This window comes from Thalia democratica, chromosome 3 (genome assembly GCF_965202585.1).
Source record: "Thalia democratica chromosome 3, ktThaDemo2.hap1.1, whole genome shotgun sequence".
Lineage (NCBI taxonomy): Eukaryota > Metazoa > Chordata > Thaliacea > Salpida > Salpidae > Thalia > Thalia democratica.
Window position 1 is genome coordinate 48,146,480 of NC_139167.1, and position 126,288 is coordinate 48,272,767.

Here is a 126,288-nt window from a genome sequence, read left to right on the forward strand (position 1 = left end):
CTTAATGATAATTTTAGTGACCAAACAATCCTTAAAGTTTTTTGCTTAATCATGTACATTTAGATTTATAATTTAAAATATTATAATAATAAACAAGCTGAAGAGCTGTTCTGTCTAACAGAGCAGTGAAACAATTGTTTTTGTAAAACTTAATGTTTTATTTATATATTCAAATATAAATATATATATATAAACAAATTGTACAGTATTCTTCCTTTATTGCACCAACATCTGTTTCTGTGTGTTAACGAATCAACACACTTCAACTGGGTTCTGTAAAAAATAATTACTGTAATGAAAGAATAGAAGCATAGAATAAAGTGGATGTATACATGTTTTTCATTAGGATAAAATAATTTCTACAGATATTAGCTAATAATAGGTAAAATACTTAATATTAAATCCGACTGTTATAAAACTATATAATATTTGTAATTATTAAGTCTAAAATAACTAAAGTAAACTAAAATACACAACAAAACAACACATCATAATATAAACAAAGCTTTCACGTTAATGGGGAAGATAATTAATTCAAATTTACTGTTGTTATGAACGAAATACATTCATTAAATCTAATAATTACGTCACGATATAAATGAGGGTATTTCAACTGTCTAATTTGTATTGCAAAGTTTGTTAATTTACTTTTTATGTCTGCAATCCATTTTGAACAAAATAAAACATCAACCACCAGTTAGTGAATCAATAAAATTTAATAAAACCCAACAACGGCGAAGACAATAAAAATCACAGAAACTCGATGTAACATGTATATTAAATTTTTTTGTACTATTTTTTGTACTATAATTAGTCTTACTTTTGTACTATTCCTACCTACTTCTACAATGTTTGTCCAAATGAAACTATTAGATGTTTTCTAATACTTGTTAAACTATACTTAATATTACTTTTTATTTAAGACTAACTAGTTACGAAAAACAATATTCTTTAATGTATATGTCTAAATTTCAAGCAAGTTAATAAAAAATAATATCTTGAACTACAGAAAAAAGAGTTTTAAGGAGTTTTACGATTTATGAAACTTAACAAATCTAAAGTGTAATAGATTTGATATTTCAGCAATATAAATTCTGATAAAGTTGTTGAGAAAACAATTTTCATTTAGAAACGTTGAAAAGGTTTGAATAATTGCACACGTACATTAAATTAATATTTTGGTGAAAAAGACTAAAAACTTTTAACTAATGTATAACTTATAAAACATATTTTGTTAAAAAAATACTCAAATGAATTTGATAGTTTCTATTTTGTATTACATATTTGTATATATATAATATAAAGACCTTTAAGGGTTTCTACAAAAAGTCTTAAAACACTTTACTCGTTTAAATTGATATATCTTCCATCATATTGTTTACTTCTGTAATTTAATTAATATAATAAAGTATTTGTATAGTTTTTATATAAATTTTTTGTTAACAGAACTCCTAACTATTATGTAATAAACCATAACTTTATTTTTCTACAAGAAATTTAAGTTAATTTTTTTAAGTGAAAAATTATCAGTTTTATAATCTTATAGATAGAAGTATTTTAGTTAATCGGTTTAACAGCTTTATTTATCAAAAAATTAATTGAAAAACCAACATAAAAGCATTAAGTTTTTTTAAAGGCTCTATTATGAAACTAAGTTAATTTTGACTTTAGTTAATATTCTAAAACTAAAAAGACTCTCTCAAACACACAAAACTTTTAGATTTGACAGTCTTTTTATACATTTACTAAACTAAGTATGTGATGAAAAGGTTTATTCAAAAGTAACTTTTGCCGAAATTTCGTTATAATTGTTCCTATTTTTTTCTACATACAAAACAAACTGTTTGAAATTGTAAGAATCTGCTTAACTGCTTTGTAAATTTTGCTGTTTTATATTTTATAATCTTGCACGTTTTTGTTTCCGGAGTTTTATTAGTTTTATATCTGTAATGTTTTTGATAAACAGCTATAAAATATTATTATCAAATTAGCAGTTATTGAACAGTTTATTGAGTAGAGTTTTTAAAAAGCGGAGAAATTATCTTTGACTAATAGTTTAAATTTTTTTTGTTAATTTTATTTTTTTACTTGAATTTTAGTACTAAATCATTTTCTACAAAGCTTAAACTCGGAACATATTACTACTTTTATAGTTTATTCACTCTCTGTAGAAATTAAATCGTTTAAAATAAAGTTAAATTCATATATTAAAAACATCAATATTTTAGTATTCTGTCAGTACTCTCTGTCTATTACATTGTTTTTCTGAAAAATTGTTAATAAATTTAAAGTTTTTGTTAAACTATACTTAACTATGTTTTTTTTTTAGTATTACATCAAATAGTCACGCAAAACTACATACTTTTACTTTTATTCGTTTTAAACGAATTGAACAAAAACTCTAGTAAACTATTAAAAAAAATCAATAAAGATAAGAAAAAACAACTAGTATTAGGAAATGATAAATGAATTAAAATTATTTTTTTTAAATCAAAAGTACGACTTACTTAATATATTTTTTTTACATAACATATTAATCTTTTATGCGATCAAAGTAAACAAAAGTTTTAAAGATATTAAGAAAAAAATGTAAGTTGTACCATTACGAATTCTTATATTATATTTACATCGAACTTAAAAATACTTTTTGATTGATTGATTACATAATGAAAACATTTTTAAAACATTCGCCTCTGGCATTTTTAGCTTTTTTCACTGTCTAAAATACATAGTATAAAAAAGTTCTAATAAAACATTTCAGTTTTATGCCTTTACTTTTACATATATATTACTTTAAGTTTTTTGTTGAAAATAAGTCAAACACAAAAACAACTTGTTTTTTATATTAGTGAAATTAAGAAAGTTTATTTTTGATTATTTAAGTAACTTAACTGTAATATATGTTTTTAACATGCAACTACGAAAAAATAATACTTGCAACTTTATTTAACAAATTTCTGGTTTAAATCTTAAATATAGTTTTGGTTATGTTCTTTGAGATTTGTTACTCTCAAACTTAGTCAAAAAATACAAATAGTTCATTTATAGGTAATAAAGGATAAGTATGTACTTTTCAATTTGAAAATGTTCTTATTATACAATTAGAAAAATAAATTTTAGAACAAGAAGAGTTGTTTAACAAACAATAATGTTTAAATGAACAATTTCGGTGAGTATTTTTTAGTTTAAAACCAAATAAAGTGAAATGGCTGAAATATTTTTACAACAGGAAAACACTAATTTATCAATTCATTATTTTAAAGAATTAGATTAAATTTTGGAAGGTTTGAAATTAATATAATTTTTTTATATATGTACTATTTTGTTTGATAAAAAATATTTTTGACTAAGTTTATTGCTTTATAAAAATATTAATGACTTTAAGAAGTTCATGCTCATTACGAAATTAGTTTAGCATTCAAAATTACTGTTACGAAATTAGCTCGTTCAAAACTTTGTTTTGACTTTAAAGTATATTTTAGTAGTTTTTTTTTATAGATATAATTTCAAACAATTCAATAGCTAATATTGTAAATTAGTCACTAAACCAGTAGATCAAAACAGAAAAACTATGAAAAATAAACATATGTAAGTTTTAAAATTTTATACAAGAGCTACCTAAAAATCAGTTATCTAAAAACTACACTACATAAAAATAAATATAATAGTTATAGAGTTATATTTTACACAAAATTTTTAGTTTTGCTTTCTTTATGATTAAGGTTTGTTTTGGTTGTTTAAAGTTTGTTCAGATCGCAACTTTTAAATAGTAAAAGCTTACTACACTCTTGACACTTTAATCTCTGTTATACAACCTGAACTCATAATCCTTGACCTCAAAACTCAAATTTTTAGGCTGAGCAAAAATAAATACTGCTTCTTTAATTGGCTGTTTAATAACTAAAAACAACTTTAAACTATATCTATTTGATTATAGTTTTTGATTAAAAGTGTTTAAGAAAAATTAAACGTCATACCTAGCTTTTTGAATACACGTTACAAAATACTCTATGTTTTATTTTTTTTTGTTTAACTGTTTAGGTTGTTAATACATTAAATTTTATTTTTCTGTTTATAGTAGTAGATCTTAAACGATTCATTTATCAATTATTATTTAAATAGGTTTTGAGAAATATGGTAAAAAACTTCAAAATATTTTATCAAAAAAAAATAATATAAATACTTTTGTTTGTTTAATTAAATTGTTTTCCTTTATATGAAACAAGTTATTTTTGTTAGTAACTTATAATACGATTTTAAGATCAAAATTATTATTACTTTGATTTTATTCGTATTGAAATTTATAGTAAAAAAAATTAACTCATCAAAACTAAACAAAAAGTATGAAAAAGGTAGGCTTGACTCAAAATTTTAAACTTTCTCATTAAAACTTATACTGGAGGAAAATTAAAACTTTTGTCCTTTATAAAAAGGTTAAACTTATTATTCTTTTAAGTTTTTATTATTATTAGTTTTATTACAGCTCTTGGCAATTCTCTGAAAACTTTTCAAAAAATATTGGGAGTTTTGTAGCATCAGCTGTGTTTTTTGTACCGCTCATTTGCTTACCTTATTTGTAAGTATTTTTTGGTTGTTTTAGAATTTAAGTTTCATCCTTACTTGATGTAGTATAACTTATAAATGCAACCTTTTAACAATTTTTATAGTAATGGTTATTAATGTTAGAAAAAAAAGTATATAATTGAAAAATTTCTATAAACTTAAACCTGTAAAAGTAAAAATCTGGTATATAAACAAAAGTTTTATATTTTTTCACTGTTGATAAACTATTTATAACTCGTATTTAAGTTTCAAATTTTTTTTTACTTAGTAATGCTTTAGTACTTTTCATAAGTAGATTTGTTTACACGTTATATATAGCAAACATAAATATATACCTTGTAATAAAAGTATAGTAATTTAGATGCGTAGTTGCAAAAAGAAGCTGTCATTTAGAAAAATGGATAATTCCATACATAAGGTAAACTTTTTTTTATTGTTAAGTTATTTCTTTTTAATTTAGTGAATTTTCAGTCGCTGTGGTTGTTTTCAACCAGAAAAAACAGGGTTCTGCATAATAATGAACTCTTTATTTTTCACAGGTTAGTAATTTTTTTTATAAATCTCTAACTAAATGACTAAAACGAATATATAAATAGCAATTAGTATTAAAAAAGTTTAAAAGCAAGCTTTACATGAATACTGTTTTTGAAATATACACAGTTTACATATAGAAACAGTATAAAACTTGTTATGGAAACTTAGTAACATTAAAACATATTTTTTGTTATTTAATATAGTGTATTAAACTGATAATATGTTTGTTATATGTTTTTTATATGTCAAGCTATCATTTAAGTATACATTTTGAAAACTTAGAAACTAAACTTTTTGAAAACTAAGTGTGTTTAGGCAATATTCAGTATAGATTTAATTTTACAATTTTTCCATCAAAATGAAAAAGTTTGATATGATAGTTTTTAATATTAACAAGTTTATAACTTAATTATATTTTTTTTCTATCAACAAAAAAAAATGTTTACAAACTCCTACATTTAAAAACAAAAATAGAACTTCGCTAATTGTTTTATTGTTAGTTTTAGACTTTGTGTTAAGATTTTTTATCGTTTAATGTTTTAGAGTTATGACTTTTTAATAGCGGTTTATTAATATTAAGTTAATTTAAAGCAATTTAATTTTTTTGTTAGCTACATAGTTTACTTTCTCATATTTATCTTTAACTATCTTTGTTTATTTTTTATACAAACTTTTTGATTACTACGTGAACAAAGCTTGATAAAGTTATCTGATAAACTATGTCAATTTACAGTTTTTCTAAAATATCAAATTATCTACGAAAGTTTGCTTTTAAAATTTATACTGTTTTAATAAATTATAAGCAAGTAGTGGTTTTAATGACATAAAAATATATTATTTCAATTACATTATGATTGTTATTTATTTCATAATTTGTTTTCAAGTAAAAGTTATTAACTTTATAATTTATTCATTCATAAAACAAAAAACCACAGCTTTTTATATTTAGACAACTTTATGCACACTTCACTACACATTACATTATTTTCTGTTTGACTGTGGGTTTTCAAAAAAAACTTTTTGACTTTATTCTTTTTAACAAACTACTTGTCTTTTTCTTCAAAACATAAGTTGAAACTGCTCTATTTTTATTGAAATTTAGGATTGCTGACAGTTTTTTCTATCTGGAAGCATTATGGAAAAGATAAGGACAAAAGCATAAATAAATTTGCTCTGTTTTTTGGATGTTTTATGTGCACGGGCCTAATAATTTTAGCTTACGTACCAGTTAGTGAGTTTGGTAACTAAAATTAAGATGAAGTAAGTACTTAAAGTTGAATTAAATAAACAAAAACATCAATCAAAAAAGAAAAATAATTTTATATAAATTTTAATTAAAACTTTAAATTGTAAAACAAAATGTAGGGCTTTACTGAAGAAAGTAAAAAATAAAGTAATACTAAGAACAATTTCCTTGTTTTTGTTTGAAAAATATAATAAATAGTTATTATAAAAGCGTTTAGAATTGAAGCTTGATAAAAATCTTTTAATAATGTAAATTTATATAAGTACTGAAAAAGATTTAAAATGAAGATGAATTAAAGGATAAGGTGTGGTAGTTAATGTACAAAAATTAAGGAAAAAACTACAAATTTATTAATAAAAATGATTTGTTTAATGTAACCTTAATACCACATTTTTTGATGACTATTTAATTTGTTATTGAGACTTCATTTTTTGTTAAAAAAGATTTAAGCCAGAATTCTTATATTTCTATAAAAAATATTTAAGAGGGTAATCTATCCAACAAACTTAAAAACCGATAAAAATTACTTGACGTTAACTACTTTTAAACTCATTTTTGTGTTCATTTTTATATCATTGTTATAAATTTTGTAATTTTTTAAATTGAAAACTTGTACAAAGTATAGTTTTAATATTCTCTTTAACATAGGGTCAGCATCTTCTGTAAGCCAAGTATAAATCTGTTGCTCACGATTTACTTTTAGCTAAAAATGTACTTTTTAAACAACAAAAAATTGTAGTAAAGCTTACAACTAGGCTCTAAAACTAGTAGTTACTAATTACTAGTGCTTAAGTACTGCTTATTTTATCACGTTTTCCGTATAAACTGGTGTTATTTTTTATTGATTTCGACCATTATTTTAATAACTGCAGTCCGCGAAAGACTTTTTTCCTTAAGAAAGTGACCCACTTGCATCTTACTCTAAAAAAAAATGTTTTGTTATTTATTAAAGGCTGCCGACCTCTATTTTAGAACTTATAAAAATCAAATTAAACCGAGCTTATAACGTCAACAAACTAAAGACTTGGTTTAAATTTTGCATTTATGTAAAAAGTAGAAAGTTTATGACTTTTGCTATAACAAGTATAAGGTCACGTTTTTGCTATGAACTGCTTTGATTTACATTGATCTGCGTGTTATTTAAATTAGGTGTTGTATTATATAATTGATAATCATGTGTTGTCTATTTTTTTAAAATCAATTACAAACTAAACCATTTTATGTGCATTTCACTTTTTTAGTAAAATAATTTATGTGCTTTAATTTACCATTTTACTAAAAACAACACCAAAGGAGCTTAACATCAAATTGGCAAGAGATCTGATATTTTTTAACTGACAGTAAGTCATTTTACTTTTAAAATTTTATCAAAGAAAACGCGTCTCCACTGGTTATCACTAAGTAACGATTTTAGTTCTGTTGAATACGAATACATAAAAAATAATTAAATCGAAAATAACTAAACTAAGTAAAATTAGAATTAAGAATAAATTAAACTCTAGTATTTCATTTTTAAAAATATTATAAAACACATTACTTTTTTTTCCTACAGTAAGAATATTATAGTTTTAAGTATCTCAAATCTTCCCTTGGCTGTGTGGTGTTCTTCGTAATTTTTTTGTCTTTATCAAAATCGTTTTAAATAAAAAGTCTTTTCCATTTTACAAAAAAATCTACAAAGTTATAAGTACTCGTTACATTGCCTAAAGTACTTTCAAAAAAGTTCGTCTTCAGTAGGCAATTATACTAGAACTATTATTTTTCCTATAAATTTATTTGAGATTATTCGTAGTAAGTCTTATCAAAATTTATATCTTACTAAATTAAACTGAATCGAAATTGAAATAACTATTCAAAATATAAATTTAAGTGTTTGTTAACAAGTTCACTGGAATATATAATAATAACAACAAATTATACAGTATCCTTCTTTTATTACACAGACGTATGTTTCTGTGTGATAACGGATTATCACACTTTAACTAAGTTCTGTAAAAAAACGAATACTGTAAGGAAAGAAATCTAAAACAACTATTTTTATTTTAATGAACATATGTATACACCTACTTTATGTTCTACTCTTTCCTTACATTTTTTTTTTACAGAGCTCAGTTGAAGTGTTAATCCGTTAACACACAGAAACATATGTCAGTGTAGTAAAAGAAGGATACTGTATAGTTTGTTATTATTGAAATTGAAATAAGAATATACTGTAGTTTAAAATTAAATAAACCAGGTTTTCAGTTCTGCTCGTTTAAGAACAGTTTTGTATACTGGTCGACCTTTAAGTGGAATTTACAAAGGTGTTGCTCCCACACAATTTTATTTCGAAAGTTATAAAAAGAACAAGAACTTCAACAGCTTTAAAAATGATTGGCCCTCAAAAGTGTCCAGTATACTTAAAACTTCCTTACCTTGGAAATATTTCTGAAAGGTTTTCTATGAAAATTTCTGAGGAAATAAGCCAGGTTTTCAGCTCTGTTCGTTTAAGAACAGTTTTGTATACTGATCGACCTCTTTGTGGAATTTACAAAGATGTTTCTCCCATCCATGAAAAAAGTAACATCATCTATAATTTTAGTTGTCACTTTGGTAGTGACTACGTGGGAAAAACATCTCAAAGGTTTCATTTAAGAACCGATCAGCATGTTCCAAAAGTCTTGAAAAGCTGGTTTGATGGCCGTTCGGAGAAACCTACGAAAAAATACTTCTCGGCGATTGGGCAACATTTGTTAGACAACCGTGAATCTGCAAAAAATTATAAAAAAGAGAACTTTTAAGTCTTAGTTAGAACGGAGAACTCTTTTCAGCTACATATTCTGAAAGCCTTATGCATTCAATCTTTAAGGCCCAGTTTATGTAAGCAGAAAAAGTTTGTATACCAAACTAGACTTTTTAAATCCTTATATTAAGTAATTTTAATATAACTAGTTTCTCGTAAAATTTTGTTTCTTAAAGTATAGCTTTATTTTCATTTTTATCGCTGGTTTATTTTAGTTTAATTTTAATCTAACGAGTTGTATTAGAACAGGGGTCAGCAGCCTTATGTGACTCGCGGGCCAACTTTCTTAGAAAAAGTTTTCTCGCGGGCCGCACTAATTAAAAAAAAGCCTTTGAGGGCCGCATTTATCTAAAAAAAAGTCTAGTAATCAGTAGAAAAATATTATTTAAGATCAAAAATATAACAAATTAGGTAATATTAGACCATTAATAAAGAGTACTTATTGAATTAAGAGTCTAAATGTAAGTTTTTATCAAAAAAAATATAATTTTTATTGTTCTTAAAATGTATATTTTTTGCTGAAAAGGAGTTCGCGGGCCGCAAATTTAGACTTAAAGAGCCTCATTTGGCCCGCGGGCCGCAGTTTGCCGACCCCTGTATTAGAACAACAAAGTTCTACAGTATAAGCATTTAGTGAGTTTTTGCATTCAACTATTACGTCACTTTATATTTTAAAACTTTAAACTACAGTATATTCTTATTTCAATTTCAATTCAAATTATTCTAGTAAAATATAATTTTTGATCAGACTAACTGCGAAAAATCTCAAATAAATTCAAAAGAAAAAAAAAGAATGTGTTTTGTTATATTTTTAAATAAGTTATGCACCGGAAAAAAGCTGTTCTAGTATTTTAGTAACACGTGCAAAAAACAGACAAGTACAGTCCAGGTTTAAGCTTGCAATATTTTTAGCAAACAAAGTTTTACCTGTAATTGGAAACGTTTTTAGATTTTAAACTAGTTTAAGGCTAGTAACTTTTTTATTTAAACATTATAATTTTTATACTTTGAACTTTGTTTTTGGATTGTTTGCACAAACCAAACAAGCAAATACCTTTGAAAAAGACCGTAAAAATTTTGTTTCTTTACAACTATTTTTGTAAAGGTAAATTTAAAATTCAAGTAGAACGATATCAACGTCGCAGTAAGATATAAAATAAAAACCAAAACTAAAAAATATGTGAAATAAATTACCACAGAATATAGTTTCCTCTGAATGGTGTAACATTTTCGTTTGAAACTAAAAATATTTTATTTAAATATCATAAATATCAGTTAAGTTCAATAATTTTCAACAAAAAAAAAAAAAAGTATATTATTTGAAAAATATTAACCATATATAAATTAGCTACCGATATTTTAAATATATATTTACTTTTGTGTAAATATGTTATGTTTTATTAGAAATGCTTCTAGAAAATCATCCGTTATAAATATGTATTCACTCGAAAAAAGTGTTCTAAGTTATCGATTTTTTTATTATTAATGAATATCAATTTATTTCATTTTTATTTTCTGTTTTCCTTTTGTTTGTTCTGTTTGAGTAACCCAGGTTTAAAAGCCTTAGTTCATCATTGCACAATTAATAAAACAAAAAGAGTAGCAATTATAACATAAAAAACTTTTTTAAAACTTGTCCGAATTAACTATGCAATTACTCTTTAAAGGACATTCGTCGAATGAACAGCTTATATTATTTTATATATTTTATATATGAACAGCTTATATTATATATTTATAAATTTAGATATAAAAATTTTACAGTTTTAAAAAGATAGTTACAGATATAAAACGTTTGACAATCTAAAAGGTTAATATAAATAGATGAGTTTTACGTAAGAACCGGGCAACATTTTTTTAAATGCTGCAGTTTTGTGTAAAATTACCATTTAAGCTGTTTTTAATGCCAGAGAAAATTGTTAAATATATCGTTAAAAATCTCTTTTACGTAAACATTTACTAAAGTTACTGATAATTTTAATCCTTGTCCCTTGTTTGACAAAAATAAATTCTGTTTTGTTTAAAAAGTTTACTCATTTTAAATCAACTTACATCAATTTAAATGTTTTACTTAGTTTGTATTATTGTGATTTTTTTTTTCATAGTGTACATTTTTTAATTTAGCTCACTAATGATAGTATTGTATTAGTTTTTTTTTTTCAAAACTTTTAGCATTTTTTAAGAAACAAAAAAAAATAAGCATAATATACTGCAGGAAATGTTTCTACTTGTGTTTAAATATATATTGAGCATTGTTTAACATTCATCTAAGATTATTTTAATAATAAAACTTCAATAAACAAGTTAAATTACTTTAGGCTACAGAAAACAAACCTGTTCATTATACTGGAGCAGGAATTGTATTAATAATAGCCTTCGTGTATCTTATACTCACAAACAAGTTGTGCGGAAAAACAAACTCTAACTCGAAATATTGGAATACAATAAAACGAATTAGAACTATCTTGTCATCGTTGTACTGTTTTGGATTATGTGTTTGTTTGTACTTATGTCTTGGTTGTGAATACTATACTATTGAAAAATAATTTGTAATGTTTTAACTTTGTATAATCAAAATACTTGTAAAGTATATACAATAATTAAGCATTTTATTTTTTTTTTAAAGAAAACATTCGTTTGGAAACCATTGAGAGGACTCAAAAAACCATCAAGTATTTTTATTCTGATTATGAAAATGATTAATATTTAAACTGTAAAAAAGTTAAATGCAAACCTGCAGATGCACAGTTGGCTCAAATCGCGTTAAACTCGAAATAGGGAATATAAGGTCTTAAAAAATCAGCATTTGAAAATCTTTACAAGTATTCAATTTTAATGTAATTTAAGGTTGTGTCTATTGAACTTTTGAAATTAAATAAAAAAATTCAAAGTAGTACAAAATTAATCAGACTTCGACTAGTAGTTAAAAAAAATATTTTTGCTCTTTTCATAAAAAAAAAACATCTTTGTTTTTAAATCAAAATTTACGCAAATTACAATAATTTTTTAATTAATTTAGTTATTTAAAAGCTTGTAGATGTTTATACAAAACAAGTATAAACTTTTATAAAGAAAATTTTTACTAAAGTTATTTATTAAAAACTTAAAAAATAGACTTTTTAAGGTGTTTTCCAAGAATACGTCAGCTAATATTGAATAAAAACTATATGTTATATAAAAAGCGCATACGTTGCCATTGTTTTATTAGTTTTTTTAAATTACTTAATTTTAGGATTTAAAAAATCTATACATATATGTAGGCAAAGCGTACACAAAATACCTTAATCTTAGAAAGTTTACAGGCAAAAATACATATGTAAAAAATTAAAAAAAAAAATTAAAACACAAAAAATAAACTTTTGCTTGGGACAGAGCTGTTTCTGCGTTTAATACGCGTCTTCAGCCAAGTTTTATTCAATGAAAAGCAAACTTGTAAGTACAGCAATAAAATTATACAAAATAAGTATTACGTAATAATAGATAGTTGATTTTAGACAAAATTATTAACATAGTTTTTAGATAAATTGTTTACGATAATGTATGCAGCCAGTTTGTAATTTGTTTCTTTTGTTTAGAGATTCTGATTTATTAACTTTAAAAATTTCGATTTTTTCCGCATTATATGTATATATTTTAACAAAAAAAAAGTTTTGATAAAACTGATAATTTAATTTATTAAACAAAAAACTAAAGAGGCCTTGTTTAAACTATGAAAAAATCAATAAAACATTTTTAATTTAAAGTATCTTTTTAATAGTTTCTTATTTGACCGTTGATTTTCGAATTTTAAAGACATCAAAATTTGAACTAAGCAAAAATCCGTAAAATCGCCTTTAGCCAACTTGCATAACTTTTGTTAAATATAAATTTTTTTAGTTTGGTTTGAACCTCGCCACAGTCTTGGCTTTATAGCCGCAAGTTTTCAAGGAAAAATTTCATTTTTTTTCCTACTGTTTCCAATTTCAGGCCTACTGCGAAATGCCTTTTAAAGTTTTATTTAAATAAGAAGTGTCTTTTTTTTTTGGTTTTATTTAAACGAGTTCATTAAACATTTTAATAAAATAAAATGGAAACTTCATAGCTTCTAAGTACTACTTTTTTTTAGTTATTGTATCTGAAGTACTTCGAATGACTATTAACGAAGAAGATGAGGAAGTAAGAACTTGTTGTTAATTTATAATAAAAAAGTTCAACCTTCATAAGTTAAAGTCTTATAACTTTCTTTTTTTAAGTACATACTGAATTAGAAATAAGTTGCACAAAATTTATACTGTAGGTTTAAGAAAATATTAAACATTAATTACAACTATATTTAGTGAATTTAAGCTTATAAATTAAGTTTGTTTTTTTTCTTTCAGGCAACTTTAGATGTTGGACTGTTGCTGGAACCAACAAAAAACGGAAGTTGTCACTATTACCCAAATGACATAAGAAATATTGAGTTATTTGGGGCTATTACAGAGTGGATAGTTGTTTTCTCATTACTCGCTTGTCTTGGACTGTATTCGGTCGAGTTTCAGGTAAAAGTTGAGAACTTAACATTTCTAGGTATTTTAGTTGTACCAAACTTAAACACTCAAACTATTTAAATAAGTTTATACGACTACTAGATTACTTTTTCACAAAAAAAAAACATAAAGTTATAATGATTAAGGAACTCGAAAATGTTAAGTAGCTTTTAAAGATAGAGCATACAAAATACGTCTCTTATAATTTTGAAAGCTTTAAGATCCGTAAATGTAAATTTTTGCTCAAATCTGTACTCAATTTTTTAAAATTATAGACATACTAAACTAAAGTTACAGCACAATTAGGAAAAAATTACAACTAGTTCTTAATTAATATTGATAATCTAAAAAAAAAATAAAAAATAAAAATTAAACCTAAAAAGAAAAAGAATTGCAAATTTTAGTCCAAAAAATTTACTTTATTGATTATAAATTTTATTAAAAAAAAAGTATATTCGTATCTAATCAGTATATATGTAAACATTTTAACAAATAGCAGTAAAAAAAATTTATACTTTTCTTTATTTTATTAAATAAAAGCTTTACTCTATCTATAGCTATTTTCAGTCCTTTTTTTTAAGCATTTACTAGCGTAAACATAAAGTATACATTAAAACTTATAATAAACTTTATATATTGAAATCGTTAGAAAAAAAAAAAAATTTTAAATATTCATCCTATGATTTTTAAAATTGTAATAATATTAAAAAAGATTGAAAAAAGTAATTATAAAAAAATATTTAACAGATAAGATGATGAACTGTACATAACTTAACAAAAAGAAGAAGAAGAAGAACTTAAGTTGGTAGAGCACACTTATTTAGAAATAAAACTCCAGAGTTTGAAATCAAAACTAGTATAAAGATGTGCTTTTTAAATTTTTCTATCTCTATATTCCAAAACTTATTTGGTTCTTTAATTTCTATTAGTCGAAGGTTTTCTTCATAACTGTTTATAGTTTCTTTAAAACAAAAATTTAATCTTTTTATTTGAAAACAAAAATACTGTTTTAAACTTGAAAATTTATTAAAAGTGTTTTTTCAATTGTTTTCATATGTTCTGGAAAAGACATTAATCTGTAACTGTGGTGCATAATTTGATAACCGAAAAGTTTTTTAGTAAAACAGATCCTTAGACCAAACTTCTTGATCGCTGATTTTTTTGTTCAATAAACAGTTATAACTTTTAAATTGATTAAAAAAGCATAACATCAATTTGTCTATTAAATTTTGTTGAAAATAATTTTAATAAAAAGTAAAAAAATAAAGAAAATATGGTAGTTGTTTATTATTAAAAAGATTTCAAACACTGTTATTTACTTTTTGTTGTACATCTTTTGCTTATGTTTAATCATATTTTATGGATAAAAATAAACTTTTGGAAACCAAATATCTGCAAAGGTTTAATGTTTTATTAAATTGTTTTAAAAGTTATACACAAACTTTTATGTATACTAAATTTGCAATAGAGAAATATATAAAAAGTAGACCTTTAAATACTTATAGACATGACCATATACAGTTTAATTATGTTTGAAATATTTTTTGTTCAAACCAAGCATGTTTTCGCATTTAGTTTTGTTTTAGTAGTAGAATGATCTTTTTATTTTTAACTGTGTTAAACAGTTTTTAAACTAATTATATAATTTTTCTTTTTAGAGTTTTATACAGTCTAGTTTCATTAATTAAAAAAAATAATTTTCCATGTACTAATACTAATAAAAAAACTAAATTTAAGTTTAAATGATGAAACAGTTATAATAGAATATGATGATATTTTAAGTAATGCTGGTTCGAAAGTAAAACATTTTGTACGTACTTTCCATTTTTAATACTGTATAAAAGTTAACTAAACATTGCTCAAACAATAACAATTTTATTAGATAGTTTATTCAGTAGATCATTAGATAAATTTAAGTATTTTTGAAGATATCATTCATACAAAGTTTTTATAAAAAATTACAAATTTTAAGTGTTAATTATATATACAAATAAGCCTAGTATCTCTTTTTTAGCAATAGAAATTATATATATATATATATAAAATTACGTGTATTACTTACTTTATACAAATGTAAGATAAGTAGTGATTCATATTACAATAGAAGGGTGTTAAAAAACCTTTCTTATTACTAACTTACTACTTGTTTTCAATTTGAGCTTAATATGGCTAAAGCGTAAAACCTCATACCAATAACAAGTTTTAATATTTAATAAAATTTCTATTTACCTTCAAAATTATTCTTTAAAGATGTTTTTTATATAAATGCTTACAACTTTTGTTACTTAAAAAATAGAAGTATACAGATTACTCATATTACTTTAGATAAAATTAAGATCAAAAAAGCTGTTGTTAATGACTACTAAGTTTAACTAGAACTAAGGAGCTTTTGTTGAAGATAAATTTTAGTATGTTAACTTTTATTTATTAAATCTTTGACCAACCATTAAAAGATATGTTTATAAACTACATTTTTTTACTTTCTATTGTTAAAATATCTTCTTCTACTTGGCTCGCTTGTGTTGATTATATTGAAAAAAATGGAGAATATTGGAATCCAAACTTGTGTAGAGGTTACCCAAGAGATGGAAGCACAATGACTCCTAAAAACGAATTTGGAGTTGATAAAGGTTTGATATTACACATTAAGAACTAAAACTTTTAACATTTTTTTAATTTTGATTTAAAAATAATTTTTAAGTTTAGGTTAAAAAAGATTACGATATTTCAAGTTTAAAACGGGCTTGTGTATCTAATTTACAACAACTATCTTAGCAATTGCAAATTCCAATGCAAAGTTTTCTAAGCAACAGGATAGCCACGCTATTTTATAATACACTAAAATCTTAAAGGTAAACTTTTTCAATTATCCTTGATTAAAATTTTTCGGAAATTTTTTAGTAGTTTTGGTATATAAAAAACAGTTTTGAGATAAAAAAATGTATTTTTAAAACTCGTTTACTGTTAACTTAAAATACCAAAGTTAGTTAATATTTGACTATAAGTTATTTAACGACTCCATAGCTATAAAAACACGTTTTTAATTATAAACACTTTTAGAAAAAGTGTCATCACTGCTTTGTTTAGTTTAGTTTATGTTTAAGCATCAAAAACTATTTTGAGTTATATGAACAACTACTGACTGTTTAAAAACACATAAATGAAATAATTTTGAAAATCAGTTTATATTTTAACTTTGTAAAATTTATTTTTGTAAACATATAAACCGTATATTGTTCATTAGAAATTTTTCACATGAATGTTTTAAAGTTATACTTCTACATTTGTTAACTTCTAGTAGATTGGGAACAAACTAAAAAATAATTTTGAGCTTAGTTCTACTTTTAATAGTTCTGTATACAGCAAACTTAATCAAAACTTTAAATCTTTTTTAAATTATTTAAAATTTAAGTGTAAGAATGCAAAAAAAGTTAAGTAAAAAAGAATGGATAAGCTTTACTATGTTGTTTAGTTTCAAACTTAATAAATAAATTTATGAATTTTAAGGTCGAATAAAAAGTGTGCTAAACAAGTATTAAATATAAACTTATACCAAGCATTTACATTGCATTGTTAAAAATCTCACGGGTGGGCAACACACGGTCCTCGAGCAAGATGACTTTTCCATTCTGCGAATTTTTACTTTCAACATTATAAAAAACATCAACAACAACTTTATATTTTTATTACTAGCAAGGTGTAGTGTTATTTTCGTTATAGTTTAATGAGAAGACAATGAAAAACGTTTTTTACAACAAAAATAGAAGATTTAGCGACCTGCGAAAGCCTCTTTCTGATAAGTTTGGCCCTGTGTGTACAAAAAACTTACACTCCTAGAACGCTGACTAGAGAAGTCGCCCAATGCTCTTTTGAATTATTTTGATAAATTTTTACAATTTTTTCTGCAAAAATGTGTAAGCTATTGCCTGCAGAATTCTTTAAATTAATGTATTGTATCTTACAAGAGTTGCCCTCACTCTATTTTAACTCCAGCAGCCGTCAAGAACATAAAGCTTAATTGTTTTTATTGTAGAAAATAATATACTTTAAATAAAAAGCTGTTACGTTTTTTTGCTTCATTAGATATAAATTTTACACATTATTTGTAAATGTTTTGTATGTTAATCTACTTTGATACTTTTATAAATATTATAAGTTTAACTAAAAAAAAAGTATGCAAAGTACAACAAGCACAGTTTTATGACTTAATTTTTGATGCTTACGTTGACAATAAATCATACTTTAAGGAAGTTCATATTGTTAAACTATACCGTTTTTCCGAATCTCCATTTTGAACTGGTAAATTTTTATTGAATTAGATATTTTTCATTCCTTATTTGTACTTATAAATAAACTTATACATTTTGCTTTGTTTAGCAAATGTATATTATTCTTTAAGGAATCTGTATATCTGTAAATATTTTATAGGTAGCGAAACGCCATTAGTGAAATAAAGTATTCGCACACACAATCAGTTTTATTTAAACTGCTTTGTAATATTCTGTTTGTAGTTTAAAGTATAACTTGCACTTTAAAAACCGTTGAATAGTTTAGCGAAAAGTTTTTTTTGACTCCAAAAAAAAACATATTAGAGGAATACTTTTAAAAATTGTTGTTCTGAAGTTTTCTTTGTTGTTAAACTTAAGAGGGTAAATACTGCGGCCTTTACTGCGCTTGGTGGCTTACTGATGCTAATCTTATTTATTTTTTGAGAAACACAAGCGCTTTAACCTTCTCTGACATTATATAATGAATTGTTATAAAACTACTAAATTGCGCAAAATGAAAGTACTTTTGGTGCTTTACATAAAAATAAAAACTGAAACAACCTATAAGCGATAAAAAGTATATACAAACAAAATAATTATCATTAAGTTTTACAACACTTAAGACTTTGATAAAAAGTTACCAAAATAATAATCTTCAATCTTGGTGGTTATGTACCGAGCTACAATTGAACGTTATATATCTCAGACTATAAAAGTGTATTAAAGGCATGCCCCTAACTAACTCAATGTTTATTTGTTATAAATCCCATAAATATCAATAAATATCCGCTGGATAGACTTTTATATTTTTTAAAGTAACTTGTTTAAAAAGGTTCTAATAATGCTTATTTTCACAAACTAAACATAATTTTTAATACATATCTTTCTAAACTTTTAATAATTTTTTTTTATTGATTTATGTTATGCAAACTAAATTGGTGGGTAGTTAAAAACAGCTTAGCTTTACTTACATGATCACAGGGTAAATTAAAAAATCAATGTGTAGGCCTATATAAAATGACTGGTTATAGGTAAAAATTTTTTTTCACACTTTTTTAAACAGTTTTTGCCAAAAAGTAAGACATCACAAGACTTTTGAAGCTAAAGAATGTTTTATATAAAAAAAAAACAGTCAATTTTATTTAGTAAAGATGAATACTGAAGAAACGGAAACAGATTTAAAATAGTTACTATCTTTTTTGGGTTAAATGTATAACTATAAAGGCTAATTTACAAACTATTGATGTATAAGGCTAAAGCATAGTTTAACTTTATTTACTTAGGATACTAGTTTTATTCCATTAAAATTTAGTTTTGAATATGAATAACTATTAAAATCTTTGGTTTATAACTTCGACGCATGAATTTTACAATAGGATAACTTAAACATTTTTACCGGAAAACTGAGTATAAATTAAACTATATCGTATTATGATAGACTTATAACTATTCTATAAAGAATTTCTTACTTAAGTGTAGAATGTTTTTAAACTTTTAGATGCTCAGTTTCAAAAAATCAGCAACTAATATTTATCAAAAATAGTAATTTCAACAAAAACTCAAGGTTATACCTATCAGCCAAGCAAGCGTCAAAAAGCTTGTCAAGCAAAAAAGTCATCAACTAGTTACAACTATGAATACCCGAAAGCTATATACTACCCAGGACAACAAGTTGTACTTATTCATCCGATGAAGGTTTGTCGTGTAACGTACAATTATAACTAGGTATAATTTATAGTCATTAGGACATAACATTACAATTGATTATTTAACTGAAAAAAATGAAGTTTGTTTTTAAATCTGTTTCCGTTTCTTCATTTTTAATCTTTACTAAATGAAACTTTTTTTTAAACATACTTTAGCTTCTAACATCTTGTAATGTCTTGTTTTTTTCAATGTTTAAAAAAGTAAAAAACTATAGATTATATATAACCAGTTTTTTTTATATAAGCCTACAAACTGTTTTTTTATTTACCCTTTAACCATGTAAGTAAAGCTAAAATGTTTTCAACTACCCACCAAATTAGTTTGTAAAACATAAATCAATTTTTATTTTACTTACATTAACAAGTAATTTTTACTTTTTTTATCAGCAATGGTTAAAACTAAGTAAACCATATTTTAATTCTTATCCTTCTTAACTTTCATAGCTATTATTATAATATTGATAAGTTTAAGCTACAATTAATTTCAATAGATTTTTTTTAAGTTTGTTGTTCTTTTTTATCAAGAAATGCTTAGCTTTATCGGAATTTGTAAAAAAAAAAAGTTAATTTATAATTTTGACTTTTAATGTAAAGTTTAATATGTTTGCATTTATTTAGCATAAAGCATCTGCAAATTGCACAAGCAACGATGTGAAAGACAATGGAGCAACTTTGTTCAGAGGACGACATGGTAGAGACAAGTACAAGTCTTTAAACTACTACAAAAAACGTGCTGTTTCGAGTTTAGGGGCTTCACCTTGGGGAAACGCAAATACTTTTCCAATCTCGTATCCGCGTGAAGGATATCAAAATGCACCCAAGTTCTGCGAAGATACTGATAAGTCTATGGGAACGTATACTTTTAACGTTCCAAAAAAATTAAAACCAGGTAGATTAAATAATTTGAACATTAAGTTAAACAATCAAATTATAAACTATTGCAAATAGTTTTAGTTATTGTATGCTTGCTAAGCCGAAGTTTAATTTTAAATAAATTTATGAACTTTTACGTAACCGTTTAAGCTTTCATGATATAACTTATGAAAATGAAATACAATATTTTACTAAATTTAAAACTTTTGCGATTTTTGAAAAGCCAAGGTTTTAACCTCAGTTGAATTAAAAAAAAATATAAATAATTAAATTTACAATCTAATATCTAGTTTGTTTCGTAGGTTTACTTTATAAAAATTTCACATAATTAAATGAAAATTTTTATACAAGTTTAACTTTTTTTTTGTCTAAAGTAGGTAAATCATACCGTTAAACAAAATCTTATAAAAATATACTTTTGAAAACTTCAATGAAAACATTTGAAACTATCTAAAAAGTATCGAAAAAGACAACTAATTTTTCTAAACAGGTAACTACACTTTTTTATGGGTTTGGTTGTTTGATGATGAAAATGATATATATACAACTTGCTTTGACGTTAGAGTTGTTAAAAATAAGAAGAAAAGAGATGAGATTTTTTTAGTAAGTTTTATTTTTGTTATTTTTACAAGAACCTTATGTTTGACTATTTAAAAAGAAATGTACACTTTGTGATTTAACAGCGGAGGAGTAAAGCTACAGATTTGACAGTGGCATGCGGTGGTTACACATCAGACGGAAGCTTAGGAAGTACAATCGGTTGCCAAACAATTACAACTACAAAAGCAACTACAGCTGCTAAAGCAACTACAACTGATGTAGTGGGTACAACTACTAAAGTAGATACAACTACTAAAGTTGTTACAACTGCTGTAGTGGATACAACCACTAAAGTAGATACAACTGCTAAAATAGATACAACTACTAAAGTAGATACAACTGTTATAGGAGATACAACTACTAAAGTTGTTACAACCGTTGTAGTGCATACAACTACTAAAGCAGATACAACTGCTGTAGTTGATACAACTACTAAATCAGATACAACTCCCAAATTGTATACAACTGCCGTAGTGCATACAACTACTAAAGCAGATACAACTGCTGTAGTGGATACAACTACTAAATCAGATACAACTGCTAAAGTTGATACAACTCCCAAATTATATACAACTGCTTTAGAGGATACAACTACTAAAGTAGATACAACTTCCGAATTAGTTACAACTGCTAAAGCAGATACAACTTCTGTAGTGCATACAACTTCTCAAGGAGGTACAATTGCTAAAATAGATACAACGGCTAAAGTACATACAACCACTAAAGTAGATACAACTGCTAAAATAGATAGAACTGCTAAAGTAGCTACAACTAATAAAGCAGGTACAACTGCTCAAGTAGGTACAATTGATAAAATAGATACTACTGCTAAAGTAGATACAACTGCTAAAGTAGCTCCAACTACTAAAGTAGATACAACTGCTAAAATAGATACAACTACTAAAAGGGACAAAACTACTAAAGCTGATACAATCAAAGTAGATACAACTGCTAAAATAGATACAACTGCTAAAGTAGCTACAACTAATAAAGCAGGTACAACTGCTGAAGTAGATACAACTACTAAAGTAGATACAAGCTATAAACCAACTTTTAAAGACTTATTTACAACGAGTTTTATTAAAACTGAAGCCACTACTGCAACTGATGTACCAAATGTGACGAGAATAAGTACGATTCCAACAACTACAGTAAATTCAACAATAATTAAAAAGTAATTTTTTGTTTAGTATATTAAAATTATTTATTATTTCTAATTACTTTCTAGTAAAATAGCAAAGTCTTAATTTAGCTACTTTAGCTTCGGACTTAAAGTCTTCGATTTAATTGAAAAAACTATCAACTTAGTTGTAGTTTTAAGGAAAACTATTTAGTTTTTGACTTGAAAACAAATGTATATTTTTACATAAACTCTTACTAGCAAAAAGAAAAAATTAACCAATTTAATTTTGCTAAAAGTTTTTTTTATTTATTTAACTTAAAAAAAATCATATATAATGCTTATCAAGTTATGCAGAAAAACAAGATATGTTATTGTAGTTGTTCTTAGAGTTGCTTTAAAGTGGTAAAACTTTATTTATCTATAAGTATCTATATCTATTTACAAAAAAAAAAGCCACCAACCAAAAAATTAAAAAATAATGATTAATAAGTTCTATAGTTATTTGCCTAACATTTTATATGCAGTTTAATATTTTATTTTTTTCTTGAAAAGGTCGCAATCTTTTGCCACCGAAACCGGTCGCGAATAAAATATACAGTTTGCATAAACCTATTTGATTAATCAGTTCAAAACTTTAAATTAACCGGCATTGAAATCATCGTAAAAGTGGTGCTCGTTTATATTAAAACATTGTATATGTAAAGGACGTATCAAGAGTTCTTGTACTTTTTTCAATTTCGAATACATCACTAAAAAAGTATCTTTTTTTTAATTAAAGTAACATTTGATTTAAGTATTTGTCTTAATTATTAAAGCAAATGTGAAAAGTTTTTCAATGTTTCTATAAATAAGTAAAAAAGAGGCAACTGTTTTGCTTCTTTGAGCGGGAAGGATAAATTGAGAGATTATAAAACTTTTGAAGATCGCTAAACCCACGATAGAGCATGTTATGAAGAGATTTAAGAAGCTCTGATTTAAGAAGTAAATCTGAAAACCGTCGTAGAAATGGAATATCAAAAAATCTGTAAGGCAAATAGCTAAAGAAATATTAAAGTGTGACCACAATGAGAAAAAAATCTTAAAGTTGATATCAAATTGCTTCTATATAAGATATAAAAGAAACAATACCTCACACTTGTCCAAAAGCAAAAGAAGCCTCACATATCTAAGATTCTTCTTAAAAATCTATTTTTAAATTAGTTTAAGTATTTATGGGCCACGCTGTATATGAATATTTACACCCCACACACATATACATTTACATATATATACATATATATATATATATACCGTGACGATGGTTTAGCAGTGGTGGACATCCTACCGGGACCAGATATGGAGAGAAAAGTCAAACATCTAAGAAAAGTCTTTAAAAACATTGGTTTTGATGTCACCATCGAAGCCAATCTGTTTGTAACAGACTTCTTAGATGTAACATTAGATCTTCAAAATGAAAGCCATAAGCCGTACAGAAAACCAAATGCGCATACGGTTTATGTGAATAGCAAGTCAAACCATCCAGAGCATGTGTTAAAACACATACCGGTTGCAGTGAACAACCGCCTCCAGAAGATTTCTAGCAGTCAAAGCATTTTTAAGGAAACAACCCAACAATACCAGGGAGCTATAAGAGAAAGTGGATACGATCACGAGTTAGCCTATAGCCACAAAAACGAGAAGGGTAACAACAAGAAAAGAAGGAGAAGAAATATTTTATATTTCAACGCTCCATTCTGCAAAAGTGTGGCAACACGGGTTGGGAAGCGCTTCCTAGAGATTGTGGACAATAACTTTACTGAAAACCATCCATATTGTAAAGTTTTTAACAGGAAGACACTAAAAGTGTCCTACTCCTGCATGCCAAACATGAAACAACTTATAATGGCACACAATCGAAAGATGTTAGACACGCAGTACAAAGAGAGGCGAATGTGTGACTGCAAAAAACAAGAATGCCCGGTAAATGGAAGTTGCCTGATGGAAAATGTTATATATAAAGCGACAGTCATAACTGATAACCAGACCAAGTTTTATGTAGGCTCGACTGGACTATCGTTCAAGAATCGCTACACAAAGCACAAGTACAGCTTCAAACACGAAAAACATAAAAATACGACAACTTTATCGCAGTAAATTTGGAAACTAAAAAATAACGAAGTTAAGTTTAAAATTCAGTGGGAAATATTAACAAGAACAAAAAATAAATACAGTTTAAAAAACGGATGTAAATTGTGCAATGCGGAAAAAATCGAAATTTTAAAAGTTAAGAAATCTGAATCTCTAAACAAAAGAAACGAATTAAAAACTGGCTGTATACATTATAGAAAGCAATTTATCTAAAAACTCTGTTAATAATTTTGTCTAAAATCAACTATCTATTATTACGTAATACCTAATTTTGTATAATTTTATTGCTGTACTTACAAGTTTGCTTTTCATTGAATAAAACTTGGCTGAGGACGCGTATTAAACGCAGAAACAGCTGTACCAAGCAAAAGTTTATTTTGTGTATGATATTTCTATATATATATATATATATATATATATAGAACTAAAATACACAAAATAAACTTTTGCTTGGGACAGCTGTTTCTGCGTTTATTTTTATTTATAATTAATAATTTAATAATGATAATGAACCAAAAAAGAATGAATATAGTGGAATTTTCCTATCATGTAGAAATCCAAAGGAAGATAAACACCTAGAAAGGTTTGAAAATGATTTATATGATCTAATTAAAAGTTTGTAGTTTATAAAAACAAAAAACCCGTTATTTACAAAAATGAGAAATGATTTAAATGAAATAAGAAAATCAAACAAATTAATTGCTTTTGCTAATAAGTCATCAAATATTTATGAAATTGAACCTTAGTATTAAAAATAACTACTCGAAGAAAACATAACAGCAAACAACAAAAAGTGCGATAGCAACGCAGTAGAAGTAATTGAAAAAGAAGCTCAAGAAATTTTAAGTAAATTAAAAATTCCAGGTAAAATTCCAAAATTACAACAACAAAATGCATTTATAACTTTAAATTATCACAAACTTGGGTTTTCGAACAAACCTAAATGTAGAGTAATAAACCCGTCTAAAACAAATATTGGCCAAGTGGCTAAGAAAATTTTAGATAGGTTAATTAACAGAATGAGGTATGTTATGAAATTAAACCTATTGAAAAACACACAATCCGTTATTAACTGGTTCAATAATATTGAAAACAAACAAAAGCATAGTTTTATTAAGTTTGATGTCAAAGACTTCTTCCCTAGTAATCGACACAGAATTAGAAATCGACACAGTAGTTCACTGCTGCAAATCAGTCCTTATTTACAACAATAGTACGTGGTCTAGAAGGATATGGGTGATGGTTTTGACATACCGCAGGGAAGTTTTCATGGTGCAGAAGTATGCGAACTAGCAGGGTTACTTTTACTTTATGAAATTGAGAACGAAAATATCTTTGAGCAGGACTAGTTTTGAATTTATAGAGACGATGGCTTAGCGATCGTAGAAAGTAAGTCAGGTCCTGTTATTGAGCGGCTTTCAAAAAGACTCAGAAAGGTGTTCAATAAATTCGTTTTACAAATATATTCCAATCTAGTAAGAACTGATTTTTTGGATGTAGAGCTAGACCTTTGCAATGACACTTATGCACCGTACAGAAAACAAAACTTCCAAGCAACATATGTCAATGTCCAATCAAACCACCCTCGATATGTTGTCAACCAAGTACCTAAATCCATCAACAAAAGTTGGACAACTATATCTAAGAATGAGATCTCCTTTAACAGAGCGAAACAACTCTACTAGGAACCGTTAATTAAAGGAGGTCAAAAGCACGATTTGAAATATAACGCTGGTAACGAGAAAAAGACCAAAAGGAAAAGAAAAAATATCTAGTATTTCTAGTCTCAAACATTATATATAAAGCAACAATAACATCAAATATAACAACAAAACAGTAATTAGAATCCACAGGAAATACTTTCAAACAAAGATACAGAAACCACAAATCATCATTCAACAATATTAACAAAAGACATACAACAGAGCTAGCGAACTACATTTGGAGTTTAAAAGATAACAATACAGATTACAAAATTAAATGAAAAATATTAAACAGGACAAAATCAAAATTCATTACGAAATTTGGCTGCAAATTTTGTAATTTACAAAAAATTGAAATTGATAAATTAGACAAGAACATAACACTAAACAAGAAAAGTGAAAGACAAAATATATGCATTCATTACCAAAAATACTTCGTTAGCAAAATCAAAACTAACTAAATATTTAAACAAAGTAAAATTAAGCCGCAAACACGAATAGCTTAAAAGATGTTTCTAATAGTTTAAAACATTTTCCTAACAAAACCTTTCTAAACTTTCCCTAATGCATAAATTAACAAGTTCAGCGTATTTTTTCAAACTCAGCTTACTGTACAATAAATTCTATCTTTTATTACTACGTCATGATTATTATGAAAATTTTCAAATTCTAAATTTCTGTTTAAAGCTGTAATAACTATTAGCTTACTGAGGAGTGTATGGGATTTTATATTTCATATACGAAACATTCGTCTAAACTACTGTTTTTTATATAACCAAATAAATCAATAAATTTAATATATAGAAATAAGTTGATTAACTTAATAAATTAAATTTTTCAACACAGAGCCCACCTTAAGGGCTTTTTTAATAAAAAAAAAATATTTCAAGATGCAAAAACTTGCAGAACTCGAGTTTCGTGGCTTCTAGAATTTTCAAAATTGCATTTTCCTAATAAATAATTTAAAAGCCCTTCAAGTGGGCTCTGTAGAAATTGATTAAGTGTAAACAATCACCTTATTTTATATATATATATATATATAGAAATCAGTTTACATAACTAAATTATTTACACTTTCTTAACTTATAGCTGAGCAGTTAGAAGGCGGAACTATATTACTTTTTAAATATCTTATCTTTATCTCAATTATCTTTATGTTTTTATAACTAAAATTTACAAGCTAACATTGTATATGTATACACAATGGTACATTATTGACGTTATAATTGATTTTTAGAACTTCAAAACTTTTAAAAGTTAGCGGCACTTCAATAAATGGTAAAATAAAAGTAGGAAAACCACCAAATTTTATAAAAAATCGCTGGATAAAAGCAAAATTTAATTGCATTGCAACAAAATTCAAAGTAAGTTAGTTTTTATTTCTTACTCATAAAATAGTTTTTACAATTCGTTTTTAACATTTTACATTTTTGTTATTATTTATTAAAGCATTTTTTAGGTTTACTAAACACTTTATGTAATTAAGATAAAGTAATAAGTTAATAAGTTATAAGATAAGAACTAGTCTAGTATACAAAAAAAAATATTTTTACCGATTCAACAGAAGTTCTAAAAATATTAAGCTTTTTTTAAAGTTAAATTTTAGTTTCAATTGTTGAATTAGGAAATTTACATTTAACTACTTATTACTTTAAAATATATATATATAAATCAAAGGAGGAATAAAGAATAATAAGTGAAATTCAAACCTAAGAAAAATAAGTAAATTTATATACCTAAAATAAAAAAACACAATACTACGATATAACAAGTTAATGATTTTTACAGTTTACTAATGTCACAATGAACTCAAACAATTTAATGAAAGGATCTTTTTCATTAGTTCAGGAACGGAGTCGTTTTAAGATAGCCGATGAAATTGACTATTCTATTGATTTTAAAGATTGTAAACTAAATTTCAAAGCTAAAGTTTGTTCAGAAGAGTAATATATATACTTTATAAACTTTTATTTTTAATATTTCTATTTAAACTAAGGGCCAGATCAATTTGAAAACTTAAAATATAATTATTAACATATAAAAAAAACATAACAAATGATATAATAAGATAAAGACAAAAAGAATTAAAGACATAGTTAAGGACGATTTGATAATTTCAAACATTATAATACTGTTACTGAATTAGTAAACGATGCGTTTGTTTATATCGATTTTTATAATCTTATTTTTTATAACACTTATAACTTTTTTTTTCATAACTACTTCAAAACACTTCAGATCAGGGTTTCCCAAAGTTTTCAATATAGTCCCCTTATGGGCTATCTCAGCAAGTCGGGGAGCAATAAGCAGCTTAGAGGAAAAAGAAGGGTTCGTGACTAGTAAAAAGGTAATAAGGTCGTTCTTAAGTATTTTTAAAAATATTCGAAATGTACACTAGATACTGTGGGGTTTGTATTGAAAAGCAAAAGTAGGTCTTAGGTATATTTTACGTGAAATTTTAAACCTATAATAGATATTGTGGGGTTACTACTTCAGAACAATAAAAAAGTTTTAGGCACAAATTACAGTAGATTTGAAACTTACACTAGATTTCCTAGAGATTGCAATGACTGGAAGCGACAATTTTTTATTTTTGTAAAAATAGCCTTTATGAAAATGAGTTTGGGAAACCCTGATTTAAGTTTCATTTTTGTTTACTTTGATATTTATATGTTTTGTAAAAAATATTTGTTATCAAATTGTCAAAATAATGTTTTTTTGATAAACTACTACTATTTTAACAAGTTTTTTACTACATATCATTCGTTGCATAAGTTTTTATAACTTATTAAAAATAAACTTTGTACTTTTCTATTACCTATCTTAATATTTTTATTCCATCGATATTGACAAACAAACATCTTTAGTAGCATATGATATTATAATTGTTATTGATATTTAACGAAGATCCATAAAATAATTTTAAACTTTTTATTTCAACCTTTTTTTTCTAAATAGTATAATTTAGTAGATAAAAGTAGTCATTTACTAGTTTACTTAGTTTATAAATTTTGTGTGATATTTAATGTTATTACATTTATTTTACTAAATATTTAATTGAGTTAGAATAGTTAATCATTTGTTGAAATTTTAATTTACTTACAATTATTTTTATAAAGCAAATATAGGTTTATATACTTTTGAACTTTAAAACGAAATTGACACTACCAAATATTAACAAAAGACCTTTGTATAAAAAGACTTCTCGTCATCTACCCACACAAAATATGTTACCTAAAATTACTTTGTATCATAAAAATCAACTAAATGTTTATGTTTAGTTAACTAAAAAACTTAAATTTAAAAAAAGAAGAAACTATCAAAATTAAAATCAAATAAAACACCTTATTTCGCATTAAGTAAAATTAAAAATAATGGTATTTAATTACAGTATAAAAACTTGCTAAAAAACATACTTATCATATATGCATATAAAAATACAATACTATCATGTTAAACATAAACAAATTATAGTAGGTACTATTACAATTAATACTATACCAATGAAATTTAAACCAGTACAATTTAATCAATAACAACTATAAAACTTTAAGAGAAAATTGTTGTATATATTTTTTTAGAATGAAAAAAACAAGATCCGTATACTTGGTGGGTATCACTTACGCATGGAGACACTTTTGCACAAAGGGTCATTTTTGCACGGCGTTACTTTGTATCTTTTCACTCTGACCCTAACCCTGAACCCAACCATAACTCCAGTGCTACCCTGAGCTTAACCTTAACTCTAACCCTGACCCTAACTCTTATTCAGGTTTTTTAACTTTACTCTAAATCTTGGGTAGCTGTCAAATTTGCACGAGCGTAAAAATTTCACGATAGCACAAAATTGCAAGAAGATACTCTTGCATGAAGATACTTTTACACGAAGGGTCACTTTTGCACGAAGACACTTTTGCACGAGCACGGAGACATTTTTGCACGAGGTGAATCTTTTTTTTTTACTTTCACTGTTACCCCTAACCCTTACCCTCGGTCAGTATTTTTTTTTACTTTTTATAAGTTAGTTTTTTTTTATATTACTGTTACCCCTAAGCCTTACCCTTGGTCGTTAGCTTTTTTTTTAATTAACTTATTTTTACTTACTTATATTTTATTTTTAAATAAATTTTATTATTTATTTTTTTTACTATCACTTTACTCCTAACCCTTACCCTCGGTCATTAACTTTTTATTTCTTTTTGTTCTTATATTAGCTTGTCTTTTTTTCTTTTTCTGTTTATTTTTAATATATATTCTTTTTTTCTGTTTTTTTACTCTCGTGCAATAATAATCCTCCGTGCAAAATTGTAACTCCTGCAAAATTTACCCTTGATAAAATATTGTTTTCGTGCAATCTTGTCCCATTGTGCAAATTTGTATTGTTGCAAAATTATCTTCGTACAATTTTGTGCTATCGTGCAATTTTGTCTTCGTGTAGTTTAGTCCCGTCGTGCAATTTTGACCCGTTCCCCTAAATCTTACCCTAACCATAACCCTGACATCGTACAAAGTGGACAATCTTGCAAAAGTGACGCCGTGAAAATCTGACACTCGTACAAAATCGACCCGTTTTACACTACCAACTGTTTATAATTTATTTTTTTTTGGTTTTTAGTAAAATATCCCTTATTTCAACCAAAAAGCTTTTAAAAAAGCCTTTGTCTTTGAATCCATTAGTTATTCTAGTCCATAGCTTACAACCCTTATAAACTAAAGAGTTTTGTCCATGTTTATTATCAGATTTAAAAAAAAAGTAGTTTCTCTTAAAATATCTTGTTTAATGCTCATGTACTCATCTAAATTTCGAAAAGTACTTAAACTTATCAGCTAAAAATATTTCCTACTAAAACACAAAGACACATAACTGATGTTAAAAAATAAATTCTAATAATTTTTTTGTTGTATCAGGTTTCTTACACTTTCACCATATATTATGAGTAATACATCTAAGTGTTCTACTATCAGTAAATTAACTACACTAACTCTAACATTATTAGTTTTACCCAAACACAACCCCAAGTCTACCGATTCTTTAAAAAAAAAAGATTAAATACCTAAATTTTACACTTTTTTTTTTTTAAATCTAAAGTATCAATTATTTTAAATATTTCCCCATTACTGTTTGTTATAAGCACTAATTACAAAAGCATATTTATAACTTTTAACTATCTCATTGATAATTTTATGTATCTTGTTTTCAAAATTAATATTTTACTTTTTTTTCACTGGATGGAAGAATATGCTTCTAGTTTTATTAGTACTTGATTAAATTTTATTCACCCTAAGTCAATCTAAACCTGTTTGTGCAATCCAACTTAAATATAGTAAATTTTGAAATGTTAAATGTTTTTTAACCACTAAGAAAAAAACACTATTCAAGAAAAACTATTCTAATAAAAAAATCTTTATTTAAAAAAATTATGAATTAAACTCTGCAAATTCAGAAATTATTATTTGCAGGTGCTTTGATAGATTGATTGAATAAATTAAAATACATTAGTAATCGTCAAAAACTTTAGTTTTTACTTACTTCAATAACTAAAATACCTTTTAAAAGATCTTAATTTTTACTTATTCTACACATTTCAACACTTTGTAAAATCTTAACAAAGAGTGCATAGACTGCTTAAAATATTTGAACAAAATTGTCCTTTTTTCCGTAGCAAGTGATAAAAGCTGAAAATAAACAAACATGATTTGTAACTAAAATATGTTAATAGTTTTTACTACGTAGTTAAAGCACTTAACACCTTTTAGGGAAACTTTTGAAAACAGAACTTTAATTAATTATTGTTAGAATAAGTCGTATAAAGTTTATTAAATCACAAAATAAATGCTATCAAAATATTTGGTCCTAGGACGTGGTGCACGTAGAACCTTTCGGTTTTCGAGCGCACACCACGGATACCTTTTAACGTCTTGTACAGGATATAAATAAATTTATAGTAATTTTTAGAGTTATTTAGGCTTTTAGTAGTTATGATCTAAACAGTTTTAACTATAAAAAGTTAAAAATATAATGTTTTTTATGGTTAAACAAAAAACAATAATAAAAAAGCTAGAAGTAATAAATAATCTAAATATTAGGCAGTTAACTTCAATATGTGTCATGACTTTTAAATCTACTGCTTATCAAATTATTTACAACTTCATGTATATCAAAATATTTTGTTTTGATTTAATAAAAATATTAGTACATATATTTAGAGTTAAACTTTTTTTTTTACGGTTTTACTTTGTTCAGAATGGTAAGCACTAAATTTTTCGAACAAAATAAGTAAACTATGGAAAAATCTCAAACAAACTTAACAATAAAAAATTGGTCTTCAAGAAAAAAATTGGTCTTGTTACTTTTAACTACTAAACAAATAAGATATAAATTAAAAGTTGTACTGGGTTAATAATTAGGCTTCTTTTATATAAATGTTAAAAAAAACAGTGAACAAACAACCTTGAATATTTTATTTATTAACAATGATAGAAAATGTAAATCTATAGTATAATATTTTTTAATTAGATTTATATAAAACAAAACAACATTCAAAGTATGTTACTTTTAACAAAAGTTAGAGCTAAAATAAAGTTCATTGAAACCTTTATTAAATAAAGTTTAAGAAAACTAAACTTATCTCAAATATAAGTCAAACAGATAGAACAAGAATTTATAAAAATATACTCAAACTATCAACTTATTTATAAAGTTGTGAGCTTTATCTATTCTCCAATGTTTGTGACATTGCTGCTCCTATTACTCCTGTTGTGATCATTGCTGTTAGTTTCGTTTACTGGTCTCACTATCCAATTTTCTTTTATTGTGCTGATTATCAAGTATGCTAGGGTCATTAGCATGAGACCTGCCATCATTAACATAAATAAAAATTCAACTTGCATGTTTTTTTTAGATCTAGCGAATGTTAATAATAAAAGTACCTTCCTAAGTTAGGTATGTCCAGTGTACTAACTAGTTTTAAACTAAATACCTATAAAAATGGTATTTGTGAAAGTATAATAAAAACCTAAAAGTATAAATAAAAGTAATTTTATATTGGTCCGTTATATAGCATAAGTTTTATACAATTATGATTGTGCAACAGTTGTTCAGTAGTATATATTTTTTAAATTAATTAGAATCTATCTCGAAAGTATCATTTTAGCTACAACCTAGTATAAATTCAAAAACAACGAAACAGTTTTTATTAAAGATTTAAGTCAATTTTTTGGTGTATTTGCATTATTAGAACGAAAATCTAAGTATTATATAAAACATAAACTATACTTTTTAATGATAATTAATTTTTCACTAATATTTGCTGAATCTTTATTTTTAAGTTACGTTACTGTTTCAATAATAATTTCAACAAACTTTAGAAATTTCAAACCACTTATATATTAAATTAAAAAAATATAAATTGCTAGCTATGTAAGAGTGAAAGTTAGAAATTTACGACATATAAACTATAAAATTCCAAATATTATTAAAAAATTAAATCGAATCACTTCATTTATTTTGCTATCTTAAACCATATGTTTAGCGTTTAAATTAACTTACATAACTTGTAGGTTTACTAATTTATAGGTAGTTGTAAAAACGTTTTAGATTAAAGAAAAACTAGTTTATTCTTTTCTTAACTATTGCATCTTTTTTTAGCAGATAAAATGCTTAATTTATTTTTGATTTGAATAGTCATACACAAAACAATATTATAACTTTCTTTAAATACGATAAATAGTTTGTAATTCTGTATTAAAGAAAAGAAACTTCAATGTTTATATAAAAGTTTTATGTAAAAAAGGATTAAATGTATAAAACGTAAAATATTTTTTTTTGATATAAATGATTTATTAATAGTAAATTTAACTCTATACAAATTTTGTAAAATTAAAAAAATAATAAGTTTTCTCTTTTAGTAAAAATTTTTATTCAAAAATAGTTTAAGTACAATTTTTTTCTAAATTAGCTAAACAGTTTGCAATTCTGTAGAGAAAATATTTTTTTTTATGTTAAATTTATTTCATTAATTTTTAAATGGTTCTCTAAAACTTTTACTTAAAAAAGCCACTTAGTGTATAACTCTTAAAACAAAAACTAAAGTCCCTTTCAATTAAATAAATGATTAATAGTAGGTAATTCTAAGTTAACTATATATAAAACTTATAAGATTTATCAAAAAAAAAGAGAAATAACAGCTTATTAAATGTTTCTAAATATCATGGTGTCCCAAAGTGTACACTACACCTGTGCAAATCAAAAAAAAAAGTAGTTCCTTATGCAAATTTATCAATTATTAAGCTCTAAAGTTGTTATAAATCAGTTTTTTTGGTAATTTTTGATAGGTTTTAATCTATTTACAAAAATAACTATATATAAAATAAAAACTAAAAGTCATTTTTAACGAAATAGAAGTACTTTAATTGATATAGTATTCTCAGAGTTTTTCTTGTAAGGTATTGTGTGCGCATTTAAAAAATCTGGTATCACTGTAATTAGAAATCAAATAAAACGTTTTTTTTCAACTAAAGCTAAACTTAACTGTAAGATCCTCAACAACAACAATCCATGCCACATTATGCGCCCTGGTTTGTCCTCATTATGAATCGTCAGGCAGACACAGTCGCGGTGAATCGTTGTATTAGTCCAACGCAATAAAATAACTCATTATAATTATAGTATCAAAATCTAGCTATGCCATGGAAGAAAACACAACCAAGAAAAAAATTCAAAACAATTACAAAAAAAATGTACAAGAATTAAAAAATCTTTTAAATTGATAATCAGCTCATTTTAAATATACTAACTAAAATTAATACAACATAGTCTTAGTTTTAAACTAAAGCTTATTTAGGTATAATTCAAATAAAAAAATCTTTATAACTTATTGATCATTCTCCTTATCATTAAGTCGCGAACTTTTGTTGTAATCTATAAAGTAAAAAGTAGACAAATCTATATAACAACTAAATACACCTTTTTTTATTACAATTGCAATCAATCGTAAGGTAACCTTTTTTTAACTTTAAGCTATTTTATAACCACAAATTTATTCTATTATTAGATTTTAATAGATTCTAGAACTTGTATTTACTTCAAAATTTATATACTAAGTATGTAGGCGAAATCTTGAAGATAAAAAAATACGTTTTTAAAACGACTTAAACAACAGTTTTTGTAGTAAAAACTAACCTTTAGGATTTTGTTACCAAAATTAGTAGTAACTAGTACTTAATCTTTGAACTGTTTTTTTTATTCTAAGTTTAAGTCGAATATTTTTGATAACATTTTTTTTTAAACAACTGCGGCTCGCGGAAGATTTTATTTTACATAGCGCAGTCTACGAGCGACTTTTTATAAATAAATTTGCCTGTTATTTAAAAAATACTGCCGACCTTTGTGTTATGTATAAATATCTCTAATTAAGAATAACTATTTTTTACGCAAATTCTTCATTAAAATGCCTGACGACGTAATAATCTATGGGTAATGGGCAGCGAAACTGCCAATCTATTAATGTATTTTAGTACAGAAACGGGCATTTTTGTTTTCCGATGGGCTTTGGTTGTTGGATCTTAGCATTTAACTCTTTACTTACTATGAAATTTATATTTATCAACTAAGACTCATATCATCTAGACCATTTTTTCTTAGCCGGAGGTAAATTTATCCATGGGAGAAAATTCCCTTGTTTTAGGGGGTACATTTCTTTGTCACAAGTTATATAATATACTGTTTATTAGCTTTCTTTTCAATTTATAACTTAATATATTACTTTATTTTTTTAAAGGTAAATAAAATAAAAGTTTGACAACTTTTTATATTATTATGCTTAAAGTTCGAAAAATCTAGTTTTTATCCTCGAAATTAAACACTATTTTGTATATTTAGGGTAAACTTGGTAATTAACTTCCGAAAAGGGGTAAAAAGTAAAACATTGGTTGAAATCCGCTGATCTAGTCGTTTTGATTTATACGTTTTTAAGATTATAACATTTGTTTATTGATAATTTCTATATTGATGGTTAAAAACGATGAAAACTTTCTTTTAAAAGATACATTTTAATTAACGAATTAAATTGAACTATTTTAACATTTTTGTATAAAAAACTAAGTTTTATATAAAACATTTCTTTCATTGAGCATTTTAAAACAAGCTCCTAAAATTATATAAATCTATTTATACAAATTTAAATGATTAATAAGACTTATCTTGTTTGTATCAAACCAGCTTGTGCATATATGGCTATATCAATTATTCATATATAAATGGTATAAACAAAATTTAAAAAAATGTAATAGTACGCCATGTAAAGTTTTTGGTAATGTAGTTGCTTATTTCATGGCTTAAGACTAATGAATTTTAAATTTCACTCACTACCATTTCAGACCCTTATCACTTAGATTTTAATATTAGTTTTATCATTACATAGTTGGTAGTATTTACAAACATAAGATTTTACAATAGGAAAAAGAAACTCCCTACTAAATTATTCGAAAATAATAGCTTTTAATACTACTTGTAAAATAACCGTATAATCGCATAAAGGGTCCTTAAAATAGAAGTTTAATTTAAAGAACATGATAAAAGCCTATAAGCATACGTCGATGATACAAACTCCTCAAGGTACAAAAAAATCAAACGCTTTTTAACAAAATTGATGTTACTTATCAAATTATAAGTAGAGAAAAGACTAAAGGTATTACTTGCATTGTCAGTTTATTCACAAAATTTGTTACTTTCTAAACTATAAAAATGCATTTGTTGTAAAATAATATTGAAATATAATATAAATTTTAATTTCAACAATAAGAAAAAAAATTGGACAAAAATTCACAGTATATGATCAGTTTTCAACAATTTAGTTGTTCGGATGTTTTTGTTTTCTATAAATTCTTACTTGTTCAGATGTATAACAAATAAAACTGTATGCGTTGTTTTAGCTTCTTCACTGATTTCTCTTTGAGGATAAAACTCAAGGTTTTTCACAAACTTCAAAAGGGTTGTATAATGCTGCTGCAATTCCTTATTGCAATCTTGATACTTTGGATAGAATTTAGCTTTTATTTTCCGAACGTCGCGCAAACAGTTCAAAACACGCTCAACGTGTGGTTGTTTGCGGCCTATTTCAGAATGTATTGCGTTTATGAAGTAGCGAATGGCATATTTTAGCACAACTTGACGTACAATTTTCCTTGATAGTCCAGCTACCATTTTGTGTATGATATATGAAACTGAAGTTAGCAAATTTAATAGAGCTCTAATAAAGAAAGAATAAAGATTATTTTAGTTGTAAAAATTCTTACCAAGTTTTAAAGTACTAGAATGATTTAATTTCAGTTCTATAAATTTAGTATATAATCTGAATTGAATTTTATATTTATAAAAGTATTTTTGATAAAATGTCTATAAACTCACATATGTTTTAAAACTTCTACATGATTATGTAAGTAAAGAAAAACTTTTAACAACATTTTCTGTTACTATATTAACATATCACATTTGCTCAAATAGTAATGTAAATTTACTAAGAGTATAACAAAACAGTTTTCTTATTTTGCTCTATAACTAGTAGATAACTTGTTAAAATTCATATAGTCAATCAAAGTTGTTATTGTAAAGCTTTGTAGTAACTATGCAATCAACTATGTATTTTTAAACATTTAATTAGCTAAAAGAAAACGATTACTTTTGAAAACCAAATAAATACTTTAAAAAACAAAAAATTTTGTCCAGCAAAAGTTTGTTGAATATTTAATTATTGTTTAAAAATAAAGTTTAAAAAAAGTAACTTTAAGTAGTAGTCGGCAGTTAACTATGAAAAACGGGTAAAGTTTAATAAAAATTTCTTTGAGGGCCATGATATTTTTGAATTTTTTAAATGTAAATGTTTTATAAAAGAACAGTTATGTAATAAAACAAATATAAACAGACAGCAGAGTTTACTCTGAAGTAAATTAAGACCTTCTTTGTAAACTAATATTACAAAAAAAATCAATCTTGCTTTGTCTACACTAGCTATTTTAAAACTTACAAGCACGTCACGGGCAAGAAATTATTTTGGGGTCGTAGTATGCCGACTTCTGCTAAAAGTTACAGTTTCAATCTTATCAAAACAATAAATTTTGAATGAAATTTAATTTTTTTTTATAAAGGTGCTTAAAAAATTGGAATTTGAAAATTTAATACTTTTTATTTCGTAATATCCAATGCATACACAAGTAAAACCACTTAAATATCTTACAGTGCTTGTTTTCATTCGTCAAAATTTCGTTTTTACACTTGTAGTAACACTTTAGATTAGTTGAAAAAATTCAAGTTAAATAAAAATGTTCTATAATTTAAAAGTTTATTTACTTCAGCTCAAACTAAAGGCTGCTTATTAATGCTGTTAATATTAACAATTGAATAATGTTTAAGATTAAGATTAAATTCATATCAATTCGCATAGAAACTAATTTACTTTGCATCGATATTTAACTAATAAAAAAATTTATTAGTAAAGACCTATATTCTATAATATTTAATACTGAGTTTTGATGTTATAAATTATTTTAACACAATACGCATTAAAAAATACAACTAAACCATAACAGTTTTAGTTTATTTTAAACATTTTCAAAAATAATTCAATCATTTTTTTACTATTCTAATAATTCTCTCAGTTCTTTTTTAATTAGGTATTTAAAACAACCTTTTTAAATTTCAAATATTTTTATCAGTATACTTATAATTGAAAAACTGCTCTTACAAAAATTTTCTAAGTTGTTACACTCAACCTTTTAAGCTACAACTGATTTGATACAATGCTGTCGACTAAAATACAGTCACGTTTTCATTTTTTCCTGAATAAATTTCTAATTAGTACCATTAAATAACTAATTAGTACTTCAAGTTATTTTTATTATTTTTCGTTAGAGTTGCCATCTTTGAAACAAAAGGTTCAGATGAAATTCACTTAATTCTTTTAGTAAGTGTCATTAAATTTTTAAATACTGTTTACCCTCCTTAAATGACTTATGTTAAAGAAAAAAGTCTGTTTTTTTTGAAATTTAGAAAATAATCAATTTTTTTTGTAAGTTTAAACAAGTTTAAAATATTTGAATAACTCTAAAAATAAACCATAAAATAACGTTTTGGCCTGTAATTTTTCAATTTTGATTAGTATTTTCTATGTTTTATTTTGTAAAAGAAATTTTTTCTGAGTTTTTAAGTTAAGTAAGTACCCAGCATAATGTAAAATTAAAACATTCAAAGATTTACTTAAAAAAAGTGTATCTAAAATAAACTACTTACTCTAATTTGTAGTTATACAGAGAAATTTGCTCAAGTTTTTTTTCTATATGTGTCGAACACTTGGTTTCAATATTGCAACGTTCAAAACAGAGTTTTTAGAGCTATTTCTGTCCTGGAAAAGACATTAAAAAAGGTATCCGTGGTGTGCGACTCAATAACCGAAAAGTCCTTCGTGCACCAGGTCCTAGGACCAAATGTTTTAAGCATTTTTTTGTCTTTCAATAAAACAATAAACTAAATATTACGATGCCTACGCCATCAGGCCTTATAAATAATAAAGCGAAAACTTGTATTACTAACTAGCAAGTATTGTACCTTTGTACAACTGCAAATCACATGAAAAAACTATTAATAATTATCCAACAACAGAAAGTTAATATCTGATTTTAGAACTCAAAACCTGACTAAAAAGTATAATCTTGAAGTTTACAGAATAGGGGTGGGCATCTTTTGTTTACATGGATAGTTTTCAAACTTTAAAATAAACAGGTTTGCTATAAATATTTTAAAAATTTTCTTTAGGTTTTTTAATTTTTCCAGGTTTTTGAAACTAAGAGTGTCTTAAATAGAATAAAAATATTGAAAAGATAATGTGATGCTACTTTGAATGTGTTTAATGATAAATAAAATTCGAAATAATACAAAAAAAAGTTTTGTATGATAGATTTTTCGTTTCTAATCTAAATTTAATTATTTTTCATGAAAAAATTGTCAAAAACTGTAGATTTTTTTGAAATTCCAAATTTTTTGCCTAATTTGTCAAAATTCCGGTTTCATGGAATCCCTTAAAAAAGTAATGAAGTAATTTTACATCGTCTAGTTTTAATCTTCTTACAACATCATATCAACATAAAAATATAAAACTTTAGTTTGTTCTTTATTTTTAACTTTTAAAGCAAAAAAGCGACAGTAAAAGACAAAATAACTCTGAATCATAAATAGATATAGGTAGGATGATAAGTTCATTTCTTTAAACTAAACTTTTTCTTCTAAGTACAATCAAAAAGGTAGCTTATGCTATAAATAAATTATAATTTTAAATTAAAAAAAGTCTAGTATAAACTAGTAACAGTATGATGGCACCATTACAGTTTTGTATGTTCATACTGATTCATCCACAGTGGTATAAGTGTTGTAATAAAATCATTGCACGGTGCAAAACAGTGCACGACATCACAGAGAGTCGCGTTGACTCAACATAAACTCGTTTCTCTCTTTGGTTAGAAAGCATACGACGCTTATTCCGCTGGAATGCCAGATCGTGCTGACATTTTCAACTCGAAAGGGTATGTGGAAGACGACGTTCTTGGGAATGACGTGAACTTTTCGCGGGTTTTCGTTGTTCACTCTGAATTGGTGGATCCATACGGGGCAGTTGAAAGTGTTGGCTTCTGATTCGCTGTTGTTATAAGTTTGAGATAAAAATCATAAAAACTTTATACATGTAGAAGGAATTTTAGATTTTTTTAAAGACAATTTATAACTTAAAAATGTAGTGTACTAAATCAAGTTTAATCATTAATGTAACGATGTGTAAAGTTTAGGTAAAATGAATTCAACATGCAAATAAAAAGTTTATGTACTCATGGGTTTAGAACCTTACGCATCGTGCTAATTACGCCACAGAGCAATACATTACCTCTTGTGTTCCTCTTCGTAACGCTGGTTGTGCTTGATGACGGTGGCGGTAATGGTGGGGAGCGGTGATTGGCTGATCCCCTGCGACTTGCTCATCACCAGATTCACCGGATCCATCTTGGAGTTGAGGAGGCGCATCCCACACAACTTTATCTTGTTCCAGTACTTGTGCTCGGCTTTGTTTTCCCTTTTCTCGTTGTTAGGATCTTCGTTTTCGTCCTTTTCCAACTTTTAAAAGGCGAAGTTAAGTCAAACACGTGCACAAAACTTGTAAATAACTAGGTTGAAAATAAAGGTGACATCTCAAAACTTTATGACTTACACTTATTTTGAATGTGTATGAAGTATGATTTTTTTTTTGTGACACAATTTATTAGTTTTATTATAATTATTTCTTTTTTTTTAATCAGTAATATTTTGAAACATTTGTTATTGGACAACAAAAAAAAACTTTAACACAATTTAAACTAAAAGAGAAATATAGATTAATCAAGTTAAATACTACAAGAAATTGCTAAAACTTTTTAATTAAATAACAATATTAACACAGATAACTTACAACTAAGTTTATGAAACAGTAATTTTAGTAAGTATTAAAATATAAAAAATGTACAAAATATTACTTCAAATTTCACATGATATTTAAATGGATCTCCGTATTCTAGTCTTGAAGTAACTGCAATCATCGTAGAAAAAAGAAGGTCAGGTCTCGTCAATGCACTCAAGTTTATTGTGTTTATTAAGTCGTCTCTGTTCTTTTTATGGTAAAAATTTTTAACGCATACTATTTTGATAAATATAACTACCTTCCAAAACTGTTAAAACAAAGTTAAGTGTGTAACCAAAAAATATTGTTTACAAGTAAAAGATAAAATATTTATATACATCAGCTTATCTCCATAAATAAAGATATTAGATAAGTTTTTATACATTTCTATATATACGAGGTACGTACGTAAACAATTGTATCATCCTTAGCAGAACATTTAATTACCACAACCCTTAAGAAAATTAAACTTTTTAAAAGATAGTAGTTTTATAATATTAACTTTGCTTGTGTAGGCTCGTTGGGTGCTAGAATCAATGTTAAACTGTTGTGCAATTCCTTCGGTATATTTTGCTACCAAGTGACATCTAAGTGGTAGAATCGCGACAAACGTGGACAAGGGTAGAGTCAAATGAAACTTGAACAGATCTGCGTTGTGCTTGCGCCAGCTAGTGCATATATTGTCGTTTGATATGTCCTCTATCATTTCGTATATGGTAGGAGTGATCTTAATACAAAAAACTAAAAACAACAATTTTTTAAGGTGGATTTAGTCAAAATATTTTTAAGCATTTTAAAACATTGCGCCTTATAAAATTCACAACTATTTTAAGCATACTTAAAGTTAACTAAAAATTTTGTTTCAAGGTAAAATAAAAATGCATATAAATAAACTTTAAAATACATCTATAAAAAAATTGAGAAAACTTTGTGTAAAACAGACTTAAAAAAGACATGATTAAAAACATAAACTAGTTTTGCTTGAAACGAAAAAAATAAAAAACAACTTCAATAGATGAGTTAATTGCTGATAAGACGATGTTTAAGTCGTTAGTGACAAGATTCACAATTGTATTGATTCTTTTGGCTTCTTCAATGAAATATCGTGACATTATCGGGTTCTTGATGTCATTTGTTTCAGTTAATGGCAGTGCAGTCACAATCTATTTGAGATGTATGTTTTAAAGCTTCATTACAAGAAAATTAGTTATCATAATTTTAAAAACTGCTGAATAAAACTATTTATAACTTTAGTGTTTTTTTTATATAACGCAAAATGATATAAAATAAAAATCCAAAATATTTTATAAACATTTTAAGTTATCTAATACAAGTAACAAAAAAAACTTATCGTAATAATAACTATTACAAACATTAATTTTGTAAAAGATACATGGTCGAAATATTTTTAAGCCTTAAAAAAAGTGTTAAAAGTCCATAATAGTGTTTTCTAAGTTGCGGTTATTGTGCAAGCATTTCCTAAACTTCCTATAATTTAATGTTTATGTACTGTTCAAATAAACTAAAATGCTTGAGATTAGAATATATGATTGAGTTGCAAAAGCTATTCTATTTTATATTAGACCGATGCAGAGCACTTCAGATCTTTGAGAGGTTTAGCTTACGTTTAAATTTATCAGAATAAAAATAATATAGTACTTCGACTTGATTTGTGAATGTTTTTATGTTTATTGTAACTGAGCTTAATTTACTTTTTTAAATGTTATATATCTACTTATTTTAGTCAAAATTACTTTTGTGTAACTTCTTTGTTTTAGTTTTTGATTGGTTTAGTTGATCTAAAGAAAATCTAATCATTATATTTATGTCATCGTGTCAAATCTTATAAAAGAATTAAGATACTTCTTATATGCAACTAAACAGACCTAAGCTAAAAAATAATTGTACTAAAAAACAATTTTAAATGAAGTTATAGCAACTACTTTTGAAAAGTTAAAACTATATAAATTTACAAGCTTAAAATACACAAAGTTAGTAGATAAAATAATTAAAACACTTATAAACTAACACTTTTTAGTAGTATTCGAATAATTTTGTCAATTTTATTCAACGCATGTTCTGCCAAAAGAGTTTGGTCATCACCTTCGACAGGGTTCAACGCTCTTTTGAGCCGAAATTTCTCGTAACAATATCGCAGCCTTGCCCTCATAATTTTGCTTCTGAATGCGAATTCTGGCTCGGAAGCACCGTTGTGCAGCCCTAAGAAAAGAGAGCCTGGTTTCTGAAGAAAATATACTTGGTAACTTTACAAAAACATTGCCTGGTTTTTTTTGCAGTTTCTTAACTAAAAACTCAGCTAACATTTATGAATGTTAAACTAAGGTTTATAGAAAGTTCTAAATTTAAATGTTATGACCAATAGGTATATCTAACGTATTGAATAAGATTAGTATATTTTTTATTAGATACTGAAATAAACATGAAACAAACCGGTACGATATTGTTGTAAATATCAGTATTAAAATTGACGCTTTTTTCAACTTTCGATGAAAATATATAAGCCTCTTTTGCCAAGTGGGTTATCGATTGATCATTTATGACATTATATTGAGATAAAGATTTGGCAATCTGAACTTCATCGGAAGATAGGAAACATCTGGAAGCTATTTCATCAAACAAATCGACATCCCTGTTATAGCAATTGTTTGCATGATAACTTTCTATTTTTAATTCACAAGCAAAAACAACAGTTTCAATGTATTTATGTACTACACATATAAAGCATCTAACGCAACATGAACAACAAAATTAAGTTCTCGTACTTTTTGTTAACAAATATAAACTGTACTTGTAAAATACATTAAATAAATATGTTTTTATACAGTCGTTTGCAGATGAACATCGAAAAAAATTATTGACAACATTTCACTGCTTGTCACAGCTTTTTTAATATAAATCTTTAGTAATGTTACATGTAAATATATTTGATCTAAACGTTATAACTAAAAAAAATCTAATTGCCAAACAACTCAAGCACTTTTGCGTGGCGAACGTCGACGACATGACATCGTGAACGAACAGCCGAGCGTTCTCGTAACTCAGCGTGGCGGATCGCGAGGTGTTGAACAAGGAAGCCATCGCGAACAAGTCGGCGTCGTTAAGCCGGTAGGTGGCGTCGAAACCCGATTGCACCTGACCGCACCTGGTCACAAGCACAGCGTGAAGGAAGGGCAGGAAAGTGTTGATCCTCTTCATTGTGGTCTGCGTGAACATTCAAGTTTAAATTTAGCTGCATTTTAAACCGATGGTACTTAAAAAAAATTGTTTTTAAAAAGTATCAGGCTCACAAAAAACTGAATCGAATAATAATCTAATAATAGTCAAAATAAATCATACACTTTTTACTTTTACTGTTCAAAGTTTTACAGGTAAAAAAGTGGCTATTTAAATGTATGGTCAGATAAACTAACGCCCAGATCTTCTTCTCTTTCTCCCCTGCTTCTTACGAAGCAAGCGGGCAGGAGGTGGTTGTGACGGGAGGGTGGGAACAATGAGGCGTGGTGGTGCGACATCATCAGGTATTTGTGGCTCGACTTCACCATGCTCACCAGCGCTGAGGTGCTTCTCAGCGAGCAGAACACGCAGTTGTGGCTGACCGCCAGCGGCAGGCGAATTTCCGACGAGTCGTATTCGTGCTGCGTCACCGAAATGAACAGGCGGAAGTTCCGGTGGCAGTAGAAACTGCGTTCGCGCTCGAGGCCGAACAATTTTTCGTAACTGTCGTCATGTTCTTGACCAGTCTGCTGTACTTTATTTACCACCGTGACTTCCTCGGAATCGTACTTGCCGTGTTTTTCGGTGTTACTGCTATACTCGCTGGCCACTACCAAGTCGTTGATGAGATCGATCAGTTCTTGAGGCCATTCTTTCAGCAAGTTCATCTCGGACAGGTGCAGCCAATGACCTTCGAGTGCGCAGTTTTTTATGACTTCTATGAGGTCACAATCGTCGAAAGGAGCGGATCTTTGTAAAAAAATTGATTGCTTAATTTAAATAAAACTTTTAGATAAATTTTTCAAGACCACCTTTCGATGAGCTGCATTTTGTGCATGTTTGATGCGAACTTGAGTTGAATGGAAGGTAACATTACACCTAGTAAATTTCAAATAAAATGTACAAAAATATTATTAATAACATATAAGCTTAAAAATAAAACATACTGCTAATTTCAAAATCAACGTCAAAAAAATACTACTGACATTACAAACTTACCATTGTACTCGTGGCTGGAAATTAGAACGCACGGAGTCGAAGGCTTCAGCCTGGGAATGACTGCTTGAATGTTCGACTCGGCATCCTCAGTTATTTCCATCAACCCCAAATGAATTTCGCAGTAGTCTTGCACCAGCCTGCTGAAATGGTGAGGTCTCAAAACTGCCCACAACATCGCGACATCCTTTTGGTTTAAATGCTCTGCAAATAAAGGTTTCATGAGATCAATACTTTTTAATAATTAATGCATGTATAATGCATATATATGTTTTGTAATTCCTAAGGTACTTAAAAAAAAAAAAAAAAGCTGGTAAAAAAACCTCTTAAGTTCTTCTCAGGGATCGTGCTCAAAAAGGGGCTGGAGCACTTGAAATATTCTTTCCACTGACGGGCGTTCCTCTTAATGCTGGTCGTGATGCCATTAAAGTTGACTCTCTGACTCTCCAGGAAAACAATTCCTTCCCACTGCTTCTTTCCGATCCACGGAGGATGATGGTCCTGATTGTAAACGTAATCTTTATAATCCAATGCTATGTTGAAACCTCTATCTTCAAAGTCTTTATCCTGCAAAGATTTTCGTTTTTGAGTTTACTTAAGTTTTACATTTAATATTGACTTTTCTAGTATTTTGATGTTAGTTTTAAATTAAACTGTTTATTAAGTTGCAATTATAAAATCAATTATATCGATGACAGTCATTAAAGTAAAGTTTTTTGATGAATCTTTAAAAATTATTTCTTTTTTATAAATTTTAACAAATAGATCCAAAAGACTATAGAAACATAAACAACTAACTTGTTTAGTATGTTGAAAGTCGAACAAAACAATCAACCGAAAAGTAAATAAAACACAGATCAATCTTCGTTTAGAAGCAATTATAACATTAGCTTGTGATTAATTTATTTTTGAGCTTGGAACTGATAGATCATACAGATTAAAGTTATATACAAAAAAACAGTGTAAAGGAAGACCGTATTTTATTTTTAACTTTCCTATACTCTTGTTTATTTTTATTTAAATAAAGTTAACGTTAATAAAACTATTCTACTTTGAAAATTTAAAATATTAATAAAAAATAATTAATTCACTAGTACAAATGAATGACGCTAAATTTTAAAATATGTTAATAACATACAATGTTTTGAAATTAAAGTGTCACCGTAATCGAGGTTGTGACTATAAATTTTCGAATAAATTTATGCAATGATTGATACGTTTTGTTTGTTATTAATTGAACTAAACTTTATGAACTAATTTCACAATTATATTAAGACATATTCCGAATAGAACTAAGTCAAGGTTACTTAATAAATCGTTCAAAACTAACAACTTTAAAACCTAGCAACTTGTTTTCACTTAACTATAAAAAGATTTTTAGACTTTTAAAAATTTTTCTATATTTTTTACAGCCATCTTGAGTTAAAAAACGTCCATCTTAATACGTCATATTCTATTAAATGTCCATTTTTTTTTTAAACTCTTTTCGACAAGATGAAAATAACAATACAATAAATGCTGGTTTTATCAGTTGTAACAATCACACTGTTTTGCATTGTTGTATTCATATTTTGCTGCTGTTGTCAAGAAACAAACTTAAATTCTTTTAAAGGCATCGCTCACAAAAGTGCAAAAAAATATGTCCCAGACGCGGTTAGTGAAGAAATAGACGGTTATAAAGGCGGTGTAAATGAAAACGACTCAAAAAGTTTCAGCGTTTCTATCACAAGCGGAAGTAAAGATCTGTATGGTATGTACCACAACTTTTTGATACGTGATAATACTAATCGTTCTCCTAACTTTTTTATCTAAAGTTCCAGGTTCAGAGTACGAAAAGCCGTCGAAAGATAACTTCAGCGCAATCAATTCAGTACTGAGCGATGTGCAAGAGAACAACGATGTTCCAACGACTTCAGTAAGACCAAAAAAGAAAATAAAAGCGAACAGCTTAGAAGAACGATTGATAGAAGAAATACAATCGCCGCCTTACTCGGCAGGAGCTGCATACTCTCACATGCTTTGCACACAATCATTGAACAACGAAGGAATCAAAAATTGCATTCCAAACTCTTTTACAGATCGAGGCGACCGCAATAGAACAGAAAAAAACAACTCAAGATGGATGTTTTCGGAGTTTATTTGGTCATGAATCACACGCAAATAATACCCTGTTAACTACATCAACAAACTTTTGCAAGTAAATACTCAAGTTTCTCCTTGAAAAGCATATGGTTAAACTAAAAGAAAATCTCGTTAACTTAGATGTTAATAACAACTAAGTTACTATTTATAGCTAAGAAAATTAAGGTTGCTAAGAATAGTACTACAATCCTCTGACTCTATTATTGTCATTCTAATTTAGTCTATGAAGATTCTAATATTTACTTAATATAAAATCTTAGTATAGACTAGAAAATAAATCTTTAATTTGATCTTAGTGATTTCAACGTATACTTCACTAACAATTTTAATAGAGAACAAAATACGATACTTTAATTAGATTAACATTACACTTACTTAATTACCTTCTACTGGTAAAACTTAAAGTATAGGTTCGGCACTTTAAATTTATTTTACAATGTTTAACAACAAGCGATAAAAAATAACACTTACACACATGCAAGTCAGAGCTTGATGGTTTGTTTGCAAGGCAATTTTTATTCAATGTATTAGCGTTTGTTTACAACCCTCAGCTATTCTTACTGAAGTCAGAGCCAAGATAGGACTTGAAGCGTATAAAACATCTAAAAATCCGCTTTGGTTGAACTACAATAGAAGTTTCTACTTGAGAAACGGTTGTTAAAAAAACAACAAAAGCTGGAAATCAATACCGTTGATCATATACACTTGCTTCCGTTTTTTGGCGATTATTACAGGAAAATAATTCACTGTAGAAGTGTAGGGGTAAGTGTCAGAAAAGAACAGCGTCACTTTAGCACGGGGTGACACTTTAGCACGGAGTGACACTTTAACACGGCGTCACTTTAGCACAGAGTGACACTTTAGCACGGCGTCACTTTAGCACAGAGTGACACTTTAGCACGGCGTCACTTTAGCACGGAGTGTCATTTTTGCTCGTAAAAATTTTAAATCTTTTAAAATGTTTATTTAATTATTGTTTAATTACCTAAAATAATTAGCTTAACAAACAAACAATTGTGAAAACTAGTTTAAACATAAAAACTTTTAAAAATATCGTCTTAAAAAAATTATAAATAAAGTTTTTACTATGGGCTTAAAATGAAATAAGAAAGTGTTTAATCTTTATATTTCTCACTTTTTATTTAAACCTTACGCTTAAAGTTTAGTCTTATTAGAATTAGTTAAAGCATTTTAAATTTTTTTAATAATTATAGAGCTTGTATTTATTGCTAACTTTATTAAAATAATTTTATATCGATAACTTTAAAGTTAAAGTATCAAAACATTTTTAACTAAAATTAAATAGTAAAACAAGTTAATAAAGTTTTTAAGTTAAATTTTGTTTAGTTTCAGGTAAAGCTTAAACTTGTAACTCAATTAAAGCTTGTTAAATTTTATTTTACATGTTGTTAATTCGTTTTTAGATTCTTTAAACAATACAGTACCTAATGTGGTTTAAGCAAAAAAAAAATGCAAAATAAATTATGTGCTAAAGTGACACTCTGTGCTAAAGTTTCACTCCGTGCAAAGTGTCACTCTGTGCTAAAGTGTCACCCGTGCTTTTCTGACCCGTCCCCGCTAAAATACAACGAAAGCTGAACGAATATATTCGCTAAAATACAATCTAAGTGACGTTCACAACTAGACCGAAACACGTTTTGGTAAACGCTTTTCGAGGTTCAGTTTGTTACTAAGTCAAACAATGCGTGATTCTAAAAAAAAATAGTGAAGTCTGGTTCACAAAGAATCTAAAACGTGCCTGCTAAAACAAAAGAGCGTTTGCTTTAAATGTAACGAATTGTAACTATGCTTGCCAACAATGTTAGCTAGCCGAAACGAAAGCGATAAAAGATGACCATGCAAATGCAAAGCGCACACGCTTTAAACAAAAAGCTGCGACGCTTAACTACGACGGAAGCTTAAACATTCTACTCAAGAATATTCAAAAATTGTAAAAAAAACTCCCCTTTCGAGCCGCGCTCGGCTTTATATAGTGTTAAGCTAGAGTAAAAAACTATTTTCTCTTTTATAAGTCTCTCGGAACAAGCAAGCAATGCTTACAGTACTAACAGTTTAGTAAAAAAAAGGTGCGTTTTAAAAAAGTCTCTAAATGGATTAAAGATATTAAAAAAAGTCTAAATACTTTGTCTATTTTCAATACTTTTAAAGCTTGTTTAAAATACATTAATGATATTAGCTGAACCTACAATCATTAAAAAAATATCTCTAGTTTAAAGAATAAATGTCATATGAAAGTTTTTCGGATAAGCAATTAATAAATATGTTTGTTTACAAATAAAAATCAAGAACCATGTTTTCTAATTAAAGACCCGAACAAATCAAGTTTCTTAAAATATAGCAACCAGAATTTTAAAAGTACAGTAGGGAAATCGATAAGGTATGCACCTTAAAAGAAGGCAATAGTGCAAACCTAACCTGAAATGTGTACCTTATAGTTTTGAGACAAATCTTACCCTTTCTACACCAAATAAATGCTAATTTCTGTTTATTTTTAATAAAAATACGATCGTTTCTACTTTATTTTAAAAGTTTTTTTTTAATAACTGTAAAGACAAAAACGTACCATAAAATTAATACTGATTAATAAATAATTTTTGAAACAGATAAACTAGAGTAAACAAAATAAAGTAAAACTATATATAATAGAAATAGTTTATTAAATTGAAAGAAATTTAGTAAACTAAAGAAACATGCAGAAACAAAAATACCGGATTACTTAAAAATAAAAGCAAGTTTTCCAAAATAACTTATGCAGACCGTTGCATTTACGGTACTATAATTAATTAATATTTCTTAGTCTTTTTAATTTTTATGCTTTGTCCACCAAAGCATGTTTTGCGTAGAGAAGACAGCAAGTCAAGCATTTAAAAATTTTTAATCATAACAATTTTTTTCTTAACTGCAAACTTTGCCAGAACTATATGTTAAAAAATTCTTTTAATTTCTTAACCGGTGGGCTCTAGAAAAGCTTTACAGTTTGGAGTCGATGGTAATCCGGAAGAGAAACTTTCAAATAACGTATAAAAATAGTATCATTTAAGTTTTATCAATGAGTATAAATATCGTACAATTTTCATACTTTATATAGTTCTATTGTATGACTACATGACAACTAAAATTCAACAATTCAAACTCCGACAACTAAAATTCTCTAAAGTATTTTGATGGTGTTATGATATTAACATTTCATTTTCTTATTTTAAAGCGGATGTTGTAAACTGTTTTACGCAGATTTCGTGACGTGCTTCCAGTATTGAAAAAACAAAAACATTTTTTATTGTTAGGAGTTACATTTGTTTCAGTGCTTATAAAACGGAATTTTACTTGCATTTACTCGCAGTCGCAGTTTCGGCAGAGCATTCGGCAGTTATTAGTGTGCTTTAAGTTTAGATGCATTTTAAACACGTTAGATTTAAGAACTAATGTTTTCATGTGTGTTGAACTTTAGTTCTCGTATAGAGTGATGTAATTGTATCTTTGTGTTATTTAGTTTATGTAAATAAAATATAAGTGTTGTTTTGATTGTTGTACTAATCTACTTTACTAATCCATATTACCCCTTAATAACATATTTGTAACGGGATAATGGGATCATATCTTCAAAAGTGGTAACGGTTCAAAATTGCACGAAGGGTCAATTTTGCACGAAGATAAATTTGCAAGGGGGGACAAATTGCACGGATGGTCATTTTTGCAGGAGAGTAAAAAAAACAGAAAAATAAACAAATAAAAATAAATTAATAAAAATACAAAAAGAAAAGAAAAAGTTATCGATCGAGGGTAAGGGTTAGGAGTAACAGTAATAGTAAAAAAAAAATAACTCAACCCGTGCAAAATTGTCTGCTCGTGCAAAAGTATCTTCGTGAAATTTTTTCCGCTGGTGCAAGTTTATCTTCGTGCAAAATTGACCCTTCCTGCAATTTTGACCCGTTACCACTTGTGATCTTTTTTTTTTCAATAATTATTAAAACTTGATATGTCGGAATTTTAATTATCAAAATTTGAATTGACGCGCACCCATACTGTATATGCTTATAACTGTTTGTAAAGAATTTTTAAATCATAAACTAAGTTGAAGTTTTGAGTGCTCACGATATGAATCTAAATTATAAACTAACAAAATTAAATTGTGTCTAACGATATTATAAAGCTATTCTAAAAATATTATGCATTAATTTAGGATTGTCAGCTGTTGCATTAGCGATGTTTAAATAAACTTAAATGTATAATTTTATCACTTTTTTTTTGAAAAAAGGGCTTTTTTAAATTGAGAATAGTCCTAAGCTATGCACTTGTAAGTTAAAATAATTTCATATGAGAATGTTCATTAAACTTTTTTATGGTATAAGAATTTATTAAAGTTTTAGAAAAAAAACTGTTTGGATAAGATTTTGAACCCTATAACCAAATTCAGTTGTTACTGTTACTCTGTTGAAGAACATTGATAGGTTTTAATTCAATATTCTTACTTATTACCGAGTAGTAAATAAAGAAAAATGAGTACCACAGTGCTGACATTTTAGTCAAAACTATTTCTCTATCATTCTCTGAATTTTACTGGGACTATTATATCAGTATTAATTTTTTTTGGATTTATTTGTAGTTTATAAACTTACAAACGTAAACTTAGTTTTTATTTATTGTGAATTTAGTAACCAAGTATTCTAATTGCGTGAAACTATCTTTAATATTTAAGCGGAACTTACAACCACAACAGCCAGGATGTCTCTTAAATCTGTTTCATTCATCTCATTTCCGCTATTGAAAACTTTCGACAGAAGGACAAGCAAAAAGTTGCAAAGTCTGCCATCTAGCGGAGACATCATCATCTGAATACTTTGGATGAACGTCTTGGTCAGCTGCTCGATCATTTCATACTTTTGTGACTGAAACAAAAAAAAAGTAAAAAAAAGTTTACTAAATAAAGCTAAGGTGCTGTCTAAAGTAAATATCGATAAATAAAATCGAAATCTACAAATGAATAAAAGTCAAGGCTTGGGAGCTGATAACTTTAGCCACCCTACAGTTTTCATTAAATGAAGAGAATCAATATAGACTACTTGTTAGTTTATTTTAAATAATTAAAAACCTTGATTTGGGTGCTATCGAAGTGAGTGGCGGTTGAGAACTCGTTGTACCATTTTGAGCGCTCAGCAAAGAACTTTCGAAGGCATTTGCAATACATGCTGATGAACTTGCTGGCTGTGATCGTTTTCAGCACCGAATGAATGGGACAGGCGACTCGAAGCGACAAGAAAACTGTTTTGCCGTGTTGTGAGATTTCTTTAAGTTCCTCCTTGCGCTTTAAATTGTAAGAAAAAGGTTAACTTTTAAGTGTAATAAATAATATCATTGTCAAAAGTATAAAAACCTGCTATTGTTTTGTATAATTAATTGTATTTAGTATACTAGCATTTTAACTTATTGGTAATAAAAAACAACTTTTTACTACTAAAAAGTTTGTATATAAATACACTCGTCACTATTTTTCAATAATAAACTAACAATTCTTAAATCAGCGTGGAGTTGCTGTGTTTCAGATATTTGCTTTTTAATTTGATCCATGTCGTTTGAACATTTTTCAACCAGTTTCGTCAAGTCATCATCGTCTATGAAGCTTTTAGCGTAGTTTTGCGTCACCTAAAACATAACATATGTGTATTTAAGAACAATAAATAGTTTTAAAACACATATTGTTTAATAACTTCATTTCAGTGTTATAGTCACAAAACTTAAGATTTATTAAACTAAAATAAGGTTGTTTAAAAACTTTTTAAAGTTTACTCAGTAAAACACAGAAATAAGAATAAACTTTTTTATATGTTTATCAGAAAAACAAGACAGGCGTCAAATATATACCGTTAAAAACAAATTACTTACTTTACCAAGCAAATCGTCTTTTGTTTCAGCGAGCTTGTTCAGCAAAAACATTTTGTCGCTTTCAAGAATTTTTCTCTGCGGCTCGAACTGCGGCCAGCGCAAAAACAAAACTTCCGAGTCGAGCTGCTGCTCCAACGCGTTGAAGCAGATGGCCAAGCTGGACACAGTAGTCAGATGTAGCGGGAAGTCTCTCCTGTCGTGGCGCGATGTCATCTCTAGACTGTGGTTGGTCGTTATAAAAAGCCTGCAATTGTGTTGAAATTAGTTTCTGACTTAAATTTTTAAAGCGCTGAAAACTATGTGAAAATAAAATTTCAATTTTTTTAAACCCAGTATTTCAACAGTTCAATTTTTTATTGTTGAAAACAATTTTGTGTCAGGGGACCAATAAAATTTAACTAACAAATTTATAAGCTCAGCATAACTTTTTTCTACTTTTACTAAAACTGAAGTGCTGTTTAAAGCTTATTTTTAAAACAATGATAAAAAAGTAAAACAATTATAATTATACAAAAAAGCTTTTAGTAGTAAACAGTATTTAAATACTTGCTTGTTATGGAGATTTTTACCTGAAATCAGCATGTTTGTGATCTTTGCTGCTGCATGCATCTCTGATGATCTTCTTCACTAAACTTCTTCTTCGCTCCGCATCTGTGATCAGCAGACAAGCTCCATGTTTCTTGGCGCTAGCTATGATCAGTAAAATGTCCTTGTTGGTCACTTTAAATTTCCACAGTTCGTTTAGCGGTTTGAACAACTTTATAAGCTCACTATTCTCAGCCTTTGTTTGGGTACATCAAGTTTAGTAATTTAATTAAGGTTAAAAACAATTTTTAAAACAGTATATTGAAAGTTGTTACAGTAATATTTATTTCAATTTCGTAACTTACAGGCACAAAACTTATCTCTTGTTATTTATTACTTATGATCTATATTTAACAAAAGACAGCTATCATAAATATACTTTGTAATCAAACTGTTAGATTAATTTTGAAGACAGACTTTAAATTAAAATCGCAGCTTAATAAAATACATTTAAAATAGTAGTTTTTTGATATCAGTAATTTAGAAATTATTTTTGGCGATACCTTACAAAATATAGGTATTTACAAATAACTTAAGACTTACTATTATCCCTTTTTAGAAAAACAAAAACTATAACTATACATCAAATTAGTTACAATTTGTATGCTAATTACTTAAACAGCAAAGTTGTTTTAAATAAGTTTTTAGAATATTAAAAAACAATAAAAGCTATATGAAATTTTAGTAAACTAAAATATACTAACTTGACATCCTTCGGATTTTGTAGGTCTCACAATATTTTCAGAAACCCTTTTCTCAACACTGACTACATTTGGGGTGCTTTGCGATTCCCTCAACTGAATATTGGTAAGTTTGTATATAATATTTTCCCGAGTAACAAGTTCACTTTGTTTTTCAACAAATAGAGTTTACAGTATTTTAGTACTTTGTAAAACTTAGATCATTAAGTTAAAAGGTCATATACTTATACTATAATCAAAAGTGTTACAGAACTAGCTAAAATATATAACCACAACTTTCTACAATTACGAAAATTAATCCAAACAAAATTTAAAAAATAAAAATTTCTTACCAATACCTAAAAAAGGTGATAATGCATCAATAACTTAAAACCAAAGTACCAAATTAAAAATAGCTTGAATTGTGCATAGATTAAAAAACAGCATACATTATGTTACAACTTCGCACCAATTTTTTATTGAGTGTTTAAGTGTAACCAAAAGAAACAGTTATTGTACATTAGTATTGTTTTATCACCTTGTGAGCTTTTTTTATTAGATCGTCAAACTGCATAGCTGAAGAAATAGTGGCTGCAAACTTAATTTTTTTTTTCTTCTTGTAAAAACGTTGTTCAATGTTAATGTATTTCTTTAGCATAGTCTTACGTTCTGCGTGTGCTTCTGTAAAAGTAATAAAATATGAGCAATATAAGTTGGAAAGTAAGTTAATTTACCCTGTTTTAATACACTAGAAAACTAAGTTATTTAAAATACAAAAAAAAACTAAATAATTGAAAATCATAATTTTTAAAACATACTTAAATAGTAAACTGTTTAAAATGACACTTGAAATAAAATTCAAAAACCTTTCTCTTTGCTCTTCTCAACTTCCCTGTCCTTCATCATCATACTGAAGATGTGATCCAGCCACTTGGGGGCGCGTTCGTCGGGATCGAACAAAAATTGGGGCGCGGCGCTTGGTTGGTAGGTGGCTAACGCGTGGATGCGGAGGGCGTCGTAACGCGACTTGTGGTCGGCAGTCGTGATGTCGCACATCAGCTTCCGCTGCTCCCCCGCGCTCGACAGAATGTCCACCAATGAAAAGTTTTCTCGAGTCTGTGTTTAGTTCACATTAATATTGCAGTGTCGTTATAAACAGTGTTAACTTTTCTTGATAAATTTTGTTGACTAATTTGCTTTATAAACTTTATTAATTTGTTAATAAATTTACATTACTTTTGGTAAACTAAACTATAACATCGTAAACGGAAACTATAAGTTCCCTTCAAGGATTTATCTACAATTTGCACAAATTATAAAATAGCTTCTTAAATTTTGTTAAATAAAAATATTTTAACTGACATAGTATTTAAAGAAGTTTACTCTAAAGATTTATGTACATATTTTTGAAATTTTCGACCAATTACACATAAAACGTACTCGAACAAACACTTTGTTTGTGTTTAGCGCCAAATTATCAAGTGAAGTGCTTGATGAACCCAACAGAGATGTTCTTTTTGTCTTAAACAATGGTTCAATATCTAAAGCAATTTCATCTGCGAACGACCTGATCTTCTCCAACTGCGGATTGTCCCCAACTTCAATCGTGTCACATTCTTTGTTGTACCTACCCTACGATTTAAAAATACTCAGTAACTAGATAGTATTACAATTAAGGCCATAGCGGGGGGGGGGGGGTCCAACATTTTTTTTTACAAAAATAAACTTCGGCTTTTATATGAAAGCTTTAAGTACAAACTACAAGCCAGTTTTTATAGAATTCAAAAACGTCATTTAACTTTTGAGATATTTAATTTTTTGTAAAAACATTCCAATATAAACGTATGGACCGCAAATATTTTGGGGTCAATTTTCTTGGAAATTTTAAAATTCATTAAAAATCTATCTCCTCCTTCATTTTTCAAGCAATCTTCTTCAAATTTTCAGGAAACATTCCTTATAAGAAAAGGTAAAAACGTTAATTTAGAATTTTAATAACTTTAAAATATTAAAATTTTATTACAAAAAAAAAAAAAGGTGTTATTTTTTTCAAAAAAAAAATATTTTTACTAAAAAATTTTTAAATTCCAAAGTAACGTTTTTTTGTTATTGTATAAAGACTAGACTGTTAAAGTTTGAAGAAAATTGCTTGAAAAATGTAGGAGGAGATAGATTTTAATTGAAATAGTCTTTTTTCGCTGTTTTAGTTTTCCCTTTCCATAGGGAACCTATTATGCGGCCCGACTTTGACTGGTCATATCTCAAAAAATAATTCCAAATTTTTAAAACGATAAAAAGCATCTTGAAGCTTAGAAATAACTCTATAAAATAAGATCAACTTGTAAAAAACATGGTTTACCTCCCCCTATGTCCTTAAAAAGCTTAATTAAAAATGTATACACAAAGATAACTTAGTCTAAGATGGTAGCAAAATTAATTTGATAAATGTGCTGTACTGTTAGTTATTTCAGTAAATATTATAAGAAGTAATTTATAATTAATATATATATATATACATATATAAATTATATTTATTTATATATAACAATATATTTAGATTTTAAAGACTAATTATAATAAATAAAGTACTGTTATTTTAAATGAATTTAAAAATTTTAATATAAATATTTATATGTATATATAGATCATCTAGGCTAGCATAAGGAGCTGTCAATAACTTTTTTTTACTATAAATATATTCTAAAATATAGTTTAGCAACTAATTTATAACATTTACGTTCAACAGGATTGCCCCTGGTTTTTGATAAATTTATTCCATGTGTTTTAAATTACACGCTTTTTGGTTTATTTTTAGTTTAAAGTTAATGTTTAGGTTAAAAATTGTGTTAAGTAGTTGTTGACAACTTTGAAAAGATACTGTAAAGCTAATTTAAATGTGTTTTTTTATAAAAAAATTTCAATGATGACAAAAAAATTCTATTGATATGATAGATTTTTCATGTCAAATCGAAATTTTACTATTAACATGTATAAGTTGTTTGAAATTTAAAGTTTTTTTGTAATTTTCGTTCAAAACTCCTGGTTTTTCCAGGTTTTTTTTTCAAAGTTTCTCAAATTCCAGGTTTTTTAGCCTTAATTGTAAAATTCCAGGTTTTCCAGGATTCCAGGTTTTGTGCCAAGGATAATTGTAATTCGTGCAAAATTAATTCTTGGTTTTAAATTGTCATCGTGAAATTTTGTTCCCTCCTGCAAATTTGTCTTCGTGCAATTTTGTGCCCTAGTGCAATTTTATCTTCGTGCAATTTAGTAACCTCGTGCAATTTTGACCCGTTTCCAGAGAAAAATACTAAAGTTGATACAACTGCGAAAATCACTGCATAGTTTTTTCTTAACTATTAAAGTTACTATTTTATTTAAAAAAAATAATAACTAAACAAATAACAGTATATCTTTATTTACGTTAGCGTGCAAGTGACTACAATATCAGAAATCCTATCTGTAAAATTCCTTAAAAACTTTTCGTTTACAACAGTCTTAAAAGATTTTATTTAATCAGTACAAAATGTAGCTACAAAAAAAGCTTTAAAGTATTACAAACATTAATAAACACATGCATGAAGTTATTTTACACTGTTATTAAAACTCGCTTATTGATTTAATACTTGAAAATAGTTACATGTTTGCAAACTGTGGTCCAGTAGCGGATAGAATCGCTACAATGGTCATCAGTCATGCAGCCCTGGTATATGGAGCATGCAGCAGTCAGTAAGGCGTCCCCGTAACATGTTTGGCAATTTACCTGTGCTTGTTTGCATGTAACCAGCCAATCGTCAATGTGGTGACCCATACTTTCCTCCAACTCATTTGCCTGTTTACAAGCAATAATATATTACCATTTAAAATGAACTACTGCTTCAAAACTACATTCACTGTGTTTTAGCTAAATACAATAATACAGTTAGGACACCAAGACAGTGGTTCTCAAAAATCTAAAGAATTGCGTACATAAAATTAGTGAGGAAAAAATATGTGCAAACAAGAAAACTTAGTAGTCGTTCTAATAACAAACTAGTGTTATGTTTTTCAATAGTTTTATTTAATAATATATTAATAAACTACTAAAAATTAGAATAATAAAAACATAGTTATAAACTACTAAAAACAAACTAAGTTGTATAAAACTCATTTTAAGCAAACAATTTAAATTTATGTGCTCAGTAAAACAATTTCTATGAACACTACTGTGCAGTGTGCACAAGTACAAACTTTCAGATAGACTGCACTAAGTTATGTATACATTAAAGTAATTACTAAACTATCACTTTTTGTATACCTGTTTACTTATTGACTATTGATGTAACTAAATTCTAAATACGGTTATAGGAACAAATTAGACAAATTTCACAAAGTTCTTTTTTCTACAATTGTCTATAAAGCATTTAAATTAACAAATGTGTAGGAAATAGATTAGTGTTTTTCTCTTATGTAGCATTTAAAATAGAACTCTATATATTTTCTAATAAACATAACTTTAAACTAAGAACATACTTTTTTAAGCTTTTTTAAAACTTCTTCTGTTTTTACGTCAAGTTGTTTACGTTGAAATATTGCACGCTTGTGAGCTTGTGTAGCCGTATCAAGAAAATGTTTTGTTTTAGAATATCTTCAAGAGTATAAATAAACAATTTAAGAAAAGTTATATTTAAAATCATAACTTACTTTTGTTAGTAGTATTAATTTATTTTATGTACTAAAAGTTACTTAAATAAACTTTCTTATACTTAAAAACACTTTAAAAAAATTCAAACGAAAAGTATTTAGATAGAAAAACAAACAACCTTACGCGTTTTTCTCCATATGATTTATACATACTGTCCAGTTCTTTTTCATAATTTTTTACCATATCAATTTTGGGCTGGAGAAATCTGTGTGATTTCGCATACTGAAAAACAGCGTGAATCCACCTACATAGTTCAGCCCCTGCCTTACTACTTTTTCTTATATGATCCGGCTAAACAATAAAAAAAAACTTTTATTATCAAATCTCAGATCAAAATAGAGTAGATATTTACTAAATTTTAAACTAAGGTAACCTAAATATTAAAGAATTTAGTAAAAGTTAAATTTTATAACCACAAAGTTAAAAAGTTCAACACTTTATCATATGACATTAAAACTTTTATCGTGAAATAAAAAAGGTTAAAATTGTACCTTTAATAAGCAAATATTTTTTTTTAGAAAAAAATAGATGAATTGTACAAAATTTAAAGTTAGGATAAAAAAATACACTATTAAAAGAATACGAACTTAAAACAAACCGTAAATGTAGGCTGTTTAATGTAACCACTCAAGTACTCATAAACAGAGTTTGACATGTGGTCTTTGTCATAGAACTCCAACTGCGTAAAGATTCTGTTTTTCACATAAAATTAATTTACTTAAAATTACTCTGAACTTATTTGCTTTTGCTTTATATTTTTCTTTTTTTTTTAAATTACCAGCACAAACAACACAAACAGAAGATAAAAGAAAGTGATCGAAAACTCTTAAAGTATTTGTAATCTTTGATTTATTAGTAATTTTTCCAAATTACTGAAACTTTTAGAATTTTTTTAAGTATCGTTTTTGGTTTAAATTATAATTTATAAAGTGAAATTTGTATATGCAATAATTTTTGATATTTTTTTTTGTGCAGCCGACTTGATTTAATTTACTTAGTTTTGAAATTAAGCCGTTCCAGTTACTAATATTCTTAATTTTAATCAAACTCTAAATCAGGGTTTCCTAAAATGGGCGACATCGTCCCCAATAACTAATAAGTAAGCAAAAAACAAACTAAATAAAAAGGGGTAATATTTTTTTTAATTTCAGCCAAACTGGCAATTACGAAAATGAGTTTGGTAAACTTTAGTGTAAATTCAAATATGTTGTTTTACTAATAAAATTCCTTTTTCATAGTGTTTTTAATGTTTGAAAAAGACTAATGAAAGGTTGAAACAACCTTGTGTTTAAACTGATATTCAAAAATAAAATTATTCCACCAAACTCATATTTTTAGTACTTTTCAGATTATTTAAGGTTTTTTTAACTATCACCACCAAAAAAAAACTGTAACTAATATTAAATATAGATTTCAACTTAGTAGTATTAATTTAAATCACAGAACCATTTTAATCACGCCTAGTAGCTATTGTAAAAATTCAAGCTATAATCTATTTAAAAGTTAAATTGTATTTAACATTGATTAATAAATTGTAATTATTAACAAAATATTAAGTTTTAGTTTTGAGGTAAATAAAAATAAATTTTGTTTATAGCTTATTTTTTGTAATCTTTATTTCGACTGATTAATAAATTTAGTTGCTCAACATTGTTTGTATAACATACATAGCTTACAGTAAGTTGGATTTAATTCAAACTATATGTGAAAAATTAACTTTTCATTTATAGTAAATTAGAAAAATAAAAAACTTACAAACTGAAAGTAGAAGGTTAGTGGACTTTTTAAGCGTATACAACTAAATATTTTTGTAAGAAAACAGTTATTTTAGAATACCCACCCTTCTTTTAAAATAAGGTTTCTACCAGACTCCCAGCATATTGGCTTCACTTCAAACATTCTGCACAAACACTCAATGACTTTTACAGTTCCAATGGGTGGCGATTGGTACCGCTTGATCTCCAACAAGTCCGTGTAACTGAGATGCCTCAAAGCTTCCACGGCCATGTCAAACAACGGTTGCGTCTGATGATGCGGCGCACAGGTTAATATTTATACTTTGAAAGCTGATTGATATAAAAGCGAGCAATTTTTGAAAATAATGTTTAAAGATGGAAGAAAGTTTTTAGCATAGAACTGTTTTAAGTTTTGATTTAGTACTAGAAATATACTAAGTTATAAGTGTTAGCAGTAACAGTTTTTTCTTTAATTTTACTCTTTATACAAAGTTTTTAGGTTTTTGTACCATATAGTAAAGATGCTATTCAACTATTTATTTATGACCGGTTTCGGTGAAAAAAACATCTGAACTTGTGAAACATCCTTGTCAGATTATTTTCTCACAAAACCGGTCATAAATAAAATAGTTAATTAACACGTTTATAACTATCTAAACAAGCACTTTACACAGTAAATTGCGCAATATTTTATAGTTAACACAAATAATTATACAGATTTATATCATAATAAATATTTAAGGGAATCTTAAACAGAAAATGAAAAGCTAAAAATGGTTTTTACTTAAATATAGTCTAGTCTATTTTGTAATAGTAGTAAAATTTAAAACAATTTCATCTTTATAATTTCGTTCAAAACAAACTTCTTTATTTATTGGAACAAAGATTAAAAAATGCTTTTTTCTTTCGTCTTTTTTTTCACAAAATAAAAACGCTTTTATAACTAAAATCTTTAAATTTAATAGTTTTCTCTATATAGATTAATAATAAATTTATAAAAATAATAAAACTAAACTTATCAAATAGAGAGTTTTTAATTTTATTTCTTTTGTATATTACTTTAATATTTTTTTCAAATGTAGTTAAAATAGAAAGTTAAACTACATTGTAGTTTACTAATTATGAAATGTTTAAAGAAATTACTAAAAAAAAATTAAAGCTAATTTACTTAATACAGGTTTCCATAGATTTTTTGTAAATCAATCCAGGTTTTAAAATATTTGTCTATATTTTGAATAAAATCAAACTCAAGTTTAAAAGACTGTCTTCAGTAGTATAACAACATTGAAAAAATACTATCAAGCTACTTTAAATGTGTTTTTTAATCTTTATGATAGATTTTTCGTATCTAATAGAAATTTTTTTACTCTATATGTAAAAATAGTTGTTTTTTAAAATAGTAAAAAAATATTTTAAGTGACTTTTATTTAAAATTCTAGGTTTTACTTGGTTTATTTTCTAAATTTCTCGAGTTCTAGGATTTTTTTTTTTTTTTCTTAAATTATCAAATTCCAGGTCTTTTTAGGAGTCCAAGCTTTTTGGCAACCCTGTTTTTTATATATAAATAACTTATCAAAAAATTTCACCTCGTCGGCCGCTTTAACTGACATTCTTTTTGTTTGCGTCAGTTTTTCTTCGAGCTCATTGATAGCTATCTTTTCTAAATTGCAGTCGTTTTTGGCCTCTTTGTACTCAGAAGTAGCTCTTCCAAGCGTGTGTTTCCACTCTTCCTCTAACTTAATCGCTTGCTGATGTTGCGGAACGAGAAAGTCACGTTGCTTGACGAAATCAGAAATTTCGTTTTTCAACAGACGAACCCGGGTGACTACTTTGTCAAACCTTGAAGTAGGTAAATCGAAAATTATATAAAAGCTTAATTTTTTTAGGTAACGCAAAATTTTATTTTTAACAACTATAAGCATTGTTATAATACAGGTGCTGTGCAAAACTAATTAAAAACATTCTGTATATAGCATTTTATATAAATGTGCTACTACTTTTTTAGACTTTGAAAGCACTTTTAACCTGTTCAGTACTTCTTGAGATTTTTCGTAGATTCTACAGGCTATTCCACTAATCATACCAGCCATTTTTAAAAAAGATAAAGGACCAATTATATCTTCTGAATTTGACAACGACTCTTAAAAAAAAAATTTCTAAATTCATTTTTATTAATTCATTGTTAAAAGCATTGAATTAATCGAAGTACCTAAATTATATGTTTATTAAAGTAGTTATAGTATTTGACAACTATATTTTTAATAAACTAAGTTTTTTTTTGAACTTAGAGAATTTTTTTAATCAAGGTTTAGTTATTTAAAAAAAAGTTTTTCTAACAAAATCATGAGCTTAAAGGATAAAAATCTAACAAAATTATTTTATTGTCGAATGGAAACCTACTTTGTTTTACAAAACTTAGTAGTACAATAATTATTTGTAAAGACTTTACGTATAGCTTCACGTATATGATCAACAAAAACATCGGCGAAAGTCTACAGAGCCTAAGCCTGGATTTTCGTATGCCGTGAGACAAGCTCAAGTTTAACAAAGGCTTGATCATATTAATTCGATCATTCACATATATGACATATAAAATATACTGTAATCGTACGTATAAATAAGCTCTACTGGCTACAACTCCCACTCACTTCCTTTCTTAAAGGGCATACGGGGGGTAAACACCTTTTTTTGAATTTTTATCTTATTTTATATAGTTTTTACTAAGCTACAAAATGCTTTTTACGGATTAAAAAAGTTCAAAAAATTTTTTGAGATATAGTCGGTCATAGTCGGAGGTAACAATAGGTTCCTTATGGGGGGGGGGGCGCAAACTAAAACGGCAAAAATAGACTATTTCACTGAAAATCTATCTTCTCCTACATTTCTTGAGATAACCACCTCAAACTTTCAGGAAATTTTCCTTGATATATTTTTAAAAGTTCTGTCGGAATGAATTTAAAAAAAAAATTATATAAAAAATTAAGAAAAAAACAATTTAAAAATTAGTTATTTGCCGTTTTAGTTTGCGCCTCCCATAAGGATCCTATTGTTGCCTCCGACTTTGACCGACTATATCTCAAAAATTATTTTGAATTTTAAAATCTGTAAAAAGCGTCTTGTAGCTTAGTAAAAACTAAATAAATAAGATCAAATTTCAAAAAAAAGGTGTTAACCCCCCTATGCCCTTAACTACTTTTTTTTAATAAAGGTTCATACTAATAATGTGTTTTATTGGTATACTATCAAAATCCACCCAAATTTTTTTTCTTTGTTTATTCATTTTATACATTTTTTGCATTTTTTATATTCATTTTTTTATTTATAATTCACTATTACTGTTACCCCTAACCCTTACCCTCGATCGGTAAGCACTTCTCGAATTTGACTGGGTGGATTTTGATCGCGTGTGGATTTTGAACGTGTCCTGTTTTACTAACGAAAACTTCCTTATTAGATATTTATTTAGTGAAACTTAACTAATACTTTTAGTACTATATTTGTATCTAAATTTTATTTTTGATGAGCAAGATTTTGAAAAATCCGAGCTGCTCAAAATCTCGAAAATCTTGATGCAAAAATAGATACAGATGCTTGCTACTTACTATTCACTCATATTTATTTAAATTTTTGATATTTTTCGAAAAAGCAATAGTAAATTTTGATGATAAAATTATAGATCGTAAATAAATAGTTCTAAAAGTACTTTAGTCTTGTTATTTCAATAATAAAACACGATAAAAACTAAATCAATTCTATACATTTATCATTGAGATAAGAATGACCTAAGTTAGATCTCTTTACTAATTTTTTTTTTAAAGTTCACCGAAAATACTTGTATACTTGCTGTTTCGAAGATTAGTAAATAAAAACAGAAGTACACAAGGTTCTACAAAGTTAGTAATCCTAAAATTAACAAAAAATATAAATCAGAACAATAGAAAGGTTAAAAATATTGGTATATAATTAAAATAAATGATTTATGCTTAAAAAAATATTCCTTTTTCTGTGAAAAAGCTTGTAAGTTCACTAAAATAAAATAACTTTTTGAATAAGTAATACCAACAAACGTGAGTTTCATATTATATAGTATTTTAGTGATTATCGCTACAGTAGAAGTCACAAAAACCACTTGATGTACTTATAAGTATGAGTACTCTACTATAATAATTAAAGTTCAGAGTATTAAAAAGCTTCAATTTTTTAAGAGTATACAAATTTTTTTTAAGAGTACTCTATAAAAAAAGCTAAATACAACTTTAATGGTTGGTAGATTTTGACTAGATGTAGATATTCAAAGATAATAAGAAATTTAAGATCTAATCGTTAAAATTTATGACAGTATAATGATAACTCCTAAAATCATCTTAAAAATTATTTAAATAATTACTTAGAAAAAACAATCTAAAGCAGCAATCTACAATGATAAAAAAAACTAACTTTTAGTTCTTTTAGCGGAGTCTATATGAATGTGTGCCATTACATGTGAAATGTTTTCAATTTGGTCAGTTAGTAGCTGAGGGTCTACTAAGTTACTAGGTTGAATTCCTTAATAATCATTATTAATTTTTTGAGTTATCTTTTAAAAAATAATTTTAGACTTATGAATAAATATATCAGTATACTTTACTTATCATAATTTATTATTTAGTACTTATTTTATTATTTTTCACCCACAGTAGTAAAACTATATTTTAAGCAGTACTTAAAATGATGAAAATAATTACTATACTATTATTTTGTTTTAAAGCAAATAAAAAAAAGCAATGTTTTTATAAAAACAACTTATGCATTAACTGATAATTATAATATAATACTGCAAAGAAGACAACTAAGTTTATCTACCTGATTTCTCTGGATCAATGCTATCGTTTTTGTATGCTTCAACTTGACATTTAAAGAAATTTTCAGCAATTTGTTTCCAGTGCGAATGAGGCCACGATCGATAAAAATCTATCAGAAGACTACTACAAAACAGCTGAGGTAAACTGAAAAATTAAATGTTAAGTATACTTATTGGTTTTTAGTTTCTTAGCTTTTTTTTCCTTTATTCCCTTATAATAATTCATAATTTAACTTTAAATTAAAATACTCTGATGCAAGTATCTAAACATGTTTGTAGTTAGTTAAAATAAAACAAAATATTATTAGTATTTCAGTAAATTGAAATTTCAAGATGTATGAAAATCAAATAACAATATAACTTTTTATGTTCTTATTTAACTTTATTTAATAATTGTATTTGTTAAAAAAAACTAAAATTTATGTTCTGTCATTTTATATGTAAATAATTTAAAAAATTGACAACTAAAATGGTTTGAATATGCAATTAAGTTTAAACTAACTGCTTAAGGCGATCAGTAAAGTTAAGAACTCGTCTATGATTATCAAAATTAAGAAAGTAGCCATCCTTTTCTTCTACGACTGACAACTCATCTGTATCTATAATCCATAAAAATAATTACATTTTTTTTGCTTATGCTATAAAAACACTTAAGTACACATTTTTGAGCTTTCCACTTAAAATTTTAATTTAAAGCAACCTTTACAAGTAACGTAATAACTATATTAAAAAAACTTCTAAATTTAATTTCTAAACGGCGATACCTTTCCAAGTAGGGCAATCCATCAAAATTACAATACAAAGATTTTTTTTAACACGAGACAGAAAAGTTTCAATAAATTCATTAATTTTGTGATATGGTACTTGTCTGGTTTTCTGTCCTGCTGGATGTTTATTAAAGAAGTTTGAGTTTTCAATTACAAGTTCTGTAAGCTCTTCATGGTTAAATAAATCCGTGTAGTAACCTGTAAAATAAAGTTATTCAAAAGCAGATAAAACCTGCTTGCAAAAGCTTACACTACAAAAGTTCATACACCAACTAAACTGCAAAATATATTTATCAACTAGCTCTTACCATTAACCATAATCGATTCTAATACCTGAAGATAATGTAAGTTTTTATTACATTCTTCTGATAAAAGCAATATGACTTTACTTTCGTTTAAACCAGCCTCTGTATGAGCGTTTTTAAGTGTTCTGTTCAAAAAGTAAATATTGTATTGCAAACCATATAACAAATAACAATTAAAAAAATAAAAAACTGACTCCGTTAAAAGTTAATATGATTAATTTTCTTTAATTTGAACTAGTTTTTACTTATTTAGCATTCAAAATTGAGCTTTTGGATTAAATTTTACCTTTAAGATAAGACGAAAAACTGAAATATTGTAATTCATAAAGGGTTTAACTAACAATTTAAATTCCGCAGTACCATTATCACAACCATTCGAACTATTGGTACAATGCTCAAACAATTTGATATTATTCAAACGAGCCAAAAGTCTGACCAATGACTTCCCTCCACTAATGGCTACATCAGAAGACAGAATTAGCGCGTGTTGAGATGTTTCAGACGCGAGGAGACGAGACAATCTGGTCACGTGGTTTACAACAAAATCGCTTGCCACTAACGTTTTATCTTCAATTTCTGTAAAAAAATTGTACAAAATTTAACTTTGGTGCTTTATATTGAAGTCGTAAATAGTTAGTATATATTAGTTAGTACACAATATAAAAGTTCATTAGTTTACATTATTAATTTATCCCTTATTTCTATTGTCGAGTTTAAAAAATCTACTTTAAAGCTAAAAGTTCATTAACAACTTTATGTGATCTTTAGTTTAGCTGAAGTACTAAAATGTACCTTTAAGACAGTTCATTCTAGCTTTTAGTAAATTTACATATATACATATAGAAATTAAAAAAATGATAGTTATAAACATACTAATTTAAGTTATCCAACAACTGCAAAAAAAAATATACTTCTATAACTGATTTCACATTGAAGAGCTTCAGTGATTTCTTCTCTGGTACCTTCTACGTATTTAACTCCAGAGAGAAATCCAGATTTTGAGATAAGATTGTAGCTCATCAAGATATCAGTAAATTTTTCATTTTCAGAAAATATCTATACAATAAACAAAAATTAGTATACGAATTAAAATTCAAAATATTATACCCCATTAAAACTTGTACTACAATTGTAATTTTTAAGCGATACTTACTAAAATATATAATTTAATAGAGACTTAATATTAGAGAAGTTTTTGAGTAAGGTTAACAATAGTGAAGCTAAGTTAGCATTAAGGTTCCTTAAGGTTTATAAAAACTTAGTATAAAAATTACTCAAAAGCAGGTAAAATAGAAGTTTTATTAAAGGGATATCAACAGTCTATCAAATAACTACATCAAATTTAAAGTTTATAAGTATCAAAAAACTCCAAGATTTTTTAAATGATTATCGACAACTCGGTAACATAAATCTTCAAAGCTGAGTGAACAAAAAAAAAATAAATTCAACATGCTTACAATTTGTGGTTTAGTTATTGCTGGAGACCAATTCGAAGTAACTTCAGCATTTTGAATTGCTTGACACTTCACAAGAGTTTTCCTTACAATTTCTGAAGTTTTTTGCGGTTTTACCAAATAATTTTTAGGTGCGGAAGGTTTACTTGATGAATTTTTACTAACACCAGCCGACGGAGGAATGTAAATTTTTTCCCCTTCTGTAAGTTCTTTAGATTAATCGATGTTTAGAAATTAAGTATAACACTTATTAAAGAGCGAAATTAAGCTTTTTGAACATGTTTACTTAGCTTAGCATAAGCATATAAAACCATTAGTAGTAGCAGTAGTGTTATAAGGATAGTAGTTCCTTATAATAAAAGTCATACATTGCTCTTAGTTTAAGCGTAACTACTTATGAGTGTAACACTACACGTGTTTTTTTTTACTATCAAAAAACTTATACAGTGCAAGAGTCTAACCAGGATTAGTTATACTCATTTTTCCTGCGTTCTCATCAGCTTCAGGCTCGTAATTAAACTCTTCTTGAGTTGCTAAGTTGTTTCTTAAATCTAAATCAGTAAAACATTATAAAACACATTTACAAGATCTTTAAAGTGTTTTTTTATTCAACTTCAAACTATGTAAATAAGCCTAAAAAGTATACAACTTACTAAAATAAAAAGTTTTTCAATTAAGCAAATTTACAACAAAATAGACAAACAATTTTGAAATATTTATAAAGTGAAGAATTTAGTTAATAATTCCAAATATGCTTCTCACCTTTTTCAGCATTGCTTCCTAAACTGCTCGGAGCACAAGTTTCAATCTGTGTATTTAAAAAGCGTTTATTATACAAGAAGTATATTTTGATGCTCATAATCTAAAAACATTACATTTAAAGTGGCTTGTACGCCTGAAAATCTCATATTTGTGTCTAGTGGCTTTGTATTCAAAGATTCTTCGTTGTGGTCTATATCTGAGAAAAAATAAATTAATTAATAAAAAATAGCCTATTTTTTAGGAAAACTGTTAAAATCATAACTGATTTTTTTTTGGTTTGTAGTTAACAAATTTAAACAAGGTAGGCATACACTACTTCATAAAAACACTAATTAATTACTAATTACCTAGACAGAAGAACTTGTAAAAGTTGTACATAAGAATTTTTTCAAAATATTTTTGATCGTTGTCTTCAACCAAGCGATCGTAGAAGACCCTGGTGCACTCGTGGAGCCACAACCTCACCACTGCCCTGGTCACCGGCGAATCCTCGAAAGTTCCTGTCGGTGCGGCTGCAACATAAAATGCTTTCATAAGTTTGTGAGTAGCTTTATTTACACAAAGTATGCGTACTATATACTTGTATGTATCAATTTGAAAAGTTATATAACTACTAGCGTGAAGTGACGAATAAAATAAAAAACACTATAAAAGTATATTTCAATTCACATGCTCTTCGTATGGTTCTAGAAGCTCTACTGCTTCGAATTTTGCTGCTTCTGCTGAGCCTTTTGCTGATCAAATTAATTTTTCGTGCTACAGGAACCATCATAAACATTCCCTGTTTAAAATTAAATCTGTCAAAGTTATTAGGGCAATATTGTTAACTATCTTACATAATATGCGACATTATTTTATTGGTTTTACCCGGGTGCTCAATTGAAATTCAGACAATTCAAATTCTTAAAAAAATTTATAAGGCCACAAATCAAAAAATAAAGTATATTTGAAAAAAATAAAAATACAATGTAGGTCTAATCTAATTAATACCTACAGACCCTATTTTTAATTTTCAATAATTTTTTTAGATATGACTAAAACTAGTTTTAAAATACAGTAATTTTAGTAACTATTGAAACTTCTCTTTTTTGTTAAAAAATTTTCAGATAATTTTTTGCTATCACATCCTTAACAATTAGATCTAAAACCACTTTTTTATCTTTTAAAAAAATATGTTACTTTTTGAGATATAGCCTCATAGACATTTTTTTAAGAACTAAAACACGATTTTTAATTGTCACGTAACCAGTTTACTCAGAAGAGATTTCAATAAACTACATTTACACAATAAAAAATGTGCGTAAAAGACTATTAAAAACACTTTAATAACTTTTGAAATTTGATTAAGTTGAAGAAGTTTAACATTTTCTGTATAAATAGTAACGTACAAATTACCTCTTTATAAGTAAAAAAAGTGCATATAGTAATTTGAAAACAATAACTAGAGTGCAGTAAAAACTTTCTATAAAATTCCATCAATAATGTAATTTGTAATAAGTTTAACTGTAAAATATCTGTGAAGAGTAATCATCAAACTAAATTCAATATTTTTAGATTGTCTTTAGAGCAATATGATGGTATCATTCTCAGTTAAGGTCATATGAGCTCTAAACACTATTTTACAATAATTTTCATTTTCTCTTATTTGTAAGTTTTTAGTGGTTACATGACAATTTAAACTCGGAAAATTCAAATTCCGACAATTCAAATTCTTTAAAAAAAATTAAGAGACCATATCTGAAAAAGTATATTTTTTTATAAAAAAATACATTTGTAGGTCTCAGTAATATCTACAAGCCATTTTATATTATTTGCAAAATTTTAAATATTTCTTAAGATGTTTAAATTTAATAAAAATAACTACATTTCCAAACTTATTTCAGCCACATCTCAAAAAGTATTTAATATTTCCAAAAATAAAAAGATGGCTTGTAGATATTTACAAGGCCAACATACATATACTTTATTTTTTTTTTTTTAATCAAAAATAAAAATTTTTGAGTTAAGGTCCTTTCAAGAAATTTTTAAGATTTTTAATTGTCGGAATTTCAATTGTCCGAATTTGAATTGTCGTGCACCCGCTTATAGTATAATCTAAAACTTATTTTATATAGAAAACAAAATATTTCAATTTAAACTTGAGATATAGTTAGTTTTGTAACAGTTTTAAATACAATAATTAATTTTTCATCTTAAATTTTCGTTAGAAAACTAAAAGTAACTAAATTAATTCTTTTTAAATTGTAACTTCAAGTATTTTAATATTTTACTTTCAAAACAATGTTTTACTCAAAAAATCTTATTTAAATCATCGTTCTAAAACAGTAAAAGAAGATATGTTACTTATTAAACAGTTGTTTTCGCCTTTTTAGCTTTTTCCGTTAAAAACCTATTATCACTAATATTCCAAAAACTGATTCAATATTATAAGATATAAAAAGAAACTGGTTGATAAGTAAAAATTAGAAAGCTTAAAAACTGTATTGTACTACATCTATAGCCTAAAAACAAAATAAAATAAAAAACTAACCTTCAAAACTTTACCAACATCATTTAATGTAAATACATAGTGAGGTTTTCGTATGGACGCCTTCAAACTGTTTATGCATCTCATGCACACCCCATAAGTCGCGTGAATGATTGCCTGAAAGTTTTTTAATAAACAAACATAACATTTTATGAAAAAGTACACTTTCTAGCAATAAAAATATATTTCACTTTTGCAAGGTCGTCGTTTCTCTTTACTGATGTGACAGGGAATTCATCTAACCAATGCATGATCTGAGGACTGAATATTTTCATCATTTCGTTGCTACATAGCTGTAAGTTTGTAGTTGTTGTTGTTACAAACACTTATTTATCTACTAAAATCGAATATTTCTAACTAAAAAAATTGATCAGTTGAATAAAAACTTCTGAACCATTAGTGCAAATGACACTGAAAGTATACACAACAGTGAGAAGTATTTAATTTAAAGATTAATAGAAATTATACATTACTTAAGTAGAAATGTTACAAACTGTATTCTAAACTTTTTGTGTGTAATTCTACAACACGAATATGATAATACTAATACTGAGTAATGTTTTTCTTATGTTGCGTAGAAATTATTTCACCTTAAAACAACAACAACAACAACAACAACAACAACAACAACAACAACAACAACAACAACAACAACAACAACAACAACAACAACAACAGTAATAATAATAAAAGTTTTGTTTTCCAACATAAATTTGATTAAAAGCTAAAATTTTAAGACTTTCTAATAAGTTCTAGCATATTCTAAACCAGTTAAGAAAAATAAATCATAACAATAGTTTTTTATGATAACATCTTCAATGATTAAAGTAAACAGTGTAAATATTTTTTGAATAAATATAAATTATTAGAATAGTTTATTTTTCTAAGCTTGTGAATCAATGATTTATAAAATAGATTTTTTAAACTATAAGATAATCTTATCACGTTAAAATATAGTCATATTATACAAGATAGACCTTTATTAAAACAGTATGTTTAGAAAAATTTTACCTTTAAAAAGCTACATGTCAAGACTATTTTATATTTAAGTGCTTTTTATTTACTATTAGAATAATAGTACTACAAAACAAACTAACATACTCAGAATTTCTTAAAAACAAAAGTAAAAAAATAGTTACTAATTCAAAACTACAAACAAATGTATCAAACATATCTAAAGTACCAATTAATGTAAAACAAAAAAAATAATAAATACTTTATATACTACTACAATACCATATTTTTTGTCATATGTATTAAACACAAACTAGTTATGACAACTTAAGTTAATTAGCTTTAAAGTCTTTTTTTTCAAATCACCTTGTGCATTCTGAGTATGATAAAATGACGCAACAATCTGGGCGAGACAAACTTCCTGGCCCCACCTTCTCCTCTACCCGTCGTTGACGGCGTGTCGGTTGCCAGGAAAACCACGTCACGCTCCAGTGACTTGCTGATGAACCTTTCATAGTCGTGAATTTCTTGTGTTGTAAAAATCTGGTGTTATAGTTTATAAAGAACATTTCTTTAACATAGAAATAACTAGCTTGAAATATGTAGACTAACACAATAAATGTAAAAACAGTAGTTTAAGGTCACAGGGGTCAAAGCGTTTTTATTAGAAAAACTAAAATTGGATGTTTTATGAATGTTAAAGAAACTTTTATAAAGCTCTAAATTCTATTTTGAGATTTAGTCAATTTTGTAAACATATTCTTATTAAACGCATAGACCCAAATTTTTTGTGGTCCAATTTATCTAAAATTTTTCGTTTACTAAAAGTCATTCGTTTTTTTCTTTTTTAAGCTAGAGACTTCGATACAAATAACGAGGTATGTAGAACATATTAGATTTCTTAACGGGAGTATAGACAGGTTCTTTCTTGAGACTAAAAGGATAATAAGGACCACAATACTAAGCAATATTAGAACCAATCTTCTTATTTTGAAGATACTGCACGAAGAATCGCGTAGAATATTAAAAAGTACTATAACTTTCTAAAAAGACTATTTTAACAATTTCGAAACGCTTACAATAAGGACTTCTAAAAAAAATTTTAATCAAAAACTTTGGGACTAACATTTCTTAATCATTTTCCAATTAAAAACAATAAAAATACATTAACAACAAATATATTATAAGTAAAAAAAAACAATAATAAAGATTTTTTTATTGAGAAAATTTAAAGAAGATTACTTATAATCTTAACAAAACAGTCTTTTTTAACGTGCAAATTCCATAGAACTCACCAATATTGATCACTTGTATCTCAAAAACAGCCAAAACTTTTGTTAAGCTGTAAAAATTATCTACCGGCTGATATGAAAGTCTACAAAATGAGACAAACTAGTAAAAATTAAGTACGGCCTTAGTAGATGTTTATTACTTTTTTACAAATATTTTCCAGTGGTATTGGCGGATAATAATGCACAGTACTTACTTGATAAATTAAGAAATAACTCAGTACAAATTTGTAATCTAAAAAGTTGTTTTATTAAAAAATAGATTAGTATTTTTTGTGTTTTAAAACTTTGTTATTGCCACACTTCTTATAACTTATTTTTATTTTTAAAAATTACTTTCACTGAGTTGTTAACATTAGCCCTTTAAATAAGTAAAAAAATTAATAAAACAAATAGTTTAGAAAATTCAGTATATACCTGGCGCAATAGCTCAAGATTGCTCGAACTAGTAGCTAAGTAACTGTCTTTATTGGTTTTTCCAACAGTATTAAGAGACAAGTCTTCAAGGAAAAAATGGCACATTTTTCTGGTGAGTTTTGAAACTTCGGCTAGCGTGGTGTTGGGGTGAGCCATCAGTCCAAGGTTCATGCGTTGAAGCGAAGGTGACGTCTTGCTCTCAATCAACCTTTGAAGCTGGACTGGGGTCATCACTTGAAAATATATGTGTTTTGTATGCTAAAGTAGTTTAGAAGAGTATTATCCTAATATCACAGATTGTATAGACCAAACTAATTTACTTTTTAACAATTTGTTTGATTCAAAATAATTGGGTCTGAATTTTCATTAACAATTTTAACTAACGGGAGGAAAACTGTATTTTTTTATATTTGACAGACTGTTTGATGAACTGATCGGCAAGAACAGTTTTGCCACATCCATGATCGCCCAATAGCAGAACTGATTGTTTGTTGTTTAACAATGACACACAAATTTTCATCAAACTCTCTGTCTACATTTAAATATTAAGCTAAAAATATAAAATGAATAACTAGTCTTTTTCTGTTATAACACCTGCCGACAAACAGAACAACATTTAACTAGTTTAAGTATTATCAGACAAGAACATTTTGTTTTACAAACTTCAAATAAAGCTGAAACTAGCATTTACAATTCAAAATTACTATTCTTAAGGTAAAAATTTAAAGCTTAGTGTAAAATTTTTTTTGAATTTTGTTACTTCAGAGCAACTTATTATCACTTTGACTCTAACTTTATCACAACTATTAAACACAAAACTTATATTTAAACATGTCAAAACACTCTGAGGCTAAAAAAAACTTATTCAAGTTATTTAAAACTTACATCTAATTAGTCTTAAAATTGTGTTTTTACCTTGCTGTTCATGTGATAAGTTGGTGTAGAAAGATCGGGGCCATCAGCTTTCGCTCCACCCCATTTACAAAAAGAACAAAGTTCTTCGTCGTAGTAGAAGTCAAACACCGTGTTTGAAATGGGAAAAGCAACATTTGAATACCTTCATGAAAAATTAAAACTTAGTTTTTAATTTAATTTAGTAAACTAACAGTAAACTGCTTGGATAACATGCATGATTTTATTAGACCAAAGGTCGGCAGGTAACAGGTCAGATTTATAAGAAAGAACTATTTTGCTGGTTGCTGAGTTACTAAAATATATATTTAATATAGATACAAATTATATTGACGAATTAAAATGATATAATCATACAATTAACATAATAGCTCAACCTAAATTACTATCGGCATTATATTGGTAGATAACAATCAGTAAAGTTTTAATTTATATAGTTTTGAAAACCTGTTTTTACAAAAAGAGAAATCGCAAGATTGAGTAAAATACAAACTGCGAGAAAAAAATGGCCTTCAAAGCAAAAATGTTTGGCCCATTATGTGTTTTTAAGTTGAAAATGTAAGCAAAATAAACAAATTTTACGAAAAAGGTTTTTTATTACTTCTGAGTAAAATTCCGCCTATTTTTATTTTTTAAAGCGCATTTGCTCTTAAATGTTTATATTTATTTTTTAAGTAAAAGTTTTGTAAAATACTGAGACAGTCAAAGAACTTATTTTAGTAAATATGTCTGTTTCCTTATAAAATGCTGCCAACCCCTACTTAGGCAAAGTCTCAAAAAATATTTTTGTAGTGGTTTTTCTACGACTGAATTATGTTTTATTAATAGTTAGCAAGTCTTCAAACCGAAGAGTGTCCACCTCTTTTCTAAAATAGCAATCGAAATGAAGTTGTTGCTGTTGGTCAAGAGAGCCACCAAAAGACCAAACAAGTGAAAATATGATAAGGTGGGAAGACACAACTCTTGTTTTACCTCCTGTTGTAAGCTTCATTGCTGATGGAGCTCTGTTTTGTATTTTTACATATTAAGTACTAAAATATTATCAACGCAAATTATAAAAAAACAGAAAAACATTTCTTTAACTTTTTAGAAAATAACGTTATAATTGAAGTTTGTTAATTTTGATATCAGAAAATTAGTGTTACTGAGCTTTATTAACAAATACAAACTTTTTACAAAATTAATTTAACAATAAAAAGATTTGTACAAATCAAACCACATGTTTAACGTTATTTAATGTAGAATAAACTTATTAATATTGTGCAAAAAAATTAATTTAAGACAGTTATAAGTTTAGGAAAAGTGCAATCTTCAATTAATAAAAACTAAAATTAAACTAAAGTATATTTATTACTTTATCAGATTTATTTAGTTACTGTTGGTAGTAGCTTAAATACTTTAAATACTACGCCATCTACTTTTAAAAAACTATTTCACTTATAGAAAAATTTAACATCTTTAACCAAACTGTTTGTTAAACTAAAGCAACAAAATGTTCTATTCCATTTAGTAGTGTCTTTATAAAAAAATAAAATATGGATGCTGTAAAAATATGCAATATGCATACTGTTCGTTTTTAGTTAACAATTAATTTGTTCAACTTAAGCAATTAAAACAAATACCTTAAGTTTATCTCAAAAACACTAATTTTTTTTTAGTCAAAAATGTATTAAAACTAGTATAACTATAACATCTTAAATACCATTCTAACTTATTTATATAAAAGTACTGAATTTATTAACAAATACTGTTGACATTTTAAACAAAAAAACTAAAATCTGATGAAATTATAACATTTACTATATGTTTAAAAATCTAACAAGGAATGGTCACTTTAAAAAAAAATCCGTAATTTAAGTCACAAAAACTTTATTTTCTGTTTGATTATCAAAATTGTATATGCAGTATTTAAACAACCTTAATTACATCATCTACATCAGGGTTTCCTAAACTTTTTTTCATAAGGTTTCTTCAAAAAAATTAAAAAAGCAATGGCACCTCTAATAAAAATTCTTTAAACGTTATACAAATCCTAATACCTTATTTTTTTGCTCTTCATCACCATCTCCGTAATATCTAGTCTAAGTTTCAAAATATGACCTTATTACCCCCCCTTGCAGCTTATAGCCCCCTAACTTTCTAAAACAACCCACTTTAAAATGCCTAAGTATAAGTTTCAATTTTCCTCGTTTATCTGGTATAAGTTTCAAAACTACCCTTAAATACGCCTACGACCTTTTATTTTTGCTCTTCAACTCAAGAATATCTAATGTAAGTTTAAAACTATAGCCTTATGGCCTCTTAAATTTATTAAATGGCCCATAAGGGGACCATGTGGCCCTTTTTGGGAAATCTTAATCTACATAAACTTAAATTTTGAACAGTTTATCATATAGTATTTTGTTATAAATAAGTTAAGATTTATTTGATATACCATAGAAAGGTATAGAATTTTCTTTAAACAAGTGTTTTAGTTTAAAGTCTTAAACATATTTTTAAAACTATATCTATAAATACAATTGGAAAAAAATTTTAATGTGACAAACCTCACGTCTAGCATGTTAATATCGTGTGGACGATTTTTGTTTTCGGTAACTTCTTGCCCGTTTTCAGCAAGGTTGTTTTCATTATCAACATTTCTTACTAAGCCAACTTTTTTCATGCAAGCAGTGAATATAGATATGAAAGAGCTTATTTCGTGCACTCCGATGGAAAATTTCTGGTATTTCTGCATTTTTTGTTTTGAGTACTTTTTAAAAGCTTATCGGTAAATACAAAAATGTTAAACTTTTAAAAATCATATTGTCATTTATAAATTTTAAAGCTCTTGTTCGCTAAATTCTACAACAATTTAACAACTACTTCGCTGAAATCAAACAGATTTTCATTTCTATTAACATCAGTTATTTGTAAGTCCGAACACAACTAATTCAAACTTGTTCAAACAGCAAATATCCGCATTTCGAGTGCTGACGTATCTTTGTGAGAAACTCTATGAGGTTGGGAACCATGTCGTACAAAATATCGTTCCACGTTCTCACCACCAGCTTGGAAACTATGAAGTTAAAGTGAGCGTTTTCGAGCCACGCGTCCATAATCAGCTTCCACGTCTGCGGTGTTTGGACGTGTAAAACCGCACATCTGGTGTTGAAAAATTGTTGAAAAGGTACTTGCAGTTAACAAAAAACAAATAAAAATGAAAGATGTATTTAATGTTAAAAACTACTAAAATATTATTAACTTAATTTTTTCGAGTACTTATATCTTAAACTAACTGTGAAACGATTGCAGGAGATGCTGCAGTCAGGGACGAAGACTCAAATATGATGTTGCACTTAGGAGGAAACTCAAGCTTGTTGAGATTGTCCAGCTTGAACGAGGCATTGCCGTCAACTGAACAAATAATCCGGTCAATCCAATGCTGTGTTAGTTCGCCATCTAAAACTATCCATCGGTGCAAGCTGTAAAGATTTCTTCATTGTAAAGATGAAAGACATTTTAAAACTATAACCTTAGACGATATCTGCTCCGAAAATATTTTCCCAGTTTTTTTTGTTTAGGTTTAAAGTTTTCAAACAATATTGAACTGCTAACTTGGAATCATCAAGCTTGGCGCTTTCTCTCACAGCTTTTAATCCTTGCAATTTTCTGATTGTTGAGGCAGCAGGCCTTCTTATGTCCTGCTTGAAATGAGAACGTTGCAAAAATCTGCTCAAAATTCCTGTTTGCAATAATAAAAAAAGTAGCAACAAAATTAACTATAAAGTCTGCTTGTTTGTTTTTTTTCGGCATCTTAATTCAAAATTTTAAAATTGAAATTATTGTATGCCAAAGAAAAATTTTCACCTTTACTCCATATGCCATCATGCTTGTTAAAACTTCCGTATAGAGCTTCAACCGAATGAGCGTTTGGAAAAATAACAGATGTGTCCACATTCATTTTGTATTCTACATCGTTCAAAATCTTTAAGTCATATTCATCTAGTAATTTTGATTAATGTAAATATTATAACATATTAATTCAACTTAAACTAGTAATTTTTAGTATATTTTTAAAAAACTTTAAACATATTTATGAAGTTGGCATTTATGTTCATTTACAGATTTAAACGAAAATAATTATGAATAAGTAAAATTACTTAAGTACAGAAAAATATCCCTCAAGCAGTTCTATTATTTTTTTTTTATATTGAAAATAAAAGTTATCCTATGTGTTGAAATTAAATTTAACTCTAAAAAAAATAAATAATCTAATTTTTGTAACTCTCACAACTTATATGTTTAAAACAGTATAAAGAAAACACAGAAAAAAAAGGTTTAAAAGAACTTATTTATAACATTTTATCACTTGTATGATCGAACTTAAGTAAACTTAATAAATAAATTAGATGTTTATGAATGACTTGAAAAGTGCAAAAGAAATAATTAGGCTAATTACACTATTTTTTTAAAATCAAAATTGATTGGTAGTTAAAAATAATTACATATAATTATAAGTTTCCAATTATCAGATACGTTAAACCATAAATAACATATTGTGCTTAATTATATTTTAAAGAACTGTATATAAATAATTATAGCTACCTCTTTAATTTAACCTTTTTAAAAAATGTACACACTAAATAACTGAAAAATTAAACTCTGTGTGCATTAGACTATAAAAATCATGATTCATTATTAAGCAGACGTATTTTTTATGTTTTTGGTGCCGTTGTGTTAAGAACTATTAATTTACGTTTAAAAAATTGAAATCTTAATTTCCGAAAACAAACGTCATTGAAAAAATATTTTTTAATCTCTAATTTTCTGTCCACAGTTAAACAATTTCTAACTAGTGAGCACAGATGTACAGTACACCTTCAAGATCACTGCGTTAGACAACTAAAGAACTAACCAGAAGTTGGTGGTTTCACTTCATATTTATCAGCTAAAACATCTTGTGTAATCTTTGAACCTGAACTTTTAACAACAGGACTCATTGATAGCTGCTTGACTAAATCTTCTTTACTCTAATAAAGAAGTAGTACTCAACATAGGTGTTACTTTAAAATAAATATCATTAATCGATTATTTGAATAAAAATGACAAAATCAATAACAATATACGACATTAATATATAACATAAACTGATATATGAAATAAGAACTGTTATCAAAATAAATTAAATCAGTAAAAGCATACAATAGATATATTCAAGAAGCTAATTAACTTTAAAATAAAATTCACAGTATTTGGAAACAACGTTTTCAATAATAATAAAGTTTCAAATTTAGTCTTACTAAACATAATTATATATAAAACAATAAAAAACATAAATGATTTTGCTTTGTTTAAACTTTATGTAAAGCTTGGAACTCAATTTCGAATACAACATTATAATGTTTTATATTTGGTAGCTTTCAAAATATAAAATTCATATGGTTCGTATATAATACATAAGTTATTTGTATTAAAATTAAAATAATACATCATAATTAATCATAATATGCTTAATTTTATTTTAAAGACCTGTATATAAATAATTATAGCTATCTCTTTAATTGATCTCATACAAAGTAAACTAACAAAAAATACAGTGAACTTAACAACAAAGGTTAACAATAAACAGCATTTGTTACAGAAAAAAAGACAGACCATGTTTTGATCTGACGAACTAATAATTTTCATAATACTGCTTGCAAACTTAGATGAAGCCTTGCTTTGATTTTTGTCATGCTGGTTTAAAGTTTCTTCTGTCAATGCTTCCAATGTCATGTTATTAAAAGCCTTAGACAAAGTTCTAAAACATAAAAAAAATGTCAAATATTATTTTCTCAAGCGCACGTATGACAAATAGATCATGAACAATGTGTTTCTTACCTGAATAGAGTTGTTTTACCGCTACCACATTGACCTGTTATAATAACAGACTGACTAGAATCAAGAAGAAAAAACAACTGACACGCTTTTTCAATCCACTTGTGAGAAACTGTCAAGCCGTCTGCCGCTAACTGCATTTGCACTGCGTCTGAATAAAACTTGCTTGTTTAAATTTATGTTTAAAATGAAACTCTTAGTAAAGTTTAAAGAAACCAGATGACGTGTAAAAATTAATTAATCTAAAACAACTAGAAATAAAAACGAATGATAGTTACAGCATAAATGGTAATTGTGTTCAAAAAAACCTTCAAGCTTCTTTTGTTGTCTTCGAATCAAACTAAGGGATGGCAAAGTTGAAAAAACTCCCCTTATTACATCGGTTATTTGCACCATGGGTTCACCACTTAAAATATCAATTTAGTTTTCATCAACCAATTGACCAGTTATCTTACTGCATAAGTATATGCAACAAAACTTTATGTTCTCAAAAATAGATAAACTATTCTTTGTCGACTGTAAACATTATGCTATACTATATATTTCATAGTTTAAAACTTAAGTATACTTTTGATGTTAGGTATGACTATATAAATATATTACAATCTTAATTTTAAGTCTTATAGAGATTAATACATTTTTTATTAAATTTAGTTAGAATAATACTAAATTACTAGTTCATTTAAAATTCAATTTTATTTTTAAGTCACTCATTTTGTTCATTTAAGTGATTTATATTTATAACTTATTATTTCTGTATTTAAACAACTGAAAAAACTCTTAGTTTAATGATTAAAAAATACTTGCTTTAGGTTGTAATATATTTCATGAAATAGATCACAATCAACAGATTTACAGATAAAAATAAAGCTTGCTTAAAACTGAGTAACACAATAATTCAACAAACCAACCTTCCGAACTTGGGACCAAAAGCTAACAGGCAGGAATCAGCGAGTGCTTGCTCTTCCAGATGACTTATGATGATATTTTCGCTCCTGCGGCTCACCCCGCTCGAACAAACCGAATCAGCAGACGACATTTTCTTCCTGCCATCGCTCGCTCGCTTGTTCCCTTCCAACTTTTCCCGCTCCTTCTTGCTTCGTGCTAACATCCGGGATGCCAGCTTCACTACAGTTCTCATTGTAGGGAATTCCCTTCCAGGCTGTTTAAAGATAGTATTTTAGATATTTTAGATTCGGTTATGTATAAAGTGTCAACACATTAAGTTTTTAAAATTCATTTCTAAAAGAAAGTTGATTTATAGAATAATGTACACCATAAAGCTGTTCGTAGAGTTTTTGAGCAATATAATGTTTTATAAGATTCTAATCTTCCACTTAATATCCTTAAAATATCCCTAGATAAATTCTGCAATTATATCTATTCTAAATATAATAACAAAATATCTATGTAGTTGAAAATTGTTTCGCTGCCTTTCGCCGGAAAATATAGTCTATTTAGCGAAGAAACTTTACAAATATATACATTAACTCAATTATATATTCTTAATTTACGACATTTTATAATCTAATTATATTAAGATATGCTTGCAAACGATTTAACTTTCAAATTATTGTAAATGTTGTATACAATTAAAACTTTGTTAATTTCTGCTTAACTAGTTAAGTTATTTCTGTTACTCAAGTTTTTATTTTAAGCTTTTTTAATCTTTCGAGGCGCTTGAAAATTATTTTTTTGATCCAATGGAACTTACTTGTCGAGATATATCATAAAACTCAAACATGGAAGCCCGTGAAATGAGATTGTTGAAAGCTAGCACGAGCTTCTTCGAAAGTCTTTTGGCATCGATGAAACCTCCTGCGACTAGCCAAACCTGACAGTGAAATACTCAACTTACACAAAATTACAATCTCTTAGAAATAATTGTTTCATAACACTAATTGATAGTATAAAATTTAAAATAAGACTACATTGTACTATAAAAACACCTAAAACAGTAAATATATATATTAACTTATGATTTTGTATAACTTCGTTCGTTAAAAATATATTAATTTTAAACAAAGAAAAAAAAATAAAAGTAATACCAAAGCTAAACAGTTATTAAATATTATTAATCACAGCTAAAAAAATTGTAAGAAAGCGGTACAACGTCTTATTTGTTACTTGTAAAAGCAATAAATTTTTATAAAAATAAATTTTTTAGCCAGTTTTATTACAACTCCTTAAAAAAAAGTACGTAAGTAAACTAAATCGAATGTTACGTTTTTTAAACATATATCAAATTTTAAGCGTCTAATCTACCTTGCAATCTGAGCTATAAATACTTAACCAAGTACATCTTTACCACTTTTATTTCGTGTTTTACTATTAATCTTACACAAATAAATCTTACTTCAGCTAGCTTTTCGAAATCAGGCTGGATTAAAAAAACTGTTCTCATGGCGCTCTTCATATTGTTCGGTATTTTAGGCAAAGCACTGTAAATTTAATGCAGCAATCATGCAACTTATTCTACACACTTGATATAAATGTGTACATATTAATTGATTACAAATATTCTGCTTTTTTATGATGTATTGTAACAAAAAAACAATAAAAATAAACTTTAAAAAACAAATTAATAACGTTTCTGTCGTTGTAAAATTGAAAATAAAACCAAATCCATGCTTGGCACGAATTAGTTCCCCTTTAAAAAGGATGCAGTCCTCTTTACTGTTATCTACTTGATTTGTACAAAAGTCATGTGGATTAAGGACATCAACCATTTTAAAACCTTTTGGAATTTTCTCAGCTTCTGAGAGAAAGCTATTATCTTGATCATTTACTTTGAAATCTCGCAAAGCTACTAGAGAGGGTGTCTTCTAAAAAAAATTATTGTTTTGTTTATAAAAATTATTTCTATTAACTTCTTTTATTTAGGTTAGTCATTTAAACATATTTACAGGTATTTCAAAGCTTTTTAATCTGTTTATTTTTTTTAATAGTAATATTAAAGTATCAAATATTTCCACGTACAATAATCAAACATTAAAACAATTGATTAACAAAATCCAACTTTTAAATCGTGCTTCATTCCTATGTTGTATCTTTTTATAACTGCCGAGTTTTCTTGAGACTTGATTAGTTTGTAGGAGTGAAAAATATCACTGATGTTCTGTGCTAACGTACTAAGAGATTTCATGGGAAGAAGCTCAGCGTGAGACAAACACAACCAACTGCCCGTCTGCACAGCTCCAACTAAGCACCTGTTATTATTCTTGTAATTTTAAAAATATTCTTTTTTTCATAAAAAAGTACTTTATTTATTTTCAAAAAAGTTTTGTTTCAAAAAGGGATAAATTTAGTCAAAGTATAGCAATTATGAAGTCCAAAACTACACAGATCAACGTTTAATAAATCAAACAGAAGTGTTAAAGTAAGTTTAGTACTTACTTGTTGATTATTTGGATGCTGGATTGCTTGGCGCAGTCAAAGTTAAACAGCGGTTTTGCGTATAAGCGAGCCAGTTCTTGAGTGGTGACGGACTTACCCACTCCAGACACTCCGCTAACTCCAACAGCGAAACCAGCACGAAGTCCAGCCAGCGTATTGTACATGCACCTGTGGAAGATAAAAAATCTCTTACAAATATTTGATGCAAATTCGTGGTTTTTTTAACCATATATTTTATGCAATATTTGTAATGTTTTCACAGCTGAAAGTATTAAAACCATAAGGATAAAGGTCTAGAAGAAGATCATTTTAAATAGTAACTTTTAAAACTTACTTTGCGAAATCTAAATACAACTTTATAGGTAAGATTTTTTAACAGAAAATTAATTTTTTTATGAACGTTTGTAATGCATTTGTGAGATCAACATTTATATTTACATATCATAGTTTCTGTGTTTAAAGTAAGAACTCGAAGAGGACAGTGCATTTAATTGTCAATTTTTTATTTCGAAAACTGATAGCTAAAACCGATAAATTTATTTTGATAATTTACTACGAATAACAATAAAATTGTCGAATTAAAACTAACATATAACTATTTAAAGCAGTTTCCAAAATAAACCTTTTTATTTTCTTCAACCTTGACTTTTATGTATATTTATTTTATTACACAAGGCAAAAATTAATTAAACTAAGAAAAAACATGTTATGCTAATAAAAAATTATAAAAAGATTAGTTTTAATCTACAAACCAAATACACATTTAAACTACATGAGGAACGTAAATAATAAACATCATATTCGTGACGTACATACAAGTTGAAACAGACCTTTCAGTTGTAGGTGTCATGACAACACCAGAACAAAAGGTCGAGTTCGGGTTAGAAGTTTGGTAGAGAGTCTGAAATTCAAACCCGTAATCTTCATACTCGCCCATTTGCTCAACAAAGCACCGCTTAACCGACACTTGTCTGGATAACTCATTGTTCGCATTGTCATCCGTATCTTCAAACGGCTTGAGCTTCAACTTTTGATAGTCGTTTATCTCAGCTGATGGCCTACAAATTACTAAACTTCAACTATCTTAATCCAAAAAATATATTAAGAAAATTAAAAAACTTTTAAATTCTAGAGTTTTATCATGATTTAAGTTGTATTTTAACTGGATAGTTTATTTTTACATAAACAAATTTAATTTTAACATAAATTTTTATATATAAAAAAAAATTAGTGTGATAACTAAAGAAAGCTAATGTTATAAAGAACACTAAAAACTGCAAAAATAATAAATTTGCACCATAATAACTTTTTTTAATAAAAAAAAATATTACTTAATGTTGCTTTCATATTTGTTTTTTATATAAACTGATTTAAAAATAATTAGTATAGATCAAACTTAAAATATTTGAAAACTAGTATACATTTCAGCTAAAACTCAATAAAATATGTTTTTATAACAAAAAACTTACTTGATTAGTATTTGCCATTCGTAGGAATTAATGGAAGGTCTTTTGTTTTGAATAATTCTATTAAGAACATCGCGATGAAAAGATATTTGCAAAATTATTGCAGAAAGCAAGTTTTTAGCCCTCCTCACAATAGTTGATGGATTACTTTGAGAGTTTTTCAGTTTCGTCAGCTCAACTTGAACTTGACTGTATTACAAACAATTTTTTTTTAATTTGTAACCACGAGTCAGCGAACTTTAAAGAAATTTATTTAAAAAACATATTTAAACAACTAATGTTTTTATTTAACTTTTTAATACATGATACATGTAACTTAATGAATTAAATAATTTTTGGTTTATGGTAATACTTTAGTACCATTTAATGAATTCAAAAACCAATCAAAAATTTTAACCTAGCAGAATTAGTTCGATGATGCAGCTCCAACAATATCTTTTCATATTCTCTTATGTCAACTTGACTTAGCAAGCACTTTCTTAATTTTCGGTAAAAAAAAACATCTCTACAGAACAACACTACTTGACTAGGATACTTCAGTAACCAATGACTGTGAATTAATTACAAAGTTATATTTTATTGTTGAAATCACTACCTTATTTTTTCTTAGTTAACAGAAATGTAATATATTTAAGCATATAAATATCAACAAACTGTAAAATAAAATACATAACTACTACCTAAACACTACTTAAATTGAGAACTTTCTATTGTTTGACTTAAAGCAAACTACAATATAAATATTGTTAATTAAATAATAATGTATAGCTTTTATTTTCAAAATTTTAATGAATTAACTAAATTTTGATTTTCAGTGAATTTAAATTAATTTCCTGGTCATTTTCAAAGCAATATTTAAGTTTTAACAAATTTATTTTATCTTAACTATAACTATTATTTACCTATGATTAAGTATAAAAGCTTAATTTATAACCAAAATTGTTATGAACTATTATCATCCTAATAATTTTTTTTTTACTGTGGCAAAAGCTTAACTTACTGAAAATCGTCTTCTAAAAAGTGTTCACCTTCAACTTCACAAATTTCTTCTAGTAAATCACTCATAGAAGTTCTTACTTCTAAAATATTTTTTAATGTATTATTGTTTAATGAAAAAAAAAATAGTAGTAAGTAGTATTATAAAACTTAGTAGTAAAATAATTATAAAAGTAGTAATATAAGTTATTTATTTTTCGAACACTGGTTTAAAACAAGAAACATTCCTAAACTTTAATTGATACAACTAACTAGAAACATCTATTTTATTGAAAGATAATATTTCAAAAAGCAATAGGCGAATCTTAATAACTATCTACAATAATGTTTAGTGTTAAAAGACCAGTTTAAGACTATACATATATTGTATCAAACTACCTTACTAATCATTAATTAAAAATTAACGAATTAATCTAACGTTAACTTTAAATACCTTTGCATCTAGTTTTTTTTTATGTTTATTATTTAACATTAGTACTTAATTATCTTTTATTAAACTATAAATTACTATCTTTATAAATTATAAGACATAAACTAAAATGATTAAACCTATGTAAAATATTAAAATTTCAATGTGTATTTATCACATACTTTTTCATAATACAGTAGTATTTTAATTATTTTTTACAAGTTTATTTAGACTTTTTTTTAAATGACTCAATTTTAAACTGTCTGTAATCATATAGTTAAGTAAAAAACGTATTTCCAAATTGTGCAAACTTTTTTATTAAATTGCGTGATTGGCTCTTTTAAAATAGTTCTGTTGTTCAAACTTTAAAGGAGTACGAAAACAAATAAAGTCTAATTAATTGCTAATAAAATATAAACACATTAGTTCTATACAATAAAAAATATACGTGTATTTGAAGTCAAGCCTTCACATAGAGCTTTGTATGTCATAGACTTTATTGAGTTGAAAAGGTTATTTTCAAAGTTTTTCAACCACTGGGTAGAATCGGCCTGTGGAACCACTGGAGATATCTTCACTTTTTCTCCAAAGCTTCCCTCACAAGCAACTGCTTCTAGCCTTGAATAATAATTACAAATATTCAAACAAATAAAAATCACAGATAGGTGTCAAAAATGCACGATGAGACACTTTTGCACAAAGGGTCACTTTTGCACGTAGACACTTTTGCACGGGTTAAAACTTTTTTTTTCTTTTTTTTTTATACTATTTTATTTTATTGTTTTTACTATTATTGTTACCCCTAACCCTTACCCTTGAGTGTTTTTTTTCTTGGTGTTTGATTAATTATTTTATTTATCTATTTTTTTACTATTACTGTTACCCCCAACTCTTACCCTTGATCGGTAACTTTAATCATTACCAATTATTAATTTTTTCTTTCTTTTATTTTTTTAATTTTTTGTTTTACTATCACTGTTACCCCTAACCCTTACCCTTGGTATGTTTATTTATTTTATTCACTTTTTGTTTTTAATTTTTTTACAATCACTGTTACCCCTAACCTTACCCTTGGTCGAATTTTTTTTATGTTTCTTTTTACTCTTGTACAAACTTATCACTCGTGCAAAAAAGACCCCTGGTGCAAAAGTGTCTTCGTGCATATTTGACCCGTCCCCAATAATCGCATATAAATAATGGCATTAAAAGATAAATATAAGACTACTTAAAGTCTTCTAAGCTAACAATAAGTGTTGTACTTATTTACAAGTGAACGTCGATATCCACGTGTATTGCTGTTTTCAAATTAGCAAGTGGCATTTGAAACTCCACAGTGGAGCACGAGGGGAAGCACTCGCGAACAAACGGGATCATCGCGCGCGGTTGCCTGGAAAATCCCACCAGCTGAATGCACGCCTCATCGCTCAAGAAAAACATTCTAAAATATTTTAATGTTTTATTGTAGTATTGTTTTATTCTCGGTTGTAAGGAAAAGAATGTATAATGAATTTTTTTTTTCAAGTTTTGAGTAACTAAAAAATAAAATAATAATGTATATGTTTAAGTAAACTATTAAAAAAGATTTTCAGTTCAAATTTACAACTAAACTAGTTCTGCTTAAAAATATCTTATATTTATTTTTAAATCTAATTACAATTTATCAGAACTTACATCAGTAAAAACTAATTCTTTTAACGCAGAACTTACAATAACTCGAGTCAACTGCTTAAGTATTCATTAATATAGTAATTCAAGTATATTTACTACTTAAATAGAACAAGTTAAAGCTAAAAGTTACTAACATAGTTCTTTAGAAAATTTACAACCTATTTTTTAATGTTTTTATCTTTTTTTTTTGAAGAAAACTTTTTTTTTATACAATTCAATGTTATTATAGTCGGTTTTAAAATTTTATACCTTGGAAATTTACAGCGAAATTCGTCGAGGATATGAGACATCTGCAACAACAGCTGGTCCTGAAGGTGCATGCACTTTTGCATGTGCTTCCTCAATATTTCACCTTGCATTTTTCTAAAGCCAGGTTGACCCGGTAGTCTACACAAAGAAGAAGCTTTTAATTTAAAATAAATTTTTTAAGGTAGTTTTCTTTTACTCAAAGTAAGTTTATCTAAAAGTAAATGTATAAACAATGTTTAAACTTTCAATATATAAAGAAAATTGAGTGAAATAAGTGTAATAAAAATAAATAGATAGCAAACATATAAAACTTAACGTAAGATGATAAACCAATATTACATACTTAATATATTCTGACTTGTGAAAACTTTAAAATTACATTATTCTATTTCTTTTTTTAATTTAACTAGTCTGAATTAATTCAACAACCAAACAAATTAGTATTATTTGCAATAAAAATGTTAAAGTAGTACAGCTAACTTGACTTCTCAAGCATTTTAATAAAACAAAATTATTAGATAGGTTATAAACATATCTAACATCACTAAAGTATAGAATTGTGTAACAATGATTTGTTATGACTTAATAAATAATTATTTTTCATCTTACACACGGAAACTGTAAAACAAGACCTTTACACAAACTTAACATCTAAATTATAAATTTTAAAAAGCATGCTTGAAAAACCTTGACAAAACAGATAAAACTTTAGGTTCTTCTGCCACAGATGTAATAAATTCACGGTATAGTTTATCTATGATGAGAAAACTGTTTCTTAAATGAGTTAATCTATCAGCAATATAAGCATCTGCGTTGAACACACGGTTTAAATACACCCACTTGTTCTGACAAGACTGCCAAGTAAGCAAAAGTTCGTTGATCTATAAAAAAAAGAGTAAAGTTAATAAAATCAAACTTACATAAAAACTATAAATTCAAATGTATAAATTATCTTAGATGCAAAAAAAACACATAACAAAACGTTGTTCTACGATTTATGTAATTTCTATGTAGTCAGTGTCTAATGAATACGTACCCAATAGCGTGTTTTCTATAAAAAACAATAAAAATCCAAATCATGGCAAACTTCAACTGATTAACTAACTTGATTCAATGTTCCGTCCCACACCTTGGCAGCAGGTCTCATTTCTTGACCATGTTTTGAATGGAGCATAAAGTGAAGGAATATATGGCTATCAGCAATTTGTTCGAATATCTTGTCAACTTCTGCCAATACAAAAGTTCCACTATCTACTTCCTGGATAAGGTTTTCTTCTACTTTACTTAAGTAAATTTAGCAACAATTCTTTTATAAGAAGTCAGTATAAAGACCTATTTTAGGCAAAACTATTTGTTCAGTCTTTCAATTAATTTATTTCAAATAAAAAAAGTATTTGGAACTTTAAAACAAACAAAAGGTGTTTTTTTAATATTTTATATATCTAAAAAACAACTTTTTATTCTGTTTTCGAATTCCAAATAAACATTTCTTAAATTTTTTTTTAATTTAAAAATTATTACTTTTTACTTAAGGAATGTTTCGTAAAATTTGAAGTTTCAGCTCATAAAACAAAAAAAGTAAGTAGATTTTTAGTGAACTTTTAGTTTTTGAAGCATGATATATTCGAAAACTTCTTATAAATTTGAACATATCTCAAAATTTAATTTAAACTTTTTATCGGACAAAAAGTGATTTACAGCTTACCTATCGAATAATCAAACCTAAGAGTCAGTGTAAAACACCCAGCCGGCCTTAGAAATAATTTTAATAAATTAGCTTAAGACTATAAAGGTGTAGAACTTGTAAACTCATTTTTTACAACGATGTATTTTCAGATTGCAAATGGAAAAACATATTTTTATATGCTTTAAGTAATTTTCAAATGTATATAATTATTAAATAACATAAAGATTAAATTTTTTTAAACACTGGAGCTACTCAAAAGTTTTCAAGATAAAGCGGTCCTAAGTTTAGCAAAAAATCTCTAAAGTTCTATCTATATAACAAACACTAACGTATGACGTAATAGAAAAAGTCTACTAGAAATATATTAACTGGGAAATTAATAAAATATTGTGTTTGTAGTAAATATACTACATAACCACAAAAACTAGCACCATTGAAATAAATTTTTTAAAAGAACCAATTTTTTTTAAAAAGATACTTATTTTTTTTTTTATACAAACAATGATTCAACAAATCACCTTTTCAATAGTATTACCATCACAGGAGAATATTGGGTAGATATGCTTTTTAAGTTTATAAGTTCTTTCCTCCCAGTTTTTTCGTACCTTTGACAGCTTTTTTTCCAGAGTGTATTCCGACCAAGCTCGTTTATACACCTAATTTAATCAACTTTTGAATTTAACTTACTATAAAACTAAAAAATACAATTTTTTAATGTTTTACAAGCTTTAGGTGTACATATTATTCAAAAAAGCTTTATCTTAATCAAGTTAAAACTAAAAATGTATATGTTTGAAATTGTTGCATACAAGACAAAATTAAACATATATAATTTCATATAACTATAAGCATTATAACAAACTAACACCAATATTAGTTGTAATAAAATAACAATAGCTTTAAACTACAAACTAAAAACATATCTCAGTCTTAAGCAAAGAAAAATGCTGTAAAAATGCAAACTTCAAACGAACGTTGTTAATAATTTTCGAAGAAGCGAACAGGTTGCAGTTGAGAAGGTCCTTAACAGTGAGAAATTCTTCTTCCACCTCACCGAGGCCCAGCTCGACAAATATTTCACCAATGTGGCGCAGGTGCATCGCGTCACTGGACAGCTGGACGAAAGGTGGCAAGTCCAGCAGTAAGTTGTCGATTGTCTGTAAAAAAACGTTTTACTACAATTTCAATATAGAGTACAAAAAGTGTTAGTGAAAACATTCAAATTAAGTGTTATAATATTGTAATATTTGTTATCTAAAACCTAATTAAAGAATTTCAACTGTACAACAGTACGATAACTTGTTTGCAATAAACATCTTTGTAAGACTTTGTTTACTAACTATTCAAATGTATGGTTCAAACTCAGCTAAAAGAATGTTATTGTTAAAAATATACATAAGTATAAACATGAATAAAATCATGCTTAAAAGAAATAAATGTATTTCTACATAACTATCTACTTTGACTTTTCAACCCTGCAGAAACATATACAATTTTTCAAAACAAGATAGGTAGTGACAACTTAAACTCAGGCAGAGTCAACTCGAGCAGGGACTACTCTAGCATGAGCAACTCGAACAAGGACAACTCGAGCAGGGGAAACTCCAGAAGGGGCAACTCGAGCAGGACCAGAATAGTTTTAATGGAAAAAAGTAGTTACAACTATTAAGAAAACGTATTTTTCACCTTAAGTTTTTTTTATAGATACTTTGATTTTTTAGAAAAAAAATATTTTGTTACATTGACAAATGTATGCAGTTGTAATGTAGAAATACTTAAGTTAATTCATATAAAAGTTTTAAGTTTGAATTTTTTTTTCTCCTCAGCTCCTAACAAAAACACCACGCGATGCCACTGGTGTGTAGCAACATAAACTGCCTTATATACATTTATTTCTCATACATCAAAACTGCATTTATTTTTAAATTTTAACGTAACTGCATACCTTAATATATAACAAAACAACACTAGAGGTAGTATAGATTGTCCTGTACCCTTCATTACGTCAGCATGCGTCTTCCCTTTTTTTTTTTGTATTTTCCAGATTCGTAACTTTTTCAAGCCAGCTATGTCCGTGGTACACACTGTGCCGAAGGCATATGATATTTATAATTTTATTTTGAAACGGAAACAATAAACAACAACAGGCTTTTTTCAAAACAATATTACTTATTTTTCAAAACAACATTGTTTGTTCGAAGGAGTTAATTTCTATCCGAGGCGTATATATCGGCGTTTGTCTTTCAAATACGCGTTAGTTAAATTGTGCTGCAGGCCGTATGCCGTCTTAAGTCACGATTAAGTTCGCATGATCAACGCAACATCAAGTAAAGTTCAAGCCTATGAAGTAAATCTACATCGAAAAAATTATACGTTGTCTAGTGAAGAATAAGTTAAACTTTATCAAGCGACCAGAACACCTAGTTTGCGTCTAAGAATATCGATCTAAACAAGTTTATTAATCGAACAATTTTTTTGTCAAGACTGTAAGTATTTTTGCATGCATTGTATTACTACAGATTATTTGTTTATTAACTAATACAGTTTCTTTCTTGAGTTTTAATAAACTACGTGACATTAATTCAAAGTGTGTTTTATTTATAACCTAGGAATAAATTACTTAAAGTAAGACTAACATTTGGAACTTTGGTACTGTAAGCTACTCGTAAGTAAAGCAGTCAGTTTAGATTAAGTACTTGGAGACCACATATTTAAGACCATAAACATAACCAGTATTATAAATATATATCTGTGGTTATAATACTAAGGGAAACCAATGATGACGTAAATAATATGTAAACATTAAATGTCCGATAATTAAATGACACAAATCAGTATTGATTTAAAATGCGCCAAGTATAACCTACACAGAAACAGCTAAGGCAAGTTTATGGGGATCCGCTTATTTAAAAAATTAGCTTAGGTTTAAAGCACGTAGAATTCCTCAAAAGAATTCAACATAGCAGACATACATTATTTAGACATACCCATCTTTAAGTACCAACAATTAAATATTAGGTTAAAACAGTTTTAACACAGATTGAACTAAAATAGAAGATTCATTTACTTAAAATTGTATAATTTATTACAAAACTTACAGTAATTTAGTAAATTTTGGGGTTCACGATTATTCAAATTCGGAGAATTCTAATTCCGACAATTCAAAATCTTTAAAAAAAATTTAAGATACCGTATTTTAAAAAGTAATATATTTGAAAAAATAGAAATATACGTATGTAGGTTTTATTGCTACCTACAGCTATTTTTTTCTTTTTGCAAATTTTGAAAATATTTTGAGATATGACTAAAATAAGCTTTATAATATAGTTAGTTTTATTATTTTTTAAATATCTCGAAAAATATTTAAAACTTTGCAAAAACCAAAAAAATTGGTTTGTAGATATTAATAAGACCTACGTACGTATATTATAATTTTTTCAAACGTCTATTACTTTTTAAAATATGATATTTAAATTTTTTTATTTAAGATTTTTAATTGTCGGAATTTGAATTGTATGAACTGAAATTTCATGCAACTAAGTTTTGTAATAAATTATATTTTTAAGTACCAATTAGCCTTAATTCAGCTTAGGTAAATTTTTAAGATGAAACTGACCCAACATACCCCGTCTGTAACCAAGATAAATACACGATAAAAAAGGATTTTGTGTGGATTCCAAAAGTAAGTGTTGTTTGATAACAAGAATCAACTTTTTATTTCAGTTTCAATATTAGTCTTTAAACATTAAATCAACAAGCGTTCCGTAACTTTGATGTCTTAAAAAGTTAGTTAGTAGCAAAAGACGGTTGTTAGCTTTTCTTCCTAATCTATTCAGTTAATCTCTTTAGCTAACTTTAGTAAAATTTCACCCTCTCTCCGCAGTATATATCTTAATTTGGGTACACTTAATAGGGCCAAAAATTCTGCAAATGATAATTAAATTGTTACAAGTAAAATCAAACCTTACACCAATGTTGAAGAACTACATCCTGCGGAGGGAGAATTTTTGATAATTCATCTGCAGACTTCTGCCACTCAAATAGTGTTTCAATTGCTGTTTGAGGTACAAATTTTCTGTAGGGTAAATATTTATTCATTTTAAGATAGCAACAGAAGATATTTCGTTAGGCTTATTGTAAAACTATACTTTTAGTGTGATAGTTCATTTCAGAAACTTGATATTTTGATAAGATAAATAAAATAAAATTATAATGTTTTATCTATTTTCAACAATTAATTTCACTAAAAGATTCGCTAGTCTGCAACAATTATGGTTTGATATAGTTTTATATTGAGTTTGTCTTACATTTTATTATTGCATTACTACGAATATTATTATAACTACTCTTTTATCTACTCTAAAATAATAATATCTTTTCAGAATATCTGTAATAAAACTGTTATGTAAATTTAATTTAATTATAGATTCTAAACATGTATCATTTATAAAAAACTGTTTATTTAAACTAAATTGTAGAGCTTTGTTAAATATAGTATGGACAAAAAAAAATTTCATGAAAAACAGCAAAAGTAAAACATAAAACTATTTTTAAAAATCAAACAAAAATAAAACTATACCTAATAATACTAAAATAATCACCACTATTGTTGCTATAAGACTTATGCAAAGACTTTAATACCTTATATTAATCTAATTTTCGTTTAAATTTCTTAAAATTTGTATAGATTTAGATCTAAAAAATATTAAAGCTATATAAGAAAACAATCTATATACAAAAGATAATATAAAGATCTGTAACTTTCGTGTTACAAACACATGTAATTTAAATACAAAACTACCGCATAGCAGTCTTTTTCCAATCATCAATAGTGCTGCTAGAAATTGATATGAAGTGCCATAACTGTAGTCTAGCTTGAAACTTTGTTTTGATATCCTCAACAGCTGTAAAATTAAACTTTTCGTCGTAAACGGTACGTTTAATGTGGTCATATTCTTGCAGTTCCTCAACTACTTTATCTAATCTGTCTGTTAACTCCAACAACATTTCCAATACCTAAGTTTTTAAAATACTATTTTAAGCTTTTTTTTTGTAAATACTATTATAATTGTGGTCAATAACCAATCATTAGTTGTAAAATTAAAATTACTATATTGAAAACAGTATTTTAAGAAAAAAAAATTTTTTAATTACCTTTAAATCACTGTTTAACATAACTAATAATATTGATTACTAAAAATTTGAACACCAAAAAAGTAACTGTATGTTCATTAATTAAAAAAGTTAAATTTAATACCTACTTACGTAGAAATTCGCCTAAATTAAGAAATATTTTTTGTATTTTGTTAAAAGTAATAATTCAAAAACAAATAACAGTACTAAAAAAGATTTTAATAAAACGTTTATTTAAGTTTTTCAGTAGACTTATTTTAACTTGGTAAAAACTTTAATACAACTACATTAAAATAGAGCTTATCTTATATATTTTGTAGAAATATAAAAGTTACCTATGTAATTTATTTTTGGGTCTAAGTTATAAAAAATGTTGTATAAGTAAAAAACATTATAATTAAATAACTTTTAACTTAAAATATAAACTAGTAACAACAAATAAACCAGTAGTATTTGTTCAAATTATTCAGTTTCTATTTTTGATTATAGTAACTGTTCAACATATTGTTAAGTATCGGTCTATTGTCTAGAGTTAAACTAAGTAGTTTTTTATTTATATAACATGCAAGTTAATAACTTTTACTATATACTGAAGATTTTAAAGTAATTAAGTACAATTAATTGTTGAAAACTTAGTAAGTAGAGTAAAAAAATAATAATAAATCTATACATCTTAAAACTTAACGACTACTTTTTGAAGAAAAAAGTAAATACTCTAGAAAAGCAAACACTAATACAAATTTAACTTTAGGATTTGTAATAACTTTAGTCGTATAAGTAAATTGAATTAAACTAAACAAACATTTTTTGGATTTGAGTTAGGATCAAGAGCGATACCTCCTGTACCCTTGTCTGACATTTCTTTTGCTTCTTTTTTTAATGTTTCCCATTTCAAATTCAGTTTAATTAAAACTTCTGATTTTTTATCTCCCAAGAATTTTTGAGCTTCTGATAACTGATGAATCAAGATGAAAACAAAGTTATTAACAACAAACTAATAACTAAAAAAAATAAGTTTTCTGATAAGCTATTTCGTTTAACTTTTGAAAAAGGTATAAATTGAATTGAAATTATCAGTATGTAGAACTTCGATAAACTAAAAGTAAGCAATTACCATACAACAAATATTTAGATGTATCAAAACTATATCAAATTTATAAAAGAGGTAAACTTTTTCAAGATAAGATGCCCACAACAGTTCAAGCTGTTCCAAATGATCTACTTCCAATTTGTTAAGTGGTCGTTTTGTTTCTATTACTTTCAATAATTTTCTGTGTATTAAGTTAAGTAAATGAAGTGAGTAATTTTAAAATTTATTGTAACAGGATATCAAAATGCTCTAGATAGTTGTTTAAATTTTATGGAAATTTTTAAGCTAAAATCATTGTTCATACAAGCGTTTAAAAGAAAGCTTTCAAGATCAAGTGTTATACTGATGCAAGTTAAGATAAGGAGAAAATTAAGAGCAGATAAGAAATTTCTGATGTAATTTTGAATAAAGTTAAGAATATTGCTATATAAACCAGCCACAGAGAGTGGTGGGGCATTCTAGCCACAGCCTGATGCAGTAAACATGTTATTGCAGAATAGACATTTATATTATTTTATTGTGTTATATAAAGTATTTTCTAGTAATGTTACTTTTTATAAGTATTTTTTATTTACAAATAATTTAGTTAAATCTTGTTTTATTTTATACATTCTTAAAGTATATTCCTGTTATATTAATTCTTGTGTAAAAGTTTTGACAACATTTGAAGTATTTTCTAAAGTATGATGTTCTTTAATACAACATGTTCATACATTGTCATACATGGTTTTATATAGAGCGTCCCTAAGTAATATTTAAGGGCGTCGGGGTCCGACATTTTTTTTTACTAAAAATAACATTGGATCTTATATGAAAGCTTGAAGTACAAACTACAAGCCAGTTTTTATAGAATTTAAAATCTTATTTAAATTTTTAAATATTTTAATACTTATAAAATATTTCCGGTTTAAACATATGGACCACAAACTTTTTGGTGTCAACTTTCTCGGAAATTTATGATTAAAAATCTATCTTCTCCTTCATTTTTTGAGCTAGAGGCCTCAAACTTTTAGGAAACGTTCCTTTTATAGTTTAGAAGACTTAAAATGTTGAAATCTTAAGAGTATTGAAAAATAAAAATTTTAGATTAAAAAAACAAAAATAATAGGTGGTTTTTTTTTAATAAAAATTTTTCAAAGTTAGAAAAATTGCTGCATTCAATCTTTTTAAAATTTAATAATACACTTTCTGTGAATATTTGATGAAGATTGCTTAAAAAATGAAGGAGGAGATAGATTTTTTATGAAATAGTCTTTTTTCGCGTTTTAGGTTGCGCCTTTCATTAGGAACCTATTGAGGTCACGAACTTTGATCGCACATATCTCAAAAATAACTTTGAATTTTTTCAAGCGGTTAAAAATAACTGCTGGCTCAGATAAAACTCTATAAAATAAGATCAACTTGTAAAAATCAAGGTGGACCCCCGTTCCCCCTATACCCTTAATATCTTCGTTTAGTGTAAATTAAGTATTAATTCAATTATGGTTTTAAGTGTTGTTGTTGTACTTTTAAAAAATTATTATTTTAACTTTTTTTTAACATTATTAGCAGATTCACTACAAATAATAGTTGCTAGTGGTATAAATATGTGGTTGTACTTAATCAAGTAATAAAATCATTTTTTATTAAGAACTTCTTGTGTATAAATTTTTACTTAGTGTATGGTATGTAGTAAACTAAAGACATACTTTAACTAACTAACTAAACATTTAAAGATTTTTATCCGCTACTACAAAGTATATATTCTTAGCTTAACTAAAGGTATTATGAATGATAAAATTCAAAAAGTTTTAACCGACTTAAAATCTGCAATTTGTGCTTCAAAATCTTTTTTTCTCTCGGCATTTGTTGTAACTTGGCGAAAATAAGAAGCAAATAATTTAACTTCAGTTTGTTTGTTCGTTAGCAAAAAGGTGGCACTTTTTAAGTCTTCTGCCACTTGATCAAACACAATAGTTGCTTTAACACTTATCTGCAAGTTTTTTATTAAAATTGAATCTGAAAACTTTACTGAAATAAGGAGTTTTGTCATAGAAAAACTTTAACCATAATCAATTTTTGTTGTTATTGTAAATTAGTTTATAACAAAAGTTACGTTTACCACACATTTAACGTTTCAAGTAAAAAAAAATTCAAGTGTATGATATTTACTTTTATGTAGAATTAAATAATGTATTATAAAAACTTTCATTACATAAATTAAAAAACATTTGCGATGTATATTTTGCTATTTTTAATCATTTCGAAGTTTCCAAATTCATTAATCTAACGTTTAAAGAGAAGACTTATTTTTAACAGACTTTTATTCTCGTTGTATAAGTAGTAAAGTACATGATACTACATGTAATTTGCTTGATAATACTAGATTTTTTAAGTGAAAACAAACAATCCAAATTATAAAGTTTACCATTTCGTTGATTTGATGGAATATGCCTTCTAAATGTGGAAGAACTTCTTCCGATAACTGAGGGCAGTAAACCAATAATATATTACCTTCACTTAAAACATAGGGGCAGCAGTTTGCAACCTAAAAATTTAAACTTTTATTATCTACGTAATCTACGTACTCAATAGGCATGATTTTATGAGTTAGAGAAAAGCTTTTGTTTTTTTCGGAAAACAAATTCTATTATTTAGATAAAAAGTTGCTTTCTTTACGTGAGTGTCATATATTAAAGTGTAAATATCATATAACTTTTCTTTAATCATAAACTCATAGAGATTTTATACAATATTTTTGATCTCGATTGTAGGCTAATAAAAAATAATAAATTAAAGTCATTTATTACGATACTGAGAAGACAATAAAAAACTTATATCTCTGAATTTTAAGGCAAGAGACTTTATTAAGAAAATATTATTTATAAAAATTGTAAATGATTATCAATGAGTTGTTTTTTTTTTTTTTTGGTTGAAAATTTTAAGTAAAAATCACTGCCAATATTTTTTTTCTTACAGTTTTTAAACATTATCACGTTTTTAACTTTTAAAAATTTTGCAGAAAATTTATTTTATTAATTTATTACATTGAATTTTTTTCTTATATAATAATAAAAACTTATGGATCGTGTGTAAACTTGTTATAAAAAGGTGTTAACAGATTTGATAAACCTGCAACTTAAGTTTAGACATTAGCTTTTTAAAGACACTTACCCGTATAAGATATTTTAAATTTATGAAATATAAGATATTTTTGTTTGCCTATAAAATACTTTGACTTTCTTTTTGTTTAAAAAAAATTAAAACTTTGTAGCCGAGTAATAAATTAAGTATACATAAATTCTTTAATTAAATCTTGATGATATTAAAAAAGAAAACAACATGTTATCAATTTTAATATTTCAAGAAAATATTCATGTTTTAAAACTTACTAATTATTGCTATTACTAGTTCTATTAGGAACCATAACTAATAAAAACTATTGACATACAAAATCAGTAAGATTTTTAACAACTATTAATTTTACTAATTTTACTTTTGTTATCCAATCTTTGACATCTTCAAACACTAGTAGGATTTCATTAACTGATTTTGACTGTAATTTTTCTATCTTTTTCTGGTTCCATTTAACAGTATACTTTCTAATTTGTTGGATCCAGTCATTTGTTGATGATAAATAGTTTTCAACTGATTTTACCATACTGTTTAATAACTTATCTCTTTCTTCAATACTGGCCAAAACCTTTAAAATATTTGTTAAGCAATCTTGTAATAATACTCTTTTTTTTCCTTATTTTGTCAATAAATACTTTTTAATAAAAAAATCACAAAACTTATATACATATCAACACAAAAACATTATATCAATAAAAATGTTTATTAAATTTGTTTTCATACTTGACCCTTATATGATACAAGTCTATCAAAAAAAGATTAATTAGTTAAATAATCCTAAGTTTTTTTATTTGAATGTTACTGAATAATTAAGTTCTAACAAACAATCTTACTTATAATACTTTATTGTCATAGACTAATAAAGATTAAAGTGAGTTTGAGTACTTTTTAAGTAAACATACAGTTTATAGTAAATTTAATTTATTAAAGGTTAACTTTTATACTTTTAGTATTAATCAGCAGCTATATGAAGATTAAATCTTCTTTTTAAAATAAATAGAAAAATAATTAAACTCTGTAATATTAGTAACGCACTAATTTGACAAGTTAACGAAGCTAGATAGTTCGTATAACTAATTTTATTACTACAATAATCATCATTACGATTTCAGTATACCATAAGTTTGCTAAGAACTGTTCTAAACTCTATTTAGCACAATTACAAAGTCATATTAAACATATCTTTTTAAATGTTTTTAACGATAATTCCTTAGATATTTACAAATTTAATAGTATGATGAGTTTTAAGAACGTCATTTTACAAACTGTGCACATTAGTGTGCATAGGTAAAATTTCGTATGCACAAAACTTTCAATTAGCAGTAAAATATTTATTTAAGTTTATATTCTATATTTTCTTGTTTTCAAAATATGTTTTTGATATTTAATACTAGACTCCATTAATTACACCTATAATTATGCCATAAGTTAAGTAGTTTTGGTAAAAATATGACCTACATGTTTTTCTAGCGTAAATTTTTTTTTCTAACTTGATCTACTATGCACAGTTTTTTTAAACTTGGAAATCACTGCTTCAAAAGCATGAACCCATCTTTAAAATATTTTTATTCAAATATTTTTAATTTACCTCCGGATCGTTGAACAGCTTATTTCGAATTTTTATTTTATCCATCGGTTCATTTTGCAGCATTATAGACTGACCAAAAACATTAAGCTGGGCCATATTTTTTGATACTTGATTCACAGATGGCTCTTGAGCATCTGAAGCTTTTACTTCGTCTGACATTATTTTTTCTATGTCGACTTCTGTATCAAACATAAAAAGTAGGTTTTTTTTTAATATGTAGTTTTGCTACAAATCACATAGACTTTTGTAACTCAAAAGTATTAAAAATATATGTGAGTTCTAGCAAATCTACTTTATAAATGTGTAATGATATACAACAAACTATAGAAACTACAAGAAAAGTATCTTAGCATACATGTAGTACATGCTAATTTTTAATGCATAAAATTTTTTATATTAAATTATACACTATTAGTAAAACATATCAACAAATAAAATCTGCACAATCTGTAAAACAATTTTTTCAATTAATTTTTACATAAAATTTAAATACTTTAAAAACTAATTAATACTTTAGATCAAGAGCACAATGGTGTTGACTTTTACAGGTTTACCTTATTTTGTAGAGTTTTATCTAGGCTACTAGACACTTTTAATCGCTTAATAAAACTCAAATAACTTTTGGTATGGGTAGGTGTCAAATTTGCATGAGCGGACAAAATTGCACGAGGGTACTAAATTGCACGAAAATACTTTTGCACGAGGAGACTAAGTTGCACGAAGACACTTTTGCACAAAGGGTCACTTTTCTTCTTAGTGTTTTTTTTATTTTAATTCTTTTTTTTTTTACTTTTTCTTTTAGCCCTTACCCTCGGTCGGTAACCTTTTTTTATTATTTTTTTTTTTATGTGTTACCCCTAACCCTTACCCTCGGTCGGTAGATTTTTTTTTCTCGTTAATTGAATTATTTTGTTTATTCATTTTTCTTGTTTTTTTTTATAATAATTTTTATTAGTAATTTTTTTTTATACTTACACTGTTACCCCTAACCCTTACCCTCGGTCAGTAACTTTTTTTCTTGTTGTTTTTTTAATAATTTATCTTTTAGTTATTTTTTTATATATCTAGTTTTTCTGTTATTTTCTACTGTCGTGCAAAAATGACCTTCGGTGCAAAATTGTAACTTATGCAAAATTGACCCTTCGTCTAATTTTGTCTTCGTGCAATTTTGACCCGTTCCCTTTGATATACTTGCGATCAAAGTCAGTGAGCTCAAAAGGTTCCTAATGAAAGACGCAAACTAAAAACGTAAAAAAATATATTTCTTTAAAATCTATTTTCGCCTTCATTTCTTAACAAATCTCCTTCAAGTTTTCACAGGAAGCCCATTACAAATGTTTAAATCTATTTGATGCAGATTTTTTTGTAAAGATTTAATTTAAAAACCACCTTTTTTATTGTGTTATATTTCAAAATTCTAACATTGAAAGTCTTTTAAATTAAATAGAGATTGTTTTGTAATGAAACTACTGTATTTTACTTGTTGTTTCATTGTTTTGAATGTTTAAGATATATAAAATTTAGAATAGATAAATCTAAACTTAAATTAAGCCCAAAAATAGAAAAGTTCTTTTTAAATGATGAAATCAACAAAAACTCAAAGTTAATTAAAAACATTAAATTTTCATACCAACAAAACCTTGTTGATATTGGATTTCTCTACTAGATAAATTAAGATATCTAAGACATTTAAGTTATATTGATAAAAAAGAAAAGTTGAAAAGGTTAAACAAACATAATAAATCGTTAAGGTTTTTGAAAAAGAAAATATTTGGTGTGACTAATGATAATATTTGCAACATTATAAATTTATCTACTAAAGCTTTAAATACAAATGAAATTAACGTTCTAAAATTGGGTTTAAAGTATTCAATATCAAAAAGACACATAAGTCGTTAGGTAGTCTTTAGTAATTTTAAATCTTTGTCAGCACAGTTAAACCATCATAAGCCTGTAAGTACTGAAGCTCATAATAGTTTAGATGCTTAACTTTGTGATTTTGCGCATAGTTATATTGGTACACAAATTGATTTAGGTGATTTCAGAATGATTTAGGGTTGGATAAAAGAGCTTAAACAACTTAAAAATGACAAAAACATTATTATCACAAAACCGGATAAAGGTTCTGGTGTTGTAATTTTTAATTCTTCTGATTATGTTAGTAAAATGGAAAATATATTAAACGATTGCACTAAATTCAAACATATAGGTTCTGTAAACTCTTTTGATTTCACAGCACGCATTGAACTTTCTTATCAAAGGAAAACGTTAGGTTGGTACAAAAACAAATTCATTAGTGAAACTACGTATAACTTAATCAGACCGGTAGGCTCACAAGGTCCAAAACTTTATGGTCTTCCTAAAGTTCATAAAAATGATTGCCCTTTAAGGCCAATTTTATCAATGATAGGTTCGCCACAAAATGACTTGGCAAAATTCTTAGTAAAAACACTTGCACCAGTTTTACACAAATTTTCAAATTACTCTCTTAAAGATTCTTTCCAATTTATAGAAAAAATTAATCTAATTCCTCGTTCCAAAGTCAAAAGTAGCTATATGATTTCATATGATATCAAAAGCTTGTTCACTAATATTCCAGTAGTGGAGGTTATTGAAATTTGCTTAAAGGTATTGTATCATTCAGATTTAAAACACCCTCAGATGCCGGAATTCGTGTGCAAAGAAATGTTACACGTGGCTGTTTTAGGTGTTGAGTTTAGTTTTGATGGTAAAATGTATAAACAGATAGATGGGGTTGCAATGGGCTCACCTTTAGGTCTTATTTTGGCTAATATTTTTGTTGGTTACCTAGAAAGTAAATTATTTTTGAACTGTAAAAGTCCTCTCATGTATCTTCGATACGTAGATGACACTTTTGTCATGTTTGAAAATAGACAAGAAAGCTCTGGTTTTCTAAATGATCTTAATAATCTTCACAAAAATCTCAGTTTTACAAAAGAAGAATAACACAACAATTCCTTAAACTTTTTAGATGTTTGTGTCCAACAATCAGTTGATGGGGGAACTTTTAACTAAAATCCATCGTAAATTAAATTCAGAAGCATTATATGTTCCGTGGGAATCATTTGGTCCAGTCAAGCAGAAGTTAGGAGTTTTAACGGGTATGGTGAAGCGTTTCACCAGACTTTGTTCTCCTTGCTTTCTTGAAGGCGAGTTGAAAATACTTCAAAACACTTTCCTTTCCCTTGGTTATCCAGGTAACTTAGTTTCGAAAGTTATAACAAGAGCTATAAGTTCAGCAGCTTTAAAAATGATTGGCCCTCAGAAGTGTCCAGTATACTTAAAACTTCCTTACCTTGGAAATATTTCTGAGAGGTTTTCAAAGAAAATTTCAGAGGAAATAAACCAATTTTTCAGCTCTGTTCATTTAAGAACAGTTTAGTATACTGATCGTCCTCTAAGTGGAATTTACAAAGATATTTCTCCCACCCATGAAAAAGTAACATCATCTATAAATTTAGTTGTCACTGTGGTAGTGACTACGTGGGAAAAAACATCTCAAAGAATTCATGTAAGAATTGATCAACATGTTCCGAAAGTCTTGAAAAAGTGGTTTGATGGCCGTTCTGAGAAACCAACGAAAAAATACTTCTCGGCGATTGGGCAACATTTGTTGGACAGTCCTGAGTGTGTTAAAAATTATAAAAAGGAGAACTTTTCTGTTTTAGTGAGAGCGGAAAACTCTTTAAAATTCCAAATTCTGGTAACCTTATGTATTCAATCTTTTAGGCCCAGTTTATGCAAGCAGAAAAAGTTCGTTTACCAAACTAGACTTTTTAAATCCTTATATTAGTAGTTTTAAAGTAATTAGTTTCTTTTTAAATTTTATTTTTAAGTATAGTTTTAATTTTAATTTTTATCTCTTGTTTATTTAGATTGTTTTAATTCTAACGAGTTTTATTAGTATACCAAATTTATTTAGCATAAACACTTATTTAATTTTTAACATTTGATTATTACGTCATTTTATATCTTAAAACTTTAAACTTCAGTATCATTTTATTTCAATTTGTAATCATTCCAATTCAGTAAGAAACTATTTCTGATGAGCCTTACTACGAAAGTACTAAAATAGATTTAAAGAAAATGAAATGTATTCTGTTATATATTTTAAATAAGCTATGCACCGGAAAAAAGCTGTTTTCAATGTCGAATATCTAGAGTTAGAAAAGAAAATAACTATAAATGGAAATTAAAGTCTTGTGCAGTGAAGCATAATATTGAATTATTATTATTTTTTAGTTACATTTGTTTGGGGTAACTGTCAAATTTGCACGAGCATACAAAATTACACGAGGACACAAAACTTCACGAAGATACTTTTGCATGAAGACACTTTTGTACGAGCAGACAATTTTGCACGGGTTGATTTTTTTTTTGACATAGTTTTTGTTTATATTACTATCACTGTTAACCCTAACCCTTACCCTTTTACTATCACTGTTACCCCTAACTCTTACCCACAGTCGGTAGCTTTTTTTATTTATTTTTTTTTTCAATTTATCTTTTAGTTTTTTCTTTTTTTTTTCTGTTTTATTTTACTCTCGTGCAAAAATGACCTTCTATACAAAATTGTAAATCGTGCATAATTGACCTTTGGTGCAATTTTGTGCCTTAGTTCAATTTTGTCTTCGTGCAGTTTAGTCCCCTCGTGCAATTTTGTCTTCGTACAATTTTGACCCGATCCCATTTGTTTGTGTGTTGTGCAAAGTACCTACTGATATAGTTGTATAAGAACTAACATATTTCTATGTTGATTTTCTAATATTGTTGAAATAGAAAGTTATTAATTAGATTATATTTAATCGTTTTAAATCTTTTGAGTTAGATTTAAATATTTAAAAGTTTTTTAAGTGTTCTATAGTTTACAGCACTAAATGATAATTTTGTTATCATTTAATTTGCACTTTTTCAAAGTGATTATAAGTATTTTAAAAATAACTTATTTTTGAAAAAGAGGTATTAAAATAGTGTTTTGTGGTTCTTTTTCAAACCGTCTTGTCTGATTTATATAAAGTAGCATCTAGTATTTATAAGCTAATAATTGAATAAGTAAATAAATTATAACTTACATAGGTAAAAACTTTGTTAATACATTATACAATTTGTGCATGCATCATAATAATCCCATTTTCGGTTTTAATTTATTATAATAATTTGTTTATTAAATTAGATTATTAGTAGATTATATGTTGTTAAGATATTAAATAATTTTTGCATGCATTATAACATACCTATTTCTAGTTTTAAATTATTATATTTTTATTATTAAGTTAGATTATTAGTAGATTATTTATTCTATGGTCATTATTTAACTAAAAAAAAACTTATATATAAATTTTTTTATTAAATTTAATATTACAATGTAACCCTCATTCTATATTTTGCTTAACAAACATTTTTTCAAAACGCCATTTTATTCTATATCATAATATAACTTTGGTAACAACAACAATAATGCTTTCAAAAACATTTTTAGTATTAACCCCCTTTTTTTCTTTTACATATTATTACATTATAAATTAACCATAGGAAATTAAAATTGTGTTTAACATTAATTTTCAACTCTATAATTTCTAACTTTATAAAGTTTTTTTTATCGATAAAATTTCAATACCTCACTATCAGAGGCGTAGCGTGGGGAGGGACACTGGCGCATGCGTGCCACAAAAAAAAATAAAACAAGTAAAAAAAAGAATGTAATATCTTTATCCTTTATTGTTTGCTTTTTCTGCTTAATTTGTCTTTTTTCAACTATGTTTATCTAGTATTTAAAAAGTTAAACGAAATTTTAAATACCAATTAGTGACAAGTTAGAGAAATTACCCAATATACTAATTCGGTGCGCAAGCGAAAGTGCGCACTGATGTTGATGAAAAACTCCATAAGGAAAATTTTTATAACTTCATTAACTTCATAAGAATTTAGACTCAAAAAGAACGCAACTAATTAGTGCACCGCAGTAGTATAATCTTATGACAGATTTTTCTACAAAAAGTTTACAAAAATACGTCACGCTTAAAGGAAAATTAAACAATTTTACAAGTTTTTTTTTATGCTACAATAAATGTTAAGACTACTGCTAGTTTTTTGATCTTTATTTTTGTAAACATACAAGAAAAAGCGTGTCGGCCTATGAGAAATAAACTTTGTTTGTGACTTTTATTTTAATCAAATACAATTAGATGTATTAAATTTAAAAAGTATACTTTTAACTATTTTACAAAGTTGTAATAGATTGTAATAACAGTTATATAGTTGGTCTATTTTAAATTCTGTGTAACTTTATTTAAATTATGTGCAATGAGGTGCTGTTATCACTGTTGTATTGTATATTAAAGAGATTGATATTTTTCCGTAAATAAAACAGATACTTTCGTTTATTAGTTATATTTATGGCTTAGTCAGGCATGACAGTTGAGTAATGTTTCTGCATGACCAAAAAAGTTTTCTTTTTTTTTTTTGTGCAAATAATTTGGTCTTTAAAACTAATTTATACTATTTTGTACAAGATTTTTTTTTTATGAGTTAAATATTCTGATGTAACAGGATATCAAACCGCATTTGATAACTGTTTTGATATAACAGAAAGTTTTGAGAAAAGTCTTGTTCATCCAAGAGTTTAAGAGAAAGCTCGCGTGTTTTATTGATGCAATTTTGCAATTGCATACTACAGCCAAATATAAATACTCATCAGTTGGAGAGGGGAATCATTATATCCACAGTCTTGCTGCAGTATACATGTAATTTTAGAGTAGACATTTACATTGTTTTCTTGTGTTTTTTGAGAATTTTTTTAGCAATGTTATTTATTATAAGTATCTATTATTTAAATTGTAAGTAGGTAAATCTCCTTTTATTTCATACATTTTTTAAATAAACTCTCTTAAATTTAAATTGTGTTTAAAGGTTCTAAAAACTTTCAAAATAATTTCGAAAGCATAATTTTTTTATAATCTACATAGTTCTTTTTACTTGCTAGTATTTGCAATTCTTCTTTAATATAATATGTTCTTTCATATCATGCCTAGTTTTATATAGAGTAGTTCAAGTACTATATAGTATCAGTATTGGTTAGGTTAATATTGTTATTATATATACATTATGGTCTATAATTTGTTTTGTTAATGTATTATAACCATACTGTTTAATATTTAAGTAACCTATATACACGGGTTATAGTTTCCTAAAAGTTTTTAGGTCTCTAGTTCAAAAAATGAAGGAAAAATAAACTTTTAGAACATTGTTAAACTTTGAGAAAACTGACATTGATAAAACTGCGTTCCATACATTTGTATTTAAAAGTTTTTACAAAAATGTCTATATCTCACAATTTTTCTTCTGTAAAAAGTGACTTAGAGTTAATACTTAAACTTTGAACTAAAGTTAAATTTTGTAAAAACAAAGTTCTTACCTTTACAACAATGCCCTGAACAATTACCAATATATTTTCAAAGTTGTTAGTAGCTAAAACCGATAGCAATTAACTTAAGTCAGTATTAAACTTTCTAACCTTTATAGCGATATAAACAAAGGTGACAATAACAAATAGTAAATAGTTACAATAACAATCCACTACCTAAGGACTTAACATAAAAATATTTGAATCAGCGTTCTAGCATGTGTTTTTAGAATATAATGCCAAACGAGTAAACACTACAAACAAATAACTTTTAGCAAGGTTGTGTTCGTTGTCTTCCAGTCCATCATCAATGTAATCGGTTTTTGAAAGATTATCCGAAGTTCCACTTAACATAACCAACAAGTTGCTCATTGCTTCGATTATTTCTTTTTTAAACCTGCAGCACCAAATAATTATTATTAATATGTGACTTAAAACGTTAAACTTATCAATAATAAATTATTAGTAAAAAATTATGTATATAATAAAATATTAGTAATAAATGTTGAAATAAAATTACAAGTATTGATTGAATTATTTTATTTGATTATTTAATGTTTAACCTTAACTCAACTTTGTACTCTAAACTAAAGTTTAATAAAATAATTGAAACGTGTTAGCAATAAAATCCAAGACAGCTTGATTTTTTAGCAAAACAACTGTGAAAATTTCAAAAGTAACTTTTAATATGGTACAAAAACAGCGTAACAAAATGTTTTTTTTAATGAAATTCTTTTACAATAAGTTTTATTCAGCGCATTTTATTTAGTAAAACTGTGTAACAAAGTAGGTGAATAAGTAACAGACCGTATTTACTAGACAAAGTCTTTTGCGAGCCGGATCTTTTAGGAAAAGTACTTGGCTGGTCGCCGTACATTTTTACTAAGCAAGAATAAAACAATGTTTTTTATTCGTTAGTTGTAAATAGATGTTTGCTAACAACTAATCTAAAAACATACTTTTAAAATTCTATAAGAAAAAAAAGATTGCTTCGTTTATTAAATCATAAGTCGCGGACCGTAGATTTTTACTTGACGTGATATACAGTTTAAAATAACCAAGTACAACCTAGAATTTATAAAAAAAATATATTATTTATTGTGGCTGAGGCGTAAAAATTTTGAGTAAAACTTTACTGTATACAGTTATAATCATACTTTTTAGTCGATTGTATTTTAAGTACTACCTCAATACAAGTAGGTTTAAAAAGTAGGGGATGTAATACTTTCGTTAACTTTTATCATACAAGCATAAGTATTTTTTTGATGTTTACCAAATTAAAAGACTTCTAAAAACAAAAGTTACATTATATTTATAACAATATAAAATATTCTATCATACATAAAATGAGCTTATAAATGCGCTTACTTATTTAATGGTGGTTTCATTTCTAACATGTGAGTTGACCCGCTAAACACAAAGTTTGCTATGAAGCTTGAAACAGGCAAATCATTACAGTCTGTAAAAATATTTTTTTTAGTAAGTTGAGACAATCTTTAGAATATTTTTGTTAAATTTACTTTATAAATCACTTTAATTAAAAAATGAAAACAATACTTAAAAGCTATCATAAATTGCATATTTTGTCTTAATTTCAGTCACAATTAATCATAAATTTTTCTGTAAACTTCTAATGTCTGCAACATTCTGAAATTAGATGAAGCAACTTACCATGACTAGCAACAGTATGCATAATTGGTACAGTATTTTGATCAGATTCAATTACATCGTTGTATATTTCACTGGTCAGCTGACTGGTTTCAATATCAAATGAACTTGATACAACTGACTTGAGGCAGTTTGATACAACCGACTTGCTAATCACTGAACTTTCCGCTTCTACAACTTGTTTGTTTTCAATAAACTGGTGCACGAAACTGTAAAAAAAATCAAAGAGTATTTAAAAAAGCAATAGTTAAACAGCGAAATAGATGTATGTGCTTTTTTTTCTACAAATGAGTTTCTAAAAAAATCAATCAACCGATAAAACATTACTACTTTAAGGGCATCTGTTTAATTTAAATCGTAAGTCAACAAACTGCATGTTTTTTATATAGAAGTCACCAAATAAACTTATAGAAATATAGACAAATATTTTAACTTGTTATGGTACTATTTTAACTTCTTATGGTAACACGTTCAATATTTATGGTCAAGTTAAAAACAATACGTGCAAATAAAATAAAAAAATTAGATAGAAAGACAAAACTAGTTTTCAAGAAGTAAGAGCGGTTTCGGATATAAATATTTTAATTAGTAGTACAGGTAGTATTTGTAATAAACTAGCAGTAATGGCCTTTTTTAAGACCTCCGATACAATCAGAAAATTCATCAAAACTTTCAATAAAATTAAAGGAAAAGAAATACTTTGAGAACTATATTCACGAAAATTATGTAAACTATGGTTTAAAGCCATAGAGGGAGTCCATCTAGATTTTTTAAAGTTGGTCTTTTTGATATGTGTTATCTTAGCTATTAGACATTTTTAACAGCTTAATAAAATTCGAAGTAACTTTCGAGGTACAAGCGATTAAAGTATGTGAACTTAATAGGTTCCTTACAAAAGGACTAACTAAAAACGCAAAAAAAAGACTACTGTACTAAAAATATATCTCCTGTCTCATTTTTAACCAATATTCTTCAAATTTTTACAGTAAGTCAATAAGTAATATTAAAATCGATTCACTGCAACATTTTTTTTAGTTTTGAATAAAAATTTTAATAAAAAATATCGCCTCAAATGTTTTTGTTTTTTTATTATTTATTTTTTAATGTATTTATTTGTTAATATTATTAAAAACACTACACTCGAGTCTTTTAAACTATATTCAAAGTTTTTTTTTTTAGTTTGAGGTCTCCAGCTCAAAAAATGAAGGGGTAGATTTTTAGTAAACTTCAAATTTCTAAGAATTGATTCTGAAGAATTTTCAGTCTATACGCTTGTATTGGAAACTTTTTATAAAAACTACAATATTTCAAGAGTTAAATAATTTTTTTAACTTTATAATAACTGGCTTGTATTTTATACTTGAGGCTTTTATATAAGATCTAATGTTATTTTTTGTGAAAAAAATTGTGGATCTCCCCCCTGTGTCTTTAAGCGAGTTCAATAATTTAACTGCTTTAGTATACGGTAAAACATACAATCGGTAGTCTCTTACAACTGAGTGTAACAGGTTAAAAAATTCTAAACGAGTCGTAACTTAAACATGATTTTTATGAATTGAAACCTTACGACGACTGATGGTTGCTCACCTTTTTTAAATTATAAAAATTAAATTTTGTTTAGTTTAACTCTAACTTGTACTAGCTAGTAATAGGAGTAACCAAAACTAATAAAAGTAACAGCCAATTGAATATTTTATACTTAAAAAAGCTATGATAGTAAGTTATTATATCATGTTTTGAAGAAAACTTTTTACAAATTAATTTATTCTGTTTTCAGCCTTATTAAAACAGATAAAAACAGCAAACTCCAATTCTTCAACCCAAATTAAATATTATACCACCCCACATTCCAATTAAATCAACTACACTCCATTTTAGTTCAAAAAGTATTTGTGGAACTAAATTATCAAATTAGTTTGAAAACCATATCAATTACATAACACCACAACAAAATAAAATAAGCTATTAAGCTTGAGTTTAAGAAAAATTATTTTAAATACACTAAAAAACTTAAATTAAGGTTTTTTTGTTTTATAAACTAATTTTTAATAAAAAATTAAATATTACAGTGGTACAATTAAACCCTTAATAAAAAATACGCTTTATTAAGACTAATGGACTAATTATGTGCTAAAATTTTAAAAAACTTTGTTACTGCTTTTAAACTTACCCAGAAAATGAATTTCTAGCTAATTCTACCAGGCTGGATTGTATTATTTTATGAAGCAAAGCAAAAAATTGCGTAAGACGATTACAGATTTCTTCAATTTTTTTCAAACGAACTTCTCTATCTTCGTGCACTTTTCTTTTCAAATAAAGAGAACCGTTCGAGTTGGGGTTGGAAGAATTTAACTAAAAGTGTTTATTTACAGTTCATAAGCTATAAAAATCTAAATGCACTCGAAATTTTATAACAATCTCAAATAAATGTACGTACAAAATTGTAAAAACGTTTTATATAAGCTATTCAAAAAGTTCAAGCAAACTTGAGATTGGCAATAAAGCAGTTGTTTATGACAAGTTTCTCTTGTTATTTCCATTACTCTTTCACAGCAACGAATAAATGATTTAATGTATTTTGATGCATTATACTGAGAACTGCAATTAAATAAACACCTAACAATAAACTAAATATGTGATCAACATAATTAAAAATATTTTTTTTTACTTCAATGGTTTTGTTAAAGAACCTTGATATTAATTGCACAGTTAACATTTTTTAAAAGATTTAAACCTGTTTAAGGTATCATAAATAACTTACAACTGATAATCTTTCCTAAACGCGATAATACTATAAACATTAGTGTCAGTGAGCCTTGCCGGTAGCAGTTTTATGGTGGAAATTTCATCGATTAAAGCAAAAATATGCTGTATTGCCGTTCGAAATACTGGCACTGCGGTGATTATTTTTAATGAAAGCTGGTGGCGACTTTTCAGAAAGTTGTTGTACCTCACATTCGATTTCCACCTTAATTTTTAATTATAAATTTTAATAAAATAAAAAATCTGATTTATATTAATTCAAGGCTACTTTTTATTAAAATTCGTTTATCTAAATTTTTATACTGCGAATGAATATTGAATATGTATTCATATTAGGTTTAGATAAACTTTGCATACAAAATTGTAAGTATTTCTTCTTATGATATATACACTTAAAATGTTTATTATCAGATCGCGTCAAGCCTTTTTATTTTGAAACAGAGAGCATTATAGGCGTAAAATTTTATCCATTATCTAAGTCATGAAAAAAATTAAAAAGTATTTACTGTAAACACTACTATTTATTATATAAACAGACTTATACGCACTCAAAAATTATATAAATGATACTTTATTTCCACACTACCCGTTGATGGGATTCTAGCTGAAAATAAGTATCACAATAAAGCAAATTCACAAGAACATTATAAAAAGTATATATACTTTGTAATTACATAATTTAAAACTACTATAGCTGATTAAACTTATTGATTGATGGCATAGGGGGGTCCGACATTTTTTGTTTTACTAAAAATAACATTGGATCTTATATAAAAGCTTAAAGTACAAACCACAAGCCAGTTTTTAAAAAACAAAAAAATCTTATTTAACTTTTTAGATATTGTAATTTTTATAAAAAGTTTTCAATTCAAACATATGAAACGCAAATTTTTTGTAGTCAATTTTCTCAGAAATTTTAAAAATGTGACTAAAAATCTATCTTCTCCTTCATTTTTTGAGCTAGAGACCTCAAACTTTTAGGAAATGTTCCTTTTATAGTTTAAAAGACTTTGAATGCTGGAATTTTTAAAATATTTAAAAATAAAAAAATTAGATTAAAAAAACAGAGAAATGGGTGGTTTTTTTAATAAAAATATTATTTTTCAAAAATAAAAAAATTCCTGCATTTTATCTTTTTGAAATTCAATAATAGACTTTCTGTGAAAATTTGAATAAGATTGCTTTAAAATGAAGGAAAAAATAGATTTTTAGTGGTCTTTTCTCGCGTTTTTAGTTTGCTGCTTTGATTAGGAACCTATTGAGGTCACGGACTTTTATCGCTCATATCTCAAAAATTACTTTGAATTTTTTCAAGCAGTTAAAAATTTCTGATAGCTCAGATAAAACTCTATAAAATACGATCAACTTGTAAAAATCAAGGACCCCCTCCCCCCTATGCCCTTAAAAACCTATACTTTAAGTACTTAAATTTGTTGTGAAAGATGAATTAGTTATAATGTTTTGATTAGATTTTTATTTTGTTAAAACAATCTTCTTTCTACTAATTATTTGTTGTGATTTTATTACTTGGGTATTTTGATTAAGTATTTAGTTTTACTCTTATTATGTTTTTACAACCAATTAGTGAGTATTGGAGTTAATTTTGACAAGGAATATGTTAGTTCCGAAAACTATTTTAAAGCAGTAATAAAGTTTGAAAATCAAAAAAAGTTATTTACTTTGCAATGAATTGGTACTTTAAAACGTTTAAAGGTCGTACAATGTTTAAATTAAACATGTAAATGTTTAAAACTTTGAAAATATTTTGCATACCATACGTAAATACAATAAGTATAAACCTGTCTAGGGGAACGAAAAAGCCCGTTGTTCACAAAAAACTGTTCAATGACAAAATTTTATACAGGTCGCATAAGAGTAGTAGAAACACCACAACTGGTATTTAGATAGCAAATAATAACAATTTAAGAATAATAAATCAAATTTAGTTTATACAGTAATCTCTCGCTTATTTACGCACATTGTGTCCACAGAAAAAAATTCGTAAAGATACGAGAGATCGTAAAGATACAAGAGGTGCCATATATACTTAGTATAATGGCTGTTTTTTTTATATTGCTTCTAGTTAATAGCCTACTGGGGACTTTTCCACTTTTAACAATTTGTTTACTTTATTTATAAATATGATAACAAAAGATAAAACTATACATATATCAAGAATTTTTAATTTATATAAAACAATTATACTTGTAGAAAAATTTCAACGCTTGCTGTGCAAAGCAAGTGTTACAGAAGAAGAACTTAAACTAAAAAAAACGTCAAATGAAAACTAGTGATATGTTTATTAAAAAACAATTGAGATTTGTGTTAAGTGTAGGCTTTATATTTATTTAGTATCAATGCTACTTTTCGCTAGATTTTAGTATTTTTTCATTAGATTTCTCTTTTAGATGTTTATTCATATATAGGGCAAGAGTGCTGTATTATTAATTTGTGTTTTAAACTCTCATTATTTCATTATACTTTCGTTATTTTGTCAAGGAAAATAAGTTTACAAAGTCTAAAGATGTAGAGAGGTGAGTTAGCATTTAAAAGCATATTTTAAATTAAAAATACACAATAAACCTAACTTGTGCAATATTGAAAAAGATTATATTTTTTATTTTTTGAACTTTAAAAAATACTAAAATACGTAACTAAACAAGAGTGCGTAACGTCACAAGTGCGTAAAGATGTGAGAGGTTACTGTACTAAAAAATAAAACTTAGATAAAGTTTAACTACTTTTTAAAGTTCGTTAAAAACATTAATGATGCATGTAGCAAAACACTTTTAATAGAATTAAATTTCAATTAGCTAGATAATAAGTATTTATTTAATTATGAAATGACAAAAAGCTTTAGGTTTAAATTGTAACTTAATAGATATTTAGATAAATAGATAGATAAATTAGATAAAGTTTAATTACTTTTTAAAGTTCGTTAAAAACATTAATGATGAATGTAGCAAAACACTTTTAATAGAATTAAATTTCAATTAGCTAGATAATAAGTATTTATTTAATTATGAAATGACAATAAGCTTTAGGTTTAAATTGTAACTTAAATAAAAGAATACAGTATCATTTTTTACTTACTATTGAAATCGGGATTTAGCTATAAAGTTTACATATAAAATATTAAACTTACTTTCTAATTGCTCGCAAAAGAACAAAGTTAGAAAAAAAGGGAATTTTTGTAACAATGTTCCAAAGTGAAGCATGGCGAAACCACTCTGCAAGTGATAGACTTTCTGATGTTTTACTGTCTGGACTGATGTGTACAACGCCAAAAGATGAAAACACAAAATGTTCAGAATTAACTTTATCTTTTTCAACTGATATCAAATCGTAAGGCCTGGAAAAAAATATTAAAAACAACACTTGAGATATAACTATTAAAATTTTGTTTTATCATTAAAGTTATCCATTACAATAAAAACCTGTAATTTTTGACATCTTTGTAGTTCATGTATAAAAATCTAGCTTTACCAAGGTGCTTGTCTTTTAAAAACATTTCAACTGCATCAAATCCATTGATGCCAACACGACAGTTGTTCTTATTTGAAGCTAAACTTTCACACCTTTTACCTACATTCGTTTTGCATTTAGACTTAACTTTCCAAAACTCTGGATAAGTGTCGTCGAAGTTGCTAAAAAAATATGTCACAATCTGCATGTATGCTTTAAAACTAACCATTAAAACTAAACAAAGCATGTTTATATCATACTACTAAAAAATATAAACATGATAAAAAATAGATTTCTGAAATAGATTTTTCTTGATAAAAAATATATATATTTTGTGGTTTTTTTTTTCTATAAAAAACTAAGTTTAAACATAATAAAATGTGATATACAATAAATTTCCTCATTTAAAATATTTTAACTCAAATACTTAAAAATAACTTTCCTGTTTATAACTTTCTTACTTCAAACTTTGCAGTAGACTATTAAAAACTTTTTTTTTTAATAGTTTTTTTTTTCGAACGACAACAAATGAAGCTCATAATATTTGGTAATAGGACCTGGTGCCCAAAAAAAAACCTTTTGGTTATCGAATCGCACACCACGGATACCTTTTAACGTCTTGTCCAGGACTAGTTTTATTTTATTTTTAGTGTAAGAGTCGGTTTTTTAAGATTATTCAACTTTTTATTATAAGTGTAGCTTTGGTCGATGTTATATTATGAATAAATTTTCAAAATGTTGTTAAACCCTTAATGAAAAACTGAGTACAAGTTTTTTTTTCTTGAAAAACTGACATTAACTTTTTTACAAGGGCCTAAAGTCAATCATCTATTTACAGAATGTAATATCTTGGTTTAACTTATTTTATTTAAGCAGTTTAATAGTTATAAATTTAAAAAACACATTTTTTTATGGTCAAATTTAAAAAAAAAAAAATCTAATTTAAATCTTAACTCAGTTGAATATGTAAGCTAAAATCTAATAGTTTTAACAAAATGCATCTTAAAAAGAAAGGCTTCAAATCAATAAATTTAAAATAAGTTTTGTTAAAAAACTATTATTTAGAAATTAACAAGAGTGAAAAATATTTAAGGATTTATTTTAAAATCTATATATATTTTTTTACTTTTAACGTTAATGTTTTATTATAAACCTATTAAACTTCTAATCTTCAAACCCTTGATTATCAAAAAAACAGTAAAATTGTGTGCTATCTAATTCTAAAATCTGCTAACAACATCAACTTGACAAAATCAAGTAAAAAATGTTCATATACCAAAAATCTGATAGATTATTTTTTATTACAAACTTGTTTCATTGTGTACAAAAGCTTTTAAGAAAACCACATTTAAATTCCTGTTTCTCACTTAAATTAAGTATTATAATTACAATCTGCTGAGTTACGTTTTAAGGTTAGTTTATAGTTTCTTACTAATTAAGTTTTTACTAGTTTATAAGCAACGTATCAATTTAAGTAAAACAAAAACTGTATTAAAAACTCGTTTATGATCCTGAACAATGTTCTATCAAATTAATTGCATTTATTTTGAACATTTTTATTAACTTTTTTTCATCCTAACATATACTATTTATCTGTTAATATTTATGATCAACTAACTAATCTACATCAAGCTCAGAAGGAGTATTAGAAGAATTTTTAGGCGGCAGCTGAGCTGACAGTGCCACAGCTGTTTCACTTTGCTGTGAACAATTGTTGTATGAATCTATGCATCGAGTTTGACCAATAACACTATTAACTGATTTTCTGTGAAAATTAAAACAAAATAATTTAGTTAAAAATATTTTTTTTTAGTTTTAAAACTAAATTAACTTTTAAAATTTACAGTACAAACAGAGTAATTAAAAAAAAAGTAAAAACTCCAAAATATTTTGATAATTAAATGTACAACATCATAATACTATAAAACTTTCTTAGATTTATAGTTTCTTTATAAATTTTAAACTATTTAAACAGAATTTTTCGAGAAAAGATTTAATTTGTTGAAAAATAGGCATTATTTAACTTTTAGTTTATAAACTTTTTAAATCCTTTTAACTTACAAAAAAAATCAAAAAATAAATAAAAGTTTCTAAAGATACCATTTACCAACTTAATTATTAATGTATATACAAACACTACAGAAAACTATATTTATAAAATCAAATACAATGAAATATAGACAATATTCAAATCTACTAAACTTTTTTGTTTGAGCTAAAAATGTATTAAATTTATTTCATATTACTTACAAAAGTTCTGACTTTTAAATTAAATAAAAGTATCAAACATATGAAAAATTCAAAAACATAAGTATTAAGTTTAATTTATAAAGTTCAGTTGTTAGTAAATAGTTTTATAAAAATGGACATATTTGAAAGTTTATTCAACATTTCAAAACCCTATATTAGTTAAATAATATTTTTATAATATTGTAATTGTCAATCTAAACCAATTATAAAAAATAATAACAAATTATGAAATAATAGTTGATAAGGAATTTTTAAGATCTTAGTTAATCCAAAAAATATAAAATTTCAATACACATTTATTGCTTAACTTAATCAGCTAACAAATTTTACAGTCCAAAGTTAGTTTTAAAAAGCTATGTTGTTAGAAAAACAAGTCATTTGACAATGTGAGGTGCATGTCAGCTTATGATGCATAAACTTTGTAAATTTAAGCAGTCATATCATAATACTTGATTAATAAACAAATAAAGTACTTTTTGATATATATTTACTACTAAAAATACTTAAATGAGGTTGATTACTAACTGAAGATCCCCAATGACAAGAGGTTTTATTCCAAAGTGAGTAGATGGTTCATCACCATACCTCTTTAATTCATAAGGATTTTTACCGTTTGGAAGTGTGTGATTTTTTTTACCTAGAGTAATATTCTTATCATTTTATTTACATTAGTTTTGTCAAAAATATATTTATTTAAAGTAAAAACCATACCTGTTTTTTTAATCTGTTTTATGCGATCAGATTTTTTAGAGGACCTTGCATTTGACATGTCATCTGTGTATTTATTTTCAGCTGATCTTGTTGATTCAGGAAAAATCTAACCAATTGTATATATACATATTATTTCATAAATACAAAGAATTTCATAAATATTTTCATTTATAATTGAATAAAATAATACTGCTCTAAATTTAATAACTTTCAGTTGTGTTTATAGATAAATAAGGTTCTACTTGAAAAAAGCAAAAACCACACATAAATAAAATATGACATAACAGGATACATAGAAAAGATGTTATACCGGGTCAACTAGCTTTAAAAATTATTCAAAAAATGTTCAATAGTAGGTTTGTAATTTTAAGTATACTAAACACCTTTTATAAACAATATTATACAGACTGAAGTTATCCTTAACTGTATCTATACAAAATTAGTTTCAAAAGTATATAAAAAAAATTAAACGACTAAATAGAAATATTCAAAACGTTTTTGGAAATTAATATATTTTGAAAACTATTAAACTTTAAGATAGAAACAGTTTAATTATAATAATTTGTTTTACAAAAATTAAATTATGAACCTCAATAATTTATGAAGTATATATGTACTCCAGGTTGGTATCAAGCTTAATTAGTAGAAAAGTTTAGTAAATAACAAACTTTAAGCAGTTAGAATATAAGCATACTTTCATGGGACACATTTTTCCTTTTTTTATAATCAAAAACTGTTTTTAAACGTAGTAAAAGTATATATAAAATTATCATACACAAAGTACTTAATTCTATTAAGTAATTACTTGTTTTAAAATATCAATTATTGGTACATCTTTCAGCATAGACTTTCTTGCATGGAATCTATAAACCAGTCGTTCTACATATTGATAATAAGATTCATCTGAAATATACTTGCTGTATGGTATAACAGTTTCCAGTACTAAATTTAAGTCTATCCATCTCTAAAACAGTTTAAACAGATAACAAATCTTTTTTTTTATATATAAAAGTACATACAAGTTCTATAGCTAAAATAAACACCTAAACTGTCTCTAATAACTTTTTATTAAAGATAAAACATTATGGATATTTTATGCTATTTTTAATACTTTATAAGTGTTTTTTAACATTGTTTTTTTAGAGCATAAAAAACTAAATAAACCATTAAAGGAATTTAATGGCTACAGAAAACTTTGTTACACAAACAATAAATATAAAAATTGAACTATAAAAATCATAATTGCTTTTTGAAAATTATTCATTAGAAAAGCAAATTATAAGTTGTTATAAAAAAACTAAATTTTTAGCTTCTTGATTAACTTAAAAGCTAACAGTTTTTCATATATAACAAAAAAATACTTCTTATATCTCTTAACTATTTATATTAAATTAAACAGACACGACATTACATTTGATTGAACTAAATGCTTTATGCACTAAGTAATCCTTAGAATTGTTTTTATTTGATTAGAAACTCCATTTATATAAACATTTAATAAATCAAGTAATATAAGGGAATAATCTATTAGTCAAGTTAGATATTTCACAGCATTTTTCAAAATATTGCTGCTTTTTAATAAAGTATTATAAAACAGTCAACAAAAACATCGGTGTAAGTATGCAGAGCAGAAGCCTGGACTTTCGTTTGCAGTTAGACAAGCTCAAGTTTAACAAAAGGGTTGATCATACCAATTCGATCATCAGATCACAAGCTTCAGTAGACTGAGACCGATCTTAGTCTACCAAAGCTTGTGGTCTGGTGATCGAATTGGTATGATCAACCCTGTTGTTTAACTTTAGCTGGTATTATAAATCATTTAACTTTCAGACTAGTTATTTAATAAAGGTTTGTAAAACTTGGTGAAACAAGAATAAAAATTGATACTAAAATATTAATTAAAAACTTTATAAAACAGAGCTGTTGTACATAATAAAACCTTTTCGTTTTCACAGTTCGGTGTTAGCTTTAAGGCTGATTGTATAAAAACTTTTAATTAAACTATATAAATGAACTTTGCTTACAATGTGGCACTATTTATAAATTTCAAAGTAAAACAAAATATCATCTTAATTATAATACTTACAGCCTATATAATATTTTTAAGTAACAAACTTATGTAATTTTTTTAGTGTAGTTTTGAACCTGACCCTTTTTGTTAGAAATTCACAAAAGCACAACACTGTAGTTTTTTTAAATGTGTTAAAATTAAATTTATTTTATTAAATTTAAAAATCAAGTTACTACTCACAACTAACTAAGCTTTAGTACGTTATCTAGTTTCACTCTAAGAACTAACACAACTTTTTTTATTAAAGTTAAAACACTAAATTGATAAGTAATGTTTATAAATCCAATAAATTTTTTAATATTAAAAAAAACAGATATATTTATTGTTATTTGATGTAGATAATGCAAATATATACCTCTTTTGTGTCAAATGGTTGCAAAACAATAGAAATAGTGTTAAGAATTTCTTTGGATAAATCAATAACATCTTCTTTGTGAGGTTTTTTATTGTAGCTTATTGAATAATCCATTTTACTACAAATCTCTACTACCTTCCTATAGCTATTAGAATTTTTTGAGCTGATTCTGTAAATTAGTATTTTAAAACTTTGAAAAGCAATGAAAGAATGTGTCTTAATTAAAAAAGAAACTGTACAAAACAGGTTTTACTGAAAATTTAAAACAACAACAACTTTAGTTTTATAATAGATCTACAAATGTAAATAATTTTTCACATGTTCTAGTAAACTAAAGATAAAACTAGTTTAATGTTTTTTAACTGAAATAAGCTTGTATTTTTAGGCAAAAAATACTTTAACAACTTTAATAAAACTTACACATTATTTTTTTGAGATTTAGTAACCTTTGAAGAAGTAGACTTAACTGCTGGTAACTTAAAATTTTGAAAATCACTCTTTTTATCAATTTCCATTTTATTTGTCAACAGAAGCACATCAAACGCTCAACAATAAATGTTTTGAGATGTTTTAATAGTCATGTTTTCTTATACTTATTACTAACTTTTATAAATTGAACAGTGATATAACTTTTTTTTAACAACTTAAAATATTTTATCAGTTTATTACTAAACACTTTTGTAAAAACAGTTTTATTGTACAGAAAAAATTGTAACTTTTATTTAAAAATAGTCAGAGACAAACAATTTTTATAGTAATTATTTTTAAAACAGATAAATTTCCAATAGCCTAATTAAATAACAAAACAATTTTTTTGTAAACAATGGAATTTTTTTTCTATTAATTAACAACAAGTATTAATATTAAGTATAGATATTTTGAGTATTAATAACAAATTAAACAGTATTCTTTCTTTATTACACTAACACATGTTTCTGTGTGTTAACAGGTTACTGTTTAATTTGTTGTTATTATACATTCTATTTGAATAAGATTTATTTAAACAATGACCAGGTCTTTGACCAAAATTAGTTTGTAAAATAAAGTGTTGAAAAAATAAATTCATTATTTCTCCTCTAGTAGTTGAGATCTCTTTATTTGTTTTCTAAAAATCAAAACATATAATATATTCCAGTAAACTTGTTTTGCTCGGATTTTTGTTAACATACGCTTAAATTTATATTTTTGAATAGATATTTTAAGTATGACTTTTTTTCAAATTAAAATATTTTTGAAATTTAGGATAGACACTCTTTAAAACTTTTTATAAACTTTTTTAACCTGGCATGAAATAAAATATAAAATGTAATTTGGATGTTTATTGATGTTTATTTGAAGTATATTTTTATGTAAGAATTTTTATATGTAAGAATAAAAAAACATTGATTCACTTTTAATCATGACTACAACAACACTTAAGTATAAAATATAAAAATATTTAGTAAAAAAATTTTAAGCAATTAACTTTTGTTTTGCTTCATTTACAATGTTTAGAAACAAACAATTATATAATGTATCAAAAGTATTTTCTTCACATTGATCTTTTGACCATATTTATTGTGAAAATAATTTAAATTTTTACGTTTTTTAAGATAAATCCATTATCTGTATTTAATTAAATATCATTCTAACTTAAACTAAAACAAAATTTTCTTAATTTTACAACATAAACCTAGAAGTTAAATTTTGTTAATTTAGCTTTATTTGTAACTAAGATTTATCCACCTAGTGTTTAATATAAGTATTGCTTGGATAGCTTAGAAGAAAACAAAAATTTTCAATATGTGGATGAAACAGTTTGAAAAAAGAAATCAGTTCAAGTAGAATACCCATGACATTAAAAAAAATTGTTAAAAATCTAAAACAAATAAAATAAATGACCCTGGGGTCATCAGTTTCATTTTTTTAAAACTCGATGGGGTATTTTTTTTCAGTCAAAATTTTTCTGGGGACAGCTGTTTTACTTGTTTTAAATTTTGGGGTCATTTTTTTTCCGTTGTCTTTATGATGTAGTGATCATAAGATAAATTTAATTCTCAATAATCTAGTTTATTATGAAGCGAAGTAGCTTGTGTATGCTTATACATGAAAGTGTATCTCAAAACTCATATGAAAGTACGTTTGATCCTCTTTTAGCTGGTTTAATGAATAACATTATATTATTTTTTAAGAAAGATCTAATTTTTTTTTAATCTGAAATTATATGCGAAGTATGTGATAAAGCGCTGACATGGATTAAAAAAATCTAAAACTGTTGATGGTTATGTATAGAAATGCTTTAGAAAAGTTATACACTAGGTCTAAAGTAGAAAAATTGAGCTCAATTTGTATTTGCAAGAAGATCTGTGAATAAAAATAATGGTGAAGATTTTTTTGAAAGAACCATTGACTTAGTTAGATTATATGTGTTTTAAAAAATAACAAATTTAAACTATTTTAGTAATAAAATAATTAAACTGGTATAATTCTAACTAAACTAAGTTTTTAATTTAGCTAGTATTTTTATTGTATTTTCTTTTTTTTCTTTTTTTTTTCATATTATTACTTCTTTACTTAACGTTTTAATAAGTTGTATAAAACTGTAAAACTTTGCTTAACTCACTATTTTTAAAAATAGTTAATGCTTTTTGCAAAGATATACCAGGGGTTATTATTTTTACTTGTTGAAACTTTCGGGATCTTTTTTTTTTCTATCTAAAAACTGGAGTTATTTTAAACTTCATCAGAAAAACTTATAAACTTACAGTGTTTTACTGCAAACGGACTTTCAAACTGTGATTCTTGTTGACATAAAATTCTTTTAGAATCATAGTTTTAAAATCACAGTTTAAAATAAGATTGTACTAAAATTTAGTTATTGTATTAATGTTTTAATAAAAATGTTTGAAATAAAAAATTTGATTTATATACATACGACATAAAATACACAGATAGACTATTAGCTATATATATGCTAAATCAATATACATATTTTAAGAATAACAAATAATACAGTATCCTTCTTCTATTACAATAACACATGTTTTTGTTTATCAACGGATTAACACACTTCAACAAGCTCTGAAAAAATAAAAACTCTAATGAAAGAATAGAAGCTAAAGTAGGTATATACATGTGTTCATTAAAAATATAGATAATTGCTATAGATTTTTATAGGTTAATTGTTAATGATAGATGAAATACTTAATTTGAAATCCGACTGTTATAAAAATATATAGTATTTGTAATTATTAAGTGTAAATTAA

The 126,288-nt window shown here is 26.4% G+C and overlaps 8 protein-coding genes and 1 long non-coding RNA gene across 11 annotated transcripts; 3 read left to right on the forward strand and 6 right to left on the reverse strand.

The window, feature by feature from the left end:
• The first annotated feature begins 3,496 nt into the window (after positions 1-3,496).
• On the forward strand, positions 3,497-14,885 carry LOC145831761 (transmembrane protein 150A-like). Of its 3 annotated transcripts, XM_082939090.1 has the most exons (9): positions 3,497-3,588; positions 4,484-4,576; positions 4,925-4,981; positions 5,035-5,102; positions 6,200-6,324; positions 11,444-11,624; positions 13,231-13,280; positions 13,484-13,645; positions 14,381-14,885. In XM_082939090.1, the coding sequence occupies exons 1-9, from the start codon at positions 3,572-3,574 to the stop codon at positions 14,387-14,389; spliced, it is 762 nt and encodes a 253-aa protein (XP_082795216.1). In that variant the 5' UTR covers positions 3,497-3,571; the 3' UTR covers positions 14,390-14,885. The 3 variants fall into 3 exon arrangements, with proteins under 3 accessions (XP_082795216.1, XP_082795217.1, XP_082795219.1); XM_082939091.1 differs by lacking the exon at positions 4,925-4,981; XM_082939093.1 differs by lacking the exon at positions 3,497-3,588 and having other exon boundaries at positions 4,495-4,576; positions 4,917-4,981.
• Positions 14,886-16,088: 1,203 nt separating this feature from the next.
• LOC145832329 (uncharacterized) lies at positions 16,089-22,094 on the forward strand. Its single transcript, XM_082939647.1, has 6 exons — positions 16,089-16,263; positions 19,466-19,596; positions 20,226-20,496; positions 20,971-21,083; positions 21,164-22,018; positions 22,077-22,094. Exons 1-6 carry the CDS (start codon positions 16,089-16,091, stop codon positions 22,092-22,094), a joined length of 1,563 nt encoding a protein of 520 aa, XP_082795773.1.
• Positions 22,095-22,130: 36 nt separating this feature from the next.
• On the forward strand, positions 22,131-27,957 carry LOC145831195 (uncharacterized). The gene is made up of 3 exons (XR_014369660.1): positions 22,131-22,254; positions 27,271-27,397; positions 27,822-27,957. It is a non-coding gene; the product is annotated as an uncharacterized LOC145831195 (long non-coding RNA).
• Positions 27,958-40,331: 12,374 nt separating this feature from the next.
• LOC145831980 (uncharacterized) lies at positions 40,332-42,648 on the reverse strand. The gene is made up of 5 exons (XM_082939337.1): positions 42,511-42,648; positions 42,006-42,230; positions 41,580-41,711; positions 40,958-41,184; positions 40,332-40,717 (listed from the first exon to the last, which is right to left on the reverse strand). Exons 1-5 carry the CDS (start codon positions 42,613-42,615, stop codon positions 40,492-40,494), a joined length of 915 nt encoding a protein of 304 aa, XP_082795463.1. The 5' UTR covers positions 42,616-42,648; the 3' UTR covers positions 40,332-40,491.
• An 872-nt stretch (positions 42,649-43,520) lies between these two features.
• On the reverse strand, positions 43,521-46,165 carry LOC145832330 (uncharacterized). The gene is made up of 7 exons (XM_082939648.1): positions 46,057-46,165; positions 45,737-45,937; positions 45,550-45,616; positions 44,935-45,487; positions 44,502-44,725; positions 43,955-44,153; positions 43,521-43,745 (listed from the first exon to the last, which is right to left on the reverse strand). Exons 2-7 carry the CDS (start codon positions 45,909-45,911, stop codon positions 43,521-43,523), a joined length of 1,443 nt encoding a protein of 480 aa, XP_082795774.1. The 5' UTR covers positions 45,912-45,937; positions 46,057-46,165.
• A 6,460-nt stretch (positions 46,166-52,625) lies between these two features.
• On the reverse strand, positions 52,626-67,165 carry LOC145832332 (dynein heavy chain domain-containing protein 1-like). The gene is made up of 21 exons (XM_082939649.1): positions 67,063-67,165; positions 66,801-66,897; positions 66,301-66,443; positions 65,896-66,003; positions 63,484-63,598; positions 63,045-63,297; positions 61,563-61,747; positions 60,321-60,414; positions 59,841-60,013; positions 59,551-59,665; positions 58,679-58,870; positions 56,482-56,673; positions 55,908-56,157; positions 55,580-55,722; positions 55,066-55,158; positions 54,346-54,557; positions 53,777-54,020; positions 53,402-53,536; positions 52,986-53,198; positions 52,681-52,782; positions 52,626-52,631 (listed from the first exon to the last, which is right to left on the reverse strand). Exons 1-21 carry the CDS (start codon positions 67,082-67,084, stop codon positions 52,626-52,628), a joined length of 3,087 nt encoding a protein of 1,028 aa, XP_082795775.1. The 5' UTR covers positions 67,085-67,165.
• Positions 67,166-67,658: 493 nt separating this feature from the next.
• LOC145832333 (dynein heavy chain domain-containing protein 1-like) lies at positions 67,659-74,878 on the reverse strand. The gene is made up of 13 exons (XM_082939650.1): positions 74,774-74,878; positions 73,434-73,610; positions 72,305-72,406; positions 72,117-72,230; positions 70,256-70,367; positions 69,934-70,098; positions 69,700-69,782; positions 69,587-69,632; positions 69,286-69,375; positions 68,828-69,024; positions 68,282-68,426; positions 67,807-67,946; positions 67,659-67,676 (listed from the first exon to the last, which is right to left on the reverse strand). The coding sequence occupies exons 1-13, from the start codon at positions 74,876-74,878 to the stop codon at positions 67,659-67,661; spliced, it is 1,494 nt and encodes a 497-aa protein (XP_082795776.1).
• A 792-nt stretch (positions 74,879-75,670) lies between these two features.
• Positions 75,671-97,404, reverse strand: LOC145832334 (dynein axonemal heavy chain 6-like). Its single transcript, XM_082939651.1, has 30 exons — positions 97,348-97,404; positions 96,214-96,428; positions 95,376-95,487; positions 92,387-92,569; positions 91,931-92,068; positions 90,831-90,983; positions 90,413-90,606; positions 89,726-89,863; positions 89,076-89,246; positions 88,257-88,426; positions 87,404-87,482; positions 86,407-86,592; positions 85,768-85,995; positions 84,938-85,105; positions 84,561-84,750; positions 84,131-84,366; positions 83,898-83,982; positions 83,256-83,375; positions 82,453-82,703; positions 81,850-81,947; positions 81,545-81,692; positions 81,320-81,464; positions 80,580-80,694; positions 79,532-79,666; positions 79,280-79,406; positions 78,961-79,146; positions 78,622-78,826; positions 78,232-78,413; positions 76,531-76,689; positions 75,671-75,830 (listed from the first exon to the last, which is right to left on the reverse strand). Exons 1-30 carry the CDS (start codon positions 97,402-97,404, stop codon positions 75,671-75,673), a joined length of 4,734 nt encoding a protein of 1,577 aa, XP_082795777.1.
• Positions 97,405-101,053: 3,649 nt separating this feature from the next.
• LOC145832335 (uncharacterized) lies at positions 101,054-117,864 on the reverse strand. The gene is made up of 8 exons (XM_082939653.1): positions 117,629-117,864; positions 117,337-117,543; positions 114,190-114,396; positions 111,432-111,637; positions 111,129-111,219; positions 110,030-110,157; positions 102,338-102,516; positions 101,054-101,317 (listed from the first exon to the last, which is right to left on the reverse strand). Exons 1-8 carry the CDS (start codon positions 117,862-117,864, stop codon positions 101,054-101,056), a joined length of 1,518 nt encoding a protein of 505 aa, XP_082795779.1.
• Between the last annotated feature and the right edge of the window lie 8,424 nt (positions 117,865-126,288).

Excerpts from the sequence above, each read along its gene's own strand:
- LOC145831761 (XM_082939090.1), top strand. Across the intron at positions 4,982-5,034 it reads TGGATAATTCCATACATAAG|TCGCTGTGGTTGTTTTCAAC; the intron begins GTAAACTTTTTT and ends GTGAATTTTCAG. Across the intron at positions 5,103-6,199 it reads GAACTCTTTATTTTTCACAG|GATTGCTGACAGTTTTTTCT; the intron begins GTTAGTAATTTT and ends ATTGAAATTTAG.
- LOC145832329 (XM_082939647.1), top strand. The coding sequence starts at position 16,089 with ATGTTTATAAACTACATTTTTTTACTTTCTATTGTTAAAATATCTTCT. Across the intron at positions 20,497-20,970 it reads TCCAAAAAAATTAAAACCAG|GTAACTACACTTTTTTATGG; the intron begins GTAGATTAAATA and ends TTTTCTAAACAG. Across the intron at positions 21,084-21,163 it reads AAAGAGATGAGATTTTTTTA|CGGAGGAGTAAAGCTACAGA; the intron begins GTAAGTTTTATT and ends GTGATTTAACAG.
- LOC145831980 (XM_082939337.1), bottom strand. The coding sequence starts at position 42,615 with ATGTCACGATATTTCATTGAAGAAGCCAAAAGAATCAATACAATTGTG. Across the intron at positions 42,231-42,510 it reads CAATTAACTCATCTATTGAA|ATCACTCCTACCATATACGA; the intron begins GTTGTTTTTTAT and ends TTTTGTATTAAG. Across the intron at positions 41,712-42,005 it reads AACGAGCCTACACAAGCAAA|AACAGAGACGACTTAATAAA; the intron begins GTTAATATTATA and ends TACCATAAAAAG.
- LOC145832330 (XM_082939648.1), bottom strand. The coding sequence starts at position 45,911 with ATGTTGTGGGCAGTTTTGAGACCTCACCATTTCAGCAGGCTGGTGCAA. Across the intron at positions 45,617-45,736 it reads TTCCAGCCACGAGTACAATG|GTGTAATGTTACCTTCCATT; the intron begins GTAAGTTTGTAA and ends GAAATTTACTAG. Across the intron at positions 44,154-44,501 it reads TCGACGTTCGCCACGCAAAA|GGATGTCGATTTGTTTGATG; the intron begins GTGCTTGAGTTG and ends TTGCTATAACAG.
- LOC145832332 (XM_082939649.1), bottom strand. The coding sequence starts at position 67,084 with ATGGATTGCCCTACTTGGAAAG. Across the intron at positions 66,004-66,300 it reads CATTGATCCAGAGAAATCAG|GAATTCAACCTAGTAACTTA; the intron begins GTAGATAAACTT and ends ATGATTATTAAG. Across the intron at positions 59,666-59,840 it reads TATGGAGAAAAACGCGTAAG|ATATTCTAAAACAAAACATT; the intron begins GTTGTTTGTTTT and ends ATACTCTTGAAG.
- LOC145832333 (XM_082939650.1), bottom strand. The coding sequence starts at position 74,878 with ATGTGCCATTTTTTCCTTGAAGACTTGTCTCTTAATACTGTTGGAAAA. Across the intron at positions 72,231-72,304 it reads GAAACGACGACCTTGCAAAA|GCAATCATTCACGCGACTTA; the intron begins GTGAAATATATT and ends AAAAACTTTCAG. Across the intron at positions 70,368-72,116 it reads ATGTTGGTAAAGTTTTGAAG|GGAATGTTTATGATGGTTCC; the intron begins GTTAGTTTTTTA and ends AATTTTAAACAG.
- LOC145832334 (XM_082939651.1), bottom strand. The coding sequence starts at position 97,404 with ATGTCAGACAAGGGTACAGGAGGTATCGCTCTTGATCCTAACTCAAAT. Across the intron at positions 95,488-96,213 it reads TGGAAAAAGACTGCTATGCG|AAAATTTGTACCTCAAACAG; the intron begins GTAGTTTTGTAT and ends TTTACCCTACAG. Across the intron at positions 84,367-84,560 it reads GAATGAAGCACGATTTAAAA|AAGACACCCTCTCTAGTAGC; the intron begins GTTGGATTTTGT and ends AATTTTTTTTAG.
- LOC145832335 (XM_082939653.1), bottom strand. The coding sequence starts at position 117,864 with ATGCAGATTGTGACATATTTTTTTAGCAACTTCGACGACACTTATCCA. Across the intron at positions 117,544-117,628 it reads AAAGATGTCAAAAATTACAG|GCCTTACGATTTGATATCAG; the intron begins GTTTTTATTGTA and ends ATTTTTTTCCAG. Across the intron at positions 111,220-111,431 it reads GCATACTGTTGCTAGTCATG|ACTGTAATGATTTGCCTGTT; the intron begins GTAAGTTGCTTC and ends ATATTTTTACAG.